This window comes from Macaca thibetana, chromosome 6 (assembly GCF_024542745.1).
Source record: "Macaca thibetana thibetana isolate TM-01 chromosome 6, ASM2454274v1, whole genome shotgun sequence".
Taxonomy (NCBI): domain Eukaryota; kingdom Metazoa; phylum Chordata; class Mammalia; order Primates; family Cercopithecidae; genus Macaca; species Macaca thibetana.
In genome coordinates this window covers 155,772,158-155,916,336 of record NC_065583.1, presented here as the reverse complement: position 1 = coordinate 155,916,336, position 144,179 = coordinate 155,772,158, and the positions used below count along the sequence as shown (strand labels likewise).

The window sequence follows — 144,179 nt, the reverse complement described above, 5'->3', positions numbered from 1 at the left end:
CAACCTTCTAGCCGCTCCAGAAATGCAAACCTAAATACTTAATAGGAAGTTATCAGTTCCTGAGTTATGCTTTGAAATTATGGCATTTCTAAAACTTGGGAAGGTGGTTATTATTTGTATGATTTCTATCCCTCCAGTACACTGTTCATCAATCCAGATTATAAATTGTCAATCACAAATTGTAAATTGTAATAAGCGGTTGTAAATTGTAAGTTGTAAGTTGTAAATCCCAATAAGCAGTTCTGATTAATTGGCCAACTCATTTTAATTCTGTGTTTCTGGGTGGTTGCCTTAGTATGTCAGTCACTTAAGACCTTCACACATATGTATTTACATTTTGCCAACTTATTTACCTACATATCACACTGGGTTGTAAGCATTAATGAACTGATTAAATAGGATTCACAGTTAAGTACATTTTTCAGTAAACTTAAATATTTTTCTGTTTTTCCTCTCATGGATTACATGATGAAATACAAAATACTCTGCAGTAAAATGAGCTAGTATGGATAAAAAGCATTATATTGCATCCAAACCAGTGTATATTTTAGGTGTTTTAAATGAATTAACTTAATAGAAGTTTTTTGTTTGTTTGTTTTTTGTTGTTTTTTGAGATGGAGTTTCACTCTTGTTGCCCAGGCTGGAGTGCAATGGCACGATCTTGGCCCACCACAACCTCCGCCTCCCAGGTTCAAGCGATTCTCCTACCTCAGCCTCCCGAGTAGCTGGGATTACAGCCATGCGCCACCACACCTGGCTAATTTTGTATTTTTAGTAGAGACAGGGTTTCTTCTTGTTGGCCAGGCTGGTCTTGAACTCCCAACCTCATGTGATGCGCCCGCCTTGGCCTCCCAAAGTGCTGGGATTACAGGTGTAAGCCACTGCGCCCAGCCAGAAGTTTTTACTAATTGCAATCTGTATATTTATACTTGTGTGTTCTGAATACTGCAAGTGACGACGTTTCACTCAAAGACATGAATACACACACACACACACATGCACACACACACACACACCCACCATTCAAGTATGTTGCATGCATGTAGCAATATGCAATAATAACTTGGTCCAGATTATGTGACCTCCCAAGTATTTCACTAATTCAAACACTTTGTTTTGACTGTATCCTCCTTGCCCTATCTCAGTCATGAGGTCTCTTAATAGTCTTCACTATTAGAAAATCAGGCACAAGCTTATCTGACAAAATCAGATTTACTGACTCAATGCAGCAATAGAGGGCACTACAGAGGACCTGGGAGTGTTACTCAAAAAGAGGGAAGAAAGAAACATGTTTTCTAAGGTTGGAGATAAGGCTGAAGGATTCAGAGAGTCAAAGTATGGATGGATTCTAATTTATTGCTGCCTGGAAGACAAGATTAAGAGAAGCAAAAAGAATCATTAGAAACTGAGTGCTGTCACGAAGCAAGGATGGTGTAGAAACAGGATTTCTCCAGGAATAATGAAGAAATGAGAATAACAAAGGTATTTGACTACAGCTTTTTTGTGTGTGTTTTTTGGGGGGAACAAAAGCTGTAGTCACTCAGAGTGTGGTTTCTATGGCTTTTCACAGATGCTGCATGACTTTAGAAGTAGTAGTTTCCTGTTAGTTTGCAACTAACAGGTCTCCACTCTTCAGTCCCTATTTCTTGAACAGTTCTATATTCTATGTTTTGCACACAGTATTCCCCTTGTCAGAGATACTCTCATCTATATTTTCTTCTCAGTTTTGTCTTCATTAATATCTACTTATCCATTTGAGTAAAGTTCAGTTATGTTCTTTAGAAAAGCACCCGGGAGCTTCCGGGCACGGTGGCTCATGCCTATAATCCCAGCACTTTGGGAGGCCTTGGCGGGTGGACCACGAGGTCAGGAGATCAAGACCATCCTGGCTAACGTGGTGAAAGCCTGTCTCTACTAAAAATACAAAAAAATGAGCTGGGTGTGGTGGTGGGTGCCTATAGTCCCAGCTACTCGGGAGTCTGAGGCAGGAGAATGGCGTGAACCCGGGAGGCGGAGCTTGCAGTGAGCCGAGATGGCACCACTGCACTCCAGCCTGTGTGATAGTGTGAGACTCTGTCTCAAAAAAAAAAAAAAAAAAAAAAAAAAAGAAAGAAAGAAAGAAAGAAAATAAAAAAATAAAGGCTTCCAGGAGCTGTCTGTTGGGGTTAATCATACTTAATCATTAATTGCCTAAAATTTTGTTTTCGTTATCTAAGTGGATGTGTTTCCCATTAGATTGTGAGCCAGTTTAAAGCAATGATACTTCTTTTATTCCCCACTTTTATCTTGTATCCTCTGCCCTTTGGAAAGATGCACAATAATATCACTGGAAAGGAATGAATGGGCAAATGCATTTTGGCAAAAGAAAAAAAAAAATCCTTGCCAAAAGAACATGTCTTTCTGCTGTGGTTGGTGGCTTCCACTGCTATGTTGAGAAAGTCAATGTGCTACTTTTATACCAGGCTGGATAAAGCTTTGCACATTCTAATAGCAGCGGAAACCGCAGTGTTAATTGTTCTGTTCCCCTATTCCTGTAAGTTCACAGCTGTTCCGTAAAAGTTACAAATTCTCTCCTGTCTCTTCAGCTTGTGGATGTTCTACATTTGCTTGCCCAGTAGCAATTTCATGGGCTACCTACTGCTGTGAGTCCTTTACATACACCTGATCAATCTGCATCAAACCTTCCCTAATTAAGAAATCTTGGCCGGGCGCAGTGTCTCGTGCCTGTAATCCCAGCACTTTGGGAGGCTGAGGCAGGCAGATTATTTGAGGTCAGGAGTTCGAGACCAGCCTGGCCAACATGGAGAAACCCTTTCTCTACTAAAATTACAAAAATTAACCGGATGCAGTGGTGCGTGCCTGTGGTCCCAGCTACTCGGGGGGCTGAGGCTGGAGAATCGCTTGAACCCGCGAGGCAGAGATTGCAATGAGCCGAGATCATGCCAATGCACTCCAGTCTTGGCAACAGAGAGAGACTCTATCTCAAAAAAAAAAAAAAAAAAGATTAAGAAAAAGAAAAAAAGTTTTGGCTGCACCAAGATGCTAGCTGTGTGTGTTATTATTTTGACTATTATGTATTTTAGTGAAGATGTTCAGTAAACAGATGACCAAATTTAATTTTATAATTTTTAGGAGTATTGTCCTGATTCTAGTATAGAATTATCCTAATTCTAGTATTAGAATTAGATTTTAGCAATATCTATTACTATTCTTTGTTTCCCATTTTCCTATTGTACTAATGCTAGATTTAGTGATATAAGGCCTTCTGGATTCAAACTTCTAATTATTTTCAACATATATATTATTTTCAGTGTTGCTTTTGGTAATACATTAGAAATAATATTGAGCTACATGAAAAATAAATATATGATTATTCTATCTTTTATCGATTGCATGGATTAAATGTAGAGAAATCTCATGACTACTCCCATTATAAAAGATGAGAGAAATAAGAAATACATGCTTAGTGGGTATAGAAGATAATGGGATATGGTGCTTATTTTAAAATATTTATGTATCTGTATTATTCACTACATATGATTACATTGATACCTCAAACAAAATGTGTAAATATAATTGAATAAAATTATATCTACAGGGAATTCATTTTCTAAAGTGTGCATGACAAAGGGTGCTATGTCAAAACATGTAAAATCATCACAGTGTACTTCAGAAACTTCCAAGTATTGAATATACAAAATATAAAACATGAATTTGTGCTGTTTTTCAGCCAAAGGTTCTTATCAACAAAGGTTTTTGGTTATTGTGGGAGAACCTTTTCTTGTGGTGGTGGATCATCTTACTAAATGATGGTGTTTTGTCTTGCTCTTGCTCACTTGATCTTGTAGGGAAATCACCAGTCAGAATATACTTTTTGTGACAATGTAAATATTATACAGTCAAGATAGCAAACGTTCATTCCTTAGCTATGATTGCCAGAAGTTTCTTAAACTAAGAGCAATGTGTGGAATGTCATCAGTATATAAAATCTTACTAAATAATAACTTGGAAAGACCATGATTTCTTTGTTTCTATATTTAATTCATGGACGCTTACCATCTCATGTGCAATCTTGGTAAATTATAAAGTATATTGAAATGTTAGTTTTCTCATCCATAAGCTAGGGATACCTTTGTCACCCTTGCAGTATTGCTATGGGTATGAAGACTGAAATTGAAATGGCTGACATTTATAAGGCACATATGATAACTATTACATTTTTTGTATTTCCATTTGGGGAAATGTGGTTGATAGGGAGAATTCTTCTTTTTCTATTCTTTTGTTTTTGTTCTTGCTTGCTTGTTTGTTTGTGTGTTTGTTTTTTGGGAAGGAGTCTTGCTCTGTCATCTAGGCTGGAGTGCAGTGGCTTGATCTCAGTCCACTGCAACCTCTGCCTCCTGGGTTCAAGCGATTCTCCTGCCCCAACCTCAAGAGTAGCTGGGACTATAGGCATGTGCCACCACACTCAGGTAATTTTTGAATATTTGGTAGTGATGGGGTTTAACCATATTGGTCAGACTGGTCTTGAACTTCTGACCTCACGATCTGCTTGCCTTGGCTTCCCAAAGTGCTGGGATTATAGGGGTGAGCCACTGCGCCTGGCTAACAGGGAGAATTCTTCTGTTAAGACTTCCTTGAAATTGAGGATAGGCTAATTGTCCTTTACCACTTACCACTTACCACAAAGAGGGATATGGAAATATCCCTCTTTAAGACCTAATATAATATACTTTATGTCTTTCTACTGGTAATCAATAAGTGATTGGAGGATAGCAAATGCGTTTTATTAAAACTTTTACTCTCAGAACATAGCAGATTTCTGAAATCACAATTGTTAAATAAATGTTTGTTGCCCTACACTAAAATGTGTAAGACACTTGATGAGAAAATTTAGAAAACATTTTAAAAGATTTTTTTATGTCTATAGACTATTTAACTTAAAAAGATCCATGTGTTTGCTTTATGTGTCAAAGTTATGTACCATGCTTTTGTATCTTCATGGCGTTTTTTAAAATCTAGTTTTCAAACAGAAATAATTTTCTGATCTTTTTTAGGTGAAATATTTAAAATACATTAAAAATGTTTTGACTTTATGATTATTTGTTTACACATGGTTGACTAATATCTATTTGAATTATTATGAGAATTATTCTTTGACAAGTGATGATTCTTCATCTCAAAGGCCTAATGAAGATAGTATATTGATTGGTTCTCTGGTTTTAAATGTTAATCTTTCAATACTAAATTGCAAAGAAGCTTACTGATATTTCTCTTGCATCAGTTAAATAATAATTTCCAGTAATCAAGCCATGGTTAATGATGATGGAAGGAACACATTTATGCAACAAAAATTTGCACATATTTCTTTCAGAAGCCAATAAGCAGTTACATGAAGCAACATAAAAGCAATTTTTCCATCTTTTGAGCAACCAACAAAATTAAATTTCATTGTTATTATTTAATAAAAATAGTAACATTTATGACTTTATATTAGAGTTGGTATACTAATCTTTTAGTTAATAAATTTACAAGCTTAGTGAGAAAAACACAACAAAAGCATAAACAAAATCTGTATGTGGTATAGAACTTACTAGTTACATATGACCTGATGCTGATTTAAAAACTGTAATGCAATTGAAATAATACTCAACATAAAGCTTATGACAAAACAAATGCCTACAATTTTCCTTTAAAAAGTAAAGTGTGTGCAGTTAATGAAAAAAAGTAGACTGTTTACCCAGAATGTTAACTGTTCCTTTTGCATTGTTTTATCAAAATAGGTGATATGCCCCAGTGTGTGTTGTTCCCCTCTATGCGTTTATGTGTTCTTGTCATTTAGCTCCCACTTATATGTGAGAACATGATGTATTTGGTTTTCTGTTCCCGTGTGAGTTTGTTAAGGGTCTCCAGTTCCATCCATGTCCCTACAAAGGAATGAACAACACACACTGGGGCCTAACTGAGGGTGGAAGTTGTGACGAGGGAAAGGATCAGGAAAAATAACTAATGGACATGAGGCTTGATATCTGAATGATGAAACAATCTGCACAACAAACCTTCATGACACAAGTTTACCTAGGTAAGAAACCTGCACATCCTGCACATGTACCCCTGAACTTAAAAGCTAAAAAACAGAAATAATGACAAGGAAAAAACGTGTACATATTCAATAATAATAATAATAGCCAACAGGATAGCTATATGTAAAAAGATAGGCGCTAACTCTTCAGCTAACATTAATCAGACTTTGTGTGCATGACTTGACTTGTTATTTCTTATATATGTACAAACTCACTTAATACTCATAACCCTACGTGCAAATACTTTTGATGACCTATTTTACAGATGGGAAAACTGAGACCCAGAGAAGTTAAACAACTCCCCCAAAGTTAGGAATCTGATAGTCGCTAGAATCTGGAGAATGCAGATGTGTTTCAGATTATATTTGTTATTATAATTATATTTCTTATTTGTTAAATAAGAAATGCATGGGAGTACAAGATGGCGGACTAGAAGCCACTAGTATGCTGTGGTGCTCACCGAGAGAAATAAAAAGGCTATGTAAATACTACATTTTTAACTAAAGCATGTAGGTGCATGGACTGGGATTCATCAAGAAAACAACTCAAGCCACAGATAAAGCAGAGGAGCAAGGCAAAATGACTGCCCACCCTGGAGTGACATGGAGCCACATTAGGGTCCCCTGCCCAGGGAAATAGAGACTGAATGAGAGACCGCGGGGACCTATGCTTCTTCCACTGATCTTTGCAACCCAGGGGTCAGGAGATCCCCTCACTTGACTTACTCCACCAGGACCTCTACCCTGGGAACCCCCACCCCCACTCTTAAGGTAGGGCCCCTGGTGCAAAACCTCAGAACAGCCACCCCTACCAGTGGCTGAACACACCCAGCAGAAGTGCCTCTGAGATTTTCTGGGGTAAGGCTCCTAGAGCCAACTGACTATCCCTCTGCCACTGCCATAGCAGTGGTCCTGACCCTGCTGCCCTCAGTCTGGGGAAGAAACAAAAAGCCTGAAGGCTGCACTCTAGCTTACAGCATGCCACAGTCACCATATGAAAAGGCGCTCAGTCTCTCTTCCCTGTGAGCCCTGGAACCCCTGCCACCCAACAAGCAGAGCCTCTAGTTCCCACCAGCAGTGCAACTGCCCCAGCCCCCTGACTCAACACCGCCAGTAACAGCAGCTCCATGTTTCTTGGAGGTGGAGCCACTCGAGGGGCCACTGAAACCCCTCTGCCACTGCCTCTGCAGTGGTACTGCCCCTGCTATTCTCTTGAAAGAGCAAAGATCCTAAATGCTGTACTTTAGCCCCAGCAAGTTGCAGTCAACACAAAGAGAGGAGGCCAGTCTGTCTCCCATGGGCTGCACCCCGCTCCCCCTTGCTTATCAGTAAGCAGGGCCTTCCTGGCTTGCACAGACAACAGAGAATCCCATCCAGGCTGATTGCACTGAGTGATTGATGCTCTGAAACTATCTGGGGTAGAGCCCCAGGAGACATGTGCAAGACGCTTGGCCACGACTACTGCTAAAGTCTTTTCCTCTGCTGCCTCTATGTTGAGAAGGGAACATAAACACTGAAATCACCCCAGACCTGTGGTGAGCAGCCTGGGAGTGCCAAGCTGTTGTCTACAGCCAGTACTCAAGTAGGAGAGGAGCCCACACCTTCAGAACATTGAGATGGAGCACAGCTGCAATTCTGAAGAAATATAGGGGAGCCACATGACTGAACAAGAGCCTATTACTAACCATTACACCTTGGTGTGACCTATTGGATCATATCCTAAAATTTCAACACCAAAAACATTTTGCTAGCATACCCCTGAGATACAAAAGACAAAAAAGTCAACCACAAATAAAGACCCTGTGCAAAGCTTTGGCTCTGTGAAAACACCCAGAAAAGATATTGCAGCTAAAGTAACACTCACACACAGAGATGAGAAAGAACAAAATCAAGAAATCCAGCAACTCAAATGGCCAGAGTATCTTCATAACCTCCAAATAACTGCATTAGTTCTCCAGCAAGGGTTCTTAACAAAGCTGAGATGGCTGAAGTGACAGAAATAGAATTGAAAATGTGGATAAAAACAAAAATCATTGAGATTCAGGAGAATGGCAAAACCCAATCCAAGTAACTAAGAATAACAATAAAATGATATTGGAACTGACAGAAAATAGTCAATATAAAAAAAGAACCTAACTGACCTAATAGAGCTATAAAACACACTACAAGAATTGTATAATGGAATCACAAGTATTAAGAGCAGAATAGACCAAGCTGAGGAAAGAATCTCAAAGCTTGAAGACAAGCTCTCTGACATAAGACAGAACAAAATAAAAAAAAAAAAGAATAAAAATAAACAAACAAAAGCTCCAATAAATATGGGATTATGTAATGAGGTCAAATCTATGAATCATTGGTGTTCTGGAAAGAGATGGGAAAAAATAAACAAATTGGAAAATGTGTTTTTAGATATTGTCCATGAAAACTTCCCCAACCTCAACAGAAAGGTAAATATTCAAATTCAGGAAATACAGAGAACCCTGGCAAGATACTACACAAGAAGATCATCCCCAAGACACATAGTCATCAGATTTCCCAAGATCAAAATGAAAGAAAAAATGTTAAAGGCAGCTAGGGAGAAAGGGCAGGTCATCTACAAAGGGAATCACATCGGGCTAACAACAGATGTGCCAGAAGAGATTGGGGGTCTATATTCAACATTCTTAAAGAAAAAGTCAGTGCTTGCAATCCTAATTTCAGACAAAACAGGCTTTAAACCAACAAAGACCGAAAAAGAAAAAGAAGTACATTAAACAGTGTTAAAGGTCTCAATACAATGAGACCCAGCTATCCTAAATATATATGCATCCAACACAGAAGCACCCACATTCTTTTTTTTTTTTTTTTTTTTTTTTTTTTTTTTTTTTTTTTTTTGAGACGGAGTCTCGCTGTGTCTCCCAGGCTGGAGTGCAGTGGCGTGATCTCGGCTCACTGCAAGCTCCGCCTCCCGGGTTCACGCCATTCTCCCGCCTCAGCCTCCCAGCACCCACATTCTTAAAACCAGTTCTTAGAGATCTTCAGAGAGACTTATACTCCCACACAATAATATTTGAAGACTAAAACACTCCACTGAGAGTATTAGAGTGATTATTGAGGCAGAAAATTAACAAAAATATTCAGGATCTGGACTTAATACTAGACCAAATGGACCTAATAGACATCTACAGAACTCTTCACCCCAAACGAACAAAATATACAGTCTTCTCATTGTGACATGGCACATACTCCAAAATCATCCCACACTTAGACATAAAATAGTCCTCAGCAAATGCAAAAGCAACAAAATCATACCAGCCATGCCCTTGGAGCACAGTACAATAAAAACAAAATTCAGGACTAAGAAAATCACTCAAATAATACAATTACATGGAAATTGAACAGCCTGCTTCTGAATGACTTTTAGGTAAATCATAAAATTAAGGCAGTAGTCAAGAAATTCTTCGAAACTAATGCAGACAAAGATAATACACCAGAATATCTGGGACACAGCTAGGGGAGTGTAAAGAGGAAAATTTATAGCACTAAATAAAGACATCAAGAAATTAGAAGGACCTCAAATTAACAACCTAACATCAAAACTAAAAGAAGTAGAAAAACAAGAGTAAACCAAACCCAACACTAGCAGAAGACAAGAAATAACCAAAATCAGAGTTGAACTGAAGAAGACTGAGACTTGGAAAAACATTCAAAAGATCAACAAATCTAGGAATTTGGTTTTTGAAAAAAATAGGAAGAACCTAGCTAGACTAATGAAAAAAAGAGAGAAGATCCAGATAAACACAATTAGAATCAACAAAAGGGATGATATCACTTAATTCACAGAAATACAAATAAACATCAGCAAATACCATAAACATTTCTATGCACACAAACTAGAATATCTAGTAGAAATGCATAAATTCCTGGATACCTACATCCTTCCAACTGAATCATAGAGAAACTGGATCCCTGAACACACCAATAACAAGTTCCAAAAATTAATCAATAAATAGCCTATCCACCAAAAAAGTATAGGACTAGATGGATTCAGAGTTAAATTCTACCAGAAGTACAAAAGAAAAGCTTTGTCCTGATCCAACATCGAGGTCGTAAGCTCTATTGTCGATATGGACTCTAGAATAGAATTGCGCTGTTATCCCTAGGGTAACTTGTTCCGTTGATCAAATTATTGGATCAATTGTGAATATTAGCTCGCTTTGACTTGTGTAGTCTTAGCATGTGTTGTTCGGAGGTTTGGTTGTGCTCCGAGGTCACCCCAACCAAAATTTTTAATGCAGGTGTAGTAGTTTAAAGGTCCGTGGGTTTGTATGGTTTTTGATTGCATTAATAAATTAAAGCTCCATAGGGTCTTCTTGTCTTATTATTTTATGTCCGTCTCTTCACGGACAGGTCAATTTCACTGGTTAAAAGTAAGAGACAGTTAAACCTTCGTGGTGCCATTCATGCGAGTCCCTATTTAAAGAACAAGTGATTATGCTACCTTTGCACGGTCAGGGTACCGCGGCCGTTAAACGTGTGTCACTGGGCAGGCAGTGCCTCTAATACTAGTAATGCTAGAGGTGATGTTTTTGGTAAACAGGCGGGGTTTGAGTTTGCCGAGTTCCTTTTACTTTTTTTAACCTTTCCTTAAAGCATGCCTGTGTTGGGTTAACAGTGAAGGTAGCATGGGCTTGTTTGTGTTTGCTATGCCTGGCTGTTAGGTATCGGTGAGGCTTTCGGTCTGATTTAGGCTTATGCAGTGGAGAAAATATTCATGTTACTTATACTAGCATTATTGCTTCTATAGGGTGATAGATTAATCCAATGTGGTGTGAGGAGTTCAGTTATGTGTTTGGTATTTTTGAGGTAGTTCATGTTGAGCTTGAACGCTTTCTTAATTGATGGCTGCTTTTAGGCCAACTATGGTAATTGGGGTTTTTACTCTCTCCGTAAGGTTTTTTCCTAGTGTCTAAAGAGCTGTCCCTCTTTAGACTAGCAATTAAGCTTACAGGGGGATTAGGTGGTTCTGCAGGTAAGCTTAAGGTCGAACTAAGATTCTGTCTTGGATAACCAGCTATCACCAGGCTCGGTAGGCTTGTCACCTCTACCTAGAAATCTTCCCACTATTTTGCCACATAGACGGGTGTGCTCTTTTAGCTGTTTTTGGGTAGCTCGTCTGGTTTCGGAGAATTTGGCTTGTAGTTCTCTTTGTGAAATTGTTTCTAGCTAATCCATTATGCGAAAGGTACAGGAGTTAGTCCTTGCTATTTTGTGCTTGGGTGGTTTTCTATCTTTCCCTTACGGTACTATATCTATAGCGCCAGATTAAAATTTCTATCGCCTATACTTTGTGTAGGTGAATGATTTAGTGTGTGTTGACTTGGTATTAGTGTTGGTTATGCTTAGGGCTAGTATTAGCTCAAGGCAATCAAATGGTATTGAGATTTTCTGGGTGTAAGCCAGGTGCTTTATATTAAGCTATGCCTTGATTTATCCAAGTGCACCTTCCAGTACACTTACCGTGTTACGACTTATCCCCTCTATATAAATATTAGGGCGTTTAGTTAAGATGTTCCTTAAGTATATTTGAGGGGAGTGACGGGCGGTGTGTGCGCGCTTTATGGCCTGGTTCAATTAAGCACTCTATTCTTAATTTACTGCTAAATCCTCCTTGGACCCTTAGATTTCATAAGAGCTTTCGTGGAATTTTCTGAGATAGAAAATGTAGCCCATTTTTTACCGTCTCATGGGCTACACCTTGACCTAACGTTTTTGCGGTGGAGGGCATTTGCGCTCACTTTGTAACCTTCATCAGGGTTTGCTGAAGATGGCGGTATATAGGCTGAGCAAGAGAGGGTGGGGTGGATCGGGGTTTATCGATTATGGAACAGGCTCCTCTAGGGGGATGTAAAGCACCGTCAAGTCCTTTGAGTTTCAAGCTGTTGCTTGTAGTATTCTGGCGAGTAGTTTTGTTATTTAACTATTGAGGTTTAGGGCCAAGCATAGTGGGGTGTCTAATCCCAGTTTGGGTCCTGGCTATTGTGTGTTCAGAAGTTTTAAAGCCACTTTCGTAGTTTTACATCAGCTAGGGTTTTACAGTTTAGATGGAGTTTAGCTTTATTATGTCAGATCTTAAACACCCTCTACGCCGATCTCTATTAGCTAGGGTTAATTGTGTGACCGCGGTGGCTGGCACGAAATTAACCAACCCTCAATATAGCATAGCTTAGTTAAACTTTCGTTTATTGCTAAATATTTGTCACTGCTGTCTCCCGTGGGGGTGTGGCCAGGCAAAGCGTTTTGAGCTGCGTGTGCGTGCTTGATGCTTGCTCCTCTTGGTCATGATGATTTATAGGGCGTCTTCACTGGGACGGGGATGCTTGCATGTGTAATCTTGCTAAGAGCCAATAGAAAGGCCAGGACCAAGCCTATTTGTTTATGGGGTGTGCAAACCCATCTAGGCATTTTCAGTGTCTTGCTTTGGGCGGGTTTAAGCTACATAAACGGAGGTGTGAGCGTAACTGCGAGGTAGTCTCTTTGGGGTTGTGGGGGAAAAGCTTGTTGTGGGTTGGTGTTGAGTGTTTAGTGAAGTAAATATTTATTAGTTGAGAGGATGGCAGTTAGAGTCGTGCACACCTAAAAGATAAAAATACAAGCTCTGATCGGATATATTAAGACTTTTGTTTTTGGGGTTTGGCAAAAGTGGGTTTTGGATGAAGGTCAGAGATGGGGGTGGGGGGGTTTGGTGGAATTTTATTGTGGTTTTGTGGTATGATGGAAGTGGTGTCGCGGAATTGGTTATTGGTATGTCCTACAAGCATGAATTAAATAACAGCTTGCTGGAACTTGTGTGGGGCTAGAATATTGAACGTAGGTGCGATCAACAACTGCATGTACTAGGAATCAAAGACAGGCGCATACAGGACGGGATGTGGTGGGAGTCAGCATTCTGCGATGGGGTTGCGTGCGGACCAGAGAGAAAAGATACCAAATGCATGGGGAGCTCCCGTGACTGGTTAATAGGGTGATAGACCCGTGATCCATCGAGATGTCTTATTTAAGGGGAACGTGTGGGCGATCTTGATTGTCATGGCCCTGAGGTAAGAACCAGATGCCGGACACAATTCAGGTATAGCTACCCCCACGAGTTATGGGCCCGGAGCGAGGAGAGTAGCACTCTTGTGCGGGATATTGATTTCACGGAGGATGGTGAGCAAGGGACCCCTAAGTGAGGGGGGGCATCCATGGTGAGAAGGATTATTTAACAGATATGTGCTATGTCCGATGAACGATTTGATGTACTATGGACGCCTGGCATGGGCTGGTTTGGTTGATATTCGTGGGGGGTGGGTTGGATTTGGAGGAGTCGTGTTATGTATTGCTGTTGAGGTCCCTATTAGAGTTCCTGCTTGTAAGCATGCTTTTCAAGAATGCTGGGTTGGTATGTGATGGCATGTGCTATGTACAGTTAAGCATATATAGTACTATATATTATACATGTTGACTAGCAGTAATGCACGAATTACATAATAGCATTATAGGTAAGTTAATGCTAGAGTTACACTATGAAGCTTATACAACATAAGAATACAGAAAGTAGTTTAAGTTAGAATGCCAGCTTTGGGTGTTGGTGGTGGAGTTAGGTACTTTCTTTCTGATTGCCCTAGGAAGAATGTTTCATTTCTGGTTTACAAGGCCAGTGTATTAATTTATACTACGAGGGCAAGTTCACTTGAGTAGGTTGTTTTCGATTAGGGAGACCAGTGGTATTAGGATTAGAATTGTGATAAAGTATATTACGGATGCTACTTGGCCAATAATGATGAGGGGTTGGGTTACTGGTTCGCTTCCAATTCAGGTGAGAGTTAGTAGGATTGTGATTAGGAGTCAGAATAGGAACTGGCTGAGTGGGCGGAATATTATGCTTTGTTGTTTGTATTTGTGAAGTGTAGGGATAACTGCTAGGATGAGAATTGATAGGAAGAGTGCTAATACGCCTCCTAGTTTGTTGGGGACAGATCGTAGGATTGCGTATGCGAATAGGAAATACCACTCTGGCTTAATATGTGGAGGAGTGTTTAGTGGGTCGGCTGGAATATAGTTGTCTGGGTCGTTTAGGAGGTTAGGTGAGAATAGTACTAGTATTGCTAGGATGAAGAGAAGGAGGACTAGGCCTAGGATGTCTTTAACTGTGTAGTAGGGGTGAAAGGCGATTTTGTCTGAGTCGGAGGAGATTCCGCAGGGGTTGTTTGATCCTGTTTCGTGTAGGAATAGTAAGTGTACGGTTGTGAGAGCGACGATGATGAAAGGTAGGATAAAGTGTAAGGTGAAGAATCGTATGAGAGTAGGGTTATCAATGGCGTATCCACCTCAGATTCATTGAACGAGATTGGTTCCGATATATGGGATTGCCGATAGTAAATTTGTGATTACCGTTGCCCCCCAGAATGATATTTGGCCCCATGGGAGGACATAGCCCATGAAAGCTGTTGTTATGGTTATAAGAAGGAGTACAATACCAATATTTCAGGTTTCTAGGAGGAAGTATGAGCCATAGTAGAGGCCTCGACCCATGTGTAGGAAAAGGCAGATGAAGAGTATAGAGGCACCATTGGCGTGGAGGTAGCGGGTGGTTCAGCCGTAGTTTACATCTCGGGTGATATGTGCGATTGAGGAGAAAGCAGAAGAGGTGTCTGGTGAGTAGTGTATTGCTAAGAATAGGCCTGTGATGATTTGTAGAATTAGGCAGGCTGTAAGAAGTGAGCCGAAGTTTCATCATATGGAGAGGTTAGATGGGGTGGGTAGATCAATGAGGGAGCGGTTGATTATTTTTATGATTGGGTTCGATTTGCGTATTGGAATCATTAGTGCTTTTATAGTTGAAGTACAACGATGGTTTTTCATATCATTGGTTATGGTTAGAGCCCATATGGAAGCAATGACGTATATTTTATTTACATTGAGTGTATTATTAGTTATGGGGTTTGTGGGTTTTTCTTCCAAGCCTTCTCCTATTTATGGGGGTTTAGCGTTAATTGTTAGTGGTGTGGTTGGTTGTGTGATCATTTTAAATTGTGGGGGGGCTTATATGGGCTTAATAATATTTTTGGTTTATCTGGGGGGTATGATAGTTGTTTTTGGTTATACTACAGCAATGGCTATTGAAGAGTATCCTGAGACATGGGGTTCAGGGTTTGAGGTTTTAGGGGGTCTTTTAGTGGGGTTGATGATGGAAGTAGTGTTAGTTTTATGGGTCTTAGGTTTGGATGAAGTGGTAGTAGTAGTGGTTAGTTTTAGTGATACGGGTGATTGGGTGATTTTTGAGGAGGAGGGATCAGGATTAATTCGAGGTGACTCTATTGGTGCGGGTGCCTTATATGATTATGGGCGTTGATTAGTGGTAGTTGCTGGTTGAACGCTATTTGTTGGTGTATACATTGTGATTGAGATTGTTCGGGGTAATAGATTATATCATTAGAAGTAGGGCTAGGGTAAGGGGGATAAGGAAAGAGAGGGAATAGAGTTTGATTATGCTTTTTTGGGTGGTTACAGTTATGGAAGCAGTGATATGTGTTTGTGAGATTATTTTAGGTATGGATTTTTCTAATCATGTTGAGTCTAATAGGAGAAGGGCTAAGTTTTGACTTATAAGTAGATTTTGATAGGGGATTGTACGGTGAATTGTGGTGGGAAAATACCCTAGTATGTTGGAAAATTTGAATATTTGTGATGGGTTTTTTATTTTTAGTTTGTTTGTTATAAGGGTGAGGTCCAGGGCTGCTAGGAAACCTAAAGCAGTTGCGTATAGGGCTGAGAGTTTTAAATAGAGGGGTATTGTTGGCTGGGGGAGCGAAGTAGGGGGGATGTTATTGGTGATAAGAAATCCTGTGATTATACTGCCTATTGTGAGGCATTTAATTGGGTTTAGTAGAGCGGGGTTATTTTTGTTAATGTTTGTTAGAGTTGGGAAGCGGGGTTGTCCCGTTAGGGTGAGGAGAATAGTTCGAGTACTGTAGGCGCTTGTTAGGGAGGTAGCGATGAGAGTAATAAATAGGGCTCAGGCGTTGGTATACGACGTATTTGTGGCTTCGATAATGAGGTCTTTGGAATAGAAGCCTGTGAGGAAGGGTATTCCTGTGAGTGCTAGGTTGCCAATGATTAGGGAGGTTGAGGTGAGGGGTATTGTTTTAAATAGGCCTCCTATTTTTCGAATGTCTTGTTCGTTGTTTAGGTTGTGGATAATGGATCCGGAGCATATAAAAAGTATGGCTTTAAAGAAGGCATGGGTACAGATATGTAGGAATGCTAAGTATGGTTGGTTAATGCCAATGGTGACTATTATTAGACCTAGTTGGCTTGAGGTAGAGAAGGCTACAATTTTTTTAATGTCGTTTTGTGTGAGGGCACAGATGGCTATAAATAGGGTAGTAATAGCCCCCAGGCATAATGTAAGATTTTGAATTAATGTATTGTTTTCTATTAAAGGGTGGAAGCGAATGAGCAAGAATACTCCGGCAATGACTATGGTGCTAGAGTGAAGTAGGGCTGAGACTGGAGTTGGGCCTTCTATAGCAGAGGGTAATCAGGGGTGAAGGCCAAATTGAGCTGATTTTCCTGCTGCTGCTAGGAGAAGGCCTGTTAGTGGAAGGAGATTTAAGTTGGAATTTAGGGCTAATATTTGTTGAAAGCCTCATGAGTTGTAATGTAGGAGAAATCATGTTATAGCTAGGATAAGACCAATGTCACCAATGCGGTTATATAGGATTGCTTGGATGGCTGCTGTATTGGCATCTGTTCAAGCGTGCCATCAGCTAATTAGGAGGAAAGATATAATTCCTACGCCCTCTCAGCCGATGAAGAATTGGAAAAGGTTGTTAGCAGTAACTAGAATTAATATGGCAATAAGGAAAATAAGGAGGTATTTGAAGAATTGGCTGATGTTTGGGTCTGAGCTTATGTATCATAGCGAGAATTCTATAATGGACCAGGTAATGAATAGTGCGATTGGAATAAATATTATGGAGAAGTAATCTAGTTTAAAGCTTAATGTTAGATTTAATGTTTGGGTTATTATTCAATGTCAACTTCAAATGGTTGTTTCTTGGTTTAAGAAGATGTATAAAGTTGTTGAAGGAAGGCTGGTAATAAAAGCATATATTACGGTTATTTTTATGTAGTTTGGGTATGGGCGTTTTTTGTTAGGGTTGATGAGGGTGGCAAAGATTGGAAGAGTTAGGGAGATGAGGGTTGTTATTATAATGGGAGTGTGCATGATTATTACTTTTATTTGGAGTTGCACCAATATTTTTGACTCCTAAGGCCAATGGATAGCTGTTATCCTTTAAAAGTTGAGGAAACTGTAATTTTAAGTACGGAGACATGGATTAGCAGTCCTTGCGAGTTTTCTCGGTAAATAAGAAGTGGTAAGCTTCTATAGTTAGATTCACAATCTAATGTTTTGATTAAACTATATTTACAGGAAGTGAACCCTAGAATGATGTTGGGATTAAGGGATAGAAGAATAATTGGGGTGAGGTGTATAAATATTAATATGTTTTCTCGTGTGAAGGGGGGTTTTATGTTAATTATGTGGTGTGTAAGTGTTCCTCATTGCATTGTAATGAATATGTGGAGAGAGTAGAGGGCTGTGATTAGTATGTTAAGTCCTGTTAGTAGTATAATGGTGATATGGGATCAGGAAAATGAGGTTGCGATTACAAAGAGCTCGCCTAGTAGGTTAATAGTGGGGGGTAGGGCAAGATTAGTAAGATTTGCTGTGAATCATCAGAAGGCTATTAGTGGGAGTAGGATTTGGAGTCCTTGGGATAGTAATATGATACGGCTACGGGTACGTTCATAGTTTGAATTAGCTAAGCAGAAATATATGGAGGAGGTGAGTCCGTGGGCAACTATAAGGATAGTTGCGCCAGAGAAGCTTCAGGGGGTTTGGATAAGGGAGGCTACAATTACTAGAGCTATGTGACTTACAGAAGAGTATGCGATGAGTGATTTTAGATCCGTTTGTCGGAGACATGTTGAGCTTGTTATGATTATGCCTCATAGGGACAACATAAGGAATGGATAGGCTATATATTCTGTTAAGGGGTTAAGAATGGAAGTAAGTCGTATTATGCCGTAGCCACCTAGTTTTAGGAGTACTGCGGCAAGAACTATTGATCCTGCAATGGGGGCTTCAACATGAGCTTTAGGGAGCCATAGGTGTAGACCATATAGGGGTATTTTTGTCATAAAAGCTATTATGCATGCTAGTCAGGTAAAGCTATGAGATCAGGTGGTTGTTAGTTTTTGGTCTGTGAGTGTTAGTAATGTAATATTTAATGAGCCTGTGTTGTTGTAGGTGTGGTTTAGTATAATGAGTAGGGGTAGAGAGCCGGTTAGTGTGTAGAATAGAAAATATGTGCTTGCATTAAGACGTTTTGCTTGGTTACCTCATTTAGTGATGATAATTAGAGTGGGAATGAGGGTAGTTTCAAATAGGATGTAGAATATAATTAGTTCTGTAGCCATGAATGTCAGAATTAAGGTGATTTGTAGGAAAATTATTATGAAAAGGTAAAGTTTCTTTTGTGAGGAGGGTTCGTTGGATAGGTGATATTGGCTCGCTATGATCATGAGAGGTAGGAGTCAGGCAGTTAGTGTTAGGAGGGGTGTTGTTAGTGGGTCAGAGGATAGGTAGGTTGAGTGATTAAGGAGGTTGCTGTTGGTTTGGTTGAAGAATAATAGGGGAATGAGGCTAATAGCTAGGCTGTGTATAGTTAAGTTGATTCAGATTGTATCATTTTTGGAAAGTCATGTTATAGGCAGTAGTATGGTTGTGGGGATAATTATTTTTAGCATTGAAGCAGGCTTAGGTTGTGGATATAATCTAGTCCGTACGTATTGGAGATTGAGATTAGTAAGGCAAGACCTACTGCTGCCTCGCAAGCGGCAAATACTAGCAGAATGATAGGTATGATATTGATTAGAGGGAAGTGTATGTTCGAGGCAATAAGGGTAGCTATGATAAAGAGTGATATCATTATTCCCTCTAGACAGAGGAGAGAAGCTACTAGGTGTGAGCGGTAGGTTAATATGCCTAGAAGTGAGATGGTAAATGCTAATATAATGTTTATATAGGTGGGGATCATTTGGTTAGTATGGTTATCCTAATCTAATGAGTCGAAATCATTTGTTTTATTTAAACTACTTACCAATTCGGCTCAGTCTAGCCCCTTTTGAGTTCACTCGTAGGCTAAACTGAGAATTAGGATAATGATAAAAGCGATGGTTGATTTGACTATTATTGGGAGGTTTGTTGTTTGAATGGCTCACGGTAGGGATAGTAGTAGGGCGATCTCTAGGTCAAATAGTAGGAAGGTAATGGCGACTAGGAAAAACTTTATTGAGAATGGGATACGAGCAGGACTTAGAGGATCAAATCCGCATTCGTAAGGATTAGTTTTTTCTGCATAGGAGTTGAGTTGGGGTAATCAGAATATGATAATTATTAGTAGCGAGGTTAATAGGGTGTTGATTGTTAAGGCTAGCACTAGGTTGATTACTCTTTTTTGAATGTTGTCAAAACTAATTGATTGGAAGTCAATTGTACTGGTTATACTAAAAGAGTAGGATCCTCATCAATAGATAGAAATATAGAGGAATAGTCAGACAACATCTACGAAGTGTCAGTACCAAGCGGCGGCCTCGAAGCCGAAATGATGGTTCGATGTGAAGTGATATAGTAGTTGGCGAATGAGGCAAATAAAGAGGAATGTGGATCCGATAATAACGTGAAGCCCGTGGAAGCCTGTGGTAACGAAAAATGTTGAACCGTAAATACCATCGGAGATAGTGAAAGGCGCTTCAAAGTACTCTGAGATTTGTAGCAGGGTGAAGTAGGTGCCTAGTAGGATTGTGATAAGTAGAGCTTGGATTGTTTGTTTTCGGCTACTGTTTATGAGGCTGTGATGAGCTCAGGTGATTGTAACCCCAGACGCGAGTAGTACAGAGGTGTTTAGGAGGGGTACTTCTAGGGGGTTTAAGGGGATAATGCCTGTTGGTGGTCAATGACCCCCCAAGCAGGGTGTTGGGGCGAGACTTGAATGGTAAAATGCTCAGAAGAAGCCGATAAAGAAGAATACTTCTGAGATAATGAATAGTGTTATTCCGTATCGAAGGCTTTTTTGGACAGATGTCTTGTGGTGGCCTTGGTACGTGCTCTCTCGTACAATGTCACGTCACCATTGATATAAGGTTAGTATGTTGGTTAGTAGGCCTAGTATCAGTAGGGTGGTAGAGTAGAAGTGGAACCATATGATTAAGCCGGATGTTATTAAGAAAGCTGACAGAGCTCCTGTCAGTGGCCAGGGACTGGGTTTAACTATGTGATAAGCATGGGTTTGGTGAGTCATTAGGTATTGTTATGTAGATAGAGGCTAACTAAGAGTGTGAAGACATAGGCTTGGATCAGGGCCACTGCAATTTCTAGAATGGTTAGTAGTGCTAGGAGTGTGGAGGTTAGCAGGGTCATGGAGAAGTTGATAGTTGATAGTGCTAGTACAGCGTTTCCAACCAGGTGCATTAGTAGGTGGCCAGCTGTGATGTTTGCGGTCAGTCGTACGGCTAGGGCTACTGGTTGGATAAGTAGACTAATAGTTTCGATTATTACCAGTATAGGGATGAGTGGCGTGGGTGTACCTTGTGGTAGAAGGTGAGCTAGGGAATTTTTGGTTTTAAAGCGAAGTCCTATGATTACTGTGCCTGCTCATAGGGGAATTGCTATGGCTAGGTTTATGGAAAGTTGGGTGGTTGGTGTAAATGAGTGAGGCAGGAGCCCCAAAAGGTTCGTTGTGGTAATGAAGGTAATTAGAGACATTAGTATTAAAGATCAGGTTTGTCCTTTAGCATTGTGAATTATTATTATTTGTTTTAGGGCGAATTGGGTTAGGTTTTGTTGAATGGTAATTAGTCGATTGTTAATGGGGTGTTTAGAGGTTAGGATTAGCAGGGTGGGGAATAGGATGATGGGGATTGTGGCGGGTTGGTTTAGGATTGTTGGAGTTGAGAATGAGGTAAATAGGTTTTCGTTCATTTTGGTTGTCAGTGAATACTGTGGGTTTGTAGATTGGAGTTTTTTGTAAGAGGGGGTTGGTAGTAATTTGTGTTTAGTAGTTTTAATTGTATGATAAGATATAATGTAGGGAGCATCGTCATAATAGTAGTGAATCATGTCGATGTGTCTAACTGGGGCATTTCACTGCAGAGGGTGTGTCCCCCAGTCTTTAACTTAAAAGGTTAATGCTAGGATAGCTGTACAGTGGGCCTGTAAGGTATTTTGAGGATTTATGAGGTGGGAGTGCTGAGGGGGGAAAGAAAAGGAAATAGGGTTATTTATAGGGTAAATACAGGTCCTATTTCAAAGATTTTTAGTGGGATTAGTTCTGCGACGATTGGTATGAAGCTATGGTTTGCGCCACAGATTTCTGAGCATTGTCCATAATAGACGCCTGGTCGTGTGGCCGTGAATACAGTTTGATTTAAGCGTCCAGGTACTGCATCTGTCTTTAGGCCTAGTGTGGGGATAGTTCATGAATGCAAGACATCTTGAGATGTAATTATTATACGTACGGGGGCTTCAATTGGGAGGACTACTCGATTGTCAACTTCTAGAAGCCGAAGGTCTCCTGGATTTAAAAATAGTGGGGGTAATATGTAAGAATTAAAGATTAGGCCTCCATAGTCCGTATATTCATAGGTTCAGTATCTCTGGTGTCCAATTGATTTGATAGTGAAGGATGGGTCGTTGACTTCATCCGTCAAGTATAGGATGCGCAGGGATGGGAGGGCAATCAGAACTAGGATAATTGCGGGTAAGATGGTTCAGATAGTTTCTATTTCTTGAGCGTCTGTGATGTTAGTATTGGTTAGTTTTGTTGTGAGTGTTGAGAGCAAGGCATATGATACTAGGAAGCTGATTAAAGATATGGCTATAAAAGCATGGTCATGAAAAGTGATTAGTTCCTCTATAACAGGAGATGTGGCGTCTTGTAGGCCTAGTTGAACTGGATGAGCCATGTAAGATATATAGGGTTTGACCTATAATTTAGCTTTGACAAAGCTATGAAATGGTTTTTCTAATATCTTGTTGAAAAAGTTATAGGGGCTATAAAACTGGCTTGAAACCAGTTCTAGGGGGTTCGACTCTCTCCTTTTTCATTTAGTTTAATATAGGTTGGTTCTTCGAATGTATGGTAGGGTGGAGGGCAGCCATATAGTCATTCTAGATTAGTGAAGGGCTGTTCGATTAGTAGTACTTTACGTTTTGAAGCAAAGGCTTCTCAGATCATGTAGATTATTAAGATTACTGCTACTAGTGAGATGAAGGAGCCTATAGATGACAGGATATTTCATGTAGTGTAGGCATCAGGGTAATCAGAGTAGCGTCGGGGTATTCCGGACAGGCCAAGGAAGTGTTGTGGAAAGAAGGTTAAATTTACGCCCACGAATATAATGATAAAATGGGCTTTGGCACAGGTTTGGTCTAGCGTATAGCCTGAGAATAAAGGGAATCAATGTATAAAGCCTCCTATAATGGCGAATACAGCCCCTATTGATAAAACATAATGAAAGTGGGCGACAACGTAGTATGTGTCGTGTAGTACGATATCTAGGGATGAGTTTGCCAAGATAATGCCGGTTAAACCTCCTACAGTAAATAGGAAGATAAAGCCTAGGGCTCAAAGTATTGCTGGAGATCATTTAATGTTGCCTCCATGAAGTGTAGCAAGCCAGCTAAAAACTTTCACACCGGTAGGGATTGCAATGATTATAGTGGCGGAAGTGAAATAGGCTCGTGTATCTACATCTATGCCAACTGTAAATATATGATGGGCTCATACAATGAAACCTAAAAACCCAATTGATATTATGGCTCAAACTATACCCATGTACCCAAATGGTTCTTTTTTTCCAGAGTAGTAAGTTACAATGTGAGAAATTATCCCAAAACCGGGGAGAATGAGGATGTAGACTTCGGGGTGACCAAAGAATCAAAATAGGTGTTGATATAGGATAGGATCTCCTCCCCCAACAGGGTCAAAGAAAGTGGTGTTGAGGTTGCGATCTGTTAGCAGTATAGTAATGCCGGCGGCTAAGACTGGTAGAGAGAGAAGTAGAAGGATTGCTGTGATTAGGATTGATCAGACAAATAAGGGGATTTGGTATTGGGATATTGCGGGGGGTTTTATGTTGATGATGGTAGTAATAAAGTTGATGGCCCCTAAGATAGAGGAAATACCTGCTAGGTGGAGGGAGAAGATGGTTAAATCTACGGAAGCTCCTGGGTGAGAGAAGTTTCCTGCTAAAGGAGGGTATACTGTTCAACCTGTTCCGGCGCCAGCTTCTACTACGGCTGACGCTATTAGTAGTAGGAAAGAAGGGGGGAGGAGTCAGAAGCTTATATTATTTAGACGGGGAAATGCTATGTCGGGTGCGCCGATTATTAAGGGCACTAGTCAGTTCCCGAAGCCTCCAATTATGATAGGTATGACTGTAAAGAAAATTATAATGAATGCATGGGCTGTTACAATAACGTTGTAAATGTGGTCGTTACCTAGTAGATTGCCAGGTTGACCTAGTTCAGCTCGAATGAGAAGGCTTAGGGCTGTACCTATGATCCCAGCTCATGCACCAAACAGTAAATACAGGGTTCCAATGTCTTTGTGGTTTGTTGAAAAGAGTCAACGGTTGATGAGCATAAGTGGGGTGGGAAAAAGGAAAAAAGTGGTAAAATGGCTGAGTAAGTATTAGGCTGTAAACCTAAAGATGGGGGTCTAGTCCTCCTTTTACCAGCCCCGAGGTGATTTTCATGTTGAATTGCAAATTCAAAGGAGCAGTTTCAGAGTTTCTGCCGGGGCTTCTCCCGCCTTTTTTTCCTGCGGCGGGAGAAGTGGATCAAAGCCAGTCGATTAGGGTGTTTAGCTGTTAACTAAGTTTTTATGGGTTCGAATCCCATTGATCTAGTAAGGGCTTAGCTTAATTAAAGTAGTTGATTTGCGTTCAATTGATGCAGAGTAGGTGTTTGCAGTCCTTATGTGTTTCAGAAATTAAGTATTTTTACTTACTAAGGGCTTTGAAGGCTCTTGGTCTTATTTAACCTAAATTTCTAGTGGGTAGCTGAGATTAGGGGGGAGATTGGTAGTAAAAGAGTGGAGGTGATGATGAGTGGGGAAATAAGGAGTATGGGTTTTGTATTTTCGAACTGTCATATTATTTTTGTGTTGTTGGATGTGGGGAATAGTGTTAGGGAGGTGGTGTAGATTAGGCGTATGTAGAAGTATAGGTTAAGTAGAGTTATGGTAATTATAATAGAGGGGATGAGAAAGTTGTTGTTCATTGTGAGTTCTTGAATAATAATTCATTTGGGTAGGAAGCCAGTTAAAGGGGGTAAGCCCCCTAGAGATATGAGGATGGGTGCTGTTAGTGGTGCTAGGTGGGTTGAATTGTTTCAGGTGCGGGATAGTATGAGAGTTGTGGTGCTTGAGCTCAGGTTAAGGGTCAGGAATATGGTAGTTGTTAGGATAATATATATAGTTAAATAAAGAATTGTGATAGTTGGGTTGTATGCCAGTGCTATCATTATTCAGCCCATGTGAGTAATTGAAGAGTATCCTAGGATTTTACGTAATTGTGTTTGGTTAAGACCCCCTCAACTGCCCACTACAATGGATAGGGTAGAAAGGGTTAGGAGGACGTGGGTGTTGATTGATGGGTGAATTTGGTATATGATTGAGATGGGGGCTAGTTTTTGCCATGTAAGGAGGAGTAGGCCGGAAGTTAGGGGTGTTCCTTGGGTGACTTCTGGAACTCAGAAGTGAAAGGGGGCTATTCCTAGTTTTATGGCAAGGGCGATTGTTATTATTAGAGACGGGGGTTGGTTAATGTAACTTTTTATTGTTCAGCATCCTGATAATAGATTGTTAGAGATAATTGCTATTATGAGGATTATAGATGCGGTAGACTGTATTAGGAAGTATTTGGTAGCAGCTTCCGTAGAGCGGAGGTTTGTTTTTTTTATTAGAATTGGGACAAAGGCTAGTGTGTTTATTTCTAGGCCTGCTCAGGCGAGAAATCAGTGTGAGCTTAGTGTTGTGGCGAGTGTACCTATGATGATTGTGGTGTAGATGATGAGTTGGGCTAGTGGGTTGATTAGTACGGGAAGGATGTGACCAACATTTTCGGGGTATGGGCCCGATAGCTTGTTTAGCTGACCTTACTTTAGGATAGAGTGTATGAGGTAGCACGGAGAAGTTTGGACTCTCAGGGGTAGGTTCGATACCTACAATCCTAGAAATAAGAGGGTTGGGACCTCTATTATTTACTCTATCAAAGTAACTCTTTTGTCAGACATATTTCTAGGTTTGAGGGGGAATGCTGGAAATTGCGACGGGTGTTGAGGTGTATCATATGAGTAGTGCTAGTGTGAGTGGGGGAAAACTTTTTCATAGTAGGTGTATGAGTTGGTCGTAACGGAATCGGGGGTATGCTGCTCGGATTCATAGGAATAGGGAGGTTAGGAGGAGTGTTTTGGTGGTGAAGCATGTTGTGAATAGTTCTGGTGAATGGATGGGGTAGAATGTGCCTAGGAAAATTGTGGTTGTTAGGGCGTTTATTATGATGATGTTTATGTATTCGGCTATGAAGAATAGGGCGAATGAACCTGCAGCGTATTCAATGTTAAAGCCTGATACTAATTCTGATTCGCCTTCTATGAGATCAAAGGGGGTTCGATTTGTTTCTGCTAGTGTGGAAGTAAATCACATTATAGCTAAGGGCCATGATGGTAGGAGAAGCCACAGGTGTTCTTGCGTTGTAATGAGTGTATTGAGGTTAAATGAGCCATTTATTAGTAGGACTGATAGTAGGATAATAGCGAGGGTGACTTCGTATGAAATTGTTTGAGCGACGGCTCGTAGGGCTCCGATTAGGGCATATTTTGAATTTGATGCTCATCCTGATCATAGGATGGAGTAGACAATTAGGCTAGATATGGCCAGGATGAATAGGAGTCCTAGATTGAAGTTGATTAGGGCGTTAGGTATGGGGAGGGGAGTTCATAGGAGAAGGGCAATGAAGAAGGCTAGAGCGGGTGCGATAATATAGAGGGTGGTGGTAGATGTTGAGGGTTTTAGGGGTTCTTTAGTGAAAAGTTTTATTGCATCAGCAAAGGGCTGTAATAGTCCATATGGGCCTACAACATTGGGTCCTTTTCGTAGCTGTATATAGCCTAGTAACTTTCGTTCAACGAGTGTGAGGAATGCTATGGCAGCTAATGTAGATATAATTAGAAGTAAAAGGTTTATTGTGGTCATGGTGTTAAGAAGAGGAGTTGAACCTCTGGTTATAAAGTTTTAAGTTTTATGCAATTACCGGGCTCTGCCATCTTAACAAACCCTGTTTTTGGGTGGAATATGTGATATTTTGCTCCTAATGTTTCCTACTGAAACTATTCCAAAAAATTGAGAATGAAGTTCTCCTTCCCAACTCATTCTATGAGGCCAACATCATCTTAATATCAAAACTTGACACAGACACAGCAACAACAACTTCAGGCCAATATCCTTGATTAACATAGATGCAAAAGTCTTCAACAAGAAGCTAGCAAACTGAATCCAGCAGCATATCAAAAAGCAAATCCACTGTGACCAAGTAAGCTTCATCCTAGAGATGCAATGTTGGTTCAACACACATAAATCAATAATATGATTCATCACACAAACAAAATTAAAGGCAAAAACCACATGATTATCTCAATAGATGCAGAAAATGATTTTGATAAAATTAAACATGCTTTCATGTTAAGAACTCCCCATAAACTAGATATTGAATGAGCATACCTCAAAATAATAAGGGGAATGTATGACAGACCCACAGCCAATATCATACTGAATGGGCAAAAGCTAGAAGCAGTCCTCTTGAAAACCCACACAAATGCAAGGATGCCCTCTCTCGCCACTCCTACTCAGCATAGTATTAGATGTCCTAAGAGCATAGAGAAAGAACATCCAAATAGGAAGAGGGGAAGTCAAATTATCTGTTTTTGCAGACAACATAATTCTATAGCTTAAAAAACCCATAGTCTTGGCCCCAAAGCTCCTAGATCTGGTAAACAACTTCAGCAAAGTTTCAGGATACAAAATTGATGTACAATCAATAGTATTCCTGTACACCAGCAACAGCCAAGTCGAGAGCCAAATCAGGAATGCAATCCAGTTCACAATTGCCACAAAAAGAAGAAAATGCTAAAGGTACAAGGGAAGTGAAAGATCTCTACAATGATAATTAGAAAACATTGCTCAAAGAAATGAAAGATGACACAAAGAAATGAAAACAAACAAACAAACATACATTTTGTGCTCATAAATAGCAAGAACACATAGTGTTAAAATGGCCATAGTGACCAAAGCAATTTACAGATTCAATACTATTTCTATCAAAATATCAGTGACATTCATTACAGAAGTAGAAAAAAAGTATTTTAAAATTCACGTGGACCCAAAAAAGAGTTTGAATAGCCAAGGCAATCCTAAGCAAGAAGAACAAAGCTGGAGGTATCATGCTACCCAACTTCAAACTATACTGCAGGGATACAATAACCAAAACAGCATGGTACTGGTACAAAAACAGACACATAGATCTGTGGAACAGAAAGGAGAGTGCAGATGTAATGCCACACCCCTACAACCATCTCATCTCAGAGAAAGCACACCAAAACAAGCAATGGTGAAAGAACTCCCTATTCAATAAATGGTGCCAAGATAACTTGCATATGCAGAAGGTTGAAACTGGATGCCTTCCTTACACAAAAAGGAAAAAATTTTGCAAACCATGCATCTGACAAAGGTATAATATCCAGCATCTATAAGGAATTTAAACAAATTTACAAGAAGAAGGCAAACAACCTCACTAAAAAGTAGCCAAAGGGCATAAACAGACACTCTTCAAAAGAGGTATACGTGCGGCCAACAAGCATGTGAAAAAAAGTTCAACATCACTAATTATTAGAGAAATGCAAATCAAAACCATAGTGAGACATCATCTCACACCATCAAAAATGGCTACCAAAAAGTCAAAAAAATAACAGATGCTGATGAGGTTGTATAGAAAGGGGAATGATTATACACTGTTGATGGGAGTGTAAATTAGGTCAGCCATTGTGGATAGAAGTATAGTGATTCCTCAAAGAGCTAAAAATAGAACTACCATTCAACCAAGCTATCCAGGGTATATACCCAAAGGAATATAATCATTCTACCATAAATCAAATACTAGATGTATACCCAAAGGAATATAAATCATTCTACCATAAATTCTCATGCATGCATATGTTCATTGTAGCACTATTCACTATAGAAAGATATGAAAACCACCTAAATTCCCATTGATGGATGAAGGAAATGTGGTACATATATAACGTGGAATACTATGTAGCCATAAAAAATAATGAGATCAGGTTCTTTTCAGGAACATGGATGGAGCTGGAGGCTCTTATCCTAAGGAAGCTAATTCAGGAACAGAAAACCAAACACTGCATATTCTCACTTATAAATTTGAGCTAAATGATGAAAACACGTGGACATAAAGAGAGGAACGACATGGGGGTTTACTTGAGGGTGGATGGTGGGAGGAGAGAAGATAAGAAAAAATAACTACTGGGGCCAGGCATCAATGACTCACTCCCTTAATCCCAGCACTTTGGGAGACCAAGGTGGGCAGATCACTCGAACTTAGAAGTTGGAGACCAGCCTGGACAACATGGCGAAACCCCATCTCCAGAAATTACAGTAATTAGCTGGGTGTTGTGGTGCATGCCTGTAGTCTTAGCTACTCAGGAGGCTGAGGTGGGAGGATCACTTGAACCGAGGAAGTAGAGGTTGTAGTGAGCCAAGATTGTGCCACTGCTCTCCAGCCTGGATGACAGAGTGAGGACCTGTATCAAAAAAATAAATTAAAAAATAAAATAAAATAAAAAAGCTATTGGGTACTAAGTTTAGTACCAGAGTGACAAAATAATCTGTATGTCAAATCCCCGTGACATGAATTTACCTGTATAACAAACCTGCATATGTACCTCTGAATGGAAAATAAGTTAAAAAAAAGAAATGCATGTAGTTCACTAATCAATTAAAATATGAAATATTAATTATTTAAATTAAAGTATTTGATTTGTCATACATCACAAGATCTAAGTTATGTATATCCCATGATAAAAATGACCTATTCTACACCCTATCAAACAATGACAGCTAAATGTTACTTTATATTGATTGCCAAATCATCACCTAAATAAGAACTGTTTCTATAAGGCAAAAGCATTCAATCCAACACATTTTCTGTGACTGAAATCTATTACAATAATATTTAGTAATTATCTGAAAAATGAGAATATTAATATATCATTACTGCAATAAATAATGGATTAGCTAAAAATATATTTTTTAATGTGTTCTGTAAAGGAGTTATTGTGTATAACAAAAGAGCTTAGAATTTAAAGTTTCTTGAATCTGTTTCTAGATAAAGAATTCTCATTACTTCAGCCTCTGTGAATGTTTATATCCTTACTATAAAGTGGATATATTAAGACATACAATATAGGATTGTTGAGAGAATTTAAAGGGCATGAGAAAAACCATGTTAGCAGTTCATGATGCACATCACATGGTCAATAAATGCTACCCTCAGTAGAGCCTGAGTCTGGGAGCCTAAAGGAGACAACTCTATTCATGAAGCAAGAAGCCCGGATTTTCAGATATTCTCAACTTCTCTTTCACTACTCAGATTAAAATTAATTTAGTTTCTATTACACTTTAGGTCAGCATTTTCCTTCGTATCACAAATGTCTTTTAAGACATATAAATTGTTCAAAGAAAAACTAGGTTGAAATTAAATATATCAGTAACTTTATTTGGAATTAGAAATGTTTTGTTCATTGGATTGTCTTTTGTTATTAAAACACTAGAGAAATAATATTAAAAAATAAATTCCCACGTCTTATCAACCTAACAGCCTAATGAAATATCACAAATACTTACATCAAATAGACCTGACTCATTCCTAAGATTGGAGCACTAGTTAATGTCAGACAGCAGAGCTTAGTGTATGAGATTCCAGTTTCTGGAGCACTGGATTGTATGTCTTGAAACACAGCTTCACCACTTACAGAACGATCCTTGCTGCGTTGCTTGAATTTACTTCTTCTCAGTACTGGGCATAATCAAAATAACTACCTAAAGTGTTTTGAAGATTAGATTAGATAATTTACTCAAATCACACAACAAAGTTTCTGTAACAAAATATAATCAGAATAAATTCATTAGTTTGGCATGTGCCGTTCCCTAGGCTATCTTATTTGTGTTTAATTTCCCTTGAAGTCACTTGAACTATGTGTGAACAGTGTTTTTTTTAACCAAAGAAGAGATTTATTCCATATACAGATGAAAGGAATCCAGTTTTCTGTTGCACATCTTCCTTTAGAAGAGAGAGAGGCCACTTAATTAATAAGTATTATTCTGTCTATACTGCCTGTAAAATACTAGCATCACTATAATGAGAGGATCTAAAGGAAATTTTGCTTAAGATCACTGACTTCAAGTTTCCAAGATAATACGTATTTATAATAATTAAATAGCCTATGAGTATTTGGTAAAAACAATAACAAGACATAATATATGCTAATAAAAACAATTATCTGATAATCAACATTGTAAATAAATGTTTTATTTTCATGTAAAGTAAATTCATTATGGCTTGGAAAAAATAAGGTTTTGTGGACAATTTGGCTCTCAAATAGTCCACAAACAATTTATCTTTATTTATTTATATAACATGAATCATCTTTGATATGAATTGTCTACAATTTATCAAAAGTTTGTTTACCATTAATAATTGAAGAGTTGGGAAGGAAGTTATATGTGAAATGTTAATGTAGTGATAATTTCATGCATAAACCTTACTCTGGGGCAAATCTTAGATACCATTGAACCCATTCAATCACCAGGTCCAGGGGATTATATGATTTTTAACCTTTCTACAGTTTTCTTTCCTTTTCCTAATAGAGATTTATTAAGTACTATACTCAGAATCTTAAATAATTGCACAAAGCCTATCTTGTTTTAAGAAATTAAGCCACAATGACTCATTCTAAACTTAGCATATTTGAGTAATATAACCAGTTGCTCACACACTGGGAGCACAGCGTTTCTGGTGTGGTCCTACCATGAAATCTTGTTTGTGAAACCCCTTATAGATATACTACTTGCAGTTTGATGGATTACACCTCAAAGATGCATTTATTAAAAACCTGCTAAGTGCCAGATGAAGCCTAAATAGACCCATTTCTGTTTTTGTCATATTTAAAAACCACTTTGCCTCCCTGTATCCTGACTTGTTTTTTTTTTTTTTTTTTCCTGTTTTTCTTTTCATACCACCCACTTTAGTGAGTTACATATGAATAATTATTCAAGTAAACAGGTTTATACCCCTAGAGGGTGAAGAATAGTATTCTTAACATATCAAATATTGTTTCCAATGCAGAAGAAGGCTTTTAACCATTAACACAGAAAAGAAGCTTTTAGAATTTTTTTTCTTAAACAGAATAAAATTTAAATTGTATTTCTTGAATAAATAAAATGAGTAAAAATGAGCAGATTTTAAAAGCTGTCCTGTTGAAAAAGTTCTGTGACCAACTAGAAATGTATTGAAGGTTATGAATTTTTTTATTTGTAAAGAATGTTGCATGGAATAATATTTTATAATTAGTTCTTTGAAATAATTCTTATTTTAAAAGTGTCAAATATTTTCCATAATGCATTTGTTAATACATATGTACATGTACAAAAATATGTATTTGTACATTTTCATATATTTTATTTCAGATATGGCAATATTTAGTCATTATTTAGTTATGAATTTGACATAATCTATGGACAACATTTGTTAGAAACTTTTCTAAATATGTAACACCATGGAAGTGATGCAGAAAAAAGTCCATATTCATTCATATATAAATTATGGAGCTGCCAGTAACATATGTAGGAGGATAAGTATAATTCTGTGTAGAAAGGATTTATTCAGCATCTCTAGCACATATTGTAAACGAGACATTTTTCTTGTCCTGGATTTACAAATAAAAATGTAGTTTTGATCTTTCATCTCTCTGGTGGCATTTATATAATTAAATCTTCCTGAGGGCAGAGGTGCTTGTCTATTTTGTTCAGTGATAGATCTTCCAAGCCTAAGACAATGCTTAGCACATCGTATAACTTAATAAATATTTGCTGAATGAATTAATGAATATAATATGAGAAGACATATTGGAGATCTTTCACATTTAAAGTAATGCAAAACACTCTGTTTATTGTCACAAAATTCTGAAAGAGAGAGGTATGATCACCATTACACTCAAATATTGTGTTATCCTTTCTAGTACATTACACAATTCTGAAATTCATAGTTTTCTTTTGTGCAAGTATAGGAAAAGGTCTGGTTTTAATTATGAGTAGGCTTAAAGGAGTTAAAAATAAAGTATGCAGATAAAGGGCTTGCAGTTTTGCGAATTTTATAAGTATAAAACATAAATATTTTCTAAAATGTGTCAGGATTCAAAATAAAATGTTTTTGAAAAATGTAAAAGCTTTAATAACTTTGAACACATCTTTGGTTAATATGTTTGCTCTACTGACTCTAAGGCCAGATTGAGACAAAACATACGTATTTATTATTTAAGTACAATTGATTTCTTTTTGCTGATATTTATAAATGGAAATTAACACAAATAAATGAAGCATAAAATGGAAAGCAGTGAACATAAACTGGAAATAAATACATGAGCAATTAGTTTATATAAATTGTCTGTCCCCAGTTTTCATTGGATCAACCATAGGATAAACACATAATATGACTATATATTAACTCTATTATTTCATTATTTGTGAGTGGGTGCTGAAGTATATGGGGCTTATGTAGAGAAAGTATTATAGGCAAAAAGGTCAACATGTGTCTCTCTTAGACTCAATAGCTGTAGTTGCTATTTTCTTCCACCTATTGCCCCAAGATTAATTCTTCCCTGACAGAGTTTTGGCCAGAGAATATTATATAAAAACACTAGCCTTCTTATTGCTCAGATCTGTGTTATCCAGGTCCTGAACTCAGCCTTAGCTGACACCTTGACCCTGAGTTACATTATTTCCCTTTCAGTTCAGACTTGAATTCCCTTACATTCCTGGGCTGTTCTTCCAGATTATAGACAGTCCCCAATTTGCCATGGTTTGACATAAAATTTTCGACTTTACTATGGTGTGAAAGCAATATGCATGCAGTATAAACTGTACTTCTACTGAATGTAGAAATATGTACATATAAATGTACATATATATGAATTATATATAATTCTAAAAGTTTAATGATAGCTAATAGCCTAACAGAAAGATTATAATATATATATGTATACACGTATGTATCCAATCATATGTATATATACACATATATATTCTGTGTGTGTACACAGGCAATCATTCTGTTTTTCACTTTCAGTGTAGCTTTCAATAAATTATATTAAAGTTTTTATTATAAATTATGCTTTGTGTTCAATGATTTTGCCTAAATGTAGGCTAATATAAGTGTTCTGAGCATGTAAGTTATTTAGGCTGAGTTATGTTCCATAGGTTAGGTGTATATAATGCAGTTTTTACTTATGATATTTTCAATTTACAGTGCGTTTACCAGTCAAACCTCACTATATGTTGAGAAGCATCTATAGATCCAAACACTCCAGTAAATCAAGCGTGTCTCTGAATTTCAGACTATGTGACAAGAGTATTGAAATCCCAGCAAGTTTGTGTCTCTCCCTTCCCTTAGGTTACTCATTGCTATTTCTTATATTCTCAGCAGCTGACTATTGTGTTTGGAGTGAATTCTCAGAAATGTCACTACTGACATAACTCTATAAAGAATTCATAATTTCTACTTACATGTTGTACCCACATCAATAACAGAATCTCAGGAAAACCAAGGTGGAGTTTACAATGTTCATTTTGATGCTGTGCATTAGACTTCTTCACTTCAAGCTACAAAAACCAGCACAGAACCTGGAAAAATTTTACTTCCTGGCCTTTTTGTTTCTCTACACTGATGCTTGTTGTTGAGTTTTACCCATGCTTTGACAATCAGCAAATTCAAGATAAGAAAAGGAATAATGTTTATCAGAACACAAGAAGCCAAATGCTTTAATAGAGAATGCATATTTCAGCATAGTAAGAAATAAGATACAATAAAACAGAGATAAAATATTAAACACAATTTTAAGTAGCCAAAACATGTCCTATGAGTTATTTATTTATTATTAATTTATTATTGTTATTACTATTATTTTGAGATAGAGTCTTGCTCTGTCGCCCAGGCTGGAGTGCAATTGTGTAATCTCGGCTCACTGCAACCTCCGCATCCCGGGTTCAGGCGATTCTCCTGCCACAAGCCTCCTGAGTAGCTGGGATTGCAGGCATGTGCCACCATGGCTGGCTAATTTTTTTGTATTTTTAGTAGAGACGGAGTTTCACCCTGTTAGCCAGGATGGTCTTCATCTCCTGACCTCGTGATCCGCCTGCCTCGGCCTTCCAACGTGCTGGGATTACAGGTGTAAGCCACCGCGCCCGGTCATGAGTTGGTAATTTTTAAATGTTTTGTTTTTAAGTAGGAATCTAACGTAGCATAATATTTTGCCATATCAAATGGAGTTTTTAAAAATAAATGAGCAGATATTTTGTGATTAGCAGATTCGTTGAAAGATGAAGTGGCTGAAGGCAATAAAAAAAGAGGAAAATGAATTCATTCCAGATATTGAGCAATAACAGTTTAAGTTAGAATGGTTCCTCTCTATTCCACTAAGAATATGTACATATAAATTGCCCATATATATGAATTATATATCATTCTAAAAGTTTAATGATAGCTAGTAGCCTAACAGAGATATATATATGTATATACATATGTATACAATCATTTGTATATATACACATATATAGTCTGTGTGTGTGTGTGTGTGTGTGTGTGTGTATGTATGTATGTATAATTAGAAAATATTGAGCCACTCCTTCTGGGAGAAATACAGGGTTAATTTTCCTGTGAGCTGCTGTTGATATTTTTATTTACTGATCAACATACAACCTTGTTTTATGTGTGTTTCTTTTAAAATAGACTTTATTTCATGTCCATTTTTCACAACTAATCAATTATATGCAGTGTTCCCGTATAATGGTAAACCATTAGCCTTTTTTTCTAACATTTCGCTGACTCTGGGTCACATGACCTACAACTTCTTTGGCTTTCAGCCTTACAACAATGCTGTCCACTGAGCTTACTTATTGGTCGTTATCTTCTGAACTCACAAATTTAACCTCTTTCTTTCTTACTTTCAGATAGCCTCCTCACTCACTACAGATGTTACTTTAAGACATTCTGGAGCAGCGTCATGTGCAGGTCAATGAGTTTCCTGTTTCTTTTTTTGGGTGTATCACTGGTGTTGATTCATCAACGTTGAATTCATGGCCAACAGCATCATAAACTAGCGCCTGAATGGAGCTAATCTAACACATGCATTTTCTCCATAAGACACATCACAGTCTTGTGCTTCCTATCCTGGGCAGCACTTCACCCTTATGCTTGGGAGTAATTTTAAACAGCAAAATCACTAACAAAAAGCACAAAACTGGAAAAACATGACATTAAATAGACCATAAAAAAGACACTTGTTTATCCTATGAGCTGAGATGAGAACGCACACTGTTACCTTGTGTGAACTCAGTTGGGAAAGTGTACTTTGAGCACTCACATTTTTGCCACTCTGCGCATGTCCTCAGATGACTTTTAGTCATTAGCTGTGTGATATTGATCTTGGGGTTAGAAATAAACTTTGGTGAGTAGCAAAGTGGCAAATATGGAATCCACAAATAGTGAAGCTTGGCCATACATAAAATAAATATGGGCTGAGACATGTAACTTGGTAAGATTGCCGAGTTCCTATTATGCCTGAACACCTGCTTAGGGGTTAAGTTTCTACAATTTTTAGAGAAACGTTTTCATTGTCAATATCAAGGCATCATCAGAATTGTCTTCAGTTATTTGTTATTTTGTATTTTGTCATTCTTGCTGTTGATTTGTGAATGTCAGTTAAATTAATTGTACCTGTGGAGACCCAATTTGTTGTGAATGATTTGGCAAACCACTTTATTACAGTGACGTGTTAGTATATAAAGAATGTTTTTACTGTAATTTACCAGTTATTGGGCTTTAAGACATTTATGTATTATGATTTAAAAATGAATAATCCCATTTTTGTATGTAGTAACAATTTATTAGTTATGTGCTTTCTGGAAGTATGCTATTTTAAGAACTAGCAAGTTACTTATCAATGCAATTATATAAAATTGATGCGATGTAGAGTAGAACATTATTTCAAAGTATACAACTAAATTCACGCAGTCAACTGTTTATATGTTACAAGCAATTTGCTTATTGCATGTTACTTTGTTTCTTTCTAATTTATGACAGTCCCTAATTTGCTTCAGCATAATTTGAGAAAAAAGGAATAAATGCATAGTACAGCATGCAAACTGTCTTATAGCTAATGGGATTACCACTAGATTCTTGATATGAATTTAGCCAATAAATTATCATTACCTTAAATTTTAAACTAGTCAGTATTCTGAAAAACATTGATCTGTCTTTATTGTCGGCATGAGCGTATGTGCTCAATAACACATTAAAAATCAGAGAAAATCATTTTATATACAAATGTAGAAAAATAGAAAAACAAAACGGAGAAGTGTATGTGAGAAAGAACAAGAAAACTCGAAAGAATGATTTCCTTTCATTATATATTGAGCATATGCTTACAGAGTAAACACTATGGACTGTGCACCATTCTAAATACTTTGGAAATATTACTCGCTTAATATTCATAGTGGCCATATGCAATGGCCAATATTATGGCCATTTTACAGATCAGTATATTGAGTACTGAAATTGTAGCTAACTGTACTAACATCACAAACTAGTAAGTGGTGGAGACAGGTTTCATACTCTGAGCAATGTTCCTGCAGGATCTGTTATTAAACTTTATGTTAGGCTTCCAGTTACCATTGGCTCTTCAGGTTTTGATTTATTCTTCATTATTCTCCTACACACTTTTGCGTAGGAGATTTCTCCAGTTTTCAAAAAATATCTATCCAGTTTCTAAGAACTTTTTTTAAAGAAAAGCAAAGCACACACTTTTACTTTCCTACAAAGGAGATGCAGTCCATCTTTCTTGCCAGGAAACGAGAGGAAAAGTCCAGAGCTCACTGGCCATGCATTAGAAGGTGTGGGGGCACGTAATACCATTTAATCATATTAGTGATTTCTTGAGTTTTTTTTTTTTTTTGAGATGGAGTTTCACACTTCTTGCCCAGGCTGGAGTGCAATGGCATGATCTCGGCTCACTGCAACCTCTGCCTCCCATGTTCAAGCAATTCTCCTGTCTCAGCCTCCTGAGTAGCTGGGATCACAGGCACCTGCCACTACACCTGGCTAATTTTTCTATTTTTAGTAGAGATGGGGTTTCACCATGTTGGCCAGGCTGGTCTTGAACTCCTGACCTCATGTGATCTGCTGGCCTCAGCCTCCCAAAGTGTTGATATTACAGGCGTGAGCCACCATGCTGCGCCATATTATTGAGTTGTCATCATAGGCACCTCCAAAAGTAAACAGCATGACTCATTTAGAAATATTTATTTTGATTCCATGTGTTTATTATAAACTCCCATGACACAAGCTTATCTTTGTAACAAACCTGCACATGTACCTTTGAACTTAAAATAAATATTTAAAAAAGAATAAAAACACAATTATTTTGTACCCCTGTATAAGGAAGACACTTTTCATTACTGCTTCCTAAGTAAAAAAGAAAATCACTGAAAAAATCTTCCATATATGATTAAGTTGATTATAGCCTGAGTCTAAAATATTTGTTTTTTAAAATCTTGAAATCATTGGCATAATCTTTATCCTATTATTTCAAGGGGAGTTAATTTTATAATACTTTTTAGGAGAAGGTAGAAAACAGTATGAATCTGAAAAGTAGTAACTAGAAGTTTACATGATTTTCTTCCGAGGAACATATGGGCCATTTTTGTAGAGTAAGAAATCTTTTGAACAGCTTGTTGTATTTCTTATTACAATTATATTAGTGTTGGAAAATAGAGTTAACAGTGTAGGAAAACAATTGAATTAGCTGCATTATAATACCCTAAGGAAAGGGCCAATTGTAGTATGTGAAAAAACAAAATGTTTTTTTCACATACTGTTTAATAAGCAGCCAGTATGTACACTTACTAAAAATAGTGTTTCTGAGTGTTGAAGTCAAATACGTGTTAAAGGAATTTAAAATCTACTACCTTTTCTTTCTCCATAATGAACATAAATAGAAAATGCATTCTATGATACATAAAATTCAGTATATCTAATGCTAAAAATTACTTTTATCTAAATGGTTCATGGACACACACCCAAAGGCTCTTCCCACCTGAAAGCAGCTCTGAATACCAATTACAAATCAACTTTGTCACTGCCATTCATAATCCAAATTGCTTGTCCAAAGACACAAGGATAAATAACCACTGAGTTCCTTTTCTTCCCCTATCTCTTTAATTTCCATCTTAGAATACAGATTTACTATAGAATGGAACCGGCAAGTTCAAAACTAACTTAAAGTGAATCTCACAACCCTAGTAAAATAATAACCTCATTTTCACTATTTTTCCTTTTATCTCCTGAATTAAATAAAAATTATTTAAACTTATTTACTCAAACTTCTATTTAGCTATTTCAAACACTCAAAAATCCTACATTTCTGTTCACTTTTCTCCACATCAACTCCTGTCATCACTTGGTGTGCAGAAATGTTCATACAGCAGGTTATTCGGTGACATATATTCTTACTCCCTGACCACCTCATGAAATGATCAAAGAAATGATTTGCCTTCCATAACCAAAACCTATTTGATGTAGTTTAAGATAAAAATTAACTATAGAAATGATGAAAATGATTTTCTTATGATGATCACTCATATCACCTTCACAATGTGATAGACACTGGGGTCTATTGAATAATTTAATTGGAAAATCTTTAGAAAAAGTTTTTGAGCAATTAAAGCATTAACCTTTTATTCATTTTTTCTATTCAATTTGTAATTTCCTTTTTTGAGACCTATTTTTCTTTGTACATGTGTGTTATTTGCTCTGACCTATTAATCATCCCCTCTTAGAATGATGTGCAAGCATTGGAGGTTTTTATAATTTTTTTCCACTATTGCAGTTCAAATGGCCTTAGTTATAGCTTTTGGCATATGTTCCCTTTTCCAAGTGATTTTTAATTTGCTCCATGTTGGAATCAACTGGTAAGATATTTCAAAATCCCAGTGTCTAGGCTCTACTTGATACCCTTAAACCAGAATCTCCATTGACTGGAATGGAAAGGTGAGGTTCAATAAAAATAAACATCATTTTGTTGTTGTTGTGATTGTATTTTTTGTTTGTTGGTTTTAAACCACCCTGAGTCCTCCACTATGCAGAAAAATTTTAAAATCCATTCTCTATGTCATCACAGTCCTATAAGCAATTCAAGGCAAATTGTCTGTCTGTCAAAAAACAAGTACCATTCAAGAAAGCAGGCTATCACTGCTCCACTGTGCCTGGAGGAAACCTTTCTATTTCCCAGTCTCAGCTTCAGAGTCCAGAAGGAATAAGAACAACCTTTCCATGCTTCTGCTGTTGTTGGTTGTTTCGTGTTAGTATTTTTGAGATATAGGAGATTGGGCATCTTAATACAGGGCCAATATACTCATTTGGTTAAGCACACTGATCTCTTCTGGCCAGTATCTTACAAAATCATGTCCATGTTGCCATTTTCCCAGAGTCTGTTTCCATTCTGATGTTTAATATCTGAAGTTAATTTTGAACATTTTAAAAATATGAAATAAAATATTTTCTTCAAAATTATACTGCCCAGAAATTCAGAGTAAAACTATAAATAATGTACTTGATAAAAATAGATGTTTTAAAAATAATTAAGCTCGATTTGATAATCTCTAGGCTAATTATATTCTTTAGAGTGGAAGATTACATGGCTTCCTATAGCATATAAAGTTTCTTCCAGAAAATGTTAATTCTTGGATCTGTGATTTTTTTTTTATTAAGGTTTATGAAAATTAGTTTGTACAATTAATGAATGTAAAGTATCTTGGGTATTTTCTGGTTAACTGATAACATATTTTATAATTTTTTAATTTTTAAAACTTTAATTGACAAGTAATAATTGTATACATTTATGGAGTAAAAGGAGTTGTTTTGATACAGATATGCATTGTGGAGTGAATAAATGAAGCTAACATATCTATCACTTCACCATTATGTAATGACCTTCTTTGTCTCTTTTGATCTTTGTTGGTTTAAAGTCTGTTTTATCAGAGACTAGGATTGCAACCCCTGCCTTTTTTTGTTTTCTATTTGCTTCGTAGATCTTCCTCCATCCCTTTATTTTGAGCCAGTGTGTGTCTCTGCACGTGAGATGGGTCTCCTGGATACAGCAAACTGATGGGTCTTGACTCTATCCAATTTGCCAGTCTGTATCTTTTAATTGGAGCATTTAGCCCATTTACATTTAAGGTTAATATTGTTATGTGTGAACTTGATCCTGTCATTATGATGTTAGCTGGTTACTTTGCTCGTTAGTTGATGCAGTCTCTTCCTAGCATCAATGGTCTTTACATTTTGGCATGTTTTTGCAATGGCTGGTACCGGTTGTTCCTTTCCATGTTTAGTGCTTCCTTCAGGAATTCTTGTAGGGCAGGCCTGGTGGTGACAAAATCTCTCAGCATTTGCTTGTCTATAAAAGATTTTACTTCTCCTTCACTTATGAAACTTAGTTTGGCTGGATATGAAATTCTGGGTTGAAAATTATTTTTTTTAAGAATGTTGAATATTGACCCCCACTCTCTTCTGGCTTGTAGAGTTTCTGCCGAGAGGTCCACTGTTAGTCTGATGGGCTTCCCTTTGTTGGTAACCCAACCTTTCTCTCTGGCTGCCCTTAACATTTTTTCCTTCATTTCAGCTTTGGTGAATCTGACAATTATGTGTCTTGGAGTTGTTCTTCTCAAGGAGCATCTTTGTGGCATTCTCTGTTATTTCCTGAATTTGAATGTTGGCCTGCCTTGCTAGGTTGGGGAAGTTCTCCTGGATGATATCCTGCAGTGTTTTCCAACTTGGTTCCATTCTCCCCATCACTTTCAGGTACAGCAATCAGATGTAGGTTTGGTCTTTTCACATAGTCCCATATTTCTTGGAGGCTTTGTTCATTTCTTTTTACTCTTTTTTCTCTAAACTTCTCAACTTCATGGTCCGTGGCCCAAGGGTTGGGGACCCCTGGTTTATGGAATAATGACTATCTATACTGCCATTGCTTAGAAAATAAAATACTTTTCATACCTTTGGTAAGCTAATAGCCAATCAACTAACTAACATACTAACAAAACAGCATATATATTTTGGGATCAGCATTATGGGTATATTACACATTATTTAAACTTTATAATTTTACCAAAGAATATTAGGTGAGTATCACAATATACAAATTACTATTGTAGGTAATAGTTAAATTATTTTATTGAAGCTCAGTATGTATGCCATGCAACTGGAAGAGTAAAAAGTTTCATTTTTATCTGTTTGGCTGCTGAACATAGCTCAAGGATCAATAAATGCTAAATTGTAGCAGTTCTTATCTTCAATTTAGTAATATATCAATATTTACATAAATACATGCAAAGGAAAACATGTAAATGCCAGAATGTATACAGATGATAACTTAGGATAATGTGACATTTATAGAATAATTTAGTCTTCAGTGATTTTTGACATATTCATATACTTTAAATAAAATAAAGTACATTATATGATTGTTACACATGTGGGGAATTATCAGCAGAGAATATCAATGTGATTAGATTTGCCCCTTAGATGTATTATCTCAGTGGGAGTGTAAGAGAAGGCCTGGAGGCTTGGAAAACTGGAGAAAAGACCATCTATTTCATGACTGTTCTATGTTTCTAGCAAGACAGTAGCAAGACACAATAAGACATGAACAATTGGCTTAGGAAGAAATAGAAAAATTTGCAGTTATATTTATATGTTTAACCACTATAGTCAACAATATTTGAGTTTTCAAGTAAAAGAGAGTAAATATGAATTGATTAAGTTACTCTGTTGACTGGGAGGGGATTCAGCATTGGATGTAATGAATTCATGTGTGTACCTATTATATAAAGTGTTAAGTATTTACCATGATTTCCCAGCTGTTTCAGTATTTTGATATTTGTATTCCCATAGAATAATTAAAAATATGTTATTTCTCTTGCTCAAATAGAAGGGTCATTTTATTTTACACAGATTAATGATTGAATTCTGATGAAAGGCAAATGAAAGATAAAATCTGCATGTACCATGAAATAATTACTTTGGCTGCCAAATTTTATGACCTTAAGTGGAAATATTCTTATAAAAAATCTCCTGAAGTTTTGCTAATAAGTTTTTTTTCAGACTTTGTATCATGCCAACCTAGTTGAACAAGATATTTTCAACTTTCTCCTAAGCCTGGTTATTATCTGCTAATCTTTTCCTAAATTAGATATCTGAACCAATTCACTTGCTTGTCTCTTATTGTATTGTTTGAAAACCAGTTCACACAAATCGTTACCTAATACACTTGGAAAAGTCCCTCATTATAAAACTTTCTCTTAGAGATTTACCTTATACAGTAGCATGTTAGATTGATGAGTGATTTTTTTTTCTGTTTTCTTAAATTATAAAAGTCTTAAGTTGATACATTAATACATTTTTAAATGTGCATATCCTTCTGAAACCAATACTGAACAAAAATATAGAAATGTACTCAACACTAGAAAGTTCCTTATCCCTCCAATTAGTTAGTATTACTGCTCCCTCTCAGCATAAGGTTAGCCACTATTCTGGCTTTTATAATCTTTGATTAATTTTACTTGTTTTGAAATCCATATAAATAAAATCATATGGTTTTCCTTCTTTTGTATCTGATTCTTTTGATTAGTATTAAGAACAGGAGATTCATCCACATTGTGGCAATGAATTTTCCCATTCTAATGTCTCTTATGGACATTTGATCTGGTTTAAACTTTGGCTATTAAGAAAAAATATTTCTATGAAAATTTATGCAATTTTGGTGGACATATGCACTAGTTTCTTTTGAGCGTATGCTCAGGAGTGTGAGTGATGGGTCACAAGCTATAGATTTGCCTCGATTTGGTGAGTTCTGCATTAGATCTATAGATTAATTTGGAAAGAATTAAAATTTTACCAATGTTGAGATTTCCTGCACATGTAAATGTATATCACTCTGTAAATGTAAATGTATATATTAGGTCTTTTTTTCATTAAAATTTGCAGTCTTCAATCTAGAGGTCCTACAATCTTTTGTTATATTTATTCTATGCATTTTACATTTTTATGCTATTGTATGCAACATTATTTTATAATTTGATTTTCAACTTGATCTTTCTAGAATCTAGAAATACAATTGATATTTATATATTGGCCTATATTCTTGTGCCTTGATAAATTTATTTATGTGTACAAAACAAGGCTAATAATTGATGTAGTGAACCACAGAATCAAGCTCAGATGTCTGACAAAACAAAACATGAAATTTGAAAAATCTGAACCACATTATGGAAAAAGTAGTATCTATGGAAAACAAGTAAGACTAATCTGTGACTACTGTACATTTCAGAATGCATTCCAGCAGGAGTTTAATGAGAGAATAAAATGGAGGTCAAGATTAAAACAAAATGTGTGAAAACTTGAAGAGAAACACTATTCTCAAATCTACCAAATGGGCTTAGCAGGAATGACAAAATATCTTTCAAAAGGATTTCTACAGTTATTTTAGCATTAGAATTAAAATTCTGAAAACCTTAAAAAGAATTATAAAATTATACAATATATACCATAATTAAATTTGCTTCACATTTTGTGCAACACTCAATACTAAAATTAAATGAGAAATGTCTTCAAATCTCTAGGATAAAATAGTATCATCTCAGCCTTCTATGAAATCAAAGCAATATGTGAGTATTTTAAAATATTTTTCTCAAAATACTATACAGAAAAATGCATACAAGAATGATGAACTCTTACTATTCTAAGCAATTATATGAAGTAGATTTGGGGAAGAAGGAAGAGAATGTCAAGACATAACTACTACCATAAGGAAAGAAATGGGGTGACTAGAAGTACATAAGTGGCATTCGGTCACCTTCCATCCCAAGAGCCAAGGTGCTGAATAAAAATAGACTGACCATCAGGAGGCCATTGATAAGGATTCTTAATTACGAATACTCAGTTGATTGCAGTTGAATATCCGGTGACCAAGAGACCCTGCACAGCTAACCTCCCAGTCTCTGTTCAATAAAATGCCCATAGAGAAATTGGAAGGAAAGCAGAGCAAGATGGCCATATAAAACTCTCCACAGATTGTCCTCCCCCTAAGAACAGTACATTGAACAACTATCTATACAAAAAAGCACCTTCTTAATAACTAAAACTCAGGTGAGTTATCAAGAGTATGTGGTTTTAATATTATATCACAGAAAAAGGCAATGAGGAAGATTAAAAAAGACAGACTTTACAAGCCAATGCCATTCCATCCCCATTCCCCAGCAGCCATGTGGTACAAGAAGAGAATCTGTGTATTTTGTGGAGGGGGAGTGGAGTGACCGTGGGACTCTGTATTGGAACCCAGTGCTGCCCTGACCCAGTGGAAAGCAACATCAGGCAAAACTCAATTGATGCCCATGAAGGCGGCATATAGACTAGCCCCAGACAAAAGGGAATTGTCAATCCCAGTGGTCAGAATAAGTTTCAGCAAGACTTGACACCATGGGCTAAAGTGCTGTGAAGTTTTGAACAAACTTGAAAGGGAGTCTAAGTCACAAGGACTACTAGTGCTACACAAGTCTCAGTGCTATGCTAGGCTTAGAGCCAGTAAACTTAGGGGGCTCACAACCTAAGGAACACCAGCTATGCCATCCATAGGGTGCTTGTGCTACCTCTTCTCCAGCCCTAAGCTGTGCAGCATGCAGTACTGAAAAAGATTGCTTCATTTCACTTGAGGAGAGGAGAGGCAAGAGTAAGGATGACTTTGTCTTGCAACTTGGATACCAACTGAACCACGGTAGCCTTGGAAATCAGGAAGTGTCCTTAGGTATTTATTTCAGACACTAACTCCCAGATGGCATTCTAGAAGTGCCCTGGGCTAGAATGGAATCCACTGCCTTGAAAGCAAGGGCCCAGTTCTGGCAGATTTTTTCAGCTTGTGACTAAAGAGCCCTTGGGCCCTGAATAATTAGCACCAGTGGCCAGATGGTACACACCATGGGCCTTGGGTGAGACTCTGAGATGTACTGGTTTCAGGTGTCATCCAGTACATTTGTAGCTGTGGTGGATTCAAGGAGTGACTCCTTCTGTTTGCGAAAAGCAGAGGGAAGAGTAAAGTCGCTTTATATTGCAGCGTACATACCAGCTCAGCCACAGAAGGGTAAAACACTAAGTGGGTTCTTGATGTCCCCAGTTCCAGGCATTGATACTTGGACAGTGTTTATGGATCTGTCCTGGGCTAGAGGGGAGTCCAATGCCCTGAAGGGTGAGTACCAGGACGGGAAGCATTTATCACAAGCTGACTGAAGAATGCTTGGACCTTGAGTGAAAATCAGCAGTATCTGACAACACACCTAATGGGCCTGTGGTGGTGGCCATGGAGAAAAACTGCTCTGCTTGTGTAAAGGGAAGAGAAGAGTTGGAAGGAATTTGGCTTGTGGCTAGGGTGCCTGTTCAACTAAAGTAGAATAAAGTAATAGGTATTAATTTTAAAGTTTTCAACTTTAGGCTCTGGCTCCAAGATGATATCTCTGAACCTACCCAGGGCCATGGTGAACTCTCCATCCAGAAGGGAAAGACACAAGCTTGGCTGACTTCACCACCCATTGATTGTAGGGCCCTGGACCCTCAAATGAATATAGCCATGTGATAGCAAGGTCGTAGTTAAGTGGGCCTTGTGTGAGACCCATTGCTATGCAGTCTTCTGGTCTCATCCAGTGCAGTCCCAGTGGTGGAAGCCACAGGAGTGCTTATGACCCCTCTCCCCCAGTTCCATGCAGCTCAGCACAGGGAGATATACTCCTTTTGTTTGAGATAAAATAAGTGAAACCAATAAATTAGTACATATCTTCTCCTGAAACTAACCCATGTTGATTTAAGGAACTCTATCAATAATATTCTCCAAATACAAAGTAGGACAAAATTTCCTTTACTTTTACCTTCTCCCTCCAGGAAAGAAACAAGCAGGTGTATTTGTTTGTACTCCAACACCTATGTATCCTCAACCACACTGTTTCTACCCTGGTGAGTAGAAATGTTGGATCGTTGGGAAAGGACCCTTGCCTTGTCTTTGCAGCTTTCTCTTCTCCACCAACTCCACCAAGGAAATACATTCCATTTTTCCTTCTATCTTGATGGGAAAGAACTCTACATCATACCCTTCATTTCCCGTAGTGATATCTGCCTTTTACTTACCCTGAGAAATAATGGCAAAATGGTTACAAGGATAGAAATTTTTGCAACAACAAATTGATTCAGAATCATTTCAAAAATTAAATTACTATCATGCACAAAAGTAATAACTTAAATGCTTTTCAGAAGCTGATGGGTTTAAAATGATGAATAAGTAAAATGTCAAAAGGGCAATTGGAAGTAGTTTACACAGCTTTACAGGGTCACCCTTTTTTCATTCTCTTTACTCTCTTCTATTTTGATTTCTATTTTTTAATGTTAACTTCTTGTTACTTCTGGATATCCCAGATTAATCACTGATGTTAAGACACTGAAGGCTAGTGTAGTAAAATATTGCAGGTCAAATAAGGGTGTCATAGTGACACAGTAAAATAGAATATAAAAGTGAGTTATCTTCAAAATAATGAAATCGTTTCATGCATATGATAAAATATCTGATGATGAATCAAATGCCATGAAGTATTTTTTTTTCCTAAAAATGTTTTTAAGACATTAGGTAATGGAGAAAGAAGCAATAAGATAATAATAGTATGACCTCAGTTAAAATATTTGTAGGAAAATCAGTTGAAATTCTCATACTTTACTCACTTTCCAAAATAAGATTTTAAAATTAAATGATAATGTAAATATTAAAGCAAATTCATGCAGTACTTATATACTGTCTGCATAGAAAGGGGAGAAAGGGGTTTCTAAGCACAAGGTAGTAAAGAAATTAAAAAAAGAAATAAACAACGATTTGAGAACTTACTATTGAAAATATATTTTATATCAAAGGAGTCATAACCAAAATCAAAGCAAAATTATAAGAACAATTTGTAGGATACATTCACATCTACATATCTGAAAGTAAAACATTATATCTCCCAACAGAAAAATCAGCAAATTTTATGAACCCAGAGATCTAAAACAAATGCCGAATTAACATATTTAAAATGTAAAGCTTCACCAGTAATTATAGACAGTATTATTGGAGAGATAGTAAAATTCTCTCATGATACTGAAAATATGAGAACTTAGATAACTTTGAATATTAAACTAAAATATTAAGATAATATTCCCAGGAGTTATATTGTAAAGAAACAGTTGAACCTTATCTGTTTTGAAGGCATTTACATGCAAAAAGAGAAAAATGTGTTAAATCAAAAAAGTGGCTACATAACAATTAGAACAAAGACAGAAGTTTATAAAGGCCAATTTTATCAGTGTCAACACAACTTCTACCAAGAATAGAGTGATGCCCTGTATACTTGATATATTTATGTCTTTTGCTAAGCTGAAGTTAGAAAAATATCAGAAATATTGCCAATAAAAGAGGAATATATTAGACCCTATTAACCTGAATCCCTACTTAATCTTCAATTTGCATCTATTTAGATGACCTGTGTAGTATGTCTATGTAAAAAATAATGCCTTGAGCTGGCAGTACTCTACAGTATATTTTAGAACTATGGTTCTGGCAAGTGATTAAACTGGAATTCTTGAGAGGAGTGTCCTTGTAAGATGTATTAGCATATTAGAATCCCATGCGTAAGAAAGTCTATGACTCTACCAAGATTGATTTTCTGAGTGAGTAGCTGAGGGTTTAACATAGGTTAAGGTTGATTTACCAAGACAAATATACCCTTGGAAGAACTGGTTAGTATGCTCACCCAATCACCTCTCCTTCCTTTGGATTCTTTTCTTAAAGTAGCTGGATGCCATGCTCCTGAAGAAACTACATAATAAGGGAATACTTTTTTTTAAAAAAGTATTTGCCCAATATGTGTATCTGTACTCTCCATTGTATGCATAACAAAATAAGAAAAAAATATTCATGGTCATTACAATCCCCAAGGGTCACGAGGTCATAGATTATATTTATAGCTAACTTATTCTACTACCCATTCTGTATTCCCTTTGCCTTCATCAAGAACTTCAGCTATTTATTGTTCTTTACCTGGTGAAGTGACCCAAATTTTAATCCTGAAGGATCTGTGCCCATAAGTAGTCCTGCCGGATAGAGTTGTAATTTTCTATTGATTTCAATCACAGACTATAATAAAACTAACAGATACTCTGAGAGATCACTCATATTCTAGACCTACTCTACCTTACCTCCCTTATGGAATAGCCCAGTTTCCCCTTGGTAGCCCTCATCAATCACCCCAGCCAACCCCATAACTCCTTTCTTCACCTGTTGATTCAGAAGTAGTAGCCCAAAGTGGCCAGGCTGACAACCTTAACTTTCAGTTCAGTGGAATTATTGCTGTGTCTCCTGGTGCAAGCATTCCTCTCTATGAAACTGATACCTCCATGCCAGCAGAATGTAACGTTACAAAACAGGAAGCAACAATTTTGCTAGTGAGTCACTATGGGAATGCCAAGTGGTACCACTCTTATTTCCACCCAATGATTCCTGAATCATAAATCCTGAGTATCAGAGAAACAGTACTATATGTTGGATATGATTGAAAGCATATACAACTATCTGGAGAAGCTAGCCGTGGTCCTGCAAGGCACTGCCACCTAGCTGGTGCTATAACCGGGTCTTCACAAACATCTCGGCCAGGCATGGTGGCTCACACCTGCAATCCCAGCACTTTGGGAGGCCGAAACAGGCAGATAACTTGAGCTCACAACTTTGAGACCAGCCTGGGCAAAGTGGCAAAACTCTGTCTCTGCAAAAAATACAAGAAAGTAGCCAGGTGTGATGGCATACACATGTAGTCCCACCTACTTGGGAAACTGAGGTGGGAGGATGGCTTGAGCCCAGGAGGCAGAGCTTTCAGTGAGCCAAGATGGCACCACTGCACTCCAGCCTGGGCAATAGAGTCAGACCTTGTCCCAAAACAAAACAAACAAAAACAAAACAAACAAAATAGACATCTAACTGTTCTATCAAGCTAACTGCTTAAGGATGATGGGGAATGTGATAAGACCAGTGAATTTCACAAACATAGGCCGATTGCCATAATTCTCTGGCTATTAAATGAGTTATTTGGTCAGAAAGCTGCATGTAATACCACAGACGTAGAGCTGGCATTCTGTTCGTAAGTCCACAAATGATAGTTTTGGCAGAACCATAACATACGTGGAAAATAAATCCATCCAGAGTAAGTATCAGTTCCATTATGGACAAAACACTGTCCCTTACATGATGGAAGCAGTCCAATGTAATCAATCTGCCACCAGGAAAATGGCTGATCATCCCCAAGGAACAGTGTTATATTGAGCATTCAGTGTTGGTCTCTGCTACTGGCAGACTGGGCACTCAACAGTGGCCATAGCCAGGTCAGTCTTGGTGAGTGGAAGTCCACCCTGCTGAGCCGTAACGTTAATCCCTGACACTATGGTTACTTTGTTCATGAACCCATTGGGGGATGATAGGATTAAGTATGGAAAAAAGCAGAATGGAATCCCCCAAAGGGACATGCTATTCACTTGATTATTTAAATCCTCCTTTTCCAAGGTCAGTCTTTGGTGAGCATTTACATGAAAGACAAATATCTTTATATATTTTGTCCATTTAGAGAGATCAATCCTCATACCTATTCCACTATTTTTTTGTTATTAATTTTTCACTCGTGGTTCTTCTAAGTCTTTCACCATCTGGCAAAACCATTAGCTACAGTCCACAAATCGGTACCATCATCTCTTGATAACCGTGGAGGATTGGTTCCAGTACCTCCTGCAGATACCAAAATCCATGGATACACTAGTTCCAGATATAAAATAATGTAGTATTTGCATACAACCTGTGCATATTGCCCCGGACACTTTAAGTCATCTCTGGATTACTTATAATACTTAATGCAATGTAAATACTATGTAAATAGTTGTTATACAGTATTGTTTAAAAAAGATAAGAAAAAATCTGTACACATTCATTCCAGGTGAAATTCAGTTTTTTCTTTTTTAATAATTTTGATCCATGGCTGGTTGAATCCACAGATGTGGGGAAGGTAGTGTAGCAGGTGTGAACACCACAGGCATTTGGGCCCATTCTTCTTGTAACTTACTTGGGCCTTCAGGGCCTGCTTGAGCTTGATCATATGTGTGTACCGCTTCCATTTCAGAATAGACTGTTGCAGTGCATGTCCAACTTAATAGATTAGTGGGTTAGATAACACCTACTTTATAATGAGCAGCTCAAGTGTCATGATAATTTTGGAGGCCAGGGTCAAGTGCGCAGTTTCTCTTAAGGCCCAGTAGCAGGCCAGATTCTGCCTCTCACAAGGTGAGTAGTTATCTGCAAAAGATAGCATACTGTTGATCAAAAATCCTAAAGAACTGTGTTATGATTCACCTATGGGCACTTGCCACAGGCTAAAAACAGTATTTTTATCTACAACTGATGCTTCAGGCTCCATGGGAACTGATGGATCCTATGGTCCAAGTGGCACAGCAGCTTGCTCAGCAGCCTGGATCAGTTTTTACAAGTGTTACAGCAGAACTGATTGTATTGATCGTCATAAAGGATGGGAAAGAGAATGTTAAAATACGTGCACAAAACCAACACCACTGCTGGGAGGAGGAATATTCTGAGTGCAAACCAGTTCTAGGTTTCTTCTCCTGCTAGGGTAAAGTCAAAAAGACCTCAACTGCTGAAACCAGGAGCACATTTGAAAGCAATATTGTCCACAGAGGCGAAATGAAGATGTCTAGCACACTTAATTATTAGACAACATGTGCTTCATACTTTTTATTCAGCTATCATAGTGAAGAAGAATGCTAAAATACAGAAATTGCATCTTTTTTTAGTCAGAAAGAGAATTATATGCAAAAATGAATATTTCAACAAATTAAAGTCAAATAATTTTTTAAAGACCCGTTTCATTTATTTTTCCTTAAAAATATTTATTTCATTAATCTAAAATAATTTTCTTGGTGATTATCATGTCCAGAGGAATATTCTAGTTTGAGCTGCTTATAACTTTTTCAAAATGTAAAAGGAAATCCTCTCTGAGACCATGTCTCTTTCACACTAAAATTCAAATACAAAATGGCTAATAACTTTAATTTGTTAAAGATCTTAATTTCTGAGTTTAAGAACCATCTATCATTTATAACATGAAATAAAAGAAAATAAAATTGACCCTTATAACATGACTCATGATAATTTTAGGCATATTCTCCATCAGCAATAACTGTAACATAATAAATTGACAGTGACTATTTCCTCCTTGAACACAATTAGTAACGGCCCTTTTCTTTTATTATGATGCCCCATTGTCCTCAGATAGACTGTGAGTTTAACTACTGTGGCAAGCCTGCTGAGATTATACAAGTGTGTAGCCTGCTGTTTCAGTTAGCAATGTCTTGAGAAAAAAAATATATATATATAATTTGTGGTGGATATATATAGACACACACACATACATATGTATAACCATAGGTTCCTGTGGTTGACTCCCTACACATTTCACTTCAGTTTCAATTTCATGTAGATCTGTATGAGTTTCAAACCAGGTGAAAAATCATATCATTATGGCCCAGCAGGGACATAAAATAATTTCACTGAAGCCCAGCTGGTTTGAAATGCAATGACTGAAAATCAGGTAAGATTTACATATTGGCAGTTTTGGAAATCAAAGCTTTACACACCTCTGATTACATTTAAATTAGAATTCACAGTAAAGGTCACAAGTTGAACCCAATTATAATGATCCGACCATAACCCTGGAACTATCTCAAACTTATTGCTGTAGGCCTGGCTTGCCAGTGTCAGGTGCCATCAATCTCACCAGGCAGAGATGAGGGTGCAGGGTGGAACTCTGCACACCTCATGCCTAAGTCATGACCACACAACTTTAAGAGTATAACACATTATCCGTCACATCTCCTAAAAATCTCCCCCTCAGTATTCAGTAGGATCCTCTTATCAATGGGTTTCACTTTGCACAATTTCAGTTACTCAGAAGTCAATTGCCTTCTGAAAATACTACATGAAAAATTCCAGAAATTAACAATTCATGTGTTAAATTGTGTGTTGTTCTGAGTTGGGTGATGAAATCTTGCACCACCCCGCTTCATCTTGCCTGGGATGTGACTCATCCCTTTGTCCAGTGTATCCAGGCTGTACACACTCACATTACTGCCTTGTGAGTCACTTAGTAGCAGACTTGGTTATCACATCAAAATAACATAGTATGATGTGTATAGGGTTTGGTACTATCCACAATTTCAGGCATCCACTGGGGTTCTAGAAAGGTAAGCCCTATGGATAAGTGGAAGATGTAATTTATGTCAAAGCGTTTGATGTCCACATCCTAAGCTTAATAAAGTGTAGTAGCAAGGATACTTCAATTATTTTAATTGTTTATAAGATTGTGACTTGTGATCATTGAAACAAATGCCCTTTTCTCTTCCTCTCGTTTTTGTCTCCTGCTTTTCAGATCATATAAAAATTAGGGTTACTCACCCCTGTTATCCCAGTACTTTGGGAGGCCGAGGTGGGTGGATCACTTGAGGACAGGAGTTCAAGACCAGCCTGGCCAATGTAGCGAAACCCTGTCTCTACTAAAAATACAAAAAAATTACCTGTAAGTGGTGGTGTATGCCTCCAATCCCAGCTACTTGGGAGAATGAGGCAGGAGAATCTCTTGAACCTGGGAGGCGCAGGTTACAGTAAGCCGAGATCGCACCACTGCACTCTATCCTGGGCGACAGAGTGAGACTCCATCTCAAAAAAAAAAAAAAAAAAAAAAAATTAGGGTGACATGATTAAATACATATTTAAGATAAATATACACATAATCAATACTCATTTCTATATACTATTACATTTCCATTGTATTTACAGTATTACTTATAGCTAAAATTGATTTAATTTGACCTATCTGTCCTTTATTTTGGGAATTAGCTGTAAACACATGTTAATTTTATGGATTTTCTCACAGGCATTTTTTGCTAACTAGGTTTAGATTTCCCTAAAGCACTGAAAATTAAGGTAGGGTAAAGAAAGCTAGAGCCATCACTTCTTATTCACCATTGTTATTCTAAATTTATAAATATCCATTAGAATTTCTTCCATTTTATAATATGTTCTACTACACAAACCATATAAAAAATTAAGAAAACATTCTTTTATACCTAGAAGGATCAAATTATCTAATTAAAATAAAGGTAATATTCACTCTTGTTTTATCCCTCTTGTAACAACAAACAACTTTAGCCTCTTTCTCAGGTCTTTCTCTGCCTATATGTCACACCCTTTCATAATCTGCAAATGCTTACATAATTTATACACAGATTTCTTTTCAAAATTTTTATAGCAACTTTTCAACTGGTTTCAATTATATGAAGTACGAGTCTTCCTTCTTTTAAGAGTCAATGTTTTCTGTAAAAATCTCCATTTATTTTTCACCTTTACTCTGGATTAAAATCTGCATTCTTAATATTTTCTTGTCATTTTCTCATTCAGCATTAATTCAAGAAATACCTATTCAGACCTACCACGTAGGAAGCACAGTTATAAGTGTTGGGTGGAGATGAAGGTGACAAGCTCCTATTCTCAAGAACCTCACAGATGAGAATAATGACATTGTATGATTAGTAATAGAGATTCAGATCAGACTAACACAGTGAATGCTTATGAATTTATGATGCCTTAGCATCTATTTCGAATACAGGTTTAACTTTCTCAGACCAAGAGCAGTACAGTTTCAGTTCTACACAATTTTCAGCTCTCCTCTCGGCACAAATGGTTCAAGCCTGTGGCCACAGATAAATTAAAGGACCCTCTCCTGCCTAGAAACCTGGGCTCCTCACCTTCTCTCTGCTTTCCTTAAAATGACCGTTCTGACATTTGCCTGTGAATTTAAGGTGACCCACGCCTTTTTCTCATATACGCTGTTAATTGACAGAACATTTTTAACTCCCTTTCTTCCTGCCTGCGATGTGTTCCCTGACCTGTGTGCGGCCTCCAGGCTTGCAGTGTATACCCTATGTTCTGTACGAACTAAAAACTCTTAAACTTTCACAGTGTGGCTCTTGCTGAAACCTTGCCAGCAATCCCACCACGAGGCTGGCTGCCTGAAGGCACCCCTGCAGGTGGATCTCCTGCTAGTGTTTTCCCAGGGCCTCTGAAACTGCTAAGAACAGTAGCTATCGTTAAGTTGATGGAGAAACTCCATGAAGAGTTTCATTCAAAACAAATAAATAGAATACTCAATATTCCCCAGCATGAGAGGAAAGAAGTGTGGAATCAGGCTTCATACTGAAGGTAATTCTAGCCTTGAATTGAAAAAAGACTCTGTTGCTTTCAAGGGCAACATTCTTATCTGCAAAAATGAACTGTGTTTTACACTGGAATCTCTGTGCGACCAGTTTCTTCCTAATTAACTTATTCAGGTCCTTGCTCTTTCCAAGAAAATGTCAGCATTTTAAAATTTGACATTTTAAAAGAACCAGTGTGTTTGGACATCAAATCAAATATAAGTTAATTTAAATTAGTTCACAAAATGTCATGAAGATAAGTGAGACAAAAGAATCCACTTTTTTCCCCAAAGTTGCAACAAATTGTTTAATAAAGAAGAATAAATAAATCATTATATGTAAGAGATTGCCAGTCACTGTCTTTCATTTCCTTAAGAAGAATGGAGCAGACTAATTCTGCGAGAATTTCCTAATTTATTAGATCAGTATATATATATATATATAGTTAAAAATTTTTGGAATGTGACATGCAATAACTATTTTTCACTTTTACCTAGAAAAGGCATGTCAAATCTCAAAAGAAACACACTAACAACAGTGACAACAAAAAGCTATATTAAAATTAGCCTCAATCTTGAAATAAAAAGATTGGAAGGTCATAATGTCACAATGAGTGGTTTTATAAATTGAATAAATTTATCTTTATGATAAACTCATTATATTTTTCTTATTTTAGTCATGTGAAAGTATATTCCAAACCCAGAACCTGAGCACAGATTGGGACTGCAAAACATTTGTCTAGATTGTCAGGCAATCTGTAACATCAGCAGTGGATGGAAAGAAGGAGAAAGATGAGTTTTATGAACACTAACCCATCTATATGACTTTGGAAAATAAAGTACTACTTTTTTTTTTTTTTATAAAGGATTTTCATTTTTTTATCTTTATATACATCTCCCATTAAAAGGTTAAGACATCAGGGTTTTCTGTTTATAACTTGATTTTTGTATATGCAAATCCTGTTTTGGAAGATCTTGATGATAAATTCAGCATATATGAACCTGTCTAGTACCACATGGTAGTATAAGGTATCTGACCTCCATCAGGGTATGATTACAATGTATACTTTATATCTAGAATTAATCTAACATTTCCTCATTTTTTCACAGACTAACATATATTTCACTTATTTATACCTCAAAATATTTCAACACTCTTTCGGGATTGCCTTTATTTGAGTTTGGGTTTCCCCCCACTTCTTTGAAAACTTCAGATGTATTATGCCTCTTAATAAGAAATCTGATATGATAAACTGACATAAATAACAGAGATAATATCAGATGTACCTTAGTCATTGCTGAACTTGCAGTAAGCACAATTGTGATCAAGCCAAAAAGATACAGTAAATTGCATTAATAAAAAATATGGGTCTTTTGTCCTACCATTATTCTCAACATATTCCATAATTTAACACAATGGCTTAGGTAATGTCTTCATGCAAATGTATCATAACATGGGCCATGAAGATTGACTAAGTAGTGTTTCACAGACATGTGCATTGACTGTGATAAATATGACCTCTACATTAGAAATTCATATAACACATGAAATTTAGAAAAGGATAAAAACAACCCCATCAAAAAGTGAGCAAAGGATATGAACAGACACTTCTCAAAAGAAGACATTCATACAGCCAACAGACACATGAAAAAATGCTCATCATCATTCGCCATCAGAGAAATGCAAATCAAAACCACAATGAGATAGCATCTCACACCAGTTAGAATGGCAATCATTAAAAAAATCAGGAAACAATAGGTGCTGGAGAGGATGTGGAGAAATAGGAACACTTTTACACTGTTGGTGGGACTGTGAACTAGTTAAACCATTGTGGAAAACAGTGTGGCGATTCCTCAAGGATCTAGAGCTAGAAATACCATTTGACCCAGCCATCCCATTACTGGGGATATACTCAAGGGATTATAAGTCATGCTGCTATAAAGACACATGCACACGTATGTTTATTGCGGCACTATTCACAATAGCAAAGACTTGGAATCAACCCAAATGTCCATCAGTGACAGACTGGATTAAGAAAATGTGGCACATATACAGCATGGAATACTATGCAGTCATAAAAAAGGATGAGTTCGTGTCCTTTGTAGAGACATGGATGCAGCTGGAAACCATCATTCTCAGCAAACTATTGTAAGAACAGAAAACCAAATACCTCATGTTGTCACTCATAGGTGGGAATTGAACAATGAGATCACTTGGACACAGGAAGGGGAACATCACACACTGGGTTCTATTGTGGGGAGGGGGGAGGGGAGAGGGATAGCATTAGGAGATATACCTAATGTAAATGGTGAGTTAATGGGTGCAGCACACCAACATGGCACATGTATACATATGTAACAAACCTGCACGTTGTGCACATGTACGCTAGAACTTAAAGTATAATTAAAAAAAAAAAAAAAGAAAAGGATGATATTGATAGACAAGCCAAGCCCATGAAATCATAAAACCATGAATAGTCTTTTATAATTAAAGCCATTATATTCATGTCTACTAGACAAAACAACACATAAGCTATAAAGGTCATCATTATCTCTCAGTTTGAAAAATAAAATAACAACCAAAGTTAAGATTCAGTATCACTCTCATTGAGCACAGTTGCTAACTCTCTGACAACAAAACTTACTCTGTGTTCCCTTCTGCTATTCTTCTATGACTGTTTTTTAATCACTTTTCTTTCATAAGCAATTTTTCCTCTTCCCCTTCACTCTCTCTTCTTAATCCACAACTCCACCCAGCAGGCCCTGAATAACTTTGGAAGTAAAAACACCTTGTAAAACATAGTCCTTTTCTTTGGTTGCATACAGTTGCATTACATTTACAGTTATGCACCATATCATGTTTCAGCCAACAATGATGCACATTTACTACAGCGGTTTCATTAGATTATAATGGGGCTGCAAAATTTCTATCACTTGGTGACATCGTAGTCATTGTAATGTTATAGAGCAACACATTACTCATGTCTGTGGTGATGCTGGTGTACACAAACTTACCATGCTGTCAGTTGTATAAAAGTACAGCACACACAATTATGTATAGTATATACTTGATATGATAATAAATGACTATGTTACCTATTTAAGTATTTACTCTATGGTACTTTTTATCACTACTTTAGAGTGTACTCTTTCTACTTAAATATTTTTTAAAAGTGAACTGTAAAACAGCCTCAGGCAGTCACTCAGAAGATATGTCACAAAAGGCATTTTTATCATGGGAGATAAGAGCTCCATGAACCTTACTGCCTCTGAAGACTTTTCACTGGGACAAGATGCAAAGTGAAAGAAGTGATATTGATGATCCTGACCCTGTGTTGGCCTACGATAATATGTGTGTGTGTGTGTGTGTGTGTGTGTTTGTGTCTCTTAGCTTTTAACAAAAAAGTTTAAAAAGTACAAACAAAAACTAAAAATAGAAAAATGCTTATAGAATAAGGGTATAAAGAAAGAAAACATTTTCATACAGTTGTATATACAAAGTGTGTTTTAAGCGGTGTTATTACAAAAGAGACAAAGGGTCAAAAAATTAAAAGTTTATAAAGTACAAAGCTACAATAAGTGAAAGTTAATTTGATACTAAATAAATACTTTTAAAAATAAATGTAGTCAAAGTGTATAGTGTTTATAAAGCGTACAGTAGTGGACAGTAATGTTCTAGGCCTTCACATTCACTCACCTCTCACTCACTGATTCACCCAGAGCAAGTCCTGTAAGACCCGCTCATGGTAAGTGCTCTAAACTGGTTTACCGTTTTGTAAATCTTTCATAATGTATTTTTACTGTTCCTTTTCCATTTTTAGGTATGTTGAGATATGCAAATCGTTACTATTGTGTTATAATTTCCAACAGTGTTCAGTATAGTAACATGCTGTATAATGCCCAGTGTTCAGTATAGTAACATGCTGTACAGGCTTGTAGCCTAGAAGCAATAGAGAATATTACATAGCCTAAGTGTGTAGTGGGCAATACCATCTAGGTTTGTGTAACTACACTTGGTATGGTCTGGATCTGTGTCCCCAGTGAAATCTCACATCCAACTGTAATCCTCCATGTTGCAGATGGGGCCTGGTGGGAGGTAATTGAATCATGGGGGTGGTTTCTTATGGTTTAACACTATCACCCCTTGGTACTGTATAGTGATAGTTTTCTCATGAGATCTGGTGTGTAGCGCCTCCTCCTGCCCCTCTTGCTCCTGCTCCAGCCATGTAAGATGTCCCTGCTTTCCTTTTGCCTTCTGCCGTGAATGTAAGTTTCCTGAGGCCTTCCAAGAAGCAGAAACTACCATCCTTCCCATACAGCCTGCAGAACCGTGAGCCAATTAAACCTCTTTTCTTTACAAACTACCCAGTCTCAGGTATTTCTTTATAGCAATGTGAGAACTGAGTAATACAACATTCTATTGTCTTTATTCAATGACAAAATTATCTAACGATGCATTTCTCAAACAATACACCTATCATTAAAGGACACATAGCTGCTTTATCATAAAGGTATTGAATATAAAATGATAATGATATTTAAGAATGTAAACAACGCCTGGAATCTCATCATTATTTCTTTAAAGAAACTTTTTTTGATTTCATAGTTATGAATATGAACTTTTCTTCAGAAACAAAACTATGATGCAAAAATGTACTATTATTCAGTTCACTGGCCCTGTTCAAGATGAAACAAATTGCCACGCCCTGGTATCAGATGGTTTATTCAATTCAGAGAACAGATTTGAGCACAAAGAGACTGTCCTGCAGAGAGGACATATCTATGGAAATGACAGGTTGCAAACCTTTTAGGAACATTAAAAGTTACAATTAAAAATGAATAGAAGGCAAGGAACTGTCAGCATTTTTTTCTAGTACGATCCCTAGGTGACTCCTTGGAAACCAACTGAGGTGCTTTTATATAGCAGATTCCTGGGTCCCACTCGACACCTATAGAATCAGGGAAACTAGAGGAGATGCTTGGGAATCTGCATTTATAATCATCTTTTCAGATGTTTCTTGTATACTCTTTAGTTTGAATATTGCTGGGTTACAAGAATATGTGACTTCCAATGTGACTATATCCATTAACTTGCAGCACTCCTGCCAGGTTCTGAAGTCCTAACCCCAGTACTGTTGTAAGATCTGGCTGGTTAATGAATCTAAGTCATTCATGGCCATGAGAAATTCACAGGGCTGAGTTTGCAAATTGACAGTATTAATGGCTATACCATGTTAGCAGGTCTCAGCAGGAGTGGAACAGTTCTTAAAGCCTGTAAGTGAGAACATATGGTATTCAGTGTTTTGTTTCTGTGTTAGTTTGCTAAGGATAATGGTCTCCAGCTTCATCCATGTCCCTGCAAAGGACATGATCTCATTCTTTTTTATGGCTTCATAATATTTCAGGGTATATATGTACCACATTTTCTTTATCCAGACTATCACTGATGGGCATTTAGGTTGATTCCTTGGCTTTGCTATTGTGATTAGTGCTGTAATGAAATGACACATGAACACATAGAGAGAAACAGCACATACTGAGGCCTTTCAGGGAGTGAAGGGTGCAAGGAGGGAGAGGATCTGGAAGAAAATCTAATGGATAATACGCTTGATATCTGGGTGATGAAATAATATATATAACCAACCTCCCTGACAAAAGTCTATCTATATCACAAACCTGCACTTGTACCTCTGTACTTAAAAGTTTAAAAAGTTATTAAAGCATATATCTGATATTTTTAAGTAACAAATATTGTCTCTATATTTTTCATACTGTTATATAACATTGACAACCACAAAACTTGGTTTATATGACACAAATATACAAAATCCTATTTGTTTTTCTTCACATTTTCTTTTTCAAAAGGATTTGTAGAAGTCGCTCTTTTTAAGACAGTCATAGCATGATCTCATTAGGCTTAGGAATAAGTAATACATTGAATATCTTATTAATACTGGCTGAAAAATTGTATAGATTTAGAAAAGATGTTAGAATTTTTAAACAAAATACATTTTAGATAAGTTTCATTGTTTCATTCAACGAAATAAAATATATATTTTCAATAACATAACAATTTCCAGAAACTGCCCACACCTTGGAAAATGCACTAGTAAATACAGAAATTATACTCTTACCTTTATTTTAATTTCAAACAAAAAGATCGATTTATCTAAGTTATTTTGCCCTCAAAGCGTTAGATTGTCTCTCTTCTTTTAAATTCAAGATTTGTGCATATTTAGTATCTTACTGATTGTGCCAGGCTAGTCTTTTTCCTTTTGTAATTTTCTCCCAGCCTATGTTAAAAGCTGTACCTACTCTGCAGTGGCACCTGTGCAATTTTAAAACAATTCAGAAAATTACTCCCAGCTTTGACTTTTATCCCGATTTCAGTTCTCTATATTCGATTGCATTCCCTGTTTTTTTTCCTGTTTCCTTATACCCTAGTTTTTCTTCCCTCTTTCAGTATTTCTTTTTGTTGATTTCCCATGTAATGGTGTGCCTGTTTTCCAATTTTGTAAGGTTTTATTTTCTAAAATGCACAGTATTTCTTATTATTCTTTCACTGTAAAGGTCATGGGTTAATTTCAGTCTCACACAGCCCAGTATAAGATCCAATCTCAGAGCACTAATGGCCTGTAATCAAGATTTACTTTAAAGGTATGACAAAAGACGAGTGGAAAGAGGATGTTATAAACTTCGAACTTCCCCCAGCCCTTTGGAAATAAGTTACTTTTCCTTTTGAGACCTGTTAAAACATAAATATTTGCTAAAACAAACTTGTTTCTACAGTAGCACAGTGTTAAACATGTTTTGTTTAGTAATGTAAATTTTGCAGTGCTTTCTACTTTTTGACAAAGCAGTTGGGCTATCAAGAAATTAGCACACCACTTTTCTTACTGCACAGATGAATAACTTGGCAGTGAAATGAAGCCATTTACTGCATTTTACAGTCCAGTGAGCTCAATAGCAGCTGCTTAAAAATCAAAAACAAGGTTTTGAAAACAAAGTGATTCTTTATTTCTTCGATTAAAATGTACAATTTATACAACAGGAATATTCCTATGATATTGTTACTAGCTGGTGAAGTTGAATTTTTCATTAGAAGATATTCACATTTAGCTTCTTTGCAAAGGAAGTTAAACTTTTACAAAAAGCTCTATGATGATATTTTCTCAGTTGGTATGATTTTACCAGAATTCCTTTCATATATTGCATCATCTATAAATTACTAGTATATTTTTATTAAAATGTACACAAAGAATCATAACTAATATAATAAATGCTTATTTGATATAAAATATGTTTTTAATGTGTTATGGACATTTTAATGAAGTTGGTAAGAAATTTATTAGGCAACATCTATGGAATGCCTCCTATGTGTATCATGGTTTCTCAGGTACTGGTTCATGTGTGACCCTATGAAACTTAAATATTTAAGGAGAGAGAGGAAAAAAGGTAAATTAAAAGTCACTGTGCAGCATGATAAATGCTTTGTTAGTGACATATCCAATTACATGTGTAAGCTTAGAAGACATTTGTCTGTGTCTGCCAGGGGTTTGAGATTAGGAAATAACCATCTCTGACTTAGCGGGTCAAAATGTTTAGAGGGGAAGGATATTTCCAGAAGATTCTGTGGTTGATAAACTGTCAAGGAATCATGGGGATTTTGATACATACAAAATGAAAAGTAGTTTTTTGGGGGCTGGCATGTAGTGTTAAGGGATTTGTAGGTGGGAAATAAAAGTAAAAAAGCCATTTGGAACTATTTTTGTAATGACTCTTTGAAACACAAAAGAAGTTTTAATTTAGGTTAAGAAACCTAGTAAAACACATTAAACTGATAACTGATCAAATTTTTATTTGATCATTTCTGAAACAATGGGGAAACAATTCTGAAAGACGGGGAAACAATTCTGAAAGCAATGGGGAAACCATTCTGAAAGCAATGGGGAAACCATTCTGAAAGCAATGGAGAAAATTGCATCATAGGGGATGATACTGGAAAAATAAAAGATGTTATATTACTTGAGTAAAAGCACAGGCAAATGATTTTTTAAAATGAATTAAAAGAATAGCAAAATGGAGGAACACATTTGAAAAATTTGAAACAAAACAATTTACTTACCACTTGATAATTAAATGGTTTTTATATGAGTGGATAAAGAAAATAATGACACACACATAAACAAATACATATGAACAAACAAAATGAATACAATACTTCAATTGTTGGAGATGTTGAGAAATGGTCTGTATACTATACATACTCAGGAAGAAAAATAAAGGTATCTGTGACTTTTTGAAAATGTGGGTACCAAAAATTTTTCCCCTCACTATTAATGTATGCTTATTATCTCATCAAGAGGTAGAGTCTATCTTCACTCACACTGAATAAATATAGACTGACTCTCTAATTTGTATTGACATGTGCAACACAGCAGAATTGACCTTCTTAGACTTCTGAGCTCAAGCTTTAAGAGGACTGCCAGCTTTAGCTTTCATCCTTAGGAGCCTAGTTGCCATACTGTAATGAAGTCCAGGATATTCATTGGCATTGAGAACATTTGGGGAAGCCCTAGAAGATAAAACAATATGTTGAAAGAGAGGGTACATGGGGGATAGTCAAGAGGTCTCAACCAGCAGTCAGCACCATGGTGTCAGTCCTGTGAGCAAACAATTTGTGGTCCTTCCTGTTTGGTTAGGCCATCAGTACAAAACAGTCATAAGAACAAATCCAGCTAATAGTACATGTAGCAGAAGAACTGTCCATTGTTCTTCTAAGTCATGAAATTTTGGGTTGGTTTGTTTCACAGAAATAACTACATGAAACAGTAGTTGATACTTATAAATAAAGGTTCTATATTACAAAATCAAAAACATATGAGCTTGGCATTAGAAATGGGAGGCTGGAAGACCAATTATGAGAATGTTAGGAAAGTCTGGAAGATTACTGAGCAAATTGTTTTTGGAGGCTGACGAAATGCCAAGGCATATACCATAGGGGCAGAATTCTGACAGCCCTAGCAATAGTGGGAACAAGGATATTTAAAAAATATACCTGATGAATTTGTAGATCAATCCAAGAAGATTTCCAGAGAGAATTGTTTATTGCTTATGGCAATGTAATACAAAGAAACCAATTGGAACTTTAAAAAGTAATACATGCACTTTCGGAGGCCGAGGCAGGCGGATCACCTGAGGTCAGGAGTTCAAGACCAGACTGGTCAACACGGTGAAACCTCGTCTCTACTAAAAACACGAAAATTAACCAAGCGTGGTGGCTCATGCCTGTAATCCCAGCTACTAGCAGGGCTGAGGCAGGAGGATCACTTGAACCTTGGAGGTGGAGGCTGCAGTGAGCCGAAATCATGCCACTGCACTCCAGCCTGGGCAACAGAGTGAGACTCCATCTCAAAAAAAAATAAATAAATTAAATACAATTAAATTAAAATTTTAAAAGTAACCCATGAAAAGGAGTTAAATAAGAAATAATTTCATTTGAAGCAAAATTAGAGAAAATATTTCTAACCAAAAATTTTATAGGTTGAAAACTATTTCTAATTCCTAGCAGGTTAAGCTGGCAAAAGTTCCAAAACGTAAGAAACAGCCCCAGAGGAAAGATACAATCCAGGATGCTGATGGAGTCAAAATAAAATCAATAGTGTTGCTATGCAAGCCTTTGTTAAAACTTCTGAAATATTTAAATTCTTCTCAGAAGAACTTTTTCTCATGGAGAGCATAACAGTCTGTTATATAGCAGTTCCATAAAGATTCTAGGAAACTGCATTGTCAAAAGCACAATCAGCTTCTGCTAAAATAAGTGGAGGAGTTCAAAATGTAAAAATGCTTCTGGGCTCCCAACTATCTGTGGACACAAAACAGGTTGAGCAAGCTACTCAGTTACAAACATGGTATATTTCTTTTGTAAGTGGAAGATACTTTAGAGGATGAAATAAACATTTCAGAGATTTTAGCAAAAAAATCCAAGACAAGAATTTGTTTAGGGAACTAGTCTAAGATGGCAGATATATATATATATATATACACACACACACACACACACACACACACACACACACACACACACACACACACATATATATATACACACACACCCTGATAAAGGAACATTCCTTGTCTTTTGAGTACGGATTCCTGAAAATCCTGGCTGGATTTTGGAATCACTGCTGGCCACTGATTGCAGTGAGCCTGCAGTTTCAACCTGTTGTGAAAAGGAGTGTCTATCACAGTTTTCCTGACTCTATGTCAGCATTACACATTGCTTGTATATAGAGAAGCTAACATGGACTTGACTTTACCAGTTTCCACAAAAAAAAAGAATAAACATCTCAAAGAGACTCATCTTTATCCAGATAAGATGTACATCACTGTATTGCAATTGGATGAAGGACTGGGTTCTTAAGAAGGAGGACATATGTACTTTGCATGTCGGGATACTGTGACTTGTTTAAGAAAGAAGGTAAAATGTGGTTTCCTACAAATATGGATTCCAGAGTTTCCCTCAATCCTTTTACATGCATGCTCCTCCTTCAAAGAAGCAGAGTCTATTTTCTTCACCTTGAATCTGGACTTACCTTGAGTATCACATTGATTAAAAGAATGTGACAGAGGTAATACTGCAAGCCAAGGACTTAAGAGGACCAGTACTTTCCACGTTCCTTTCTAGACACCCAACTCAGCTCCCATGTTGTAAGGAGGCCCAAGCTATCCAATTGAAGTGAAGACCACCTAGAGTATCTAGAGGATAAGACACCAGATGTAGATATTCCATGGAGAAACCTACACCAATATGTTGTGTTAAAGGTCCAAATATTTTTTTTTAATTTCAGTCCAGAACCCTGTCAACACTATGTAGACCAAAAAAACCATCTGAACAACTCAATTCAATCTAGCACAAATTCTAGTGCTGCTGTGAAATGGCTGTGCAGATATGATTAACGTCTATAATCAGTTTACTCGAGTTAAATAAAAGGGAATTGTTTATGGATTGGCCTGAATTAATACATTATAAAGCCTTTCAAAGAAGTTTTAATCATTTCCTGGAAGCAAACATCATAAGAGCTGCTGAGTATGCAATTGTTCTCTCTGTCCCCTGGATCTTCCTTCTTGATTGCTGCCTATGAGAAACAGGTTTCAGCTCATGCCTATGGAGTTTTAATCTACTCCTGATCTTCCTTTTCTTACTGCCTGCCCTGTGGACATCTGCCTTGCTTAATAAGCTGCCACAATTGTATAAACCTTGTAATAAGTCCATCTGTGTATGTGTGTGTTTGTGTACATATATATATATATGTATAGTTTTCCTGACTCTATGTCAGCATTGCTTGTATATAGAGAAGCTAACATGGACTTGACTTTACCAGTTTCCACAAAAAGAATAAACATTTCAAAGAGACTCATCTTTATCCAGATAAGATATACATCATTGTATTGCAATTGGATGAAGCACTGGGTTCTTAAGAAGGAGGACATGTGTACTTTGCATGTCGGGATACTGTGACTTGTTTAAGAAAGAAGGTAAAATGTGGTTTCCTGTTCCTATATATATATATAAATGTGGTGTACATATATATATATGTACACACACACACACGAAAACATATAGATAGCTAGATAGATAATATAGAAAACAAAAACGTAATGTTAAGTTAATCTAAAGTAAAAGCATTAAAGTTTCAAGACCAATCTATGATGCACCCAAAATATTAATGCTATTATAAAGCTTCATTCTATTTAACTGGTTTCTGACTTAAAACAGAATTTCCAACATGATTTTGGAAGCATGTTTTTGCTATCCATATCTGGAAGTCAGAAAGCTACAGTTAATTCTGTTTTTTTTTTTTTTTTTTTTTTTTTTTTTTTTTTTTTTTTTTTTTAAGAAAAAATCATGTTAAAATGTTATACCTTCAGGCCTCATTCTCTTCACCTATAGGATGCAATGCTGTTATTCTAATACTTTTTCTTGCTCTTTAACATAAATTGACTATGAAATTGATTGCATTTTGTTTCCAGAGTTCATGCAGGAAACACCTCTTATGAAAGTAATTAGTAAATGATGTTAAGATTGTATAGGATTAGCAAAGTCTAGAGATTTAGAATGTCTTTTCTCAAGTAATATCTTCCCCAAATATATCCAGTCTACTCTTCTCCTTGCCAAGAAGCAATGAAATGCAGTTACTTGTGATGGAGCAGTATTATGCATGTAATTTATCTTCCTATATTTCAGGGATAGCTTACTACGTTTTATTTTTAAGGCAAAGTATAGTTTATTGTTTGTTTGTTTATAAACAGCTAGATTTTTCAATGTTTTGCTGTCTAATTTTCCTTAGGTACAGAAAACCTGGTCTAATGATTAATTGATGGTTCTATCTCAAGTATTGAACTCCTTTAGGAAATCCAGTGGAATGATGTAATTTATGTTTAGTTGCTGAGAAGTGCTATGCCTAAATTATGAAAGATGCCCATATTTTATTAAAAAGGTTTTGAGATGACATTATCTATATTTTTAGGATTCAACCTATACTATGCTTTAAGAAATTTTGAACTTTACATCTGTGCAGTTTAACAGCTTTATTTTCAGACATTTCTTTAATGTTACATCTAACAGCTCATAGAAAGGTGAACTGATAGTGCTTTCAAAGATACCTTGAACTGAAAAATAATCCACTTGGAAAAATTATATTCGCTCTTAAATGGAATGCCTTCTTAAATCCTGTAGGCCCCTTCTTTTTTGGCTTGGCGATTTAGTGGATTAAATTTCTATAGAAGCAAGGACTAGGTGTTCTCATCGGATCAATTTTGTCATGTATTCTATCATTAAGAAAATGCCATTGAACACACATAACCAATGAGAAGGAAAAAGTGGTAAGTTTTTTTTTTGTTTTTTTTTTTTTTTTAGCACAGAAAGTGATTCAAATCATTTTGTTAAAAAGTCCATTTTCATCATAAGAGCATGTCCATAATGTACATTTTCAGACAATTTTAACTTTAGACATACTAAGAGCTGCTGTAGCATTTTTATTTCTAGTCAAGATTCTTTTATGCAGAATGTGTCTGGTGATATTACAAGTGATTTATCTAGGAAAATAGGGCCAATTGAACAAACTAATGGATTTGACTTAGCTGATTTCCCAAGGGAATTTCTGCTTTATATTCTGTGTTATCCTAAAGCTGTGCTCTGTTCATTTCAAGATGGAAAAACCCAAGTTAAAGTCTCTTCACAGGCTTTGAGTTATCCCTGTCCTTATAATGTTAGCCCTTTAGGTTCATTGAACCCTTTAGCACCTAAATGCAATTATTATTATTTTGATGCCCTTTGTTAGTAGTGGGAAACATTATTATTAGAGTTCAGTGATCAATCAAATTTTCAGATTAGTATGATGCCATAAAAAAGTCATAAAGAGTTTTGATCCTCTTGAGCATTTGTCACTCCATCAATCCAACTACATAGTAGTTTAAACTATCATTTTGACACAAAGAATCTGTAATATGAGTAAATCTTTCTTCAAAACATCAACATCTTGTCTCTACTTTTATCACCATTTGTAATGAACTATGAACGACTAGAGATTCAAAAGAGTGTCAGTTTGATTTTAAAGACAATGACATTTACCACTGATTCAAACTGTCTTTAAAGATCTCAGACTCTGACACATCTCTATTATACAACAGAACACTGTTAAAGAAAATTAAATTTTGGTTCTAAGATTGCACAAGTAGTAGAACCACATCTTAGACCTTAATAGCAGAGCCACATCTCAGACCTCGAAACATTCAGGATTATTATTCCTACAATATTTTCAAATACCCACTAACTGCAACCTCCAACTCCCTGGTTCAAGCTGTTCTCCCACCTCAGCCCCCTGAGGAGCTGGGATTACAGGCACATGCCACCAACCCAGCTAATTTTTGTATTTTTAGTAGAGATGGGGTTTCACCATGTTGGCCAGGATGTTGTCTATCTCCTGACCTCGTGATCCACCCGCCTTGGCCTCCCAAAGTGCTGGGATACAGACATGAGCCACAGCTCCCAGCTGAGAGGTGGGACTTTTGAGGTGATTAGGCTATAAGGGTTTCTACCTCAAGAGTAAGTTTAGTGCCTTTATGAAAAAGGACATTTATAAGTGACCTATCTTTCTTGGTTCTTCTCCTCTACTGTCATTTGAGAAACAGTGTTCCTCCTCTCTGGAAGATGCAGCAAGACACCATCTCGGAAGCGGAGACTGGGTACTTACCAGATACCGCATATTCCAGTGATTTGATCTTGGACTTCCCAGTCCCTAGATCTATAAAACATAAGTCTCTGTTCTTTGTAAATTACACAGTCTCACATATTTTGTTATGGCAGAACAAAAAGTACAGAAACATTGACTCACATCTCTGACCACAGAATACTTTCACTACTCCCTCTTCTTCAGACTCTTTTGTAATTATTCTTTTATTTTTCTGATTTTCTTATTTGAAATATTTTCTCCAACACATCACTTTATGTCAGAAGACATCCCTAAATATCTACTGTAGAGGCTGATGAATTCCATAACATCTAATCTTAGAAATGAATGTCAAGTATTGACTCAGCATGATATAATTAATTTATGATGGTCTCATAAACAAGTTGCTTGGATGAACTCTCTTCTGATATTGTCCCTGAATTTTGGGAAGGGAACTACTCCTACTTGCTAGTGAAAAAAAGACTAGTGTTTGGAGTTGAGTACTTAGTGATAATATTTGAGTACTTTTATAAATGTTCTAATAATCATCAGAACAGCTGGAAGTATTTGATTGAAAAAGAAATGCAAAGATCCAAAAGAAGATTCTGACAATTGTACTTTTTTTCTGTAGAGCTAATCTTGTATAGTTTGACTGCTTATATGTATGTAAAAGAGCATGATGACAACAAGTACATTCTATAAAATATAAAATTTTAGCATCTAACCATTTATTCTGTGATACATAATTGTGAAATTTATGTATTTCCTTTGTCCAGAAAGTTTTGTTACATGCCATATGGGTGAACTAAAATAAATGTATCATTCATTTTCAGACATATAAATTTTCCTCTTTAAAATTTTCAGTGTTTTCCTTCAGAAATCACCAGTGTTGAGAATTTTTAAGAGTAATATTTCTATGGAATTAGGGCATTAATAGCTATATTTACTTTAAGAAATACTGCATGTATTTGATAGACATCTGGGTTTATATTTCTCTATGATACAACCTTGATTGAAAAAGAATTACCCTTCTAAAATATGCTGAATGTACAATAGAAATATATGTCTTTTGAATAGCTTTTATTTTTATACTAATTATTTTATAATAAATTCGCTTCAAATTTTGGTTTAAAGTGTTTGTCGTAGATATAGATAAAAATAAAGTAAATGGGGAAATTAATTTTATGGTCTTGAATGATTATATTAATCTAGCAAATGAGTTAAATCAACAACAGAATGTTGAAAAATATGTAGTGGGTAATAGCTGATAATGATATTTTTTGTGTAACTGATTTTATAATATTCAACCAAGTTTGTTTTTGTTAGGCCTGATAATATCAGAAGTAGCATATTTGTAATTTCAGTGTTTATTTCTAATATTATACATCCCTCAATTGATGTAATTATAATATTTTAACTAAAATTTACACGAAATTATACATTCCAGGCACTGTGCTGGGCTTCTGGCAAAATTGTAAAGTTGGTTTATTAAATTCACACATGAAGAAATCTAATATAAATTTTATACATATATTTTTTACCGTAAGAGTGTATAGTTTTTCTTAGGGAATTTCAATGAACCTAGAAAATGTTATATACTTTAGTGCAACTGCAAGTCACTATACTTGGAGAAAAAAAAAACTTGATATTTTCATTATGCAAAAATATACATAGTGCTAGTCTCAGCATCTAGATTAAAAATCCACCCTTGAATCTAAAATAAAAGTTAAAATATTTTTTAAAAGAATCTATCCTACAGAAGTAAAGGCATTGATATGTGATGATGGATATACAAGAATGTTTTCACAGCATTGTTTATGATGGCAAAAGAAATCGAAATTAAACATGAGTGTCTTCAACAGGGAATTGGTAGAATAGTTTTTGTATCCTTATAACGGAAAAATTTTAAGATATTAAAAGATAAGTTAGTTTGCATGTACTTACCTGAAGCTGTATCTGCACCTATAGCAAAATAGGGGTTTGCAAAATAATATACATGATATCATGCACTTCATACAGAGTATTGGTTAACACATTAAAGAATTTTCTGTGTAGGACCATGTTAAGGAATTTGTATGCATTGGCAGATTTAATCCTCACATCAGTGAGCTGATAGAGCAGTTCTATCATTCTCATCGTATCCCTGAATCTTAGGTGCAGAGAGGTTGAATAAATTGCCTGAAATTATACACGGAAAGAATAAAGTTACTCAATTACTAGGATTTTGAGAACTTCAGAATAAAGAAAGCATGTTTAGTTCCCCCTGACCCCCGACCCCTGACCCCGGGTACAGGCTGTTTTCCCTGGTGTCAGTTACCAGCATTCAACTGAGGTCTAAAAACAGGGGAGTGTATAACAACAAGATATTTTGAGAGAGAGAGTGAAGGAGACCACATTCATCTACTTTTATTACAGTGCCTTATAAATGTTCTATTTTATCATTTTTATTGTTGTTAGTTTCTTACTGTGCCTAATATATAAATTAAACTTTACCATACGTATGTATGTATAGAAAAAAAAGACAAAGTACAGTGTATATAGAATTTGAACTACCTACAGTTTCAGGCAACCACTGGGGATCTTGGAATGTATCCTCTATGGATAAAAGGGATCACTATATTTCCTAAGTTTCATAATGGCATTCTTTTGGAATAGATTAAATGTCATGCATGGGCTTTGAGCTTATTAATTTTATTATAACATTTTACAAAATCTCATGAAATTCTGATGCACACATAGAAAATATCAAACCAGATGGAAGTATTATGTGTTATATCATTGGTTGAATAAATATACCCACAATGATTAATCAATGGGTATATTTATGAGTAATTTGAAAGGAAAAATAACATACTTCTGGGTTCTGTTACTGGCACTGTTGTGAATACAAATGTTATCAATCATGTAACTATTAGACTGCTCACAAATTGTATAGTTTTTCTCATACTATACAAATAATAAGATGGCAGTATTTCACCCTGCTTGAAGGTAGATGAAACCACCTTACTTGTTTTGACCAATGGCATTTGAATAGAAGGAATTTCTGCAATGCCTTCCCATGGTCCCTTATGAGCTGTATTAGCATGAGTTGTGACAGAGTTTTTATCAGCTGTCTTCCTAAATGATTAAGTCTCCTTGCAAACCTATTATAGAGACTGAATTGGTTTTAGATGTGAAAGTTATTTATTACTGCAGTATAGTGTAGGTCATCTTAATCGATACATATAACAAAATGGAATGTTTGGTTTAGAAATATACAAATGTCCCTACCAGGGGAAATTAGACAATTCACTTAATAATAAAACCAGTATTTGATTTCAGGAATTCAGAATTTATAGTATATAATATATATATGTAAAATATACTATAGATATATTCACATATATAAAGCTAATTTTTGATTAATAACTTACAGAAAGCTGTGCACTTGAGATTTATAAACTTGCTGAAAAAAATTCAGTGAGAAAACTCTATTTTAGTATATGTTTAATAAAAATGTCTTGGTGGAAACCCTAAACTCTAAAACTACATTGTAGCATTCAGAATGAGATAAGCAAAACCCATAATAAATGACTTTATAGGTAGCTTTTGGATACAGTTCTAGGTTTAAAATTTGAGAATAAGGTTGGCAGATTCTATTCTTTACAAAACAAGGGCTGTCACAGCAGTGTGTGCCTGGAACCCATTTTAAATAAAGGAAAAATTGAAGAGCTGACATTTTAACCATCATATATCTAATACATAATGATGCTTCATAAGTTATTGAGACCTCCCTCGATCTCTGGGATAGCTGGAGCAATGGCTGAACATAAACTATCAGAAAAATTGAATCTGTGATTCTGTCAATAAATGAGAAAATATTCTAAGATTCTTTAAATTCTAATTGTGGGTGTTTGAACACATTGATACGTAAAATATAACAAAATAAGGTGGATGCTATTTAACTGCAGTTGGTATCAGTTCTTATGCACTGAATTTAAGGAGAGAGATGTTATCACCATAGGAAATTATACCAACTAATGACTGCATGCCATTAATATATTTTCTGAAGTTTGAATTTCCAGTTAATGCACTTTCAATGATATTAAGGAGCACTTTATTAACAGCTATTTGAAGTGTAATTTATATACAGAGAATTGCACATATTTAACTGCTATACTTTAATGAGTTTAAACATATGCAAACACACCTGATACTGTCACCACATTATCTTGGATATGATTCACATAAACATATCCAAGACCCCCTGAAATTTATCTTAACCCTTTATGTCTGTATGTGTGTGGTGAGAAGACTGAATATGAGACCCAGCCTCAACAAATTTTGGCGTACACAATATTATAGTATAAACTATTGGCACTATATTGAACAACTGCTCTCTAAAATGTATTTATCTTGCATAACAAAGTTCATATTCCTTGAAAAACCTCCCATTACCCCACAACACCAGCCTTTGGGAACTACTGTAGTCTTCTCTGCTTCTGTGAGTTTATTACAGACACCTCATAAATATGGAATTATGCAGTATTTGTCCTCTTGTGACTGGCATATTTCACTTAGCATAAAATCCCTTAGGTTCATCAATATTGTCACCAATGGCAGGATTTTCTTCTTAAGACTGAAAAATATTCTATTGTATATATATACCTCAATTTTTTTATCCAATCATCTGCCAATGAGCATAGACATGGGTCATTTCTGTATCTTGGCTATTGCGAAAAATGATGCTATAAATACGGGAGTGCAGATATCTCTACAAGATCCTGACTTTAATTTTTTTGGATATGTATCCAGAAATGAGAGTGCTGGATAGCATGGTAATTCTGTTTTTAGCTTTTGGAGGAACCTCCATACTGTTTCCATAGTTGCTGTATCATTGTACATTCTCAATGTACAGTGTACGCGGGTTCCAAATTCCTTACATCCTCACCATTTATCTTTTTGTTTTTGGAAAATCAACGTCCTAACAGGTGTGAGGTAATATCCTTTTGATATTACTATTTGCAATGAAATTTTGGATATGACACCAAAAGCGCAGGAAACAGAAGCAAAAAATAGGCAAGTTGGACTATATTAAACTAAAAACAAACAAGAAAAACAAAAACCAAACATACTTCTGCACAGCTAAGGATACAATCAACAGAATGAAAAAGCAATCTATAAAATCAGAGAAAATATTTGCAATCCATGTATCTGATAATGGGTTAATTTTCAAAATATATAAGAAATTCTTACAATTTAATAGCAAAACATGCATAATCTAATTAAAGAGTGGCCAAAGGATTTGAACAGACATTTCTTCAAAGAATATATGCAAATGGCCAACAGGTACATTAAAAAATATGCTCATCATCTTTAATTGTCAGGGACATGCAGATTATTAGAACTTTCAAGTAAATAAATAACTCTACTTCACAGACTAACCTATAAAATACTGAATTTTGTTATGTAAAATGTTACAGAAATCATTTCCTCACAATTGTTGTGTTAATTCGTTTGTGCTACTATTACAAAATATTTACTACCTGGTCATTTATAAAGAACCGAAATTGATTTCTCATAGTTCTGCAAGCTGGAAATCCAAGATGAAGTCACCTGCAGTTCAGTGTCTGTGTCTAAGAGAGTACTTTGTTGCTGCACCCCTAAGGGGGAAGAAATATTGTATCTTCTCATGAAGGAAGGAACTGAAGGTGGGAATAGGGACCAAACTCCCTCTGTCAAGCCTTTTTGTAGTGACATTAATTCATTTATGAGGATGCCACCATCATGACATAATCATTTCCCAAAGGATTTCATCTCCTCCCACTGTTGGATTGGGGATGAATTTTCCAACACATGAATTTTGAGGGACACATTCAAACCATAGCAACTGGTATATAGCAAATAGGTGACCCAATGGTCTTCATAATAAAGTTATAGTTTACTTTAGTATAAAATGAGAGGTCAAGACTTGTAACTGTCATGAGACTGCTTCATGCACATCTACTCTAGTGACTATCACAGTTGACTGACAGCTCCTGGGGTTCATCTTTGTATCCATCACTACCTACACTCCAAAATCCCCTTCTCACAACTGTTTTCAGCCAATGACAAAGCATAGTGAGGTGCTCTGCAGGCCCGTTCCTGCTCAATATGGACGAAACCTTAGACTTGATAGCTCTCCATTGGCCTGCCAAAATATGTTTAAGTATTGTGCTACTATCTGAAACTCATTTTACCTAACCATTTTTATTTTCTTTCCTCCTTCAATTTACAAATATTGTGGCTGAAGGCTCTTTCTGCCTATTTCTGCTTCCCCCACCTAATCTTGCAAAAGTGTTTATCCAAATAAATCCCTCACACATCTAATCCCATTTTGACAGATTCAGTTTCAGAACTTTGCCTTCACTGTTAGTCTCAAAGAAAATATATTAATACACACACACACACACACACACACACACACACACGTATATATTTCCCTATTATAGGTAAAATATACTCTTATCATGAGTAAATCCAATTGTGAATGCTTAAAATGTACTTTACAGAATATTAAAATTTAAAAGCTTCACAGGAAAAATATAGTGTTTACAGAATTTCAATATGTGAATAATATTTACATTACAGTTCATATGAACCTTTTACTTTTCTATTTGGTATGCCATCATGTCACTGCAGAGGTATGAAAAGGAGAGCTCTCCTAGTTGTGAAGAAGGAAACATGTTTTATTGGGAGCTAATGGAAGGTTGAACATGTGGCAATATCTGGACATGCACTGAAGACACGGTTTGCATCTCCCCCATCCACATAGCAAAGTGAATGTGATTTGCGTCCATTTATGCAGGATACTCTGGAAAACCAAACTGAAGCAATGTTAAGATACATTTTCAAAAGAAAACTAAAGGAAAATAGCACATATTTTATTACCTATCAAAGTAACCACTTCATTATATTTTAGTGGAAGCTATTATTTATTATTGAATTATTTGCTTGGGCAGGAGGATACAGGGTTTTTCCATTTGGGTTGTATATGTTCCCATGAGAAAAGCTGAGGACAAAATCTTACCCTTCTGTCCAAAGTTGATTGAATCAACATGTGTACCTTGATCCATGTCCATGGAGCTGCTAACCTACTGGCTGGGTGTTGTGTGGCTTGGCAATAGAGTTCTGCATGACAGGAACAATGGTTTTAAGTTGACTAATCAGAGCTATTAATGCAAATGCAGTGAAGGCAGGAACTTTGCTACATGCAGGACTGTATCATTTTGCTAATAACAATGCCTGGCACAGACTAGCGATTTGTTGAAATACAACATATTCTGGATAATTGAGATGTAACATAGAGCAGAAAGAGAGCAGCATGTAGCAGAAATAAATGTGGAAAGATGAATTAAGATGATGCATTAAACTTGAAACATGAGGCAGAGAAAGCTGTATATAAGTTGAAGGCTTTTAGTTAAAAGATTATAGGAATTAGATGAGTGGGGGCTATGGAGGATAGAGAGAACTTAGAGTGTGGACAAGTGTTCTACGAGCAGAGACTGGGACTAGCCAAAACATGATGGTGGGCAGCTAGCTTGGGAAGAATGCTTACAACGTGAAAATTATATATTTACAAAAGGCCATTACTTCTGTTAAAGAACAATAGACCCCAGTGAAAAGAAAGAAAATTGAAAAACAGAGAAAATGTGGAGAAAACTAAAATCTCTATAGACAGCATCAATGCAGCATCAATTATGTGAACTGCTTTTGCACACAAAGAACTATTGCTTTGACCTTAGAGGCAATTTGGTCTTCATTAGGTTTACTGTAGGATAGTTGATGTTCTTTATTCCCTATAATGCTTGTGATGGCAAAACCTTCACAAATTTATATGATCTACGTATGTTTTCAGTCGTTACAACCCAAATAACCAATCACAACTCTCACTATGTCATTTGGGAAAAAAAAAAAATGATGTTCAGGAGTGTAATTTAATTAACAAGTATCAGTAATGGAGTATAAATTGTTATTTGTTAATACTAAGTATGATTGAAAAATCAAAGTAGATAGAAATATGGGAATCTTTATTTTGGATGAATAACCTTTATGCCTAAAACATATGTTCCTAAAAAAACGCTTTGTGAATAAACCCATTATCTAATATTTAAAAGAGTGGAAGTATGCTGTCATAAGACCTTCCTTAATCGATGAAATGATGCAAAGCCAATAATTTTGCTCCACTTACTGAAGTATAGAGATGAACAGAAATTTTTTTCTTTATTCCCATGTTCTATAAGTCAAGAACTAGAGCTCAAGATTTTTTTTTTTTTTTCCATTTCCCTGGGAACAGAGCAACAGTCTCTCTGGGTCTAAAACATCCTTTTTTCAGTAAATCCCACAGCATCCTATAGAAATATGTTGCAATCAGTTGCCAAGTCACATCCTAGCTTAATGTCAGCAATTTTCTTTCTGAAACCAATTTTGCACTCAGCATTAAGAGGAAATATTGAAGGGAGACATACCTTTTATGTTTGTACAATTTGTACTTCTTGAGATAAAAAAGCAAGTATATTTATTGTCATGAGATCTTGAGAAGAAATAAGAAAATGAAACATTATAGAAAATATTATATTATTTAATTGTCTTGTTCTAAAACACTTTCTACGCCTGCCTGTTTTTTTGACAAATTAAATTAATATTTGGATATAGACAGCTTTTCAGAGTGGCAGTATCATAGTCAATGAAGATTATCCGAGGCACAATTATTGCTAATTGGACATAGAAACCACCTTCACTCTTACATATAAAAATTACTATGTGCTACACTAGATATTTCAAGATAATTGATAAAAGAAAGAATGTTGTATTCATATGCTTATCTTCCTGGCTAGAGGATCTGTTTTAATTAATCAGCTCATGGAGTTTGGAAAATAGTTATAGTAAACATAGCTGAGTGTTCATGTAAATTTTGAATATATTCATAGATCTTTTTATAAAAAAAGATTGAACTTCAAAACCATTTTCTGACATACTCAGTAGAAGTTGTTATGAGCCAACATTTTTTTGTGAGCTGTACCGTTTTAAACATCTAAAGTAAATTATTTGACATATAAAAAGACTTCTTCATTTAAAAATATATCTTTAAAAAATAATTCTACAAGTGATGGCATCTCATTTTAGAAGAGTCATCAGTGACGACAGTTGCAGTAACTTGATGCTGAGTATGTTTTGAAATACAAGATGCTGTGTTCAGCATTGTACATACATTATCAAATTTTATTCTGATAATATGCTTCATGATGTATTAGTCTGGGTTCTCTCAGACAGATCCTACAAATATACATACATATACATATACATACATCCACACACACAGAGAGAGACAGAGAGAGAGAGAGAGAGAGAGAGAGAGAGATGGATCTCTACATTTATTAGAGGAATTGGATCATGTGATTATGGAGGCTGAGAAGTTCCAGGATAGGTTGTCTGCAAGCTGGAGAACCAGGGAAGAGAGTAGCACAGCTCTCTCCAAGTCCTGAAGCTTCAGAACTAGGGAAGCTGATGGTATAACTCTCAGTCAGAGGCCGAAGGCCTGAGAACTCAGACAGCCACTGTGCAACTCCTGGAATCCTAAGGCCAGAGAGCCTGGAGTTCGGATGTCCAAAAGCACCAGAAGGAGGGTGTCTTAGGTCTAGGATAGAGCGAGCTTTCCTATGCATTTTTGTTTTATCCATACCCCTGACCAACTGGATGGTGCCCAGTCACATTGAGGGTGGGTGTCGCTCTATTAAATATTTTAACTATAATTTTAACTGTGATATAGGCACTGAATTCTTGTTGCTAATAATCTGGTAAGATCCATCTAAACTATGAAGTAAGTACCTGGAGGAACTCTGACATTTTAGACTTTCAAAGGTTACAGGCTTTTGGGGTGTGTGTGTGTGTGTGTGTGTGTGTGTGTGTGTGTGTGTGTGTGTGTGTGTGTTTTGAGAAAACTGGAATTCAAACACAGTGATTAAAATGTATGTTTACTTACATAGAATTTATGAATGAATGTGTAGAATAATAACTACTGTGTATAATTTTAAAATATAATAAGGACTCTTTATCCATGCGGTGTTAGTCTGTCTCTTCCATTCTGTTTTTCTTCCCTTCTTGAGCACTCCTTGCTTTTTTACCCATGGCCATTGTTTGATAATGAACATATTTGTAGCTTCTCATTTTAAGTCCCTTTCGACATTTTCAGAGACTTTATCCTGCAAATTTGGAAAGGTTTTTCTTTTCCATAATATAATTTTCGAAATGTTGGCTACTTGTTTAATTTGTTAAACATGCAATTGTTTTGCTTGTTTGCTTCACCTGGCAGCTCTCTCTAAAACCTGACTCACTACTCCTTTGAACTCTGCTACAAACATTATCATCTTCTCCAGGAGCTGAGGTGACAGATGATGTTTTATTCTACTGCTTTGGTAAGAAGAGCCACATTATTGTCTAATTTGAGGGCAAAACATCTGGTACCACTGACCATCTTTCTGGCAATAGACATCACAGTCTACTTCCTAACCATTTCGTCTCAGGCATTGTGTTGGTTACCCTTCAGGACTCTGGAGTCCACTGTTTTGCTATAATTTCTTTCTTTTAGTTTCTTTTCTTTTTTTTTTTTTTTTTTTTTTGAGACGGAGTCTCTGTCGCCCAGGCTGGAGTGCAGTGGCCGGATCTCAGCTCACTTCAAGCTCCGCCTCCCGGGTTCATGCCATTCTCCTGCCTCAGGAGGAGGCTGGGACTCCAGCCTCCCCAGTAGCTGGGACTACAGGCGCCCGCCACCACGCCCGGCTAGTTTTTTGTATTTTTTAGTAGAGACGGGGTTTCACCGTGTTAGCCAGGATGGTCTGGATCTCCTGACCTGGTGATCCGCCCGTCTCGGCCTCCCAAAGTGCTGGGATTACAGGCTTGAGCCACCGCGCCCGGCCTGCTATAATTTCTTTAACCACTTGCCAACTGACCAAGGACATTTGCTTCGTGTTTAATGTTCACCTCCCAAATCAGTCTTTTTAATCGAATAAGCTATTTTTTGACATTTCATATTCAAGCTTAACTTCCCTTTTGTAATATAGGCAGATGTTAGGATCACATCAGCACTGCTTTGCAAAGGTTTATGGCATATATTATTTTATATCTTTGCTCCACTGTTTGTCCTAAAATAAATATCAATTGGTTTTTTGTTTGTTTTCTTGTTTTTAACATATCAACACAAACCAAAGTATTGTCTATGCTCCATTGATTCCATCTCATCATTGTTTGGGTAGGCAGGATAAACATGAATTACAGAATCCCTGCTGTAAGTTTTTAAAGGTTACAGAAGGGTTTTTTGAGAATAATGGAATCACTGTGATTAAAAATGTGTGTTTACTAGGTAGTATTTAAGGATGAATGCATATAATAATAGTTGTTATTTTTAATTTAAAAATATATTAGGGGCCCTTTATCAATGTGGTGAGAGTCTTTCTAAGTCCAGTCTGTTTTTTTTTTTTTTTTGCCCTTCTAGAGCACTCCTTGCTTTTTTACCCATAACCTTTGTATGATAATCAACAACATATATGTTGCTTCTCATTTTAAGCACTTTTCAATACTTGCAGAGACTTTAGTATATCACAGACATATATGAAATTGTGAGGACTTTGTTATTGAGGTTTTTTAATTAAAATAAAATTATCATAATCATAATAAAATAAATTTTATAGTAAAATATTAAAATACAAATATAATAATAAGGCAAAATTATAGTAGCATCTTTCTCTAGATTGCAATTCAAAGAAGAAACATTGACTTCCTAATATTGGAATCAATCTTTTTAAAAAGATTTTATTTTCGGTTTAGGGGTACATACAAAGATTTGTTATATAGAAAAACACATGTCATTGGGGGGGGTTGTTGTACATATCATTACATCACCCAGAAATTAAGCTCATAATATTTTCCTTTCATTTTTAGCTATATTATTTCCCTTACAGTGGAACATAAATCTAAAATTGTATTGAATGCATGCCCTTCCTCCAAAAATGGAGACACATGCATGTTTATGTCTTTAAAGGTAAGACACAGAAGCTGTTAATATAGTTTATACAGAAGTTATATTTTTAATCTGTGTGTGCACACACAAGATGGAATGCCCATTGTAGGAGGAACATGCTGTACATTGATTATGTATAACTGAATGAAAGGACTTATACAGAGGTACATTAAGATGAAGAAACATGTTTCTCTTGTTCTGTCTTCTCTGTAGCATTGAAATTTCAGCTGCAAAGAAAAGGGTAGGCAAGTCAGGGCAATGTCAATTTTTGTCAATTAAAACAATTTTAAAATCCAAATGAATACTAAGGGGAAAAAGAGAGCCAGCTACTTATAAGTATTTATAGTTTGATTAAAATTCTGTTTTGTTAAACTCTCCACATTATTTAATAAGAGATCGTGACCTTAGAATAGCTTACCCTGCTCAGATAAACCATTATAAGCTTTGCAATTTACTAATCATCAATCTAAAACAATTTTCTTTAATATTTTAGCGCCTCTTCACCAATACCTAATGAGAACTTGCATATAAAAACAACAGAGAAATTCAAGATGCTATACATTTAAAGTCTCAACTGTAGAAATGATTTTCTGCCATATCTAGTAATTCAGAACTAGACAAAACCATTTATTTAATTATATACCTGCTATGGTTTGAATGTGTCCCCCAAAGTGTATGTGTTGGAAACTTAATTCTGAATTTAATGGTGTTGGTTAGGGCCTAATAAGAGGTGATTAAATTATAAGAGTTCTGCCCTCATGAATGGACTAATATCATTTTCCTTGGAGTGGGTTTGTTATTATGATAATGGGTTTATTATAAAGGCAAGTTTGGCCCATTCTTGCTCACTTGCTTTTGCCTACTCTTGACCTTCTGCTTTCTGCCATGGGATGACAGAGAATGTAGGCCCTCACCAGATGCCATTGCTATGCATTTGAATTTCCAGCCTCCAGAACCATGAACCATGGTTCATTATAAATTAACCAGTCTATGAGAGTTTAAGTATAAAATGAACTAAGTCCCTAACATGCAATATGAAAAAATGAATATAAGATTAATCTCTCAGACTACTTTTCACTATCCAGTGTAGAGAGAGTCAGCCCAAGATAAAACTAACTTTATGCAATGAAGGGTGAAAGGAAGAAATCGAATTAATGAAAATGGATGCATGGATTAGAAAAAAAAAAATCATTAAAAAAACAAACGGTTGTACCGAAAGGAGACACAATGCATGGTTTAAGTGGGAAACCTCACTGATCATGACATTTATTTTTAATTAGCAATTCAACTAATGTATAGCATCAGCAACATTGTCAATAATTATCTCCCAAGCTTTATCATTGTCTATAATGTATAGAACTCTCTATATATGTTGTTGTTTCATACATTTACAATATTTTTAAAATTTAAGCCAGTAATCTAATGTAATAAGAACTGTTTCACCATGAAAGATAAACAGTGTAATAATTCCTGTCAAAAGTCCAATGGACATTGTCTAGGTAAGCAGAATCCAGATAGTTCACCTGAAAAATAGTAAAATGCCCAAACAGATTCATAAATAAATACACTATATTTAATCTTTAAAAACTGTTAATATATGTATTTGATATTAAGAATTTTTAAATTAATTTCACTAGAGTTTGAGACCCTTAATTTAGAGAAAAATGTAACATTTTATGTATATGATTTTTAAATTCAATTTTTTTTTGACGATTGAAAAACGATACCAGGCTAAGAATTTGCATTTGAACACTGAAATATTCTGTAAGTGGCCTATTATTGTAGTAAAATTTCCTCTTAAACATTTTTATTTTTAAGTTTTTTTAAACCTCCTAGTGGAAGGTTTGGCTACATAAAATGTGTTTCATAAAGTTCGACTCTGAAGCATAATGCCAGTTGCACAGCTGCCCCCATTGAGCTATGAGTGGGCAGCGTTTGTAACCATGGATATAGTGAACTTAATGTGAAAGCGATATTCATCTGAGGCTTGCAAGGGTTGGACAGTGCCCTACCTAGATATTTACTGGGTCAGTGAGCGATCTCCAGCTGCCAAGTGTTGGCTGATGTCAGCTCGCTCCAAAGAATTGGCCTTGTCTGACAGAAGTATGGCCGATAAAATGTTTGCATATGAATTACTGTCTTAAACTCCACTTCCAGAAAATCCAACCTGTGAGGCCCTTATTAAGAAAAATAAGCAATATTTTTCTGAAATTCTTATTCTTTCTTTTTTTCTCAATATAAAAGTTTTTTTTTTCTCTTTTGCTAGTACTGCAGATTTTGTTTCATAGAGCATTCTTTCTCTCTCTGTCTTTCTCTCTCGCTCACTCGCTCCCTCTCTTAGTCTGTCAGCTGTCAGGGATTATTATCAGTCTGTCATCGGTCAGGGATTATTTGATTTAACCTTCACAGTAATTTTAGCAGATAGGGATCATTATCATAACTGGTTTTGACAACAGTTGGAGTAGCTGTAAATTAGATAATAGAAATATTGGTCCAAGGTGACACAGTTAGTAAGTGGTGGAGTTGAGATTGCAATCTGGTCTGACTCTAGAGTAACAGAACTCTTAACTGCTACGCCACACTGCATCTCCTTATAATTTAGGGAGCCCATTGTTGGTCAATAGTAGGACCTATCACCAGCTCCCTCATAGTCCCATTAGTTGCTGATCAAATATCCTTTTCAAATATTCAGGCACAGGAAATTGGGCAAATTATAATTATATATGTAGAGAGAATGTGTATGAATATGCTTTACACATCTATATAATTTAATGAAATCCATCCAGGTATGTTCATTTGGGGCAATTTCCTTGTGAGGCATTGTGGAAATAAACTAATGATTTCAAACAGAAAGCAAAAGAAAAACTGGGGATGGTAGGAGTTCTGTTAGACAGCTATTCTGGTCTTTCGCCTAACTACTAACTTAGTGCAACTTTGCAAATCTATAGTAGGTTTTTGTTAGGACTACACTGCCTTAGTCCTTTGTTTATGTTTTTCTCTCATCCATTGTGGATTCTGATGCCCTCAGTACTGAATAATAAACACAAGTCTGATGGTAGGGGCTACCTAATGAATTCTATATCCTATCTCTGCATTTGTACTTTTTTTTTCTTAATTTGTGTTAGCTTCTTTTGTCTAAAGGTAGGAACTTAAACTTCATAGTATTTATTTTCACTTGCAATAATGATCTTTTGCTTAGAATTATTTATGTACTGATAATATTGTTCCTTAATGTATTCTCAAGTGCGTTACTTGGAATCTTTCTTACAGAACTTTGGCACTGTTTCTATGTTTATATTTCTGGATTTTTTAAAAAAATTCTTTAGTTATCTAAATTTTTAATATCTGAATTATTTAATTTTGTATATATCTTTTATTCTCATCAATGTTTACCTGGAATAGTACAGGGACAAATTCCAATATTCTTACTTATCACAGCATATTACTTGGCAAGTCCTCAGATTTATCAGTATTGTACTTGAAGATAAAAAACTAATAAAATAGAATAAAGACATTCAAAAGTTAAATTTTAAAAATTTCATCAGTGGATTTTATTTGGGAAATATGCATGTTTCAGTAAACACTATAAATTGTCCTTGGAACCTGTGCATCTTTTTTCTGCCAAATTGCATTTGGAACATTTTTACAAAATTAATTGTACAACTTCGTTAATGAGTATTCTTTGTTACAGCTCGTCATAATTTTTACAGGTCATTATGATTTTGTCATGTTATTTCAATCACTTATTTGCATATAACAAATCTCCACATTACTTGTATAATTTGGTAAAAATGAGACATTAAAATAAATAAATGAGGATATGAAAATTAGTTTCTTGGAAAAAACATCCCTCATTCCTCTTGAATGAGTTGCATGTCTTTGTTCAAGTTTCTGTTTGCTATTGTACGTTTGTTAAATCGTGATTAATACATAGTAAACAACATAATTTATAGGTTGTTTATGAATTTCAAGTACACAGGAATTTTTTTCTGAAATAAATATGATCAGATAGCAGACATTGATTTACATAACTTCAAACTGAAATATATCGCTCTTTAACTTAAACCTACAAAAATTGTAGAGATACAGAAGGCGCTGATTTATTTGGTGTTTTTAAGAACAAATGTGAAAATGTGATTGATAAAATTATTATTTATACACTACATATGTGTTACACACATATGTATGTTTATAAATATATATATAATTGTTTGTGTAAGTATAATTTCTCCTAAATCCCTCTCTTCAGTCTGATTTCTTCTATAATCTAATGTCGAGAGGTGAACATTCATAATATATCCATGGTTGTGACCAAAATTTCTGATTGTAATTAGTTCATATATTATTTCTTTGTTTTACATTAGATTAACAGAAAAAATATTCAAATAAAATAGATTATTCCCTAAATGGGTCAGAATTATTTATATAGAAGGTCTTATGAAAAATATTTAGGAAATTCAGGTTTGGAATTTCTGCATTCTATGAATTTCCACATATGAAATCAGATAATGGTCATCTCAAAATAAATTATTTTAAGAGAAATTAAAATGGCTCTAGGAAACTACATAATATTTATTATATGAAAAGATGTAAATTTATGCATATATGGACACCTTGTAAGTAAAATCACTTTACAAGAAACTTAATTTTTCTGAAATATAGATACGAATTCCATGTAGGCAAGGTTTGTATGTTTGTAAAAAATAAGAGAAATCGCATCACGTTTGAAAATTACCTTGGTCACATGAAAAAGAGCAGGCTTGACCGGGCACGATGGCTCAGACCTGTATTCCCCACACTTTGGGAGGCCGAAGCAGGTGGCTCACTTGAGGTTGGGAGCTGAAGACCAGCCTGGCCAGCATGTTGAAACCCCGTCTCTACTAAAAATGCAAAAATTAGCCGGGCATGGTGGCATGCGCCTGTAATCCCAGCTACTCGGGAGGCTGAGGCAGGAGAATTGCTTGAACCCGGGACGGGGAGGTTGCAGTGAGCTGAGATCACACCACTGTGCTGCAGCCTGGGTGACACAGCGAGACTCCATCCAAAAAAAAAAAAAAATGCAGCCTTTGCCCAGATTTAGTATGCTCTTAGATTGATTAGCTCCCATACTTTCTTTTATCTGAACAATATATAAGTAGATGGAGAGCATATTTGTGGTAAGGTCCATTGACAATCTGGATCCTGAAAGGTAATAATACATTGATATGTAGATTTTTTAATAGCTGAGGCTTTTGAGCTGTGTATCATTTTTGTAGTGAAGTACTGAGTTACCACAAACTTGGCAGCTTACAACAACAAAAGTCCATCATCTCGCAGACCTGTAAGTTAGAAGTCCCACATGGGTCTCACTGAACTAAAATCCCAATGTTGAAAGGGCTACAGTGTTCCTCTTTAGAGGCTACAAAAAGTAATGTATTTCCTTGACTTTTTCAGCTTCTAGAGGCTATCGACATTCCTTAACTCTTGGTCCCTATCCTCCGTCAAAGCCAACAAAGTTTTATCTCTCTGATCATTCTTCCATAGTCACATCCCTCTTTCTGACCACAACCAGAAATGATTCTCTGCCTTTAAGAACCCATGCGACTACATGCCCAACAGAATAACAGGATAATTTCTTCATCTCAAGGTACTTAATCACATCTACAAAATCTCATGCAACATGGCAGGTAGCATATTCACATATTTTGGGGACAACAATGCAAACATCTTTGGGGGCCATCATTCAGCTTCTACAATGTGTGATGTCAGTAATAGAGCTACAGATTCATAGTAGGGTCTTTCTCAATAATGATTTTGTTCATACTGCCTCTTCTAAAAGAGGGAAGTCATAAAACTTGATTATTTAATCATGATTAGGAAAGTTTGTTATATAACACAGTAGCCGTATTTTCTATAGTTGTGCCTACTGTGAAATAGGAAGCTCAGCAGCAGTCACTGGGAGGGTGCATGTCTTGGCCATGAGTAATCTCAGTAAATTCTACAAATATGTTTTAGTAATTGAAAACAGAAGACATTCATATGAAATTTGCCAAAAGTCCTATTCCCAGGGATTAAGTAATTATCTATTATAAATCAAAATTACTCTAATAGTCATAAAAATTATATATTTATGTGGCTAAACTCTAAAGTTTTGATTTGAATAATGCTAACAAATTGTTGCAAAAAGAGGTTTGGAGAGGAAGTGAACAACTGGAACATAATTTCAGTATTATGTTCCACTTTCTGAAATTGTGACTAGGAACAAGTAATGTAGCAATTCCATTTCAGGGTTTACTCACAGAATGAGTTTCCTAGGCCAGACATATGACTACCTCACTCAAACAATTAGAAAAAAAGTGATATAAAAAGTGACTAAGACCATGTATATGTTCCATATTTTTTTCTCATCTTCAGTTTCTTCCACAATGAGTTTTATTAAGTGTTTTGCTTTTGTTTGGGTTTATTGTCAATAATTTTCCCCCACAACATATAATATCTAGTAACATCTATGTGTGAAGACATATGCATTAAATCTTTATTAGTACTTAGAATTCCACAAATTCTAACTGTGCAAATAAAGTAGGGAAATGTCCATTTAGGTTTCTGTCACTCCCATAAATATATAGATTTCATTCTCATAATATAATTACATATTGGTTGGGAGAGTAATTAGTTAAACATATAGTATCAGACATGTTACTGCATTAAATTAGACATGTTATTGCATTAACTGACCAGTTTTTCTGCATTCAAAATTACAGAGCAATTAGAAAGAATAATCACAGTACAAATACTATGATTTATCCTTCAGATTTTTTATGGAAGACTGCTATGTAAGATTTGGAAGCTGGGCACATTGGCTCACACCTGTAATCCCAGCACTTTGGGAGGCTGAGGTGGGTGGATCACCTGAGGTCAGGAGCTCGAGACCAGTCTGGCTAACATGGTGAAGCCCCATCTCTACTAAAAATACACAATTTACCCAGGTTTGGTGGTGGGCACCTGTAATCCCAGCCACTCGGGAGGAAGAGGCAGGAGAATCTCTTGAACCCAGGAAGCGGAGGCTACAGTGAGCCGAGATCGTGCCACTGCGCTCCAGCCTGGGTGACAGAGCGAGATTCTGTCGCTAAAAATAAAGAAATAAATTAAAAATTAAAAAAAAATTTGGAGAAATCAAACTCCTCATGGTATAGTCAAGACATCACAATCTGCGGATGGAGAGACATGATGACTTCGTGGATGAATTCAAATGTCAGAGAAATAACACGTCTACTGCAATATCAAAAAGCAAAAAGTAGGCTAAATTAGTTTGACTTTATTATCATATATTTAAAAGTATTTCACTACACAGGTTTGTTCATCCCTTCTTTTATCTCTTCTTAATGTCACTAAGGAGCCATATTTGTTATTAATAATGGTTTAATATATTAGCCTACTGTACCATATTGATGTAAAACAACAGTCAGGATTTGTAGTTTCTTGAATACCTTGTTGATTAAATGAAAACCTACCACTTCCGTATGTTTAGCAAATATTTTTAGATTTTTAAAAATCTTCTTATGAATAATTCAAAATCTCTTTTTCTCTTCCAATCAAGGCAAACTGATGTAGTTCCTGCTCTGCTGACTGTTTTAAACTAACTTTTCTACTGGCAAATTCTATCTGTCAATAGAGTTCTTAAAAGGATTTTTATTAAGCCTTCCACAGATACTCTGATGTTAAAATCAGGTCTGAGTAAACAGGTGCATTCTGTGTAGTTAAAATTAAATACTGCTATAAATATGCCCAGTGGTGTAATCCAATTTACTAGTCACTTCAGAGCTGATATGAAGGTCAAAAGGTACTTGGCAACATCGTTTGGAATCGGGATTACTTGTAGTTTATGTATTCTTGAGAAGTATTGTAATGTCTGTGTATAAAGTGCATTATTCCTTAGAAACTGCCTTGGTCAAATAACACAGGCTTAAGATTCTCATTTTCTGTGCCTTTATGCTGTGTATATGCGGAGTCAATCCATTGTTATACAGCCAATTATAGGACCAAAACATAATTCGCATTTCTTTTCTCCTTTTTAGTCATAATCTTGATGATTTTAGGCAAGCTCTGTTTTGTAATTTTAAAGAAATCCCCTAATTGTACTTCCAGAAGCCATTTTAATTATTCTCTTATATCTGTGTTAGGTAGGTGAAAATAGTCACTAACGGCCATAAATGATAACTAAGAAGTATGTGGCCATAGCAGTGTGTTAGGAGACACATATTTACGGGATTTTTATTTAAATTGATTAGCATTGCTTCATCCATACACCAGTGGTTCTCAACTGTCCATCAGAGTAACCTAGCAAGTTCAACAGTTTAGATACTCAGGTTCATGCCCAGAGATGGTTCTCATTTTCTATCTGTCTCTGTCTCTACCTGATGCCCAGAAATTGTTCATGTCCACAGATGGTTCACTTTGTCTATCTGTATCTCTAGCTCTATCTCTCTCTATCATGTCCTGCTTCCAGATGATACAAATTTGCAGCTAAGACTGAGAAACGCTGATCTAGGTGAGAATGTACCAAGCAGAAAGATTGAGTGAATTATCAGTGACCACAAAGTCATTTCGTGTTTGATTGGACTGAAAACTAGTTCTCAGCATTTTAACAGATTTTCCTAATGCTCTTTAATCTTCTTTCCTCTCTAAGAACTCAGAGTCCTCATGATTCACTCCGAGGACAATGGGACAGTATTCTTTAGAAAAACCCAGATGATTTCCCAGCTGGCTTAGACTGGAAGCACACTCATCTCCCAAACAATATTCATGAATTACTGATACAGTCTGTCAATCCTAGAATAAAGATTCTAATTCTTCCTTCTTCAGTGACATTTTTATTTCTCCTTCCATTTCATATAGCTCTGGTTCTCCCAAAAGAAAGCTCCTCAAATCTTCAACTCCCCACTGAGTCATAGCTATTGCTCACAACTTCAGCGGTTGTAGCCTCCAATGTGACAGTGTGCCCTGAATTCTTTGTTGAGGATGTGCTAGTGCAGAGAGTAACATCAGTAGGTGTCTGTACTTCTATGTTAAGCTATACTCAATAATGAATATTGACAATTTGTTCTACTAGATTTATGCCCCAGCTTTGTTCTGTGGCATCCAGTTTAGCATGCATAAGCACCTAGGTGATTTGCTCATTTTCTGACCAGAAATAAGACAGTACTTCAGATAAACATATTATTTTCATTTATTAATGTTAACCCATTTCAACAAAATCTAATACATCAGTGGGTAATCAGATCTTTCTAATTTCTTTTAATTTTTGGTGCCTAGGATCTCCTAGATGATGCAGAGAGAAATAGTGATTCTTGATAAGTTTATTGTACTCTTTAACTTAATAAGATTAGTTGTATCATTTTATTTCTAAAGCATTGTTAAATTTTAGTCGATGCAGTTTGTCAAGTAAAAAAAAAAAAAAAAAGTACTGTTTCTAGTAATCTAAACATTTTGGACCAAGATCTGTATAGAATTTTATCAAAGAGTATTTTCTATGATAGTTGAATTGATCGTATTTTTCCTTTTAATTGGTTAAAGTGGTTCATTATTTCCTACTCTAGGTATGAAGCTCTTAAGAGTAATTTAGGGATTCTACTAATTTTGAGAGGGGAGGATAGAGTGATGAAATTTTGCTATGTTTTTTATGAAGTATCTTTTAATGTATTTGAAGAAATTGGGTAAAATACTGAAATTTACTTTTAATTTTTTTAAATATTCTATAATATTTTACTTTAACTTATCTCACTTCTCCAAAATGTATCATGTTTACATAGAAAAATAAGTCCGTGTGTGTTTGTGTAAGTATATATAAGCACACATATATGTATGCATATGTGTATACATATGTGTACACACATATTTATATTCAAATATATGCATACATATGCTCATATATATTTTGAATACCTTCATATATAGAAATGTGTACAATATGTATATACAAACATACTTAGATACATAAAATATGTCTAAGCTTCATCATTTGGGAATCCTCCTTCAGGCTAACCCTTCTTAAAAATATTGTGTGACACTTAGAAGCCTTGGTTTAGAATTTGAATAATCCCTAACATTGGTTTTGTTAATTACTAGTTTTGCAATCTTAGGCAAATTATTTAATTTTTTAACCTTTTGTCTGTAAATTAGGAAGACACAGGTATGGCACGTGTGTTGTGATGCTTAAAACAATGATGCTTGTGTTGTAACTAGCATGAGACTTTATACACACCAAATGCTCAACAAAGTTTTTTTGTTTTCAAAAATTATGTAGTGTTGACTATTCAATACAAAAGGCACTCTATAAAATAAAATCAAATTCATTAGTAGACCTCAAAGATTCAGCTGTGGAGGTATTTTTTTCTTAGTTTTTCCTGTGGTCATTTTATTTATTTGTTTTAAATTCACACCAAAAAAAATGCATGCTAGGAAAAGTAAAATTGTCCCTGCCAACATCATAGAAGTCAAGTGAGAAATTATGTCATGTCTAAAGCTTCACTTTGAACTCCAGGAAGTCAATTAAATTTACATTTTTTTTTTTTGTAAAAAACAAATACTCAAACCTTTCAAGTTTCTATCTAAGCTATAAGAAAAAGTTACAGTATATTCACTCATTTGTGAAAGTACATGAGTCAATGACAGTGATATTTTTTGTAATTTGTGGAGTAATTATTTTATATGTTGTATATATTATTATGTATACATAAGGTAATAGAATACCAGGTGGAAAAAAATTGTGTTCATGTTAGTATTACTATGCTGGTTAAGATAATTTTAATTCAAAATCTATTAATCACCACATACTATTTTACCAGGGCTGCCACAACAAAATACCAGAGTCTGGATGGCTGAAACAACAGCAATGTATTTTCCTACAGTTCTGGAGGTGGGAAGTCTGACATCAAGGTGTTAGCAGGTTTGATTTCTGCTGAGGCCTCTCCTTGGCTTGCAGATGGCTGCCCTCTCGCAGTGTGTTCACGTGATTGTCTCTTACTGTGTGCATTTGTCTGCTGTCTCTCTCTGTCTGTCTTAATCTCTTTTTATAAGGACACCAGACATACTGGATTAGAGCTCATCTTATTGACCTAATTTTTAGTTAATTGCTTCTTTAAAGACCCTGTCCCCAAATGGGTTGCATTCTGTAGTACTTAGATTTAGGGACTCAGCATATGAATTTGGGGGAGCACAAATCAGCCGATATCACATGAATTCTTTTTCTAGCAAAGAAAGCATCCATTCTATTTGGAGTCTTCCTTTACTTAATAGAAAACCAACGGAACAGTACTATGTTTATACAAATGGAAGATAATTACTTATTCCTGTATGAGAGCACTCATATGTGTGTGTATGAAAACAAAAGTCATAAAGTCACTGTATATCTGAACAAATGAATTTTTGTATACTTTTAAGGGGATTGTCTTTCAAAGACTTAGAAAATCATTTTAAGTTTTCAGATGGAGTTAGGCTAGACTGCTGGCTGCCCACATATAGTGTTTTGTACTTTATGATGAATTATTTCAGACTTTGAAAAAATACTATGATATTCTCTGGGAGACCTGGAGATTGAAAGATCCGCAGCAGATAGGAGAGAGGACGTCACACATAAATAAATGGATATGTGTGCTGTGTCTACCTTTTGAGTGGTAATTATCCTTGAATTTGAAGGAAGATGACATTTTCATGACTATTGAAGATTTTGGAATCAGGACATAGAAATGAAGAATCTGGTGAACTAAGTAAGCATCAGAGTTAAGATGAAACCAGAAAATTTTGATAGATTGTGGTTAAGTAGACCTTGAATATATGAAAACTTTCAGGGATCCTGATATTTGTCTTGGACCTTTGGGCCCTGAATGTAATCACCTTTGTTACCAGGGGAAGTCACTGTTTTAAATTATTATTATACTTTAAGTTCTAGGGTACATGTGCACAACATGGAAATTTGATACATAGGTATATATGTGTGATGTTGGTTTGCTGCACCCATCAACTCATCATTTACATTAGGTACTTCTCCTAATGCTAACCCTCCCAAGCCCCCCACCCCCCACAGGACCCGGTCTGTGATGCTCCCTGCCCTGTATCCAAGTGATCTCCTTGTTCAATTCCCACCTATGTGTGAGAACATGCAGTGTTTGGTTTTCTGTCCTTGTGATAGTTTGCTGAGAATGATGGTTTCCAGCTTCATCCATGTCCCTGCAAAGGACATGAACTCATCCTTTTTTATGGCTGCATAGTATTCCATGATGTATATGTGCCACATTTTCTTAATCCAGTCTATCATTGATGGACATTTGGGTTGGTCCCAAATCTATGCTATTGTGAATACTGTTGCAATAAACATATGTGTCTTTATAGTAGCATGATTTATAATCCTTTGGGTATATACCCAGTAATGTGATTGCTGGGTGAAATGGTATTTCTAGTTCTAGATCCTTGAGGGATTGCCACACTGTCTTCCATAATGATTGAACTAATTTACACTCCCACCAACAGTGTAAAAGTGTTCCTATTTCTCCACATCCTCTCCAGCATCTGTTGTTTCCTAACTTTTTAATGATTGTCATTCTAACTGGCGTGAGATGGCATCTCACTGTAGTTTTGATTTGCATTTCTCTGATGACCAGTGATGATAAGCATTTTTTTCATGTGTCTGTTGGCTGCATAGATGTCTTCTTTTGAGAAGTGTCTGTTCATATCCTTTGCCTACTTTTTGATAGAGTTGTTTGGTTTTTTTCTTGTAAATTTGTTTGAGCTCTTTGTAGATTCTGTATATTAGCCCTTTGTCAGATGGGCATATTGCAAAAGTTTTCTCCCATTCTGTAGGTTGCCTGTTCAATCTGATGGTAGTTTCTTTTGCCATGCAGTAGCTCTTTAGTTTAATTAGATCCCATCTGTCTATTTTGGTTTTTTTTTTGCCATTGCTTTTGGAGTTTTAGTCATGAAATCCTTGCCCATGCCTATGTGCTGAATGATATTGCCTAGGTTTTCTTCTAGGGTTTTTATGGTTTTAGGTCTCACATTTAAGTCTTTAATCCATCTTGAATTAATTTTTGTATAAGATGTAAGGAAGGGATCCAGTTTCAGCTTTCTACATATGACCAGCTAGTTTTGCCAGCACCATTTATTAAATAGGGAATTCTTGGCCGGGCGCGGTGGCTCACACCTGTAATCCCAGCGCTTTGGGAGGCCGAGGCGGGCGGATCACAAGGTCAGGAGATCGAGACCACGGTGAAACCCCGTCTCTACTAAAAATACAAAAAATTAGCCGGGCGCGGTTGTGGGCGCCTGTAGTCCCAGCTACTCGGGAGGCTGAGGCAGGAGAATGGCGTGAACCTGGGAGGCGGAGCTTGCAGTGAGCCGAGATCGCGCCACTGCACTCCAGCCTGGGCGACAGAGCGAGACTCCGTCTCAAAAAAAAAAAAAATAATAAAATAAATAAATAAATAAATAAATAGGGAATTCTTTCCCCATTTCTTGTTTTTATCAGGTTTGTCAAAGATCAGATCTACATTTGTAGATGTTATTTCTGAGGCCTCTCTTCTGGTCCATTGGTCTATATCTCTGTTTTGGTACCAGTACCATGCTGTTTTGTCTACTGTAGCCTTGTAGTATACTTTAAAGTCAGATAGCATGATGCCTCCAGCTTTTTTTTTTTTTTTTTTTTTTTTCACTTAGTATTGTCTTGGCAATGTAGGCTCTTTTTTGGTTCCATATGAACTTTAAAGTAGTTTTTTTTCCAATTCTGTGAAGAAAGTCATTTGTAGATTGAGCCTACCAAGCAAAAAAAGTCCAGAACCAGACAGATTCACAGCCAAATTCTACCAGAGGTACAAAGAGGAGCTCTTACCATTCCTTCTAAAACTATTCCAGTCAATAGAAAAAGAGGGAATCCTCCCTAACTCATTTTATGAGGCCAACCTCATCCTGATACCAAAGCCTGGCTGAGACACAACAACAACAAAAAAAGAGAATTGTAGAATTGGGCCCTGATGAACATCAATGTGAACATCCTCAATAAAATACTGGCAAACCGAATCCAGCAGCACATCAAAAAGCTTATCCACCACAAAAAGGTTGGCTTCATCCCTGGGATGCAAGGCTGGTTCAACATACATTAATCAATAAACGTAATCCATCACATAAACAGAACCAAAGACAAGAACCACATGATTATCTCAGTAGATGCAGAAAAGGCCTTCAACAAAATTCAACAGCCCTTCATGCTAAAAACTTTCAATAAACTAGGTATTGATAGAATGTACCTCAAAATAATAAGAGCTATTTATGACAAACCCACAGCCAATATCATACTGAATGGGCAAAAACTGGAAGCATTCCCTTTGAAAAACGGCACAAGACAAGGATGTTGTCTCTCACCACTCCTATTCAACATAGCGTTGGAAGTTCTGGCTAGGGCAATCAGGCAAGATAAAGAAATAAAGAGTATTCAATTAGGAAAAGAGGAAGTCAAATTGTCTCTGTTTGCAGATGACATGATTGTATATTTAGAAAACCCCATCTTCTCAGCCCCAAATCTCCTTAAGCTGATAAGCAACTTCAGCAAAGTCTCAGGATACAAAATCAACGTGCAAAAATCACAAGCATTTCTGTACACCAGTAACAGACAAACAAAGAGCCAAATCGTGAGTGAACTCCCATTCACAATTGCTACAAAGAGAATAAAATATCTAGGAATCCAACTTACAAGGGATGTGAAGGACCTCTTCAAGGAAGTCACTTTCTGTATTGTAGTTCGCTTAATGCTGAAGCCTCCAGGAAAGCTGTGTTAGATATTGCAGTCAGGTCTAGGCTAAGTACTTTAAATTTTTCATTTTTATTTTATTTGGTTATAAGCGGAGTTCTGATCAGTGATAGAAGTGTCTTGGGTCCACCGTTAGCAGAATGTTGGTGAAGGGCAAATCAGCACAATCTTCTCCTCTATGAACATGTGTGTTGATTCATGCATACTCAAGAACACCTACGAAGCAACCTTGAAAAGAGATTTTTCTGGCATAGGTAATAACCAGATACCTGGATAGATGTTATGATTGTGCAAATGGTTTTCAAGGAGACTCCAGAAATGACTTGCAGAAGAGAATTTTGCAGAAAAAAAAAAAAAAAGAAAATTTAATTGACTCTGACACAATAGAAAGCCAGTCATTAATTGTAATAACTCTCTAGTGTTGATAATCTAAGATATGAGCATGCCTCAGAATTAGGACCAGTTCATACTATACTAAAAAATAAATAATTGTCTTAAATGATGTGGTGTTAATAGGTCACACTAAAATGAGGAACACTCATTTTGCTTCTATTATAATTATCATAGTCATTCACAGCTAAAATATCTGGAATTGGTTCATACAGATATTTACATTGGTCACCAAACACTCACTCATTTGGATAGTCAGCTGCACTAAAGAAAAATATGTATTACACAGATTACCTTAATTACTGAAAACACATGGTGCGGTATTTCTGCTTTCATGAAACAGCCAATAAAAAGTTTCTGAATTTTGAAAAGCCCAATTCACTATGGTATTATAGTCCATAGAGAAAGGAAGCCCCTGGCATTTCCTTCTTTATCATAACTATGTTGCATTTCAATTATTATTCTACTAAATCATTAAACAGGCGCTTCAGGCTTTGCTATGATGGTAGAATTGATTTCCACGTGGCGTTGATGTCCCAAGAACATGACCTCATGAGTGTAACTCTAACCTTGAGATGCCTCTTCATTTCCTTTTAGTAACTAGAGACTAAATCCCTCAGACACATTCTGGAATCCAATGCTCTATATGTCTAATGTGTTAGAAGCTCCATTAGGATGTAATAAGGTTTTAGCCACATTCCCCGCAGCACTTTGGGGTACTGCTGCTTCATGAGATTTTTCTCTAAAGTAACCTTTCAAACTCAGCCACAAATGCTGTTATTCTAGATCATACTGGCATCTGACCTTTGTAAACTTACAAAAAAAAATATGAAAAAGGAAGATGCTAAGGGAGACACATCTTTTCAAAATGCAGCTAAATCCACAAGCTACAGAGATATCATGACCTATAAAGTTCAGAGCTGTGTTGATTCTTTCTAACAATTACCCACAGCTATTATGATTTCCTCCCATCACTAAAACTGTCATTGCTAAGATAATTGCTCCAGTTTGAGAAGGTAGAAGATTTAACAAGTAACTAATATGTGAAGGATAGGGAGAAGAAGGGGAGAGGTTGATATGATCCCCGTCCTTTCACACTGTTAATATGCCAGGTGATAAAATGTCTCATTCACTCTGAAACACTATCACTATACAGGCACTCCTTACAGTGTTTGTTCTCAAATATATCCTCGTATTTTTTTTTTCCTTTTAAAGTGGCTCTGAGAAATGACTAATGCACAATCTAATTATGTGATAATAAATGTTAATGACAGTATTATCAGTTGATAACTAGGCTTCATTAATGTGTCTCATTATGATTCTCAGTCCCTTGTGGAAGATTGTGAAGAAAGGATCTTAGATATTCCAGATTCTACTTGAATGTAGTAGTTACGGAGCCCATATCCAGGGAGAAAGGAAGGTATCAGAGACACCTTTAAGCTCTTTCTCTAATTTTGCTTCTTCAAACCTAAGCATCCATCAATCACATCTCAACATTTATCATATACTTTCAGCATAATAAAAATAGTAACTATAGTAATAGTAATAGTCCTGATATGACAAATAATATGTAAGATCATTTTAATTGTAACTGCTGATATATTTTGGTATAAGTATACAGGCATTTATGTCCCAAACATTATGACCTTGATTATCCGTAAGCAAGTTCAAATCATTTAGAGAGGATACACTTATTTAAAGGTGTGCACATGTTAAATTTTGATTCAGCTACACTATATATACATATATGTATACATTTTTTTTTTTTTTTTTTGAGATTGGAGTCTCCCTCTGTTGCCCAGGCTGGAGTGGAGTGCAAGTGGCGCGATCTCAGCTCACTGCAACCTCTGCCTCCTGAGTTCAAGTGATTCTCCTGCCTCAGCCTTTTAAGTAGCTTGGATTACAGGCATCTGTCACCATGCCCGGCTAATTTTGTATTTTTAGTAGAGACAGGGTTTCTCCATGTTGGTCAGGCTGGTCTCAAACTCCCGACCTCAGATGATCCTCCCACCTCAGCCTCCCAAAGTGCTGGGATTACAGGCATGAACCACCACGGCCAGCCAGCTACACTATTCTTAATCCTCAAAGTAGCATTGTTGAGTTACCACCAAGATTTCCTCTCAATTTTTATTATTTTTCTACATTTACCCCCTATTTTAACTATATAAATTTATAGAATGTTTTAATATTTGAGAGGGCAAATCTACTATCACTGCTATTTAAGCGTTTGTATTTTTTTCTTAAATATTATATTTTTTAAGTTGACGTATGATAATTGTACATATTTATGGGGTGTGTAGTGCTATTTCGATACATACAATGAATAGTTAACAGATTTGTGTAATTCACATATCCATCATGTCACAATGTTTCATTTCTTTGGGATGGGAACATTCAATATACTCCTAGCAATTTGAAACTATGTTATTATTGTCAACTATGGTCATCCCACAATGCTATAGAACACTAGAACTTACTTTTCTCTAGCTGTCATTTTGCATCCCTTGACAAATCTCTCTTTATCGTTCTCTCATCCCACCCTTCCCTGTATCTAGTATGTTCCATTCTACTTTTTCCTCCTCTGAGATCAACTTTTTTTTTAGTTTCCACATATGAGTGAGAACATACAGTGTTTAGCTTTCTGTTCTTAGCTTATTTTACATAACATAATGTCCTCTTGATTTGTCGAGGCTGCTTCTTATAGTTTCTGTTAGAAATATGTGTGTGTGTGTGCCTGTGTGTGTATAATGTAGGATATTTTAGGTAGACAACTAAATAGTTGTAAATAAGTCTGAACTGAATTTTTGAGGTTTTATTTGTGACTAATAATTTGTCTATTAATAGAGTCTAGCTTAAAAAATAAGTGTAAGACATATCTGTCACACACTATATCTTGGGAGTTTTGAGACATAAAGTGTCGATTTCAAGCAGAATACTTTGTTCAACTGTAAATAAATCAGCCAAGATGTCATGATTCCATAAGGGATCCACTCTAAATATAATGTTAAATGGAATATATCATTATATTATAGAAGTAGGGACTAGTTTGAGATTTATGTTTCTGAGTATATGTGGTTGCATTCTTATATCTAATAAAATATTCACTTGTCTTACACTTAACATTCTTAAGGCCTAGGGCAAGAATAATAATCAAAACCTATATAGTATATATTTACATATTTAAAAGTTATAAATCAAGTTAACAAACTGTTAAATAAAGTATTCTCTGTTCTGCCACTTTGATACATATACCTTCCCAATGAAATTAAAGTTTGGAACTAGAGTTCTTGGGCCCTCAATGTCCAGCACAGAATATGGGGACTTAGAGAGAGCTGGTGCCCTGACCTGGTCTCACACGATGAGAGGCCTTGTGTGTATACATTTTGGGTACCTCTGTTGATACGTTGAAACTCAGTCTACCACTGTAGCTCTAGCAAAAAGCTTCCCATTGGCTCACAGGGCCCCTAGCTGTGCACTCTGTGTACATGCTACACCATGAAACACAGAACTGGTGGAGAGGAACATGGACGCTGGAAGCAGTTTGAAAACTCTTTGAAGACAGAATTCTAAGTCTTTATGCTCCACAGCATATCTAAAAGGTGGTATGTGAGGGTGAGTAGCATCATCTCCAACTAACCTCATCCCCTTGGACCTAGTAAACTCCTTGTACTTTGGGGAGGAATGTGGCCAGAGAGAGGACCAGAGCGGAACGCTTAAAAGCACAGGCTCCAAGGGAAAGGGTTCTTTTGCTCAATTATATGGGCATTCCTCTTATGGTTGTAGTTATTTGCTTATTGACATGTAATGATTTGGATTTAATAATGCTATATTGAAAGTGTAATGGCCTACAGAACTGAAGGATCACTTTTTAGCCTATATTCAACAGAAAAAAAAATGACTCATTTACAAAAATAAAGTATTTAAATTTGTAAGTTGTCATCCCTATCCACTAATGGATATTAAATATATTAAGTGCTGGGAGATATATATGCACATATATATGTGTGTATGTGTGTTTGTGTGTGTGTATATATACATATATACATATATATAAAATAGTGATCAGAGAGAAAGACAAATGAAGACAAATGGCAATGAGGATAAAAATTGTCCAAACATATGAACTCCCAGATGCCATTTTGGAGGGAAATACCTCATATAACCTGTTGATGAAGATATGATAAGTAAATGGAGAAATATTATAAAACTTCCTTAGCTTATATGTGTGGACCCTGGGGTTATATTCCTGAGAGCTTGCTGGAGCTGTGGAGGTTATGTGTACAACATTTAGTGAGAGAGATGCTTAGCAATTTGTCCTCTGGCCAACCGACCTGTCACCCATCTCATTTTGCTGATGAAGATAGTTGAATTCCACCTTTTGTGGCTTTAAAATGACTCAAAGGTAGAGAAGTTTTATCACTCTTGCCTTTTCTTTCCTTTCTTTCCTCTCTCCATCACCTCTTGAAGTCAGAAAGGATAGAGGTGAGGCTGAGAGATTCGAGTCCATTTCCTCCCCTTCCTTGCCTTGTAATGGAGAAGGCCAACCTGATAATGACGTACAGGAGATATCAAATCTCTATAGCATAAGCCCATTTTTAGGATTCATGAAACTGTAACAATTTAGTGGAGAATCAATCACTTTTGTGGAAGAATTTCTCATTTCTTTCCCCAAAATAGGTCAGATTACTTAAAACAAAAACTATTTGAGAAAGTCCTCATTTGTCCTTGAATATAAAGACTGCTTAAAACAAAACAAAAATCTTAATCTGGTGATATAATTTGGATATGTGACCTCACCCAAATCTCATGGTGTACTGTAATCCCTAGTGTTGGAGGTGGGTTGTGGTGGGAAGTGATTGGATTATGGGGGTGGATCCCTCATGAATGGTTTAGCACCATCCCTTTGGTGCTGCTCTTGTGACAGTGAGTGAGTTCTCACAAGATCTCATTGTTTACAGGTGGATAGTGCCTCCACCCATCTCTCTCTGGCTCCTGGTCTCATCATGTGACGGGCTGGGTCCTGCCCTACTTTCTGCCACAACTAAGAGCTCCCTGAGGTCTCACCAGATATCACTATGCTTCCTACACAGCCTGCAGAACCGTGAGCCAATTAAACTTCTTTTCTTATAAATTACTCAGGTATTTCTTTATAGCAGTGCAACAACAGCCTAATACATCTGACAATGTTTTTGGATGTGAGTATAGATAAAAATAAAGAGTTTACCAGCTTGCCAAGGATCTAGTCATCTTTTTACAAAGAGCTTCAAAAATAAACTAATTAATAAAAGGATGGCTAATCATTAGAACAGCATTTCAGTGTCTGTGTGGGTGTTATATTTTATCTGTTAGTAAATATTTTATAATGAGGGAGCATGTTGCTTTGTGACTTGACATTAAAGTATCTAGACTTCTGTAAAAAGTGCTTTGACCTTTAGCAATGTGGTATGAGCAATGATATTATAAATTGATTTAGGTTAAAATAAAAGACACATGGGCTTATCAGTTTTAGAAGTAGACATCTGTGTGCAAAAAAAAAAAAAATGTACTTCCGTATTTCAAGCACAAAATGAAGGACACTTAATTTTTCCTTTGGAAAAAAATTGAACACATATACCCACATACATAAACCACTCATACAGAAACACCTATTTTTTGAAACTTTGCTTTAGAACATAACATTTTAGAAATAAAATTGTGGATAGAAGGAGACAAGTGTTTAGTATGAAAAAATTGCAGCATTTATCAGTTAGAATATACTCATTAATTTGGCAAAGCCAAATGTGATTACAGATTAAACTGTGTCTTAAACCAGTAATTTTCATTTGTAGCATTTAAAGCACAAATAATCAAAAAGCATATCTGTTCTGCTGTCCTGGAAATTTGGAGTACAACGTAATCATTGACAACATGAAGAGAGAATATAGATCAGGGTGTAGAGTATTATAGATTATAGTATTATAGTTAAGAAAGATTTTTCTGAGAATAAAATATTGAAGACAAAAAAGAGCCAGGTTTAATCTATTCCTGTGACCCCCCCCAAGTTCTGAGATTTTGAGATGCAAGGAACACCCCCATGTTTGCTAAAAATCTAATATCATTTATATCTGTATATGTTTATGTAGATGTAGATATGTATACATGCATGTACGTGTGTGCATTCCATACACACAGGTCCAGAACAAGTCCACCACCAGCGGGGCAAAATATATCAAATCGTAAGGGCTGCAGCTCTCTACTGCTGAAATCTGGGTACATGGAGGCAGCCCTGTCCTCATGGCTGTGCTGTCATTACCCTAGTTGGTGCTCTCTGTGATAGCCTGTCCCCATGGCAGTTCTCTGAAGGGGGCCCATCCCTATGGCAATTATCTGCCTGGACCTTCTACCCCTCTCAGGTCATCCTTTGAAATCTAGTCATATCCTCTCTGCTTTCCTGGGTAAAACACACACTTCACTGCTGATTTCACTGGTGGGGTGACTGAGGAGAAGAACTGCAGAGTGCGGGGAGTGACTGCAATGTGAGGAGGCTGTTATAGGCAGTGGTGGTCTATCCTTTCATAAACTTCTGCCCCTCAAACCCTGGAATTCTGGGCTCGTGATGGGAATGGCAGCATAGACAATCTCTAAAATGCCTTCAGGGTCATTCTTCCATTGCCTTTTATAATAAGTCCTGGCTTCTGTTTAGATGACAGAATAACTCTTTCATTTATATTTGATGAATAGCACCTACCTTCCACTGAGGTGGCCTATCCATACTAATCTGCTTATCTGACAGTTGGTTGGCCCACACTTGTTCTCTCCCAAACAGGTTTCCTCATGTTTTCCAATGTGGATAGGCTGAAATTTTTTCAAGATTTTAAAGTTCTGCTTCCATTTTGATTACAATGAATTTTAAATCATTTTTTCTCTTCACACATTTTACTATCAGCAGGCAAGAGGAACCAGGCCACTCTTCCAATACTTTGCTCAGAAATTTCCTCAGCCAAATTTTCTATTTCAATGCTTACAATTTCTACTTTCCAGAAAACACGAGGAAAATTCTGCCAAGTTCTTTACTCCTTTATTACAAGGGAGACCTTTCCTCCATTTCCAATGACGTGTTCCTCATTTCAACCTGAAACTTCATCAGTGTGACCTTTACCATGCTTATTTCTACCAGCATTATATTCACAACTACTTAGAGAGTCTCTAAGAAAATTCTAGCTTTCTCTCCAGCTTTTCTCCTCTCCTTCAGAGCTCATGCCAGATTCACCTTCTAAAGACCCTTTCATAGCTGTGTTGGCTTTTTCTACCATGCACCTCAAAACTCTTCTAGCCTCTACCCAGTACCCAATCCCAAAACATCCCCACTTCCATATGTTTAGGTATATGTTATGACATAGAGCACCCCACTCCTTAGTACTAATTTTCTCTTAGTCTGTTTGAATTGCTGTAATAAACTAATACATGCTATGTAGCTTATAAATGACAGAAATTTATTTTTTATAGTTTTAGAGGCAGGAAAGTTTAAGATCGAGGCACCAGCAGATTAGGTATCTGATGAGGGCTAGCCTACTTGCTGTTCCATAGACATCTGTTTTTTTGCTATAAATTCAAATGGCGGAACAGCCCTGGGGGAGGTCTCTCTCAGACTTATTTTATAAGATCACTAATTTCATTAATGAGGGCTTTACTCTGATGACCTAATCATTTCCCAAAAGCCCCACTTCCTAATACCATCATTTTGGGGCTTAGAGTTTCAACATGTGAATTTTGGAAAGGTACAAATGTTCAGACCATAACAGGTAAAATATCATTTTTCTAATTCTCCCTATGCGAATCTTTACAAATACCAAATGATATGGTTTGGCTCTGTGTTCCCACCCAAATCTCATCCTGAATTGTGCTCCCATAATTCCCAAGTGTTGTGGGAGGGAGCCAGTGGGAGATAATTTGAATCATAGGGGTGGTTTTTCTCATGATAGTAAATAAGTCTTATGAGATCTGATGGTTTTATCAGGGGTTTCTGCTTTTGCCTCCTCATTTTCTCTTGCCCCCACCATGTATGAAGTGCCTTTCACATCCCACCATGATTCTGAGGCCTCCCCAGCCTCAGAATCTTAAACTTGCTTTTCTTCCCAGTCTCAGGTAAGTCTTTATAAGCACCATGAAAATGGACTAATACAATGAGTTATTGGTTAACAACAACAACTAAAAGCAAATAGAACTTTGTTATTATAGCAGTTGCCCAACTTTCAGATCCTTTGACAAAACATGTTAATATTGAAATATGAAATGAAGTGAAATGTTTAATTAACCTCATGAATTTGCCTCCTTTCAAAATACGTGAATACACCTACACACATTATGGGAATTTTCAAAGCCTTCCTAAAGCAGTAACATTTATCAGAATAAAAGTAATCATTAAAGAAAATATGGAAGGTGTTCTTGATCTTAATGATCTCTGCCTGAGATATTTAAAACATTTGTAAAATTATTGGTTTTAGTAAAAATTGAGGTAAGACTAGGATGTAATAGTTAATAAAATTTCCCAGTGTAGGAAGTAAATGAGGAATCACATGCTCATTCATTCCTATCACTGTATCATAAAACCTGAATATATATCTATATGTATATATATACACACACACACGTATAGATACACATATATTTGAGAGAAAGGGGGATGGGTATTGTATTAGTCTGTTTTAATGCTGCTGCTGATAAAGACATGCCTGAAACTGGGCAATTTACAAAAGAAAGAGGTTTCATGGACTCACAGTTCCGCATGGCTGGGGAGGCCTCACAATCATGGTGGAAGGTGAAAGGCACGTCTCACATGGCATGAGACAAGAGAAGAGAACTTGTTCAGGGAAACTCCTCTTTATAAAACCATCAGATCTTATGAGACTTATTCACTATCATGAGAACAGCCAGCATGGGAAAGACCCACCCCTATGATTCAATTACCTCCTCACGGGTCCCTCCCACAACACATGGGAACTGTGGGAGCTATAATTCAAAATGAGATTTGAGTGGGGACACAGCCAAATCATATCAGGTATTAAGTAAGTAAATATGCCATATTATTCTTTTCCTATTAAATGCATTTACTGTCAAATTTCCATTTGTCTTTTTTCAAATCCTCTTTTCAAACATACAGATTGCTTTCCTAAAAAATGTGATTTACGAAAATTTCACAGGACTGTAGATGACTATACTTAAAGTAAGAATATAAAAGACTGAAACTGATATGATCTAAAATAAAAACATAAATTCAGGAAATACAAATCCAGAGGAGAAATATTTGAGTTCCTGAATATCATAGTTCTGAAACATGCATAAATGCCAAAGTGAATTTCTAGATCTGATTTAGAAATTTATTGAATTTCTAAATCTGTACCATTAGACCAAATGCTATTTCCTGTAAAAGCATTAGGTGACTTAAACGGGACTTTCACGTGAGGGAGTATTAAAATTAGGAACAATCCATTCCTTAAGTTTAATCAAATTCCAATGTTTTTGTTTAGAAAAATGTGTGGGAGAAAGTGAAAAGTACTGCAGTAAGCAAAATAAGAGGACCTCAAAGATATCCAGCTCTTAATCTCTGGAGTCTGTGAACATGTTATTATGTTACATGGCTTAAGGGAATTAAGAGTTCAGATGGAATTTGGCCTTTAAAAATGAAGATTATACTGTATTATCTGGGTAGGCATGATGTATCACAAGGATCACTGAAATATGGAAGAGGGAGTTAGGGGAGTTAGGATCACAGTGATGCAGTGTGAAAAAGACTCAACTGTCCATAGCTGGTTTTCAGAATAGAGTGGGATCATGACCCAAAGAATCCAGGCAGCGTCTCAAAGTTGGAAAAGGCAAGAAAACAGATTCTTCCCTGGAGTTTCCAAAAATGAATGTATCCCTGTGGACACCTTGAATTTAGCACAGTGAGACATATTTTGGACCTTTGGCTTCCAGATCTGTAAGGCCATAAGTTTGTGTCGTTTTATGCCAGAAAGTTTGTTGTAAGTGCTTATAGCTGCAATAGAAAATAATACGGGTGTTGATAAAAGGGAGATATCCCTAAGCAGAGTATAATAAAGAGACAGTTGCTTGTGAGGGGTGGCAGAGAGGCGTGGAGAAATCTCTATGGCACTATGTCCCTGACATCTAATCTTTAAAGTTGTACAGGATCTGACAAATAAGAGAACCTTGCCCTATCATTGGGATAATTCTCTTTAGAAAACTCTGGAAGCTTTTAATGTCAAAGAGCTATGACATTTTAGCACTATGAGGTAGATTAAGATTTCTCCCTTAGGATGATAACACTCAGAGATATTGATCAGATTCTAAGAGCTTGAATTGTTGAATACTGTTTTTTTAAAAGAATATTCTGAGTTATACCATTTGGATGGCATTTAATGTAGAAGATTAAAAGCTGGCATTATTTCAGTTTTTAAAATAAGAGACAATAATAGCAATAAAAAACACACTTTTTCTGCTTTGTTTTGTTTTTTGTTGCTCTGAATTTTGGACACTTATGAGTCAGTGAGTTTCGTTGCCTGCATACAAACATGTGTTTGTAATGTATATACAAACACACACACATACACATATATGTAAATATATATATGTATACACACACATAAGTTTAGAGAGAGAGAGTGAAGTCTAAGAAAGGAGAAGAAACAATATTTAATGATAAAGCTATTGTAACCTTTTCAATGTGATGAAAAACAAGAATTACAAACCCAGAAGCTCAACACAGTACAATAGGATGGAAACAAAGAGATCCAAATCAGACACATCACATTAAATGTTTAAAGCCAAAGAGAAAGAGAAAATTTGAAAACAGCAAGAAGAAAACTATTTATCATTTGTAATGAAAGCCCAAGTTAACAGTGAATTTCCAACTAGAAAAAATACATGTCAGAAGGCAATGGAATAATATATTAAATGTTAAAATTAAAACCAGGCAAAAAATATCTGTGAGCAAAGATCTTATATACAATAAAACGATTTTCAAAACTGAAGACAAAATAAAGACATTCCCAGATAAACAAAAGCTGAGTGAATGTGTTGCTATCAGCCCTAGTTTTACAAAATAGGCAAATAGGTTTTCAAGCTGAGAGCTAGTGATAGGTAGACAGCAATTCAAATTCACATGATAGGCCAGACATGGTGGCTCACACATGTAATCCCAGCACTTTGGGAGGCCAAGGCAGGTAGATCATTTGAGGTCAGGAGTTCTAAACAAGTCTGACCAACATGTGGAAACTCTTTCTCTACCAAAAATACAAACATTAGCAGGCATGGTGGTGCACACCTGTAATCCCAGCTACTCGAGCAGCTGAGGCAGGAGAATCACTTGAAGCTGGGAGTCGGAGGTTTCAGTGAGCCAAAACTATACCCCTGCACTCCAGCCTGGCAATAGAGTGAGACTCTGTCTAAAGAAAAAAAAAAATCACATAATAAAAAGCAGAATACTGGTAAAGATAATTATGCAGATCACTATAAAATATAATTTTGTAGTTATATAGATCACTATAAAATATATAAGATGCAGTATAATTGAATATTTCTTCTACTCTTTTTTGTAGTTGATTTTAAAAGCAATTGTATGAAATAACATTTGTGTATTTGTATTTATTGAGCCAATAACATAAAAATGCAATATATTTGACAATAACAGCACAAAAAATGTGAGTGGAAACAAAGCATACTATATTGGAGTGAAGAACCTGTATCAGAATCTTTTTTTTAAATTTTATTTTGAGATGGAGTCTCACTCTGTCACCCAGGCTGGAGTGCAGTGGCATGATCTAGGCTCACTGCAACCTCTGCCTCCCAGGTTCAGGCAATTCTCCTGCCTTAGCCTCCCGAGTAGCTCAGATTACAGGCATCTGCCACTATGCCTAGCTAATTTTTGTATTTTTAGTAGAGATGGGGTTTCAACATGTTGGTCAGGCTGGTCACCAACTCCTGACCTCAAGTGATCCACCCACCTTGACCTCCAGAATTGCTGGTGTTACAGGCGTAAGACACCACTCCCAGTCCTTGTATCAGATCTCCACAGAGAGAAATGAAGAGAAATAGAAATGGTAAGTAATAATGTTTGTTGGAGTTATAACACCTATGGGCCCACTATGTATGAGAATGATAACATTCAAAAGGGAAGGGAGGAATTAAGCTCTACAGAAATAAAGCTGCTGTGTTACACTGGACCTAAGTCAGTATAATCTAAATTGTATGGAAGTTAATATTCATATTTTACACCCTGAAACCATCACTAAGAAAATATCTAAGGAATATTATTAAAAATCACTAAAAGAAGGCCGGGCGCGGTGGCTCACGCCTGTAATCCCAGCACTTTGGGAGGCCGAGGCGGGCGGATCACAAGGTCAGGAGATCGAGACCACCGTGAAACCCCGTCTCTACTAAAAATACAAAAAATTAGCCGGGCGCGGTTGTGGGCGCCTGTAGTCCCAGCTACTCGGGAGGCTGAGGCAGGAGAATGGCGTGAACCCGGGAGGCGGAGCTTGCAGTGAGCCGAGATCGCGCCACTGCACTCCAGCCTGGGCGACAGAGCGAGACTCCGTCTCAAAAAAAAAAAAAAAAAAAAAAAAAAAAAAAAAAAAATCACTAAAAGAATTAAATATTATACTAGAATATATCCACTTAATATGAAACAGTAAAAAGGAAACAAGTGCAAAAATGCATGAAGGATATAGAAAGAGATAGAAATATGGATAATATATTAGATATCACTGCAGCATATCAGTTACAACATTAAATGTGAATAGATTAAACAATATAATTAAAAGTCAAAGATTATGAGTTTCAATGAATAAAATCAATATCCAGCTATATGTTTACAAGGGAAAATCAGAAATAAAAATGTATTTAAAATAAAAGGATGAAAGGATATACCATGAAAAGAGCAATCGTGAGACCTGGAATGAAACTTTTAAAATGTTGCTAGAAAGGCCGGGCACAGTGGTTCATGCCTGTAATCCCAGCACTTTGGGAGGCGAAGGCAGGCAGATCACTTGAAGTCAGGAGTTCAAGACCAGCCTGGCCAACATGGTGAAACCTCATCTCTACTAAAAATATAAAAAATTAGCTGGGTGTGGTGTTGGGCACTTATAACCCCAACTACTCAGGAGGCTGAGGCAGGAGAATCGCTTGAACCTGGGAGACGGAGGTTGCAGTGAGCCAAGAATAGCATCACTGCACTCCAGCCTAGGTAACAAAGCAAGACTCCGTCTCAAATAACAAAAATAAAATTTTAAAAACATGTTGCCAGAGAGAAGGAGGGACAGTGCATAACGCTAAAAGTCAATAGATTTGGGAATATATAAAATTTAGGTAAGCATAACAACAGAATCCAAAGATACTTTAGATAAATATTGACAAAATTGAAGGAAAGAATAGACAATTCAACAATAGTAGTTGGAGATTTTAATACCACTTTCAGTGAGGATAGAACAAGGAGACAGATCAATAAAGACAAATATTTTAACACACAACTAACTGTAACACACATCTATAGGACACTCCATTGAGCAAAAGCAGAATGCATATTTTTTTCAAGTGTACATGGAACATTTTTAAAAGCCTCAATAAAATTGTTTAAAATCGCAATAATACAAATTATATTCTTCAACCTCAAAGAAATTTAAATAATCATAAAAAGGAAATTTGAGAAATTTACAAATATGCAGATATCAAACAAAAAATTCTTAAATAACCAGTGGGTCAAAAAAGAAATTACAAGAAAAGTTTGAAAATGCTTTGAGATGAATATAATGTAAATATAAAATAGTAAAAAGTATACAAAAAAAAAGAGCAGTTTTCAGAGTGAAACACACAGCTATGAACATTTACATTAAAAAGAACAGTATCTAAAATAAATAACCTAAAAAATAAGTTTGTTCCAAGAAAAATTTGTAGAAATGAATTAAAAATATTATCATTTTGAGACATGGGAGAAATAAGAGCTATTTATGACAAACCCACAGCCAATATCATACTGAATGGGCAAAAACTGGAAAAATTCCCTTTGAAAACTGGCACAAGACAGGGATGCCCTCTCTCACCACTCCTATTCAACATAGTGTTGGAAGTTCTGGCCAGGACAATCAGGCAGGAGAAAGAAATAAAGAGTATTCAATTAGGAAAAGAGGAAGTCAAATTGTCCCTGTTTGCAGATGACATGATTGCATACTTAGAAAACCCCATCGTCTCAGCCCAAAATCTCCTTAAGCTGATAAGCCACTTCAGCAAAGTCTCGGGATACAAAATCAATGTGCAAAAATCACAAGCATTCTTATACACCAATAACACACAAACAGAGAGCCAAACCATGAGTGAACTCCCATTCACAGTTGCTTCAAAGAGAATAAAATACCTAGGAATTGAACATACAAGGGATGTGAAGGACCTCTTCAAGGAGAACTACAAACTATTGCTCAATGAAATAAAAGAGGACACAAACAAATGGAAGAACATTCCATGTTCATGGATAGAAACAATCAATATTGTGAAAAATGACCATACTGCCCAAGGTAATTTATAGATTCAATGCCATCCCCATTAAACTACCAATGACTTTCTTCACAGAATTGGAAAAAAACTCCTTTAAAGTTAATATGGAACCAAAAAAGAGCCTGCATTGCCAAGACAATTCGAAGCCAAAAGAACAAAGCTGGAGGCATCATGCTGCCAGACTTCAAACTATACTACAAGGCTACAGTAACCAAAACAGCATGGTACTGGTATCAAAACAGAGATATAGACCAATGGAACAGAATAGAGCCCTCAGAAATAACACCACACATCTACAACTGTCTGATCTTTGACAATCCTGACCAAAACAAGAAATGCGGAAAGGATTCCCTATTTAATAAATGGTGCTGGCAAAACTGGCTAGCCATATGTAGAAAGCTGAAACTGGATCCCTTCCTTACACCTTATACAAAAATTAATTGAAGACGGATTAGAGACTTAGATGTTTAGACCTAAAACCATAAAAATCCTAGAAGAAAAATCTAGGCAGTACCATTCAGGACATAGGCATGGGCAAAGACTTCATGTCTAAAACACCAAAAGCAATGGCAACAAAAGCCAAAATTGACAAATGGGATCTAATTAAATGAAAGAACTTCTGCACAGCAAAAGAAACTACCATCACAGTGAACAGGCAACCTACAGAATGGGAGAAAATTTTTCTATCTCTTCATCTGACAAAGGGCTAATATCCAGAACCTAGAAAGAACTCAAACAAATTTACAAAAAAAAAAAAAAAAAAAAAAAACCATCAAAAAGTGGGTGAAAGATATGAACAGACACTTCTCAAAAGAAGACATTTATGCAGCCAACAGACACATGAAAAAAATGCTCATCATCACTCGCCATCAGAGAAATGCAAACCAAAACCACAATGAGATACCATCTCACACCAGTTAGAATGGTGATCATTAAAAATTTAGGAAATAACAGGTGCTGGAGAGGATGTGGAGAAATAGGAACACTTTTACACTGTTGGTGGGACTGTAAACTAGTTCAACCATTGAGGAAGACAGTGTGGCGATTCCTCAAGGATCTAGAACTAGAAATGCCATTTGACCAGCCATCCCATTACTGGGTATATACCCAAAGGATTATAAATCATGCTGCTATAAAGACACATGCACACGTATGTTTATTGCAGCACTATTCACAATAGCAAAGACTTGGAACCAATCCAAATATCCATCAATCACAGACTGGATTAAGAAAATGTGGCACATATAGACCATGGAATACTATGCAGCCATAAAAAAGGATGAGTTTATGTCCTTTGTAGGGACATGGATGCAGCTGGAAACCATCATTCTTAGCAAACTATCGTAAGAACAGAAAACCAAACACTGCATGTTCTCACTCATAGGTGGGAATTGAACAATGAGAACACTTGTACACAGGAAGGGGAACATCACACACTGGGGCCTGTCATGGGGTGGGGGGAGGGGGAGATATACCTAATGTAAATGATGAGTTAATGGGTACAGCACACCAACATGGCACATGTATACATATGTAGCAAACCTGCACATTGTCCACATGTACCCTAGAACTTCAAGTATAATTAAAAAAAAAAAAAAGAAAAGAAAAGAAATAAATGAAAGTCTTACCTTATGAAAAAAAAATTTGGATAACAATCTGATAGCAATGTGGGAGGTAATACATGTAAGTTAAATTTCCCTTGTTTCAAATTACTCACTTTTAATGTAAATGAGGTAATAGATGTAAAGTGTTAAAAACTGCATCCAACACATAAAAAGCAACAACAACAACAACAACAGAACATGATCAAATATTTAACGCAGAGAGTTTAGAATTTCAGAGAATATGAAAGAGAGTTTGAAATGTGCAGATATATAATAAGACCATCTAACATAAATCTAACTCTTGGCTATCGTTTAAGAGTTACAGGGTGTGAAAAAGGCCATTCTAATCAAGACATACCAGCTGAAGTTTTTCCAGAATTGGTGGAAGGTGTCAGTCCTCACCTCAGCCAGCAGTTTTCAAAACTGCTGTACCTGTGTATTCTCAAATTGTGTCTCTCACCAAGCATGTACTTAATAGACATTTGTTAAATGAATCTTAGATACATTATGATGAAACTATCCAGCATTGTATATAAAGATATAATTTTTAAATTGAGTACTCATTTAGATTGCTTACTAAGAAACAGCAATAAGGTGGAAACAAAATTTCCAGCAAACACAGACCTGGATAACTTCTTAGAAGGAGTGCTGGCAGAAAATAATTCTCCACCTAGAATTATATATCCAAATAATGGTCATTTCAAATTATTTTTAATTTTGAATATATTAATGATACTATTTTTGATTAACAAATGCAAAAGTATTGAACAAAGTGCCTAAGGCTAAGAGAACATTATTGAAAAAAATTTTTTATTTTTATTACCTTGCAGAAAGTAGACACAAATCTTTCTATGATGTATTAGAATGATTAATGAGATCAGAAACTGGCAAAAATAGTGGTGAATCTAAACAAACATTAATGACATATAAGTATTCTATACTGAATATTTTGTTGGGAAAAGTGATGAAATTAAAACAGAGTGCATGACATGTTAGAGATGATTGAGATGTCATGAAATAATAATATTTTACGTTGCTTACAAAGAGTATAGAAATTTATTACTACAGAATTTGTTGAGTCAAGTGTACATATTAAAATTTTAAGTATAAAACTGAACATTTGAAATAAAGTGTGCAATTGAGCAAAAAGGAAAAGGAAAAAGGTAAAAAAAAAAAGTAAAATGATCTGTCAAAATAAGATACAATGTGAGTTCATCTCTGTGGATATAAAATAACAATATGAAATATAGTCTTTACACAGGAAAAATGTAAGTCCCAGAAAAATTTAAAGGACAGATATGTCTCAGTGATTTGATAGTTTGAATTATATATCTTTGATATAAATACATATTCATGAAACAAAATATAAGAGATGGAATTTAGCAATAAATTATATATCAGACATTAAAACTGGATTTTTTTGTTTGTTTATAGATACTGAATATTTATGACTGTTATTTAGTTACCTCTTTTTCAGTGTTTCTTGAGGCTAGTTATTTGACTTCCACTTCAGTGAAAAATATACATTGATTTTGACTGTTTCAAAGATGATTTGCAATTAATATTTGATGACTCACTGACCCCCTGTAAAGAATTCATTAAGAAGATGGTAGAGTGTAACTTAGGTATAATTTAGTTCATATAATTTCAATTTGACACATCCTATTTAAAACCATGACCCATTTAAAGATGATTGAGAAATGCCTAACAGAGCTATTCACTTTCCTTATTTATTCTCTGAAGAATTAAGATTGACACAGAAAAAAAATGTGTGAGATTTTTTCAATGGCCCTGAAAATTTCCATTGAAGACCGCAAAGCCTAATCAAAAGAAATTTATGAATGCGACTATGATGGATATGGCATTTGCCTCAGATGCTGCTGAATGTTCACTGCCACTGTGATTTGGATGCTCTGATTTTAATAAGTAGTTTTTGCATTCACATGCTCTTTCATCTACTCACAACCAAAATATTTTATAACTAAGAAACATGAAATGAGATATCTTGACCCAAATTATTTGTATAGTAAGCCAGTGCTTTTTGAGTTATGTTCCAAATTCCTAGATTTATGAAGTGAAATATATGTTTGTTATATGGATATATGTTTAAATATGTGTATAAATATATATATATATATAGAGAGAGAGAGAGAGTAAAGATATAATGTAGAAATTTTCCAGATTTTAAAAATTAAATATATATTTTAGCTTTTTTCAATGTATTAATAATAATAAGGTCATATCATTTTTAATAAATATTTAGAATGCTTTTGGTACTGGTTCATTAACTGATAATTCTCTAATATATATTGTTACTATCTGCAGTAGAGTGACAACAGAAGGTTAAAAATGAGACAACAAGAAAAACAAACATATTATTCTGACTTGATATCCATGTACGGAAAGGAGTGGTTAGTATCAAAATCTTCTACTTCCCTTTATAGGCCTGAATGTGCCATTTTGATATGCTTGTTCACCTAATCTGCCTGGTGACCACATGGTATCTGGCTAATGTTTCAAAATAAAGACTCATCCACTGAATGATACAATTGCTGTTTGATTGTCCTGCTTCTAGAATTCTTGCTTTTGAAATAGGTCTTGCAGGTTATGTTCACAAGCAAAAGCAAGGCATCACTTAATGGTTACCAATAGCAGAAACTTTAAATACAGTATAGGTACATTTTATTGGGAAAAAATGGGATATCCTGAAAAATCAATTTAGAATGGCTTAAACATGAAGGATTATCTCTTATATAACAGAAGTCTAGGAGAAGACAGAATGGAACTGAGGGAGGGTCTCCATGATAACCTCACGGAATTAGATTATCTTTGTCTTTCCTTCTCTCATTTCCAGCAGTTGACTTTCGTCCTCATTCATGCTGTCTCATGGTTACCAAGCTGCTCCTCTATCACCATGTGTTATGCCCACATCACAGAAAGAAAAGGGCCAAAAGACCAAACGTCATGGACTGCTGAATAACCAGTTAACTCAAATTTAATGACTTGAATTTGATTATTTATTGTGATTGCCTGGTTATTATTAAAAATTAATGGCTACAACCCCTGCTAAGCTCAGCGGAAAGAATCTGCTGATCTTCAGAGCTGAAGTCTGACCTGGTTAATCTCTCACCTTCTCTGTCTTTCTCTCTCTCCACATGACTTAATCTTACACTGGTAGAAAAAAAAATTATGTAGTCACTGAGGTTTTCTCAGAGCCTAGAGCAACTGCCAAGCCTTCTACAAGTGTAGGCTTGATATGATTTCTGCCACATACAACTCCTCCACATAAACCCCAGATCCATCCCAGATTCAAGAAGAGGAGTCTATACAAGTGTTGCAATACAAGCATGGCTATCGTTTAAGCAGATAATTATGGTGTTTTATCTGGCCCCTACTGATTCACATTTCTTCTGAATTAAAAATATACTCTACATCTCCCTCACCCTCACTCCAAGACCACCAGATGCCTCATTCCACTATGGAATTAGGGTCAAACTTGAGGTATGCAGTAACATCATGTTGACATGAGCATAAAGATTTTCTGATGTCATAGTTCTGATTCTGAAATATTTAGAATAAAGCAATTCTCTGTCTCTGTCTCTCTTTCACACACACACACAAACACAAACATACACACACACACACACACACACACACACATTGGTGAGACTGAGACAGGAAAACCAAAATAGACATTCTGTTTTACAAAGGGATAAAATGGGAGGCACCGAGCAGGACCTGGCCACTTACTATTCTGAAATGCCAGTGACTTACCGCAACCCAATCGTCCTCCATGTTTCCTGAGCCCCTGTGAGTCATCTCTCCTTTCCATAAGAAATGTTCTGGTTTTTCCCCCCACCCCAGCTAACATTCTTGTTCAGACAGTTTCTTGCCAGAGAAATGTGGGGATATTGAAACCTCTTTCAAGTTAGAATTTCCCGTTGCTATTTTTTCTTAAAATCATATTATTTATTTATTTTACAAAATAGGATATTTCTTAACACATCAAAAATCCACTCCATTACACACAAGCAACATGATATGACAAATCTTGAGGCATGTCCCGCTTTAGGCTGAGATTCAGAGTTCTTTGATACTACGTCATCACAATTCTTAGAGCACCTGTTATCTGGCAAGGAATGTGTGGGAGGAACACCTTTGAGTTCTGTATGTCATTTTTTTTTTTTCTGGTTGACCATGTCTATGAGGCATCACCTTGATATTCACTAAGTATCAAAAACAAATTTAAGAACCATATTCTTGATTTGAGGCTACTTTTAAAGGAAGGATTTAACATTTGTCTGAATAACATTTCTTACTTTGAGACTCTCTTGTTAAAAGAGACTGGGGATGAAAAACAGTTTATTTTCTAATTCTATAACCCTTGGTTCTTCATATTTTCTTTAAATTTTGCTTTAAAATGAACAGTTCGGCTGAGCACGAGATTCCAGCACATTGGGCGGCCAAGGCGGGCAGATTGCCTGAGGTCAGGAGTTCAAGACCAACCTGGCCAACATGGTGAAACCCCGTCTCTACTAAAAACACAAAAATTAGCCAGTCGTGGTGGCAGGCACCTGTAGTCTCAGCTACTCGGGAGGCTGAGGTAGGAGAATCTCTCAAACCCGGGAGGCAGAGGTTGCAGTGAGCTGAGATCATGCCACTGTACTCCAGCCTGGGGGATAAGAGCAAGACTTCATCTCAAAAAAAAAAAAGAAAAAAGAAAAAAAAAAAGAACAGTTTCTTCTTTAGCTCATCTCACTCCTTCAGTCTTTCATTTGAAACAGATAAAAACAGCCAATTGGAACTTTCAGCTATCTACCCATAAATTTTATAGCCAAACCCACAAGTTCAATCTGAAGCCTTTCCATCTTTCACATTAATCCAAGCCACAGTTTTACTGATTATTCTGCACTTAATTCAAGTTCCCTTGACTCAGGTCTGCAAAAGCAATTTTCTGACTGTCCTCTTAGACTTTGCTAACACCTCTAGCAGGACTTACAGAGCTTTGACCACTTGCCTGTCTCAAAGTCAGTGACATTTAATTGTATGTCTTTGCTTTTGGTTTTTGTTTAATTACAGAATCAGTATTTCAGACTTCCATTTCTGTTGCAATGATCTCTTGTAATAAAACACATGAAACCAAAATTTAGTGATTTAAAACAATAAATATTTTATAATTTTTCAAAATTGTTCATTATGGCTGGACACATCGGCATAGTTATTCTTTTGACTTTTCTAGTGGTCAGTTGTATGGCTGCCTTTCTCTTACCGGTAGGCAAGGACTGTTTCCACATAATCTCAGCTTCTCTCTCTTTCCAGGTCGGTGCCCTAATTGATTTCTCCGTCAATTGAGATTCTCCATCAGAGTTGGGGATCTCCATCAGAGGAAATCCTCCAAGGGGCTTCTCCATAAAAGTCGGAGAACCTCTTACAAGATGGTTGGTTCCGTGTTCCTCAGTTATGCTCTTCTGCTTAGAGACTGTGCTTCTGAAACAGAAAGCACAAACATGGAAGTTGCCAGGACTTCGGAGGATTAGACCAGGAACTGGCACAATACCATTGGCCTCATATTCGGTTAATGAACCCAAGTCATGGGGCTTGCCCATATTATATAAAAGGAACTAAAAGCACAAATACCAGGACACGTTGTTAATTTACGTGACCATTACAAGCAACAGAGTAGTACACTCTAATGTTCCCAATCATGAGAACTTTAAATCTAATGCACTATAGCTACCTTCTTTCAGGAAAGGGTCTGATCTACTAAAGATCAGGTAAAAGTAGTTAAACTTAAAAGAGTTTTCCTTACATAACAAGAAAAGTCTAGAGAAAGATAGTACAGAATTGGTGTCGAGTCTCAATGATAGTATCACAAATCCAGGATTTTTTCTCTTTCAGTTTTCTGATCTGAGAAGATTAATTTCCATCTTCACTCACACTGCCTCGTTACTGACATAAGGCTGCTCTATTTCCATATATTAAGCCCTTATTCCAGGTGGAAGAGTTGTAAATGGGGAAAATATTTCTGTGAGTCAGTTTGTTTTCATCAAAAAAGGAAAATGGAGACTTTTATCTACTTTTTATGAAACAGAATGGTACCTTCGGCTACTTCTAGAAGTATGGTAGACAATGCAAACAAGAAAGACATTGAACATTTTCTGCCATTGCAAAAACTTTTGGTAAGTAGACAATTTTGTATGCAAAGCCTACTGCTTTAGGGATTGTGATGTGGTTTTTTAGTCTGTTTGTTTTGAGACAGGGTCTTGATTTGCTGCTCAGGCTAGAGTGCAGTGGCATGATCAGACCTCACTATAGCCTTGAACTCCTGGATTCAAGAGATCCTTCCACCTCAGCTTCCCAAGTAGCTAGGCCTACAGGCATGTACATAGCACGAGGCTTGGCTTTTTTTTTTTTTTTTTTGGTAGAGACAGTATCCTTACATTGCCTAGGCTGGTCTAGAACTCCTGAAGTCAAGTGATCCTCCAGCCTCAGCCTTCCAATGTGGTGGAATTATTAGGCGTGAGTCACTGTACCCTGCCAGGAAACTTGTTGAAAAAGACCAGAATGTTGGTGTGTGTTGGTTGCTCCTCAGATCCTTCAGTATGGAATATAAAGGGGTTATCATTAATTGGTTGGAAATAATTAGTGTGCAAACAACAATGGAAGAGAATACAGCTTGGTAATAAAATCTCTGTCTGTCCATGGCCTATAATATAAATTACATAAATTTCTAGTAAATTGAGGTCTTGCAATGTTGTAAAAATCAACTATTTTTTTATTCCAAATGATAGGGAAACACTGATCACCTAGAGCCCTGGTCAAGGGCATCCTATTGAGAGTTCTTAGAAAATGGGACACATCTCCGTGGCAAAGATCACATATAACATGTTGCATTTACACTGGTAACAGATTTCTGGCTCTCCTCCAACTCAGGTGTGCTCTTCTGCCGAGAGACTGTACTTCTCAGCCTCCCTTGTGACTAGGTTTGCCATGTGACTAAGTTCTCATGATTGAGATTTAAGTAAATGTGAAATGCACAACAGAAAATACACCTTATTAAATATAATTGCCCATAATTCCGTCATTTTTTACTTTCATCCCAAATGAAAATGATGATGACCAGGGCAACACTAATAGCTGTGCATCATGGATAACAAAGCCATACCCAATTTGTTGGGTTCTGGACTAATTCATGGAGCATAGAGTTCCTGGGCTCATAATTCAAGCAGAAAATACTCTTCAATTTTAATAAGAAACCTATATTGTGGGGCTTATTAGCTCTAGCAATGTAGGTTTTACTGTAGCTAATAAATAATTGGTATATTGCAAGGCTTTCTGCCTGCCACAAAAACCTAAAAAAAAAATGTGAAATTGACATTTAAGTGAGAATGAAGACAGTCCATTTATTTAAAGTGTCACTTCTGGTAACTGGAAGAGCAAACCATTTGCCTAAAGAGCCTTCAGCTCTAGGAGAAGCTGATGGAAAGAGCCAGAATGTTACCATGTGTTAGCTGTTTATTGCTGCATTTAGCTAGCTTATTTCAAGAATTAATGAGCTCAAGCAAGAAGGAGACAATTTTAAGCAGAGGTTGAAGGGATAAAGAGTCCAGAAATGTGGGATCTGATGGGGTTGGAGAAGCCACCTTGGTTTATCACCTTATACAGTAGGAGATAACCCTGCTGCTCAAAGATTTAATAAGAAGTGTCCATTAAGAATTCTTGGCTCAACACATGAATCTATAGATCATCTGTGCAAAAGATCAGATAAAGTATGTTGCCTTCCAAATAAGTCCATTATTTTATATGGTTTTATACTTTCAAGAGCCATCATCAAAATGGTAACAATTGACACTGGCTCAACAAAGAAGTGAGACCATAAGAATAGGTTTCATAATTATTTCCAGAAAAGAGTCCTGGATGTAGGTTTCCAGCACAAGAAAATAGCTGGATGCAGTTAGGCCAGAAACTCATTGAGTCTTCTAAGAATTTTTTTTTTTTTACTAAAGAAGTCAAATATGTAGCCTTCAAAAAAGTCCCAAGTTCCCAAATTAGTGGGTGCAGAAGCAGGCTATGAAAACTGCAGTGCTTCTGACGAAAGAAATATCTTTAATATTCATACAGACATGGTGAGGAAGAATATACCACAAGAACAAATTTTTTTCAGAGAGAAAGCCAGGACCACAGAGGATAGAGGACAGGAAATTCATTTCAATAAGTAGCAATCAGTTTTAAGCACTGGTAGAGCAGCGAGTCTCTGCAATTTTTGTCCAGTAAAATTTTATTGCTCTGAGCAGTGACTGCGTGGTCATTCTTTTTTTTCTCAAATGAGATATTTTATTGTAAGTTTAAGTAATATATAGTTGGTATTAATGATAGGTAGGAAACTTCTGTGATAGAGAGGACTGTACCCAAAGATCCTGATGTCTGAACTGTATTCCATGCATGAGTGTAACTATGGCTTGTCTTTCTTGGGAAGTGGATAGACATGTTCTAACTTTAAGAAGAAGGGTGTGTAGATTGTAAAAGATACTGCTATCTGTCCTATTAATAATCACTAGCCTTCCTCCAGGGTTTTATCTGGCCTTTGTCAACTAGGTTTAGAATTTCACTACATTTCAGCCAAAGAGATGTGCACAGAAATGAGGCAAACAACCCCACATCCCATCTTTTCAATGGAATGCTGCTTGCCCTTTGCTCTATCTTCTCCCTCTTTTGTTGGAGCTACTAGATTACATTTTTCACTATTGTCACATGATAATGTCTCATTTCTCATGCTCTTCTTGCAATTTTATTGGCAGTCCTCCAAATATTTCCTGGATTCCAAACTCTCTCTTTGTTAAACTGAATTGAGACTTGTAACTAAACCAACCAGTAGAGTATGGTAGAAGTGATGGAATATAAATTCTAAGGCAACTGAAAAAACATAATTCTCTTCCATTTGGCTTTCTTTCTGAGTCAGGATGTTCACCTTTGGAACCTAGCCACTATACTGTGAGGAAGTGCAGACCACATGCAGCCACCATGTATAGCTGCTCCGTTCAATAGCCCTTGCTAAGTTCTCAGAAAATGGTCTGCATCAATTGTTAAGATACATAAATAAATGAGCCACTGTATAGCTCAAGTCTTTCACAAGGCAATGCTAGAATAAAGAAGACAGAAATTTGAACCTGGATGTCCCTGTGGAGCAGAGTTCCCTATCACTTTGTTTTCCCTCATCTTGAACTTTACGAGTGAGAAATAAGTGTTTATCTTATGAAAATAACCGAATTTGGGGATCCCCAAAATAGTGGTAGAAATAAGATTAAAGCTTTTATAGCCTGATTCCTGCTGTCAGAGTTCCGAGAAACAGAACTTTGCCCATATCTTACTTTATACCCCAATGCCTTATGATTATTATTTAATTAATTAGCAATTTTTATTAGAAATTTATTCACTTAGAAAATATGCTTTGACCTCCTATCATAAGCAGAGTCTGGTTCTTGCTGCTGTGTAAAGGATAAGGAAGAAGCTATGCATGATCTCTGTCCTTGTATTACTTTCCTATTGCTGCTATAACAAAATGCCACAAACTTTGTGGCTTAAAACAACACACATTAATTAGGAGAAAATTTAGAGTTCTGGAGGCTGGAGTTTAAAAATCAATGTGTTGGTTGGACTGAATTCCTTCTGGAGGCTTGTGGAGTAATCCATTTCCTTGCCATTTCCAGCTTCTAGGAACTGCTTGAATTCCTTGGCTCACAGTGCCTCACTCCAACCTCTGGTTCTGTTGAAACTTTGTCCGGCCTCCTCCCAACCCCTTCTCCCAACCTGCCACCTCAACCTCTTGTTTCCCTCTTATAAGGACCTTTGTAATTGTGATTACATCACACTCACCTGGGTAATTCAGGAAAATCTCATCATCTCAAGATCCTTAACACAATAATATCTGCAAATTCCCTTTTACCATGCAAGGTAATGTGTTCACAGGTTCCTGGGATTGTAACAGAAACATCTTTAGGAAGCCACTATTCAGTCTCATGTAGGGGCACACAAACATGCATTTTCTTTAGGAATATTGAAAGCATCTTCTTGTGAACTGATGATTTAGAAAATGTATTTCAGATTTGGCCTGACTTTTTTATTAATGTTGTTTTAGTCCATAATCTTCATTAAAAAGGCCCAGTAAGTGATTTTTTGGTTGTATCTTGTAAGATACAAATTTGAGGTAGCCAAAGTAGTTTTCTATTCTTTATCTTTTCCTTTATGAATACCTTTATTTACTACAAATATTAATACTTTGTCTTCCTTAAGACACATAAAATACTGAAATATAGTAGTTTATGCAGAGAAAATGCTAGATAGCTCTTAAATAAAATCTTGTTGTCCATGTACTTTTAAAAAATATTGTGATACTGCAAAATATGTATCTCCTTTTACCAATTTTCTGAAGATAGAAGGTTGTTTAAGAATCATGCTATTCTAGCAAAAGAACACTTAAGGTAGACTTGAATTTTCAGCACAGAGAGAGCACAATAAATAAGAGTGTACTCATCTTGCTTTTTACTGGAAACAAAGCCGTTTTATAGTCTATGTGTATAGAATAATACTCTTGACTCCAAAGAACTTCACTTGTATGTGGAACTCCAACAGAGTCAATAATAAAATCAATAATAATTATAAAGAGAGAACTTGGGCATAGGTGAAGAAGTGATATGATATAATATAGCAATAACAACAAAAACATGTTTTATTGTCAAGATCCAGGATACATCTTTTGACATTTAAAACTAGTAGTGAAATAGATTTCTAGTTGCCATGGGACAGGAGAGGGGGGCTCATAAAACTCCTCTCTCTCTCTCTCTCTCTTTTCCTCTTTCCTCTATTTAATTAATGTAGGTTCGCATTGGCCTCTAATAAGGGAAAGAAGAACAGCAGAAGCAAATGACAAATCTTAGTAGGAGCGCAGACCAGCTAGTTTTACTAGTATCTTGTGGTAGTAATTCAAAGGTAACTGGAAAAATAAAACTGAGCTCATGTCTTGAGTATTTTGTGCTGGTGGGAAATGGAACATTCAAGAATAAAGAAACAAGGTGAAGAATTGGTCAGTGGTAACATTTATTGGGAGGAAATTGACTGAATTTTGGCAATAAACCAACAGAGGAAGTTAACCGAAAGAACAGACTGTCAGTCATCTGTTTCTTTGGCATTATTTACATAGGTCCTTTCCTCCTCTCTTTTTTTGCTGTTTTATCAGGTCCTGCTGTTTTATTAGATCTAGTATTTTCTTAGTTTATGATTGTAACCTGTTATTGCTAATTTTCTTAATTCTATCTTGTTCGCACCCAAAATCATATTTTAGATTTAGTAGAATTATAAAAATGTTAGCTGTTGATGATAGTTATTGACATTATCATTAATATTATTATTAATGGGTCAATTAAACACAAAGATAGTTATCCCGGGGGTTTATGAGGGCAATGAGTCATGTATATGTCCCGTAGAGACAGTATAACATGCTATATCATAAGAGGTAGAAGTCAAATTGTCTCTATTTATAATATATTTCAAGTGGGATAGGAAGGCTTTTCCAAAGGCACAGCAGTATATTTATATTCCAATATGCTTGTCTTAATGAAAAACATTATGGGGTACGAATACTGTTCTTTACATTTGTTGAACTCATATGATAGTGTTTATACCTGTATTTTTCTTTACAAGTGTATTCAGCATATCTCCTTTTAAAGCGCCATTGAAGTCTAAAATGTCCATCTAGACACTTACTATACTTAGCAACAATCCCTGTGAAAATGAATGTGCTTACACATTAAAACCTTTACAACATGATCATTATATAAAGGGGTTTGCAGCATTCAAAATATGTAAAAAGATGAAACTATTTATAATAAAACAAATTAGGTTTAGTATAAAATCAAACAATAAACACAAACGATAATATAAAACTTCTGTACTATCTAGCAGGAATATTTTTCTTGCCATGATTAACTTGAAACTGTCAAGTTCTGTTACCTTGGTCTGTATAAGACTGTAACAGGGCTGTCTTTAACTTTATCTGTAATAAGATACAAAGGTACATATTTCAGAAAATTTTAATCATGCTTTTGTGTGGGTCTAAGATGAAGTCAACAATAATCTTAATGTTTTTAAGGAAATAGTTATTGTGAATATTGGGGAAAAACAAACATACTGTAAAGAAAAGAAATTGTGAGAGCATTAACTATTTTTAAAACAAAATATTTTATATAAATCATACCATCATACTTGTTTACATTTTAATAAATTTTGAGGCTGCTAAAGAGTTGGGAAGTGGTTTGTAAGTTTATCTCTGCTTTTTATAGTTCATCAAATTCTCCAAGTTAAATTCAGTTTTCACTAATCCAATTATCACCATTTATGGAACAGGGTATTCCCTTATTACTGCAGGGTTTTATTATGAAATATATATATTTTTCCTCATAACCTTTAACAGCCAGTTGTCTCTGACAACAAATTCTTATTATATTCTTTGAATTGCTTAAATAAAATGCTAACATATTAGAGAGGGAAAATTAAGTAAAATATAATCTCATTGGAAATGTAAGAAAGTGTAATTTCTCTCAAGTGTTTTTTAAAAATGTCACTCTATTTTAGTTACTATTTGTGGCTAGCAAATATTTGTTAAAATTTATTTGTATCACAATTCCATTTGAGCTTTAAAAATATGATACAGTATGAACTATTTTATTACATTATAAATTTAAAAAAAACTAATATCATCTAATAAAATGAGCAAATAAACTATGAAAGCAAATTCTACCAAAATAAGAAAAGTAATTTGTAACTTTGGATATCCAACTATCAGTGCCTAAAAAATCTGCTAATTTTTTAAAAGGTTGTAAAGATACAACAAAAGGTAGATGTGGCCTATGTCTTTTAAATTATGCATGAGAGAGGACACAATGCCAACTGAGTATTGAAAAACAGTAAGGGATTTAATGTGATCCAATATTAGCTGAAAAGACGAGAAAGTACATTCTTGTATTACACTTCATTTGTTACATACTCTGCACTAAAGCACCTTTGATGGAACTTAATAAAATACATATTTTTAAAAGTTAAGGTTACTTTGATTTACTCACATTATCTATCTTTAAATTCTAGACTTCTTGGTAGTATTGACTAAAAAATAGAGTAATATCCATGAAATTGAAAGAAAATTACTTTCAGTAACCCAAAGCTCAATTTACATCTGTTTCTCCTATAAAGTAATTTCATTCTGGATTGCCTATAACTTGGAACCTACAATATAAAGGAAGCTCTCATAAGACATTTACTTTCTTGTGCAAGTTAATCTGTTTCCATATACAGAAGAAATACATACAGATTAGTTCTAGTACAAAGAGAAGATCAAAATGGCCAGGCACAGAACACGTATGTGAAATTCAAGGTATTAGTCGACAAAGCCTCCAGTGAGATAAAAGGGCTTGACATCAGAAGAATAGCCCATCACTACAGAAAGTTAAATATTCGGAGCTCCAGATTCACATAGGGGAAATAGCATTTCTCTATCCTCATATATGACACAAGAGAGAATGTTACAGCTTGAGTCTTGTCATGCTTACAATTCAAAGATGAATAAACAAACAACACATCCTGAAATCAAGTTAGATGAAGCAAGTATGGCACCTTAAGGATAAGAAGAATTAAACTGAATGTGCACATAATCATACTTCTGAAACTGACTTTGGTCAGAGAGGAAAACTTATAAGGAAGAACTCAAGAAGATGAAAGGTAGCATGGAATCTAAAACACAAGAGATGGAAAGTGTAATCAGAAAAAAGGTAGATATAATTCTGACAAGTAAAAATCCTCTTGCTGAAATAAATTAGGATATTAGATAAAATGTATATAAAACTTTTAAAAAATCCTCTCATGGAAGCCAAGAGGAATATATCTACCATTGTTGATCTTAGCCTTAAAAAAAAAAAAAAAAAAAAAGTCATGCATTATATTTACGTTAAAATAAAATAGGCAGGGTGTTGTGGCTTACACCTGTAATCCCAGCACTTTGGGAGGCGGAGGCTGGCGGATCATCTGAGGTCAGGCGTTTGAGACCAGCCTGGACAACATGGTGAAACCCAGTCTCTTCTAAAAATACAAAAAAATTAGCCAGGTCTAGTAGTGGGCGCTGGTAATCCCAGCTACACGGGAGGCTGAGGCAGGAGAATCACTTGAACCTGGGAGGCAGAGGTTGCAGTGAGCTGACATCGTGCCATTGCACTCCAGCCTGGGCAACAAGAGCGAAACTCCAGCATGGGGAGGGAGGAGGGGGGAAGGATTGCATTGGGAGTTATACCTGATGTAAATGACGAGTTGATGGGTGCTGACGAGTTGGTGGGTGCAGCACACCAACATGGCACAAGTATACATATGTAACAAACCTGCACGTTATGCACATGTACCCTAGAACTTAAAGTATAATAATAAAAAAAATACATAAAATAAAACAAAACAAAGAAAGTTAAGATGTGTCATAGTATACATATATAATCATAATTTTTAAATAAATATATTTTCCAATAATTATAGATTTACAAAAAGTATGCAAACGCACTACAAAGAGTTCTTTTATACTCTTCACCTAGCTTTTCCTAACAATAGGATCTTACCTAATCATGGCCATTCATGAAAACTGAGAAATTAAAATTGATACAGTACTCTTAAGTAAACTATAGCTTATACTTTAATTTCTCCAGCTTTTCATGAATTTCCCTTTTCTGTTTTGAGATCCTATTCACAATGCCATGTCTCATTCAGTGATTATATCTTCTTGATCTCCTATGATCTATGACAGTCTTTCCTATTAATAGTTTCTTATTACATGAACAGTTTTGAAGATAAATGCTCAGGTATTTTGTAGAATGTCCTTTAATTTGAGTTTAATGTTTCCTCATGGTTATACTGAATGTTTGGTCTTCCAGGAAGAATATCACAATGGTGATGTGTCCTTCTCCACATATCATATTGGGAGTAAGTGATGTCAACATGATTTTTCACTAGTAGTGTTAAATTACATCAAGTCAATAAGCTTTTAATAGAAAAATATCTAGGCTAATATTTAACAAATAACAATGCAATCTCTTTCTATTCATGAAGTAACTCAAGTTTAAATAAATAAATACACATATATAAAACTTTGTTTGACTACCTTTTTTTTTTTTTTAAGACAGAATTTTGCTCTTGTCACCCAGATTGGAATGCAGTGGTGCGATTTCAGCTCACTACACCCTCCACCTCCTGGATTTAAGCAATTCTCCTGCCTCAGCCTCCCGAGTAGCTGAGATTACAGGTGCCTGCTGCCATACCCAGCTAGTTTTGCATTTTTAATAGAGATGGGATTTCACCACGTTGACCAGGCTGGTCATGAACACCTGACCTCAGGTGATCCGCCCACCTCGGCCTCCCAAAGCGCTGGAATTACTGACATGAGTCACCGCGTCTGGACTACCTATTTTTTAACTTTATGCCAAAGACAAGACAACGTTGAAAGCCAAATTATAAGCTGTGAATACATGTTACAAAAATGATAGAAGAAACATTAATGTTTTTAACATCTAAAGAACACGCAAGAGGACACACTAGAGGCCAGGAGTTTGAGACTGCAGTGAGCTGTGATTGCACTACTTCACTCCGCTCCAGCCTGGGCGAGAGAGCAAGACCTTCTCTCTAAAAAGCGGAAAAAATAAAAATTAAAAAAAAAAAGAAAACACAAATAATTTAAAAACTAAAAGTTCATTATTCCAACAAGGGTGGGATTTCTGGGAAGATAACCACAGCAAAACCCAGCAAAATGCAGGAATAGAAAGCCAACTGAAAAAATTTTAATTGTCATTATATGTTTTTTAGAGTTTCATGCCACTAAATGCAGAAATATTCAATTCAACCAGAATTTAACATATTTCAGAACTAAAATGGAAATCATATGCGACTGTGATAGTGGAGATAAAGTTTGATTGTCCAGACAACATTGAGAGAGTATGCTGAGGCATTTTTTTTTCTAAGGGTAATTCAGTATTTCTTTATAAATGTACATGTCTTTTTAAATTTTTTATTACATTTTACATTTTTTTCTTACAGTTCATTTCAGCATGAAAAAAAAATCTCATCAAGAATGACCCTGACAATGGTGTTTAAATAGCCACAAGTTGAAGAAACCTTAAATCCTTAATAAGGATCATAAAAAAACTTTATAAAATTTTTGGAATGACATTAAAATGAATTTTTTTTTGTTTTGGCTGAAATAATCCAGTGAAAGTATAGTTATTGGCAGGGAAAACAAATCAAATTGCTAAGTGAAAATAAAAAAACAAATAATTTAATAATATTAGTACTCTGTATTATTATTAGAATAAAGAAAACAGTTATGTGTATAAACAATATATAAACAATGAAGAGAAAAATAAGCTAACATCAGACAAAATGAGATGTTGTGCTTCCCATGACAATGATATATTTAAAAATGTAATATTTCTTATCTTTGAAGAAACACTGAGGTTTTCTGATAGGTTGTTTTTGTGTGGGTAAACATTATTACATCAGATTTTTAGAAATCAATTTTAGTGTATAGCAAGGGCTTTCTATTTATTTCACATCTAGGAATCTCCTTTGAAATAGACCTTTATTGACCATGTTCATGACAGATCAATTATATTAAAGAAAAATGGAAAATTTCTCAATATACTGTCTGACAGTAGCAAAAAGATGAAAGGCAATTAGTATATACACATTTGGAATATGTTTCACTCTCTTTCAAGCTGAAAGAAATAAAGATTGAGTTACTTTAAACAAACATCCCTGAGTCTGAAGATTCATAAGGAAAAGAGGTAAATGGGCACATTAACAGAGGTTTAGCCTGAATTCAAAGGATCTGAAATGGTCAAGGAGGCTGGCCGAATGTATAACACTGACCAAAGGTGTGGAATTTTACAGGGACCACATGAGGCCATTCTGTGGTCTTCTAGAGAGAGGAGAGGGTTAAGGTAGCTGAAATTGCAAGGTTTTCTCACAGAAAGCAGAGCAGGTGAAGTACTTACTTGGGTCTGTTTAGAAGGAAATTGTATGCACCAATTAATATAAATTAGAAAAAGTGTCACTATTAGGGAAATATGCCTGCAATATGATATAAAGCAGAGAAAGAAAAGTCTGTTTCTATTTAGGTCATTGATGTTAGTAATAAAAAATAATTGAAAACATTTATTGAGCATTAATTCCATGCCAAGAAATGTGCCAAATACTTTTATGTAAATTATTTTGCTTATTCTCACATCAACCTCATGAGGCTTATGAAAAGATTATGCCCATTTTACAGATGATGAGACTAAGGCTCATAGATAACTTGTCCAAATTCACACATTAATAAATGGAGGACCCAGGATTTTAACCCAACCAATCTGACTCCAGAATCTTCCCCCTTCACTTAAAAAAGACTGCAGAAAATACTTCCACCAAGATGACAGCAAGCACTCTAGGTGGTGGGTTGATATACTGACTAATTTTAATTTTCTATTTTTCAGTTTTCTAAAATAATGGAAGTTATGTTTATTACAAAAAGAAAGCTATTTTGATTTTTTTTAAAAAAAGAGAATGTCAAACTTCTGGGAAAATATAATATTTATAAAAACCAATGTCTAGATGGCACATTTTACAAAAATTGAGAGTGACCTCATCTAAGTTTTATGGCTTTGGGAAACAAATATGCAGCACCGGCCTTAAGCTTATATTTTTTAAAGTGTTAGGAAATAATAAATATGAATGATTACTAGAAAAATGGACGTGTTAGGCTCAAAATGAATACTATTAGGGTTAATTTATTTTTAGAATAATAAAATGCAATACTTTAAAATTTTTGTGTCATTCAATGTGCTTATATAACTATGCTTTCACATAATTAGAAAAATTATGCATTGCCTCTGTCATTTTTATGATGTTTCTGAAACTCTCATTCTTGAATTTAGGTAATTTTTAAAACTCTTAGTATACCATTAAATTTCAGGAAATTATGTAAAGAAAATAAAGCTAATAGTAACATAATAGGTTAACATAAAAAGCATAAGAATAATTCCTGTAACATAAAACACTATATAAATATGCTTTTTTTTTTTATGCTTTAAGTTCTAGGGTACATGTGCACAACGTGCAGATTTGTTACATATGTATACATGTGCCTTGTTGGTGTGCTGCAACCATTAACTCGTCGTTTACATTAGGTATATCTCCTAATGCTATCCCTCCCCCCTACCCCTTCCCCACAGTAGGACCCGGCGTGTGATGCTCCCCTTCCTGTGTCCAAGTGATCTCATTGTTCAATTCCCACCTATGAGTGAGAGCATGTGGTATTTGGTTTTCTGTTCTTGTGATAGTTTGCTGAGAATGATGGTTTCCAGCTGCATCCATGTCCCTACAAAGGACATGAACTCATCCTTTTTGGCTGCATAGTATTCCATGATGTATATGTGCCACATTTTCTTAATCCAGTCTGTCACTGATGGACATTTGGGTTGATTCCAACTCTTTGCTATTGTGAATAGTGCCACAATAAACATACATGTGCATGTGTCTTTATAGCAGCATGACTTACAATCCTTTGGGTGTATCCCCAGTAATGGGATAGCTGGGTCAAATGGTATTTCTAGTTCTAGATCCTTGAGGAATCGCCATACTGTTTTCCACAATGGTTGAACTAGTTTACAATCCCACCAACAGTGTAAAAGTGTTCCTATTTCTCCACATCCTCTCCAACACCTGTTGTTTCCTGATTTTTTAATGATTGCCTATTGCTTCTCGGCCTTTTGGCTAAGATCAGGTAATATTTTTATAATAATAACAATGATATTAATAAATTATGTCATTACACAATATATTTTAGGTACTTTGTTAATTATTTTCCATATAATGGCTCACTTAATCTTTATAACACTGTTTTAATATATGTTAATAAGCGCATTTTGTTGATGCAAAAATTGAACTACAAGTATTTTAAGTCATTTGCTAAAGTTAACAAATTCACTGCTGTAGTCTGAATGTGTCCCCAAAATTTCATGTATTTATACTTAATCTCCAATGCGATACTTTCAAGAGGAAATTTAAGAGATGATTAGGTCATTAGAACTTCTCTCCCTTGAATGAGTTAAGTCCTTCATGATAAAGACTTCATAGAGCATTTGGCCTTTTGCCTTTTCTGTCTCTTCCACCACATGAAGATACAATGTTTGTCCCCTCTGGAGGACACACGAACAAAATGCCATCTGGGAAGCAGAGAGACAGGGCGCTCATCAGACACTGAACGTGTTAGTGGTTGGACATTGGACTTCCCAGCCTCCAGAACTGTGAGAAACAAATTTCTCTTGTTTATAAATTACCCATCCTGCTGTACTTCGTTACACTGGCAGGAAGGGGCTAAGACAGCCACTAGCTTGTGACAAGAGTCTAATCTCAATTTCTGTGCTTTTAGTTATTATATCGAGAAAGGAAAAAAAAAAAAAAAAAAAAAAGACCCAAACCTTTATCTGAGGAATGAAAGTCTCTTTAAATTATCAGAGAGGTATCACAAATGTGAAAGCAGTCACATCCCACCCTTGAGCTAAGAAATTACCTCTTGAAGGCTCTTCCTGTGTGGGATCTAGACTAATGCTAAGTAGCCATAAAATGCCATACGCCTGTAGTTCAACAAGGTACAGCCAATCACTAATCAGTTTTATTCTGTAAACCAGTAAGAATTCCTAATGAACAATTTTGTAATCACCTCCTCTCCTGATTCATTCTTCGTTCTTTACAAACTTGAGCTTCTCCTTTGTACTCCAGAGCCCTGCTCAAGGAGACCTGGACTTCAAGGCTGCTGAAAGTGTCCCAGGTTGTTGTCCTCAGTCTTGGCCCAAATAAAGTCTCTATATTAATTTTGCCTCAGCTTTTGCGTTTAGGTTGACATTTTAACACTGTTTTTCATATGGTAGGATTTTCTTAAATTTAGCAACAATTAAATAAGCAATTAAATGTAGCTGTATATTCTCTTTTAACTTGGAAAGTCATTCCATCATCTTAGAATAGTTAAAACATCTTTAGTGATATGTATTTCACATTAACTAAGTAAATATGTTGATGAGCACTAAAGTATACTTTTATAATTTAACATGCCGTTTAAAAAATGATGATCCATCTGTTATTTTTAAATGTTAATAACAGTCTAATTTACTTTCATTTCAAAACAGTAATTTCATACAAATACTTAACAAGTCACATGCATCCAGTCTTAATTGTAGAGCGTTAAACTTTTACAGTCTCCCAGTGCCATTTAATTTGCAGGTTTCTTTCCACCACCAATATTCATATCTAAAAAACATGGACAGGCTTTCTTAATTTTCTGGAGTAAATATCCTATCTGACAAAGTTCCAGTTAACATGTACATTTAACACATATAGAAATGAACTAACACACACTGAATTCTGATTTCCGATAACAGAACATAGCATGTATGCTGTGTTATAGCAACAATTAAATGTTGCAATACATTAAATGAAGCAATACAAACAAAACCAGCAGGCACATTATCTTTAGTAGAAAATGTTATGCAAATTTACTGAGAATATTACATAAACCAGGAAATAGTGAAACATGCTCCTCTGAACTCCCTAGTTCCTTATTGGAACCTTTGGAGCTGTCAGATGTGGATAGACTCAGCCACCCTCAGTGAGGATCCACTAGAGAGGAAAAGCTCTCCTCCTGTGATTGTTAAGAGGTTTGTATCCTCCCCACTTCATGCTTGACTATTCTGAAGACTCTGGCTTTGTACCTACCTCCTTTTCAGGCAAAAGTAACAGTGGTGATACAAACAAACAACTCAGTGCATTTCTGAGAATGCACTTTAGAACCTGGTGACATAAAAGCCTGTTTCCTCGGCAAGCCCAGCCTTTAGTTCTGTCATAGTTCTGTCTATCATTCCTTAGTGTCAACGATGAAAATTATTGTGGACTAACCAAGTTGAATGACAGTGAACAGTGTGAATGGCTGGCTCTTCCCCAAATCATGTGAACATGTCCTCACATTACTTAACTTTCAAAGCTTTGAATGGTCTTCAAGGTGAATCCAGAACGAAGTGAACTGCTCTAATGCAATTTTAAGTTCAGTAAAATATAGGGAAATAATCTATGAAATGAAACTTCTCTCTCCTATCTGCTTTAATAAAAAATGTTAGAAATAAGTTATTTGTGGTTTCTGCATTAAAAACATTATATTTATACCGTGGAATATATGTTGTTCCTTAACTGCTCACACCATAAATTTATAAGATATATATGAAACTCTTCAAATTAAATTCTCAAATTTATTTTAACCCTCACCAATAACTAGTAATTTTCCATTTCCTTTCTTAAACTTTCCAAACTGCTTATCATTGCATTGGCACCAGGGCCAAAATATATGTAAATAACTCTCCAGGGGAAATCCTTAGATTCAGAAGCATTGTGGATTATGATACCTATAACCTTAAAGTTTCTTTGTCTTGCAAAGTGCCTTTGTCCTTTTTCAGTAAATTAATAGTAGGGTGCAGCTGGATGCTTCTGGAGGTTCTATCTCAAATGATAGCCTGGGATGCCACTGGGAATACTTTAACTAACTAGATCTTGAATTCCTTCCCATGATGAATATTGAAACATTTTAACTTTCAAGTCCCTGAGTGAACCTTGTCTGATTTTGTTTCTGATATGTTTCCATTTTGAATATCTAGCCTAATGACCAGCAATAACTCAGTGAAACCATCTAAAGATTTCTGGAGCTTTTTCTTTGCCCAGCTCCCTCCTTTCTGGAATTGTGATCCATAGGCAGAAAATTTGGGCTATTGTACAGCTAAACCTGTTTATTTGTTTATTCCTTTTCTCCCTAAGATTATAGTTTTGTGCTGTTTTGTTCCCAATGTTTAGCAAACAATCATTTCATTTATTTTGCCCAGTTTTCAAGTTGTTTAAGGTCAGAGGTCAAGTCTGATCTTTGTTATTTCATTATGGCCTGATGAGGAATTCCTGCCTTCTTTGCTTAGTTACTATTTTATCTCACCTTTTACAACCTGGCGTACCAAAACTCTTAAGGAGACTCTTCCTTCTCTTCTCCACGTATGTCACCCACTTTCATAATGCTGGTTAAGGTTGACCTTGTTTACCCCTTGAATCAAGTACTTGTGAAATGATAGATGATTATATCCCAATTTTTAATCATATTTTCTATCTTAATGCTTTAATTCATCTAACTATATCTAATTATAATCTTTTACCTTTTGATCTCTTAATAATCACCATCCATAAACTCTTCTTCATTCATCTTAAATACAATAGCCTCTTGGCATGATATCTTTATTGCTTTTCCTTCCTAGTGTTACACCTCTTTTACTCCCATAGTTCAGTGAGTAGGAGTGTTACAACACTTTTACTCCTGTAGTTTGGCAAGTAGAAATGTTACAACTCTTTTACTCCCACAGTTTAGAGAGTTATGAGTTCTTGTCCCACAACCAAGAAGAATGAGGCACACAGCTACCACAGCATCGGAGCATGAGTAAGGCAGAGCAGAATTTATTGAGCAACAGAAAAACTCTCGGCAGGAAGAAGGGACTAGAAAGTGCGTTGCTGGCCATAAGGCTGACTCCAGGGGGTTTTATGGGCTTGGGATGGGGAAGTGCATCATGATTGGTTTGTGAGTAGGCTTGGAAAAAGCACCATTTAGAAAGAGGCATGACTGTGTAAAAGACCAACTAGAGGAGAATAGGTATATGTAAAATATATGATGAATAAGGAGCAATCAGGAGAGAGTGTGCCAAACAGAAATGGGATTTCTCATTCCAGTATTGGATTTTATCCAGAGCTAGTAGCTTAGTTTTCAGGCTTTAGACTGTCCCTAGCTTGAAGGTCGAGTTTTGCTGGGAACCCATCCCTATCTGCCTACGAAGTTGCTTGCCTCCCATCGCTATCACTAGTTCCTCCTTTTCCTACCACTATTATAATAGATTGAATGCTTTTGTCTCTTAAATCTTAAATAATAAAATCTAAACCACCAATGTGATGTTATTAGGAAGTGGGGCCTTCGGTAGGTGATAAGGTCATGAGGGAAGAACCTTCATGAATAAGATTAGTGCCTGTCTTAGTTCGTTCCTGATACTATAACGAAATACCTTAGACTTGGTAATTTATTTCAAAAAAAGACAAACCCAACCAAACCCCAAACAAACAAACAAAACCCAGAAATTCATTTTCTGTCAGTTCTGGAAGCTGGGAAATCCAAGATAAAGGTTCCTGCATTTGGTGTCTGGAGAGGGCTGCTCTCTGCTTCTAAAATGACACCTTGAACACAGTATCCTCTCATGGCAGAAGCCCAAAGGGCAAAAGGGTCCAGATAGTTGCCTCTAGTCCTTTACTAAGGTCACTAATCCATTATTGAGGTATGTGCCCTCGTGACTTAATCACCTCCTAAAGGTCTCAGTTCTTAAGACTATCACATCAAAGTTTAATTTCCAACATACATATTTTTGAGAGACACATACATTCAAAATATGGCAGTGTCCACGTGAAAGTTACTTCAAAAAGCTCCCTATCCCTTTTGCCATGTGAGGTCACGTTGAAAAAATGGCCATATATCATTCAGGAAGTGGGCCCTACAAGACACTGACGCTGCAAATACCTTCATCTTGGAATTGCCAGCCTCCAGAACTATGACAAGTCATTTTCTGTTGTTTGCAAACCATTCAGTCTAAAGCTTTGTGTTATAGCAACCTGAATGGACTGAGACAACTACTTAAAATGCTTAGCATTTGGACATTTCTTGCATCTGGAACCTTATTTTCTCAGCCTCCCCACTAACCCCTTTTACGGTACAATTTAGCCTAGTGTATGGTCAACTTTGACATCTATAAACTAAGGTATGAATATTCAGAACATGCATAGACAAACAAAGTTGTGTAGAAGCCAGAGAATACTTAAGAAATGCTAAAAGTTTAGGGTTGTTGGGTCAGCAGTTGACATCCTTTTAAGCTGGACTTTGTGGCTCTTTTTCTTCTGTGCTTGGGATGTATCCTCTAGGTTGTTTTGAAATTATTCCTGGTTTTCATGGCAAAGGACCCTTTTAGGAAAGTTGTTCTCTGTGGTATTATCTTACTCTTCTGGGACAGGCACAGTTAATCTTCCATTTTCACTTTGAAAAACAAATTGTCTTTGTTCTCTGTGTTTATTCATATATATCTTAAAAGTCAAGAGATAATTTGAATTATTCTGTAACTCTCAAGACACTGAGGACTTGCAAATTCTATCCAAGTCTGTGAATACTTCAGTTGATTCAGTCATTCAAGGAGTATTGATTATGTTCTATGTAGCACAAATTGCTAGAGGTGCTGGAGATAGAGCAATAGAAGAGTCAAAATTCTTAATGTCTTGAAGTATGCTTTAAAATAGGGAGATATTTGATGAATAAATTATATAGTTTCAGATAATGGGAAATAAATGAGGAAAAATAGTATTGATAAAAATTTGTATAAGATGGACCGTGAGGATTCTTGAAAGAATTTACATATAATAGAAAACCATCCACAATAAGTATATATGTTCAACAAATATCTTAACATGAATCTCCCTTTTTCTTTATTCCCTCTCAATTCAATCTCACCATATGGCTCTTTGATAAAACCTTTAAATTGCTTTTTTCATTTTTTATCTTAGATTATGCTTGATTAATAATGTAAGAGATCCTAATATAAGAGATTTATCTTACATTAGGAATTTTCTAGAAGAGGAGAAGATGAAGAGAAGTTGGTTAAAGGGTACAAATACACAGTCAGATAGAAATAATACATATAGTGTTTGATAGTAGAGTAGGGTGACTATAGTTCACAAAAATGCATTATATGCAGGTACAATACATTTTTGTTAACTATAGTCACCCTATTCTACTATTAAATATTAAATTTATGAATACCCTAAATACCCTGACTTGATCAGTATGCATTATATACTTGTGCATTATACATATGTGACAAAATTTCACATGTACCCTATAAATTTTTACTAATAAAAATAAATACAAGAATGACCAATTTTCTATTCACTACTCATTTCTGAAGAACTTCTCTGAATCACTTTTAATTTACTAAGTTTTGACATAAAGGAAAACTCACAAAAATATCTAAATAGTTTGTACTCCATGTCAATTAAAGATAATTCTGGGGAATAAAATATTAAGCATATTTAATCAATGAGCATTATGATAAACTACTGAATTTGCTCTGAAACCATCTGTCTGTAAGCATAATACTTTGTATTTTTTGACCAACCTACCTTATAAAGTTCCGGAAAGAAAAATAAAAAAGAAATGTATACTGTAATGTCTCTATATCATAAGATACAATATCTAATATATGTAAGTTATAACACAGTCTGTGTAACCTGTTGAACAAACATCTTTTTTAAAATTACAGAAAATAAGCATTAAAAAAAAGGAAAATAGAAATCCCAAATGCAAGTAGAAAATTAACATTTATATTACTCTCCGTATTGTCTTCCAAAAAGCATTCATAGGACTTGTTCTATTTTAATTATTTTCCTTAGTGTTTTGCTACTCTCCACATGGGTACAAAGACATTCTATTCAGTTTATCTTTCACAAAACACAAAAGGATCCCAGGTGCTAAATAATTCACAAGAAGCCTGGAGCTCACAGCTGTATTACCAGAAACTTTGCCAGTAACAGATTTGGCCATTTTTGAAATCAGAAATCACTCTTACGTTGTTTTTGCTAGCAGACAGAATTCACAACATTTAGAGAAGCTCGTATAACATGAACTAGCATGTTAAAAGATAGAGTTTATTGTTGGGTGACCCCATTCTATTGCAGCAAAATTGATGCTAAGCAAAGATGGAAAATAGGAGAGTTTGAACCTTCAATTATATTTAAGGACCTTGGTGGGCCCTCTCCTTTTGAGGAACCACAGTCTTCTACAAGGGTGCTTTCTGGGCATCCAGGTGATGCAAGACTGCTCCTTAACTCAGGTAGGTCTGGGCTCTTTTCTCACTACCAGGAAGAAGCAGGCACACAGACACTTCAAGAGCGAGCCAGGTAGGAAGTTTTATTGAGTGATGAAACAGCTGTTAGCGGAAAGGAGACGTGGGTGTGCTATCCCTACCTGAAGGTCGGAGAGTTCCCAATATGGCTAACCGCTCCCCGCCCCCCCGCCCGCCCCGGTGTTTCATGGGCTCAGAATACAGAGTGCGTGATGATTGGTTTGCGAGGATGCAAAAAAGTTTAAAGTGAAGACACCACTCTAAGGTGTGGAAGATAGTGTAGAAAATCAATTAGGCTAGGGTAGGTATATATAAAATAGGTAAAGGATGGGGATCAATCAGAGGAAAGTGTGCCAAACGGGAAGGCGGGTTCTCAATATTGTTGGAGGTTTTACCCAGGATTGTTTCCAGTTTGAAGGTTGGACTTCATCAGGAACCACCCTTATCTGCCTAGGCCTTTGCCTCCTGCCTCTTTCACTGATTGGTAGATTGCTAACTCCTTGATTAACAGTGGTAAATATTTCATAAAGGTCAAGGCAGAACATGACTAAATGTGTTCATTGAATTTAGTAATAAGGACGTCACTGGCGACATTTTTACAAAGCATATTTTTGAAGTGAGAGAAGAAAAATTAAACAGAAAAAAATATAGATGAAAATATCTAAAGTGAAGTATAATAAGGAAGCAAGACTATAATTGTATTAATTTTTTTTAAAACCAAAATACAGGTTTTAATGGTTGGATTTGTAAGCAAGCTAGAAAAAATGAGGGCTGCTACACCTAGATAATAAATGAGATACTTTTGGTTGTTGAAATAGTAAAGTATTATTTCAAAACATATTTTGTAGCTATTGCTGACTGCAGTAGCAATTTCCAAAATAGTTGGAAGAAAAAATAATTCTCCCATAGTGCAAAAAGGTAAAAAATAAATGCAGTCAGCTAATGTCTGAAATTATATCCCCTAAAAATAAATATTCATGTAAATATGTATTAAAATTTGTTATAGGACAGAAATCAATTTAATAATGCCTGTATATCAGAGATAATTTACAAATAAGAATTGCTAAAGTTGAACATATCATAGTCTACATTGCTTTTCTCTAAAATAAAATTTAACAGCAAGATTGGTGAATAGATATATTGTTTGTATTTATATCTGAGGCTTAGTGGAAAACAACAAAGTCTAGTTCTGAGAAAATGAAGAGAGAAAAGTGTGACATGAAAGTAAATGGGACCCGGTGTCTGTAATAGAGTTACTACTACTATACCTCTGGGGAAATACTCTAGAAACAAAAGTAAACTGAAAAAACTAATGTTACTTGCTGGAATCCTGCTTTCACACCTGAAATATACAAACTTCGTTGAAAAACCCAGTAGTCGTCATAACAGAACAAAGTAGTTAATTTCACAAAAATACAGCCCTTCAGATCAATGAGAACTAACACAATTCACACATTTAATAATATTACTTTAAAAGTTATAGGATTTCATAAGCTGAAGAGTCTGAAAATAATAGGATATGGGAGAAAGTGATTAATAAGTATAATTTGGAGATTAATTTTCAGCTAAAGAGAGGTTAAATATATTGGAACAAATCCTTTTTAAAATGTTAAATATATTATAAATTAAATGTCAAAGAATGTGTTTAAAGAAGCAGATGAATACACTTATAAATGTAAAATTCGAGTAGCACCCATTTTTTCCCATGTCTTCCATGATGCCATGAGTGTATTATTTAATTTTTCTTTTCCTCAATGCAACTATTTGGAAAATTGCTCTCATTACATCAAATATTCTTCTCAAATAGATCCATTAGTTTTGTTTCTAGATTTTCTGTTAAATAATTTGAACAAGAATATCTAAAAGACAGATGAAAATATAGTATCTTAGAAATCAAAGCAATTATTGAGTAATGATTATGATTTACAGAAATATTCAGTTTCCATGGGACTATAAATAATTTGTTCCTGTCTTTAAGGAGCTCAGTATCTATTTGTCTTAGATTATTAGGCTATCGATCACCTATGTGCCTCGTTGTCTTTAATCATCTTGTAGTCAACATTAACAATTCAATAAACTTTATTTTTTAAAAGCACAATGCTTTTGGTCTGAAAGATGAAATAAATATTGAGTGATGATCTCATGGTGCAAATTTCATCTACATATATAAAAAATAATTATAAAATAGAATCTTATTTAAGTATTTGCCAATTAAACTAGTGTTATTCATTTACATTAAATATACTATTAATTTAAATTAATAATACTATGCTTATAAAATGAGACATCATACTGGAAAATATTATAAGGCTTACTGTGATCTTAAAGAAAAGAGAAGGTTTTAAATCAGTTTATACACTAGCATCTAGTGTTATATTTAAATGCCACAAATGAAGAGTAAGTTGCCATGTAATGATAGAGGATATAACACTTTCATACAAATGTCATGAAATAACAAACATTTTAAAACTCAAAATTCATTATTTAATTAAAAATAAAGACAACATTAGTTTTTTTGAGCGTTTGAAGAGATTATAAGTAGTAAAAAAGAGAACAAATGAAAGAAGAAGAGAAAGGAGAGGAAGAAGAACTAGTAGTGGTGGTGGTCCAGGCAAAGGGGAAATAAAATAAACAAAACAATTAAAAATAAGGAAATCACACTCATTCCCACATAAAGAGGTGAAGAATGTTGTGTAAGTCACATTTATTTAGAAGAGCTCGAAGGTGATGACAATGGTTATACAAAGTAGGTGGGGCCACTCTACATTCTCAGGGTATTTAACCATGGAGCTGCAACAGGTCAACATGTCAGCTCTTGTAAGACTGCCTGTAACACTCAATGTGCTCGACTATCAAAGCAGAGTAGGTCATTTCCAGGCTGCACAGTGGTGCAGCTCTGCTAAAACCCACCAACCCCATTGGGACAGGAGAGCCTAACACCTTGAATACACACATCCAGCACAACACTCATTTTCTGCCCTTCCCCTACAAATACCAAGTATCTGGTATTGTTACATTTAATAAATACATAAGTGAACAGACAATTACCCACCACTACACAGAGGAAATGAAGTTTGTCTTAGTCTATTCAGGTTGTAATAACAAAATACCACAAATTGGGTGCTTCATAAACAAGTTTATTCCACACAGTTCTGGAGGCTGCAAAATCCAAAATCAAGGCATTAGCAGATTTGGTGTCTATCGAGGGTCCACATCCTGCTTCTCAGATGGCTGTCTTTTAAATGTGTCATTACATGGCAGAAGGAAAGAAGGGGGTCCCTGAAGTCTCTTTTATAAGGGCACTAATAGCATTCATTAAGGCTCTATGCTTATAACCTAACTACATACCAAAGACCCCACCTCCAAATACCGTCACTGGTGATCAGGTTTCAACAGATAAATTTTGGGGGGATACAAACATGCTTGGCCTCAATAAGCAAAAAAAATAGAAGAGCAATCATAATATAGTAAATGAATAGGTTAATTGTTTTATTGTTAAAGGCTTTTGGGGTGAGTATTGACTCTATGAAAAATCTTCTAGAGATCTTGGTATTAAAAATGTAAAATTTTTATCAGTTCCATTAGGAAAACTGGTTGATAGGCTGAATAACAAAATAGATGCAACTTAGGAGAAAAACAGTGAGCCCAAAGACTGAACATAAGGATAGTTTTTAAGTTTTATGGTAGCATAAAGAGATATAAAGTGTGTGAGAAAACCAGTAGAGATCTAGATGTTCTTTCTGGTATCTATGAAGAATTTCAGAATTTAATTAAGACAGAATGAAGGGAGTCGTATTTTTAAGAGGTAACTAACATAATTTTTATGATCTGTCCATAGAGATCTGGCAATTTCTACTTCCTTTAATTATAGTGCCTGGTGTGTCATAAGCAATTTTTGCAAGTACAGTCATTTTTCCTTTTGTTTTCCCATTTCAGTGTTGTAGCATGAAATGATTTTCAGTGATGAGCAACCTAATTTAAGTGAACATCCATTTTTAATACTACCACGTAAGGAAATAGAGCTATGATCATGATTAACAACTATATTCTATGCAAGGATAACCCCACACATAGGCAGCTCCATCATAACTCACTCCTTTGTCTGGAAGTATGTCTTTTATACAATGAATTTAAAGTCCTTCAATTTTCATAAAAGATACGGTTGACATTATTTATAATATAGAATTGGTGAGGGTGTGATAATACAGAAAATTAATAATAATTATTCAACAGAAGTTCCCAGCCATAATATCACTTCTGAAAAATAATGCATGCTAGTATTTTTTGAGAATCTGTAATGGCTTGACACTTAGCTAAGTAGTTAACTGCTTTCATCATATTGTTTTATGTAATTCTGTTTTGGTCTGCGCAGAATGCTATAGCAAAATGCCATACACTAGGTAACTTATAAACGAAAATTTCTTCCTCATGGTTCTGGAGGCTGGGAAATCAAAGATCAAGTCATCAGCAGATTCAGTGTCTTTGTAGACTAATGGTTGCAGCTAGCTGTGTCTTCATATCCCGTGATGCAAGGGGCAGGGTAGCTCTCTGGGACTTCTTTTATAAGAGCACCAATTCCATTCATACCATTTCTGCCTCCATGACCTAATCACTTCTCAAAGGCCCTACATCCTGATACTATAGGACCCCATACCTGATACCTTGGGAAACAGAATGTCAGCATATAAATTTGGGAGGGCACAAACATTTTGATCATAGCAAGGTCCTAGAAAAAAAAATTGAAATCACAGTAGATTTGATTATTTAACATTTGCATCTAGATTGCCAAAGTTTTACTTCTATTAATGGGTTTGCAAATTCAACCCTGTTAGAGTGATCCCAGCTTCAGACCAGCCCACAGAATCAGGAGAGATTTTCTTGAAACTGTTTCATAGCCCTGCTTCTCTCTCTTCACTCCAGCTTCCATCTCTCCCCAGCAAGTGTTGATCCCAAGAGCATTTCCTAATAAACTCCTTGGAAATTAATCTGTCTCTGTCTCAGAGTTTGTGTCTCAGGAGATCAAACCTATAAAAGTGTTCCAGAATGAACAAAGAGGTTATCAAAAAAAAAATAATAATAATAATACAGGCATAAAAACAACCTGTTAATCTTTGACTGGCATATAATTCTGAGACAATTCTCCCCATGTAAATAATGCCTAAGTGTGCTACATTTCATATATGAAGAAAAGTTAAAGACTCAGTTATAGGGCAGAACACAGGTGGCTAACGCAAGTCATCTCAGCACTTTAGGAGACCAAGAAGGGAGCATTGCTTGAGCCCAGGAATTCCAGACCAGTCTTGGCAACACAGTGAGACCCAGTTTCATAAACAAACAAATAAACAAAAAGCAAAAAAGCACCCAGTTGTAGATCAATATGATTTTCCAACAGAAGGAGACAAAATTTAAACATAAGCTTTAATGTCAACTATGAGAGAACTATTCTAATTTTCACATTGGTCCAATTATATAATATATGTTGACACATTTTATTAAGTATTTTACTCACACAATTTCACTTACAAATGTAAAGAATATATACAAAATAAAATATAGATACTATTATAAGCT

At 35.9% G+C, this 144,179-nt stretch overlaps 1 long non-coding RNA gene and 4 pseudogenes across 1 annotated transcript; all 5 read right to left on the bottom strand.

Annotated features, from left to right (window-relative positions):
- Positions 1-13,622: 13,622 nt before the first annotated feature.
- On the bottom strand, positions 13,623-14,946 carry LOC126957515 (uncharacterized; annotated as a pseudogene).
- A 368-nt stretch (positions 14,947-15,314) lies between these two features.
- On the bottom strand, positions 15,315-17,367 carry LOC126957512 (NADH-ubiquinone oxidoreductase chain 5-like; annotated as a pseudogene).
- A 2,993-nt stretch (positions 17,368-20,360) lies between these two features.
- Positions 20,361-21,312, bottom strand: LOC126957514 (ATP synthase subunit a-like; annotated as a pseudogene).
- A 104-nt stretch (positions 21,313-21,416) lies between these two features.
- Positions 21,417-22,147, bottom strand: LOC126957516 (cytochrome c oxidase subunit 2-like; annotated as a pseudogene).
- Positions 22,148-86,409: 64,262 nt separating this feature from the next.
- Positions 86,410-116,357, bottom strand: LOC126957518 (uncharacterized). Its single transcript, XR_007726806.1, has 4 exons — positions 116,323-116,357; positions 107,766-107,844; positions 88,220-88,280; positions 86,410-86,439 (listed from the first exon to the last, which is right to left on the bottom strand). It is a non-coding gene; the product is annotated as an uncharacterized LOC126957518 (long non-coding RNA).
- Positions 116,358-144,179: the final 27,822 nt, after the last annotated feature.